Raw genomic sequence first — 144179 nt, forward strand, 5'->3', positions numbered from 1 at the left:
ATATCAAGCATGGACTGAAGGCCCGGGGTTGAACTGAAGTGAGACTCTTTGACCCTTGGGCAGCAGGATACGGGGACACCCAAGCTGAGGGTGGTCAGGGTTATTAAAGCCTATTAATGCATCCAGGACATTGACACAGATCCTAGGTCAACCTAATTGCATGTCCAGAGCCCTTCATTTATTATACCATAACCTCACACACTGAATCACTTTCCACCTTTATGTTTGGCCTTGTCGTATCATTAATATTTCACTGTGCTAAGGCAGTGAAACTACAGAAGGGTCACTAATTCTCTCATTCTTACATGTATTTTTCAAAAACTCATGACCTGCTTAGGTCCACAAGTAATAAGACAGAAACTGGGAAAAGACGTTCCACTTTCCCTCTCATCTTTCTATCTTAACTACTTTCCCAATTTTTTCTACCTCTCCCAGATTCACTGAGGCTCTTACACCGTCAGTGTTTTTCCCCTTAAGACCACAGCATAAATTCTTTTGTCATCTTGCTGTAGCTAGCTTGTCTAAGTGTGGGATCTTAGAATAATTCAGGTTGGAAGGGACCTCTATGGATCTCTAGTCCTCCCCCTGCTCGAATCAGGCCCATACAGAGCAGATTGCTCAGGCTGTGTCCAGTCGAGGTTTGACTATCTCAAGGATGGAGGCTCCACAACCACCTGTTTCATGCATCAGGACAATCTATGGAGTAGCTTTACATTATCCCTCTCCCCCATCTCTATCTTTACACTCCACAAGCCTTCTAGAAGGCCACTTCTGATGATTGTGAAGCCCCGCTCCTCTGAGTCCTTTTAAACACAGTAGAGAACCCACAGAAATACCAGTGCTATTTCGTGCTTGAATATGAGAACAAGTGACAGTAATCTCATTTCAATATCATACCTGAGCAAAGAGTGACAAATTAGCCCTAGAACTTTCATAGCATGGCAAGTGCACATAGGTAAGGTTTGAGAAGCTTTACTGAAATTATTCAGTGAAAGGATTAATAGTTTTATTGACATACTTAAAGATAGGTAGGGATTCATATGAGTCTGACAACTTGGCTTTTGTGTTTAATTATGTAAATCCAGAAAGCATATGAGGTTCTTTCTCCCTTTCCTGTAGTTGATTCTTCGCAGTCTACATTTTATCTTCCCTCATTCTGACTTTACAAAACAGAATTTCTCTAGGAAGTCTTGGCCCCTTCCCCCCACTCCCTGACCCAAATTTACATTAATCTATCAAAAAAGTAGCAAATGTAGCCTTTGACTAAATGAGGTTTGAGGTTTTTTTATTAAAAAAAGATGTTTTGTTGCCCTGTTTTTCAAAGAAAAAGCCCCCAAAATATCTGCAGAGTATTCTCAATCTCTTTTCCAGAAATAGCTGCACTATGCTGGTAGAAGTTGTCCATAGCTGCTAGTGGGTAGAAGACCCCCAGCCGGTAACACATCAGATCAAAAGTTTCAAAGGTGGCGAAGTTCTAAGCAGCTGAAATAAGATCTCAAGATCAAACAATCCTAATAACTAGTAAAAGCTACACTAGCTGGCAGATAATAATTTTACAGTGTATAAGTACATGCTGTGTTTTAAATAAAGTGTGTGTATCTGCCCAGATTGTGAAAAACTCCAGTTTTGGTACCGAAAATATTAAACACGAACCCCCAACAATCACTTGAATGCAGTTTACAGTATGATTTTTTTTATGTTTTAGTTGGCAGGTTTGCATTTGAGATACTATGGGAAAAAAAAACGTGAAGGCATTTGTGGCACTTGCATGAAAAATTGACAAATGGGAAGATAAAGGTTGACAAGAACAGTGAACAGATATACAAGTATTGGAAACTTGTAATACTGGAAAAGATAGTGTAACAGAATACTGAAGATCAGTCCAAGAAGTTTGAAATTGAGCTGAGAGAAAAGGAAGGCACCAGACAGATTGAAAATGGGTAGAAGTGAGTGCAATACAAATATGTGCAAGAAAGGCAGCCTTAGCTTTGTGTGGATTTAAGGGGATTGGAGCGCGTATCTAGAAAGCCAGAAGAGGGGAAAAAGAGAAAGGAGGGATAACAACATACTTTAAATGTAAATAGGAAAGAGATTTTTCTTAAATTGTATTTTATCTGTAACAATAAGAAGCAGGACAGATAGAATATGACTCATTTAGGCAAAGTTTATAGTGATATATATATAAAGGAGCGAGATCTGTAATACTCAGCATTATATTTCTTGGTAGCAGTAAAGTTGCAGCTGTAGTACTGTGCTTGCACCACTTTGGAAGAAATCTATAGAGAACCCAAAATAGAACAGGAAGGATAATGAGAAGATCTGTAAAATATGACCTGTGAGAAACTATTGGAACAACTGGGGCAGATTAGTCTAGAAAAGTCATGAGAGATGTGAGAAAAATACCAACCTACCTGCTGAATGTCAGCTATCTACTCCAAAACATCAGACTATTGTTTCAAATAGAAATATACTTGGACCTGTTGAGAGGGTTTAGAGGAGGGCCACAAATATGATCAGAGGGCTGGAGAACCTCTCCTTTGAGGACAGGCTGAGAAAGTTGGGGTTGTTGGAGAAGAGAAGGCTTCAGGAAGACCTTATTACATCCTTTCAGTACTTAAAGGGGGCTTAATAAGAAAGATGGGGACAGACTTTTTAGCAGGGCCTGTTGCAGTAGGACAAGTGATAATGGTTTTAAACTAAAAGAGGGTAGATTCAGACTAGATAGAAGGAATAAATTCTTTACAATGAGGGTGTTGAAACAGTGGCACAGGTTGCCCAGAGAGGTGGTAGATGTCCCATCCCTGGAAACATTCAAGGTCAGGTAGGACAGGGCTCTGAGCAGCCTGATCTAGTTGAAGATGTCGCTGCTTGTTGCAGGGGGGGTGGACTAGATGACCTTTAAAGGTCCCTTCCAACCCAAACTATTCTGTGATTCTATGATAAGAATGGATTAACTAGATAGTTGGGGATTTGGGAAGGGAATAACCAACAGAGGTTAGCTAATTGAAGTGCTTGCCAACCTCTGTGCATCCAGCAGGAAAGTCCCACTGCTGGAAATCTTTTATCCTCCCCTGACAACCCAATATGAAAAGCTTGATGGTTAAAATTAGCAAGGACAACAGAACAATCTAATCATGGGACAGACAGAGCTAACGTTGCCCATGCTAAGTGACCATCTTTCTGACTGTGGAAAATAAAATTAAGACAGATAGCCTCTTGGTCAAAAACCAATCATAATTACTCCCCATTTTCTTCAAAAGTGCTTATAAAAGTAGTTCATGAAAGAGCAAGAACACAACCTACCATAGAGTGGGTAGCCCCACTTATTCAAAGTTCTATAAAGCACAGATGAATGGCATCATCAAAAGCCACTATTTTCAACAATTCATGGATTTCAGATGATTTATATATAAACTGTATTGGAATTAACATGACATTTTAAATTAAACTCCATCATGGTCTAACTCCAGCCGGCAACTAAGCGCTACACAGCTGCTCACTCACTTCCTCCCCCCCAAGCAGGATGAGGAGAAGAGAATTGGAGGGATAAAAGTGAGAAAACTCGTGGGTTGCAATAATAACAGTTTAATAATATAATATAGTAATGATAATAGCAACAACAATAATAATAATAAAAATTAAAAAAAATTGCAATGAAAAGGAAAGTAACAGAGAGAGTAGGGAAGTGATCGTGCCTCTGTACTGGGCACTGGTGAGTCCTCACCTCGAGTACTGTGTTCAGTTCTGGGCCCTTCACTACAGGAAGGACATTGAGCTGCTGGAGCGTGTCCAGAGGAGAGCCACCAAGCTGGTGAGGGGTCTAGAGAACAAGTCATATGAGGAGAGGCTGAGGGAACTGGGCATGTTTAGTTTGGAGAAGAGGAGGCTGAGGGGAGACTTCATTGCCCTCTACAACTACCTGAAAGGAGGTTGTACAGAAGTGGGTGTTGGCCTCTTCTCCCAAGTGAATAATGACAGGACCAGAGGAAATGGTCTGAAGTTGCAGCAGGGGAGGTTTAGATTAGATATTAGGAAGAATTACTTTACTGAGAGAGTGGTCAGGCACTGGAACAGCCTGCCCAGGGAGGTGGTGGAGTCGCTGTCCCTGGAGATATTTAAGAAACGTGTAGACATGTCTCTTCAGGGCATGCTCTAGTGCCCGAGATTGTTGGTTTGTGTCTGTTTGTGGGTGGGTGTGGTGTGGGTTTTGTTTTTTGTTTGGTTTTTTTTTTTGTGGTTGGACTCGATGATCTCAAAGGTCCCTTCCAACCATAAAGATTCTCTGTGATTCTGTAAATAAACTCCTAGAAAGACAAGTTATGCAAATGAAAACAATTGCTCACCGCCGACTGATGCCCGGCCAGTCCCTGAGCAGCAGCTCCCCTACCAACCTTCCCCCCAGCTTTATTGCTAAGCATGACATCCTATGGTATGGAATATCCCTTTGGCCAGTTGGAATCAGCTATCTCAGCTGTGTCCCCTCCCAACTTCTCCCGCAGCCCCAGCTTTCTCGTTGGTGGGATGGTGTGAGAAGCAGAAAAGGCCTTGAGTCTGTGTAAGTGCTGCTCAGCCATAGCTAAAACATCCCTGTGCTATCAACACTGTTTCCTGCACAAAGCCAAAACATAGCCCCATATCAGCTACTGTGAAGAAAATTAACTCTACCCCAGCCAAAACCAGCACAATTCTTATCTAAATACTGGCTAATTTGATTCTATACAAGTATCCTGAGAATATAGCATTTATTAAAAAACACATCTCCACAATGGAATTACTGAAAGAACCAGGTATAAGATGATGCTATACCAAAATATTTTTACTTTTCATAGTTTACAGACTGTCATTGCATATTAAAAAAAATTTCTGGATTTAAACCAGCTATAATTCTATAAGACTCTTTCATAAATTGGAAATATTTTGGATTTATTCTAACAAAAAGGTGGTAGTTTGTAAGCTCTGTGCATTCCACTGGAATGATGAGCTACATCTTTAAAATGAATTAGCACTACAGTATCAGAAAACATTATATGGAAGCAGCAAAGCAGTGGTGTTGAAGGCAGTGAAAACTAATAGCGTGCGTTTAAATTCATACCTTTAATTCTCTCCTTTTTTTTTTTCTCACCTGTGCAGGTGGGAAAAAAAAAATTACAGTTGTGGGGTTTTAATCGCAGTCTAAAAATATGTGATTTAACTAATTGATTACCTAAGCAATAAGGTATCTTTTTCTACTATTTTTTGGACTACTAATTCTAGCATGTTTAGAATTAGTATGACATACATACACACATACATAGAAGCGTAGTATTTTAACTAATCTGCTCCAGACATAAGCCATTCTTCCATCTTATAAAGTCTTGCAGTTGACAGTCATTAAAACCTTCAGGATCCAAAAAACATACATTGAAGCAAAATTCAGCTCATCTGTTAAATATTCCAGACTTTATTCTATGACGTTTTCTGTAGATGTTTGGCTTTGAAGTCAAACACTGTTTAACAATACCAGTCCCTTTTCCCCCATAGTTTCCTGCTGACTTTTGAACAGAAAATACATGAGGGTCTGTTTCTCTTCATTGTGATTTGGTTCTGAGTCTGAAGACTCTTGCAGCCTCTCTCATGTGAAGACCATTTTAAATACAACTTCTGCTGTTCTAACTGGTGCTTGAGATCCACTGAGGCACTTCAGACCCTTGAGAATATTCTCCAGGTGCTGCAATGCCTTCCAGTCCCTGCTTTTACAAAGGACATCAGAATAATGAAGTATTTTTGCTTTAATAAAGAAAATGTCACAGTCCTTAGCCTGGAAACTTTGTTGAGTATTTACAGACTTCTCTGTAGCAGTGAGATCTCTGGACAACTGTGAGCATCTAAGCCAAAATACCTTGTTAGCAAGTGGCTTGGACGTAAGTCATTAAAATCTGCTGAAGACAGCAGGCTATGTCACTGCTTTACCATTAGAAGGAGCATAAAGCATTCCTTGTTAACTACTTGTGAAATGCATATAATTTCCCCGCTCGAGGAGGCTGAGGTCTTTAATGGGTTTATTCCCAGTTTCCAAGTACAAGTTACTCCTTCTAGGGATTTTGCCTAAGGTAAGGATGCCATTAGTGTACATTAAACAGCACAGCTATGAACCTTGATGAAGTTAGCTTCTTGTGTTTCAAATGTAGAGAAAAGACCCTCTCTGAGGGGAGTGGACACATTAATTCATGTTCAGATTTCAGCCGTCTTGGCCTGCTGATGCCAGTCTGCGAGGATCAGTTTAATATGTGCAATGTGGTAAAAGCATGACAGAGGTTTTATAGGTGCTGGTGCCTTCAAGGAATTGAAGTTTATTTAGTTACTGCTGTGGGCACTGATCAGTGCTCCACTAAAAGATTTTATTAATTGCAATGGCTAAACTGAAAAAAAAAAAAATTTAAAAAAAAGGCAGGCGGATATTTAAAAATGAGGACCTGAAGATATAGAAGAATCTAAACAGAATCCTTGTTCAGCTGCCCACACAGCTCAGAGAGAGATAACACTTTCAGTTTGAGAAAGACAAGGATTTAAATGTAACATCTAACTGTATTTTATATATGTATTTCTTTTTTTTTTTTTTTTCATATTTGGAGAACCAATTGTTCCAGTGTGTGAACTGAAATTCCATATAGAAAAAGCCCCACCACCCATCAGAGGGAACCTTCCTAACAGCTAAGATTTTTTCCCTGTTTGCTGTCTACTCAATTCAGACCTTGGAATTAGTGTCAGGAGGATTGGGATCATGGTTTCCTGGCTTGTTTGCATGTAATGTTAATTTATGCACCCTGGGACAGGATTTTTATGCATCAGATGTCTATTCAAGCCCAAGCAGCTGTTGCCAAGAGCTCAGTCATTAAAGGCAGTGGCTATACATCCCTGTTGCTTCTGAAGGAATGGCAGGAGGATGCCCAGGAGACTGTACTCAGCCTGGCGCAGGATATTTGATTACATAAAAGAAATTAGACACATGAACCTTCCTACCCATCACTCTCGCTTCACTGTTCTTTTGAAGGTTGGCTCACTAACAAGGCTTTGCAGAAGACCATATGCTCAGCTTCTCCAGTGAAACCTAATTTTTATTTATTTATTTTAGAGGGTAGAGAAGACAACCCCAGCTTTTGGCATGCCCATTTTGTCCCCACAGCTAGAAGAAGACGCAATTTAGGATATTTTATTCAAGATATCCAATACGCTGACTAAGATCATCAGAGCCAAGATGGCCTGTGACAAATTCCATTTGGATAGACATGACAGAACACAAAATCTTCCCTCTGCTGTTATTACAACTCTCTATTAATGAAGTACATAGCATTTCTTAATCACGCTAGTCAAACAGAGGAAAACCAATTATAAAGTATTTCCCAAAGCTGGAAATGAGTATGCAGCAAGAGAAGTATTCCACTTCCACTATGAAATTCTGGCACAACTTAGGTGATAACACTACAGCAAGAGAGACATTGTTCTTTAATGCTACATGTATATGGAAGAACTTGTCTATAAAAGACAAATCAAAACGTAGCCAGAGTCAATAGCAAATTCTCAGCACGAAAGCAAAGATGAAATTCAGTCTTTTAAATAAAGAAGAGGCAAGGGAATTTACAGTTTCAGTTTACTGGCAGTTGTCCAGCTGCAGGAAGGTCCATTTCCCTTTCATTGCTATTCCCACACACCCGCCCGGTCAGGGAGGGCTGGACACCCACCCTGGGTACGTCCGTGCCTGGTGCGGCTCCTTCAGCACACAGGCCCTAGTCTTTTCAGAGCTGGTGTGTGTGGTTGGGTTTATAAAAAGGCTGCCTGCTACCTCTGGCTGCTCGAGTCCTGACACTGCCCAGCCCTGCTGCCCCAATACTCTTCTAACAGCATAGCTCCCCTGCAAATATTTTTCCTTAGAAAACGAGCTGCAAATTTTGGGCAGAGCACTGCATTAATCATGGTTGAATCATTTCCCTGGAGTATGTTTTCCATAATGTGTGAGTAGTCCTCACAGAATAGCAGATAAAGGAACTTAGCTACGAGAAAAAGATTCAGCTGTGAGATTTAGTTAGTTTGGCTACCTGCTTTCCTTGCTCAGCTACCTCTTTTGGCATATATTTTCCTTTTTTCTTGACTTTTCCCTCATTCTTTCTTTTCACATTCTCTTTTTTTTTTTTCTATTTTTGGTTTTTTGCATCTCCTTCACTTACCAACCCCTTTCACGTAGCTCATTTATTCTTTTGTATTTCACCCTGCCTCCTTTGCAGATGTGCAAAAGGTAAGATGTTTGAAATTAAGCTCCCAAGTCCCAAGGCACAATTCTCTTGTAAATCCTCTTGGTTTTGGATGGCCTTAAATGTTTGTGCCCCTTGATGAAGCTCAGTTTTTAAAAGCAACGCTCACAGCGCCCACCGCAGTGAAGTGCTACTGAAATGCGCTTTAATGAATCTACCAAGGTTAACAGTAGCCAACGGCGTCTCTCTGCTCTAAAAAGCGTTGGCTTTATATTATCTTGACTGTATCCTCGTGTTCTTTGGGAGTGAGAAGGCCAGGTATTTCACTTTAGCGACGCAGAAGCCACGGCTGTGTGCGGTGAAGATGTGGCTGTGACCCCGGGGATGGCATTAGCCAGGTTCCTTGTCACGTATTTGGCCGTGATAGAAACGTTCTGCTGCATTCAGAGGGAGCTGCTACCCTGAAAAACTATGTCCTTTTATCCACACCGTGGCGGAAGAGAATGGCATTTTACTATAGTGACGTTATAATTCCTTGCACTAAAAAGCAACTGTATTTTTGTAGTAACACAAGTTTGCAAAGGCACCGCCTCGAAACTCACCCCGAGCCGAGGCGAGTATGCATTTCCGGAAGAAACTCACCCCTCTTCCCCGACTTCTTTTGACGTCACTGACTGAAAAGCGCCGTCATACGCGGCGGTCTCAGCCCTCCTCCGAAAAGGCTCCCCCGGCACCCTTTTACCCCCCCCAGAGAGGGGAAGCGGGCCGCCCCTCCTGGCCCACCCTCGGGGCGGCTGCCCAGCCCCGGGCGGCACTGGTGTGTGGGGGTCTCTTCTTGCCGCCGCTGCCCCCGGGGGCCACCCGGCCGGCCCTCACCGGCGGCGCGGCGGCAGGGAGCTGTCCGTTCAGCACCGCCGCCCTCCTCCCTCCTGCCGTCTGAACGGGTCAGACCTGGCCCTGAAGGGGTTACCGGGGCGGCGGGAGGTGTGCGCTGAACGGGCGCCCACGCCGCTCCGGCACACCTCTGGAGAGGGCTCGGTGGGTGGTTGGCGGGGCGGCCCGGCGGCTGAGGGGCCGTAGCGGCGGGGCCCCGGCCGGGGCCGCCCCGGGGAGCCGCCGGGGGGCCGCAGTGGCGCGTCGGGGCAGCAGCCAACCAGGAGGCCGCATGCAAATGAGCGCGGCGTCCCACCCCGCGCGGAGGAAGGTGGGGGGGCGGTGGCCGCCCGGTTGCCATGGCGACGCGCGGCGGCCGTGCCCCCGGGCGGCTCCCGGGGAGACCCCCCGCGGGGCGGGCAGGCGCGTGACGGCGGAGCCCCGCGCCGGGCGGGCCCGGGCGGCGGCGGCGGCAGCGGCGAAGGGGGGCGAGGCGAGGCTGCCGCCGGCCATGCCAGTGCTGGCGCCCGATGCTGAGTCAGAAACAGGTATCCCGAAATCCCCCTCTGAGGCGCGGCCCCCGGAGGCCATGGAGGAGCTGGAGCACACCTGCCCCCAGCCTCGCCTGGTGAGTCGGGCCCGGCCCAGGGCGGGGGATCGGCCCCACCTCGGCCCTCCCGCCCGCCCGCGCGCTGCGGGGCCGGGGGCGAGTGCGGGGTGGGGGGGGACGGACACCGAGGGAGGGGGAGAGGCCCGTCCCTTTGTGTGGCGCCGCGCCTCCGCGGGGGAGGGCAGAGCGGAGGCTGCCGCGGGGGTGGGCCGTCCCCCGCCGCCGGGTGCGGGTCCCGTCCGGGCTGGTGTGAGGACCTCGGGGAGTCCCGGGAGAGCCAGGCAGGATTTGTGGTTCCCTCCTTGAAAAGAAGGAGAAAAGAAATTAAATAAATAATCCCTCCCCCCGAGCCCCTCAGGGAGGAGGGCGCGTTTGGGAGACGCCGTGGCGAGGTCTGTCGCCTTTGGGAAAGGCGGGGGTGGAGGAGCCGGGGCACGAAGCCGGGGCTTCAGCTCAGGTAACGGGCAGCGTGTGGCTTGGTGGAACCGTATGACAATTAAGAAAAAAAAAAAAAAAAAAAAAAAAAAGCCCCATGTCTTTAACGATGGGTGCGGAGGAGCAGCGTAGGCTCGGAGGAGGCGGCTGCGGGGAGCGATGGCCGGTATCGGCCTTCCCCCGCTCACCGGCGCGTCCCGCCGGGGCCGGCAGCTGTCACCTTCCCCGGCTGTCACCCCCCCCCCCCCCCTTCCCGGGCCCTGCGGAGCCCTGCAAGGCCAGTCCCGCGGCCGGGGCCAGTGCACCCAGCGGTGGGGGAACCCCCGCTTTTCTCAACTTCACGGCCCGGTGAGGAGTTTCCTATTCGGTTGGGGATGTGTAAGGAGGAGAGTCATGGAGAGCTGCGGGTTTTTTTTTTGGAGGGGGGGGTGCAGGAGGATGGAAGAGAGCCAGAAGGCTGATAGTGAAAACTCCTTTCATTTGGTTAAAGAGGAGGGAAGGCTCCTTCAGATCAAGCAGGCAACTTTAGAAGGCTGCTGTGCCCCAGGAGTTAAGAATCTGAGAGCCACCTTTTTATTTTTTTCACGGGCTAATTTAAAATAGTCAGAATATTTCCTTGTTATTTTATTTAAACCTTTCATTATTCCCATCAGCAATGATCACTCCTTTCCCCGACATGGTATGCACCGTTGGCAAAGTGGCAGAAAAATAATAATAGCAGTACCTGTATGCACACACAGAAATGCAGAGAGAATATCAAGGTGTGAAAGTGCATGACTGATGCAACAGTTTAGTACTGGAAATTAGATCATTTAACACCAGAATTCAGTCACAGTCCTAATTAAAACATATTTAAACATCAAACTTCAGTAATTAAATTCAATGCTATAGTTGAGACATTGTTCAGATATGACAAGAAATAGCAACTGTCATTGGAGCTGACCTAAATTAATGTTTTGAACTTGCTAGTGTTATAATTAGAATCAACTTTAAAGAAAACTCTTAATGTGTTCATGGAAGGCTTTTGGAGCTGTTTTAATAGGGAAAGTTAGTTCACGTGTTGTTACTGCAATGTGTTCGTACCGGCTGTCTAAGATTTCTCTGTCAAAAGCTCAGGTATAACAACCCGTTTGAATATATTACTCCATGTAGTCTGACATTTTAAAAGATTTTAAAGAAAGAAGTGACAATATGATGCCAGTATTTACAGTATCATGCATTCCAGCATAATTTCTGTGGAAATTAAGGTGACAGCTAGAGTACATGAATAAAACAGGAATTCATTATGATGTTTTAGATCTTCCGAGTGCCAGTAAATTAATAATGGACAATAGAGACGTTTTGAATAAAGATTTATGGAAAATGTGTCCTTATAAAGTGATATTTTGTCAGTCAGCAGATCTACGTTATCTTCAGGCAAAAAAAAATAAATTGCCTCTTGAAGTATAATGCAATACACCAGACTTGATTAGGGCATAAGGAGTGATACAAACAAGCATAGTCAAGTTATGTCTTAAGCGAGAAGAATTCAGAGCTGGTGTCCTGAAGAGTTAAAGTGAATCACCCCTTGACAGATGATGATCTAATAACATGGGTATCAAATTCCTATCAGATCTTTTTTAAGATCTTCAGTATTTTCTGTGATCCCACTCCTTTGAAGGCAGCATGTATAGTGGTGGGCCAATAACCAAGTCACTTACTTACTTCATTAATATAAACGAAAGAGGGCGTCTTAGTTTTCATTTTAGTATCATTTTAGTATCTTGGATCTCAGGATGGTACCTCAGGATGGGTTTGGTACCTCAGAGTGATATAACTGGTGGCAAGTAAAGCCTGTGATATTTACAGATAACATTTTAATGCTGTTCATTGGCTATTATGCATTTCTAAAATTAATTATCTGGGCTTTCAAGTTCTTAAGATAGGCTCATTTTTAGGAAGCTTTTTTAAAAGAAATATTATCTTCAGAATCAGCCCAAATTTTCGAAGGTGAAAAGGGGGTTAGTTATTTTCTGAAATAGTTGTTGTCATCCTTTTCATTAAAAAAAAAAAAAGAATAATTTATTTAAAGCCTTAAGACTGTGAATATTTTTAATGGATATCTGCCACTAGGTCCTCTGATTTTAGGCTATGGAGTCTGCTAGCTTGGCAGGAAGTGTCACAATAGGACTAAAGAAAACCCCTGTATCCTTCAAAGAGCAGGAGAACAGGGGACATTGAAGGCAATTCTCAGGTAAGTTTCAGTGTGTATTGAAACCTGATGTTTTCCAGTGCCTAGTACTGTTGTGATATAAATTGCCATTAATTTTTTCCCCAAGACACTCTTTGGGTTTTCTTAACCAACTAGAGCATTAATGAGCATTCATGCTTCAGTCAATTCCCCTTTACTTGATCCCCCCTACTTGATCTTTACCTTCTTTGCGTTCTTAACTTCCACATACCTGAATGCCAGAAAAATCTCTCTCTGAGTGGCATATGTACCTTAGGCTCAATGCACAGTGGAGAAACAAACCAATTAGAGTCACAGGCTTTATCAAAAGTGGTGATTTTAGCAGTTTTGTAGTGAAGAAAAAACCCGCAAATAACCTTTCTCCAATCCTGGTTTGTATAGTTTTGCATTTATTCATTTCTCTTCTGAACCAAACTGCTGGGTTTGGCCGCTTCCTGATCTACCACTGTCCCATCCATTTTTTTAAGTGAGTGTTGCTTCTCCTACTTAAACTGTAGGATTCCCACGGTTTGGTCATGGGGGCCTTCGTGTTTTAAATGGGATAAAGATCGCTGCTGGTCATATCATGATGCACATTCAAGGTATGGCAGTTGCCCCGGATAACTTTCCACAAGCTGCAGAGCATTGCTGGGCTGTGGATGTCAGCCTGCAAATCCCAACCTTAGGCTTTGCCTGTACTAGAAATGTCCCTAAGTGAGGCAAGCAGAGATACCAAAGGAAGAAATACCAAAGAGTAAGAACAAAGCCTTGTGTAGCTTAATTTTATAATTTATTTATGACCCTTGGAGTCAAAAGTTTGACTTCGATCCCACAAGACTGTGGTCCCACATGTAGGCAGCTTCTTGAAGGACCTGTGTGCACCTTGAGAATTACCAGTCCTCCCCCTGAAAGAAACAAACAGGCATTTCAACCCACCTTGTTCAGGAAGGCAATTCCAGATAGTGTCTTTCAGAAAAGGAAACAATGGCAATTTATAAGGACAGTGCTGCAGATAAAGCAAAACCGAATACACATCGAAACTTACTTGAAAACAAACTTCAAAACCTACTTCTTGGTCTCATCTTTCCCTTGAACAGGCTGAAAGCTTCTTTTCCTTGTATTTCATGTCTCTGTCATCCAAGACAGGCCTCAGTGATAACATCTGGAGAAGTGCTGTTGGGACCTGGGTACCTGTCTTATTTTCAAAACTGGCTGAAGCCCTTAGGGTTAGGCCAGCTAAGGGAATGCAGGGCAATGAAACGTATGTTTCCATCGCTGTGCCTTTGTTGTGCTTTGAGTCTAATGCGAGATTAAGCCCAAATCAGGAATGCAGGCTCTTCTGCAGCACTTAAAGTTAAGCACAACTTAAGGAACCTTAAGAAACTAGATAAGCAGAAACCCCCCTGAATTGCCAAGGTGAACTACAGGGGAGGAGGAGTAGATAGGTAGGTGGTAGGTTTGACCTGTGCTTTCAGGGATGTTAGTGGGCACAGGACTAGGCAGGAATTAATTTAAAATAAAATTAAAGTGAGTCTTATCTTCAAGATGATGTAAAGAAGCAGATAGGTGCTTTTTGCTCTGCCTGCTCTGTCCTTGGCAATGCAACACCATGAATACCGGGCTGTTCCCAGGATTATGGTTACGTGACATCCGTGCTACCATCAAACACCTGTTCTCAGGCAGCTTGAGCTGTGGCCCGATCTCATTTGGTTGTGCAGGAAAGGGCATCAGGGCCCTGTGTGGAAGTACCCAACTAGTTTTTTTTCTGCTTAGCATCACCATTGGAAGGGCAGAGAGACTAGCTGGAGATTTAAGACCTATCCATATGGCACATAAAATGTGCTGCCAAGGCACTGTAAGCTACTTGAGGTTCACCCTGGCAATCCCAGTGTCTGCTCCTGGACTTATTTCTGCTGCTTTGTCTTAAGATTCAGAGGCTACAGTCTTTTACAATTCAATAGGAATTAGGCACCAAATACCTTGGGACCACTGAATCTACAATACTTTGGAGAAGAGTCTCAGGTGCAGTTGAAGATCACGGTTGTCACGTCATTTTATGTATCAGCTGCTTTAGCCATTTTGTTTATTTTATCAATTTTTTTAGAATGGAGCATGTGAATTAATTTTTTTCAAATTATTCAAGTACATTTGGAAAACATTTTTCTTTTTTTCTTTATTTTATTTTATTGAAAGGTAGATGAGAAAGTTTCAGTACTTTCACTCCCTGGAGCTGTATAATGGTTTAAGGGGGCACTAGACTCCTCTAGACTCTTTCCCTGTTGCTGCTGTTAAGCAATGAAATGTTAAGCACAAAATTTGAAATAATTGCAAGAAAAGTGTGTATGCCTTGGATTCCTGTATTTTCATGCCTGGGTGTCTTACTCCCTTCATATGTGTGAACAGTGTTTTGGGAGGGTCTGATGCAACCTCTAGAATTATTTCTGATATTTTATTTCCATGAACTTCCATAGATCTTCATATTTATCTTTCCTGTATCACTGAAAGGAATATGCAATTTTATTCAGAGGAGCAAATGATGGATTTAGGGAGTTTTATTGTGGTTAAAGTGTCCCATGCATCTGTCTCTCTCTCACGTGATGTTATGACTTAGGGGGTCTGCCATCTGTTTACTTCAAAGTGGAACTAAGCATAAATATATATGTAAAGAGCCTTATATTTGAGGAACCCAAAATCACTTTATTTCACTAAATATCTTTTTGGTCCTTTATAAGTTTGGGTCTTGCTCTGGATTAATCTTCCATTTCATAAATGCTGGCTACTACATAAAAGCACAAACCTATAAAAAACATGCCAAATGTGGTTTGCGCTTGGGGACATACAGCAATCTTTGCTGCACTTAAAAAAAATAAAATTGCCCCTAGACACCAAAAATCTACTGTGATTTGCCTTTACTACATTAAAGGATATGCAATTGGTACACATTCTGAAATGCCATAGTCTTTGCAAAAACATGTTGCAATATGTATAACAGATATGCAGAACTACAGATATTTTTTGCAGGATTCACAAATGACACATAAACAGAGGGAGCAAACATTACATTCCATGTATTGTATTCCTTGCCTGCAAATGCGTATATGCAATGCTATTTTAGAAGCAGCTTCTATTAGGAGAATATTACCAATTTCTTACACTGTGGTGTTTTTCTTACTATGAAAGTTTGTGTCATATCTTTAAAATGGAGTAGAAACCCGTTATGAATAGTTTCTCTCTTCCCCCTCCTCAAAAACATATGCAACATTATAACGTAACATATGTATAAAATTTAAAAAGAAGCTCATCACGTACATGGGTGTGGAGCAGAAGACATACAGAATTCGGAGCCAAATACTAACTGCTTGGGCAAGAAGTACGTGTGGCGTATAACCGCACATCCAAGATCGTGCACAGACACACTCAATGCAGCCAGAACTGTCTATCCCAGTATGTGCTTATACCTTTGTTTCCACGTAATCTGCTTTCCTTTCCCACACACATAAACAGACGGCATAAGGTGAAAGAAAAGCTCTTGTGAAAGGCACTGGGTGAATCAGGGATCTGTTAGAGAAGCCCAGTGCACTCCCTGTGGGAAAATAGTTCTTCCCAAGGTGTGTCTGCCTGCCAGCTGGGGAACTGCAGAGAGTACGTGCCTCCTGTGCAGGAGGAAAAAATGTTGGTGGTTTTTTGTTTTTTTTTTTTTTTTTCTTCAACGTATCTCTGTTTTGAGTAATGGTTCACACAAAGTGCTTTCCTACATCTGCCATGAAATACTTGATAGACATTAAGTATCTTTATGTAGAAGCACAAGTAGAGATTGAACACCGGGCCAAATTCACCCAATATCTTAGCTATAACTCAGCTGGTTTCAGTTGATTAACCCTTGCTTATGTTACAGCTGAGGTTACGTCCTTTGAGGCATGCACGAGGTGTGCACACTAACGTCCAAGTCAGAAGAAATGGGTCTTAGAAATTAAAAAAAAATACAAACTGACATTGTCTCCAGTTTCTGGATTGATCAATAAACACAGAGTGGCGTTAGAGCACTGGGTGCACGTTTTTTGGTCTGTTGGCTGTGGCGTTAATGGTGGGCCAGCTTTGAACTGCAAATGCACTAAGGGCAGCTGGGTTCTGCAGTGGCGCTGCAGTGCCCTCCTTTTGCAATGGCATCTGCAGGCTGCCGATGGGTAATCGGTGCCCTGTTGAAGGAGCCACGTACTTCTTTATCCCGAAATACTGTATATCCCTCCTCAGTGCTGGGACAGCTGGCAGCTTGGCTAAGTCTCTGCCCGTCAGGACAGGAGGGCATGTAGGATCACAGGCTGCACGCTGCCTTAGCTGCAATTTGCTCTTTCAGTGAGTCCTACCTGGGCTGCTCGTACGCAGTGCTCCTTCCAGCGGTGCCAGGGGAGCAGGCTCAGGTGCGTAAACTGCCAAGGGTCACATTTCTTTTCCAGCTGGTGATCATGGAGATTGAGGTGCTTCCTCAGCAGTTCTTTCGCTTGAGCTTTGCTTGACTTGGGGCCCATCCTACCTCTGGGATGGATTTTATTTTCTAAATAACGTGTTCTAGTTCAGTCAAAAGTCATGGCTGTCACACAGAAATCTTCTCACGAAATTCTTTGGCCTTTTGCAAATATTGGACTAGATTATATAATTGTTGTTCTGGTTACATAATCTATGAATCTGTATATACATACATCATTGTGCTTCTTGAGAAGGCAGTGGAAGCTGCTTTTTTCTATTACATCTTCCATTTGCAATTGCATCTTGCACTTGATCGTGACTGACTTAATACTGATGACAAGCAAAGTATATTTGATTGAAGAAAAAGCCCAGAAAAAGCAACTGAGAATAAGGCAATTTGGAGTGCTTGCAAACAGATTAGTATTTTTTTTAAGTTATAATTCTTGTTAGGTTAGTTTGCCCTATTTTTAGTTTACATCCACCTCCCAGAGTCAGAAGAACTGTGGGAGAACAGGCTAGATTTTCTTTGATACACGCATTAAAAGTTTACCTGGAGGCACCCACCAGGAACGTTCAATTACAACTTAATTGCTCGTAAATTTACCTGTTTGGGTCAAGGTTACTAAAGGTAATACATGAGACAACGTGATTTTCGTTTTTCACAATGCTCACTCCCTGAATCTCTCAGAGAAGCCCTTGGTAGTCCTTCACGTAGTGTTTCCACTTGCAAAGGGTATTCGTACTTCAGAAACTCAGCATGCATTTTTAATTCCTTCTCAAGAGTTTTGATAGCGTTTTTCTCTTAAATGTTCCTTAAAACTGGTATCAGCATTTCCTGCTCTGTAATTATTGTTTGTCAACATCAGGAGCAGCTTCCCAAAATAATCTTTCCTCATATGAGCAGATCTTACCCATGTGATTTGTTCCAGTGAAATCAGTTATCTGTTTTAAATGCTGCCTCTGAGATAAAAGGAGATTACAGCATCAGACCTCCCACAGAATTTGCCTGCCGGCTTAATTGTTTTATAAGCATAAGCCCAGCCTGCTCTACCAAGTTTTGCCTTGGTAGCTGTACGGTTCAAGATCTGAAATTTTCTTAGACCTTTGTTGATGGCAAAATCTTAGATGACAAAACAACTATTTTCTTTACCGAGAGAACAATGATTTTGTCTATGTCATGTGGTGAGCTGCACAAATGAAAAAAAAATAAATCGAAAAGAATAACTCCTTCCATTAGCACGTTACATTATAATCCTGCAGGCAGAGTTACAATGGCAGATGTGCAATGGCATAGATGGGTCTACATTTGCCCATTTTCAAAAATATTTCTGTCATCCTTGCTGTTGTGTAAAAAAAACAAACACCCAAACAAAAAAAAACCCACCAGAAAACAAACAATAACACAACTAATTATTTCATATTACAGGCTGTAAATAAAAGAGAGGGTGTGGAGGCGCTTGTACTTTTGACCTGTTATTTCAGTGGTATGACTCCTGTTCCTCTACAAATCACCAATCACTTTCCTTTTAATCCATTGGAAACATAAGCTATGAGTGTTCATCTGCTGACTAGCGGCTAAGTTAAATGGCAACAGTAGCCTAAGAGAGTATGAAGAACGATAATAAAAAGGCAGCATCAAGATACACCTGAAAATAAGCTGCTTCTAGCTGTCGTGTAGGGTTTCTTCATAAAATATCCCGGCCACAGAACCAGCTCAGGGCTGCCTGCCACACTGTACTCTCCTGTCTGGGCTACTGTCTCACTAAATATATTTGCAGGTTACAAAGACGTTACTGGGTGCAAATGGGGCTGTGAGGCATTTGCTAGGAAGCCCCCCTTTACCTACCTTCCATCTTTTAATTTCCTGAAGTTTATTGAGCATCATATAACAGGACAGGCTGGAGAGCTGGGCAAGGAAGAACCTCATGAGGCTCAACAGGGAAAAGTGTAGGGTCCTGCACCTGGGGAAGAAGAATGTTAGGCACCAGTACAGGTTAGGTGTGGACCTGCTGGAGTCAAGTTCTGAAGAGAAAGACCTGGGGGTCCTGGTCGACAGCAAAATGACAATGAGCAAGCAGTGTGCTCTTGTGGCCAGGGAGGCCAATGGAATCCTGGGCTGCATAGGGAAGAGTGTGGCTAGTAGGTCGAGGGAAGTCATTCTCCCCCTCTACTCTGCACTGGTGAGGCCACAACTGGAATACTGCATCCAGTTCTGGGCTCCCCAATTCAAGAGGGATAGGGAACTACTGGAAAGAGTCCAGCGAAGGGCAACGAGGATGATTCAAGGATTGGAGCATCTCCCATATGAAGAAAGGCTGAGAGAGCTGGGACTCTTTAGTCTGGAGAAGAGAAGGCTGAGGGAAGACCTTATCAATGCTTATAAGTATCTAAAGGGTGGGTTGAAGGAGGAGGGAGCCGGACTCTTTTCAGTGGCTCCCAGTGAGAGAACGAGGGGCAACGGGCACAAGTTGGAACATAGGAGGTTCCACTCAAATATGAGAAAGAACTTCTTCACGGTGAGGGTGACAGAGCACTGGAACAGGCTGCCCAGGGAGGTTGTGGAGTCCCCTTCTTTGGAGATTTTCAAGACCCGCCTGGATGCAGTCCTGAGTAACGTGCTCTGACATGCTCTGGGCAATCGTGCTTTGGCAGGGGAGTTGGACTAGATGATCTTTATGGTCCCTTCCAACTCTAAAAATTCAGTGAAATTCAGTGAAAAATCATTCAGTTATTTTGCAAATTTGTGAGAATGCAAGTAAGACACTGTTTAAATGTGTCATAGAATGAGTTGCTTCTGATATGCTAGGATTATTGGATATGATGCTTTCAAGTACGTTCATTTTTAGGAAGTGAATTTAATTATAATTGAATGCAGGGTCTTCCTTCCTAGGGAACAGGATTTGCATTGTAAGAGTTTTTTAACCTTCTGCAGTAAATATCACTAACGAGTTCTAATATTACAATGACTTCTTCATTTATGTGATGTAATAGGCTTTCTCTAGACACCACATATTAATAATACAGTAACGATGTGGCATTTGGACTGCTTAAATGAAAGTAAGATCTCCCTGCTGACACCAGGTGTAAGGTGCTTATGTCATCAAAGATAACCACAAAGTGTGAGCACCATGTAAATAATTTTCTATTCCTATCTATTAAAGCTCTAGAAATTGGAAGAGTTATCAGTTTGAACACTGTATAAATCACCTTGCAGTTAACAGGGAAGGGCAACAAAAATAATGAAATTTGTGGACCAGCTTCCAACAAGGAACAAATAAATGGGGTAAAGCTTTTCAGCCTGGAAAACATGACTGAGAGGAGAAAAGAGACAGGCAGGGAATAAGTGACTACAGATGAATTTACTGAAGCTTCTAGTACAAGAATATCAAATAATACAAGGAGGAGGCAGGTGCTGAGCAAACGGAGATAATTCATCACTGAACTCATGCTTAGGCTATAGAGCACCCTGCTACAGGATGATGCAGATCGCAGAAGCTTACCTTGGTCCAAAACATGAGGCTAATTTGACTTGCTTGAGTAATTGCAAATGTAAATGCCTAGAAAATAATGAAGGTGGAGATGAAGGGAAAAATCTGTCAGAGAAAGATGAAGTACATTTGCACAAAGTCTTTGTCTAACCATCTGATTATTGGCAACACTATAGCGAACTTCTAAAAGTACTTTAATGGATTAACCAAAATGAAAAAGCAGCTATATAAACGACTTGCGCTCTTCTCCCAATTCTAGTTATTACTGACAAGAAACTGGAAAGAATACAAGTAATTATATACAAACTGAAAGAGGTTTGATAAATTATTTCTGGTTTTTAATAATTTCTTGAAATATTTTATCTTATGCTGTTATATACAAATGAAATGGGCTCATCTTATTTTACTCATAAGATGTTTTTGTTAAGCTCAGCAACATTTTTTCTAGACCAGATGAAATAATACTGGATACTAATTGGGAAACTATTGCTGTATTTCAGTTGATCTGTCAGCACATGGTCTTTATGCATTTCTCTGTGTGCCTTCTCTTTGATAGAATATTGCTGGTTTTAATCTATTTAATGTATTTTCATATTCAGTGACCGAGAGGTCACAGGATAACGGGAATAGTGACAAGTCTGGTTCTAAGCCTTCGGCCGTAAAGGAAGCTTTTAATGATGAGCATTCACAAAAGCTAGACCGATGGGAAGCTAATAGATGTGGTTTTCCATTGAGCAGAGACCAAAAGAAAAATCTTGGTGTTGCAAAGGCGCTTACATGGATAAAAAGCACCACTGTGTTTGCCTAGGGGGACAAAAAATATCTTGCCGCAAACCAGGCCTATTTTCTTCAAATAATCTCCAAGGAAACAGCCTCTGCCAACCTAGGATCTGATTACCAGTTGCAGGCCTCAGACCATAGCCATTATTGTTTTAACTTTTCTGCCTTCCTCTTTATCCCAGCGGGAAGCAGGCTGTATGGGCTGCCGTGTAACTTGACCTTGCTTGGAGATAAAAAGACAGGTTAGCACACAGCGATCGCAAAGCCAGGAGCAAAAAGACAGTATTTAGAAAATAAAGGAAGAAGCTGGCACAGTATGATTATGTGTAATGTTCTACACTGTGCGGCGTGGGTGGCCTGATGAACAGTGCCCGTCCACAAAACCCAGACAGAAACTTGGACTTGGTCATAGTTTCTCCATTTTTAACCTTGTCTGTGCAGAGAAACTGTGATTTTCATCACTAAGATATTAACGTTACCTCAGATGATTTCCTGCAACCTTGGAGATTAAGAAAAAAAAGGAAAGAAAAATGGAAGGAGGAAAAAAAAGCAATCTAAATAAAAATTTAGTGCTTTCAGTAAACAAAATGAATAGTAAAGCAGCAGAAAGAGCTGGATATGAAGCTTAGCTCACTTTAAGTCTTTGCTGCTGTTTTACTACTGTTCTCTGAGCTTTCCATGCAACAAGCCAGTGACCTCAGAGGTCAGCAGCAATTAGGCCTGACATGTCTTAAAAGTGTCTCAGGCATGCTAATGAAAATATATGCTCAGTGATTAAGCATTCAGTATCCAAAAGGTGGAAGAAAATAGTGTAAAGGGGAAGAGCGATTCTGCTACCATCCACCATAGATGCTGAAACTGATACAACTGTGCATTGCACAAATGGTCACTGTCAAAACCAAACCAAGCTGCAGCTTCAAGGCCATGAGGTCCCTGCCAAGTCATGGTGGAAGCAAAGTAAGTGACATATTTCAGCTTGTCTCAACCACCACCTAATCTCACAAAAAGAAAGCAACCCAAAACTCAGCTTACGGTAGTTTGCAGTTTTTATGATTTCATAAAGATTTCAAGCCAAGAGCAGTAGAAGCATGTTTTTTCATTTCAGACCATATGGCAGATAATAAATATCTGAGATTCTGATTGCTGATAACTTCCTACATAGGCATGGACAGAAAATGTAATTTCTGTAATCAGGTTTCCTGGCAGATAATGCCACATCATTCTTGACACATCCTCACCCTCTCTCTTAGATCTTTAGGTTATAATTGCTTCAGAGCAAGTATCCTTGTGGTGCTGTGATCACAGCTAGAGCATTTTAGTACTATTACAGTATGTGTCAGACCAAAGAAAGGAGTTGCAGCTCAGTTAGCTCGGACTTCTGGTTGCAGTCTTGCCTTTATTTTGAATGGCTCCTCAAAATTATACAAGGTTCTGATTAAAAACAACAAAGCAACCTGTAGTTCCACTCATCTGTACTGGTGTCTTGCCAGTGGGAGGAACTGGTACTTGTGAGGAGGTGGCCCATTTGCAGCTTTCTAAATCCCGTTTAGTTTTTCCAGCTACATACATAGTGTAATACATTTTGCATTTTAAGCCTTTGGACTCATTGGGACCAAAGCAAGGATTAAGGTGTGCGGGCCATCAAACCCGACTTCGATCTTGGCAAATGGAAAAATTACGTACCTGCACCAATTCAGAAATACTTGTGCTTCTCAACAGAGACAAAGAATTAAGTTGCATGATGTGTTTGGAAAGCTTTATTTTCCTCATCATTTTACCTTGTGTGAATTGTGTATGCCCAGGGGTGACCAAAAAGCAAAAATCCCCAGGGAACAAATCAGCATTAAGCCTGGTTACAGCATCTTGACACAGTTAAATGGTTCTTTTTTAACTATTTGATGGAAGAAACAAATTGACTTTCTTTGTGGTTTTTTTCCCCTTCCAGACTCTGACGGCACCTGCTCCATTTGCAGACGAAACAAGCTGTCAGTGCCAAGCCCCTCATGAGAAGCTAACCATTGCACAAGCCCGCCTGGGAACACCAGGTATGTGTAGAGAGCAATATCAGCAGGACCCTGGGTGCTCCTCAAGCACAGGCTCTGCCTTACAAACAGCTGTCCATGCTGGCTTGTGCCTTCTGCGAGGAAGCGGAAAGGCCAGCCTGGTATCTGGTGCTCTCAGGTAATAGGGAAGAAATCAGTGACAAGGGGACCGTTATCTTGTGCTAGAGAAAACGTTTCAACTTAGAGTTTGATGTTTTCATGGATGTCTGTATGTTGGTCAGAAGGAAGGCTTGCCAGCTCACTCCAGATGGCCTTAAAGTTGTGTTGTGCAGTGGCTACCTCCTGGATTCTCTTTCTGTACTGCCTCTGTATGCTGTAAAACCTTTTCTTTCACTGATATTCTTGTTGATCACATTGGACTTTAGGTGGCTTTAAAGGCCATTTGCCCTTTGAAAAGAAAGCATGCCCAATTTTGGAACTCTTTATCTGGACAGTTTTTCCAGACCTACCTTTGTGATCGGGCTGGGTAACAGGATGATTTTACATAAAGTCCCGAATAAATACTTCACACACACCCCCCTAAATTCCATTGAATTCTTTTAAAAAATAAGCTTTTGAAGTATTTACACTTTATAGAGGTAAGCCCCAGCTTTCCACTCATCTCTGCAAGGAACAATGTTGTCCCCATATTTCTGTCGACCCCTGAATGTCCTGACAGCAGAGGTATCTCTCTGTAGCACTGAAGCACAGTCCATGGAGGTTGGAGCTCTGTTGCTGTCATCTCTGCTGTCCTTTTGCTTGGAGGTGACTTCTCTGTGGCACAGATGCCAAGCTTGTCATTTGGTAAAGCAAGTCCTTTTTCTACCTGGAGGCTGCTGCTGAAGATGTTGTAGAGAAAGCAAGAGTTGTAAGAGTGATAGCAGAAAGATGGTGAGAAAAAGAAATGATCAGCTCATTAGAGAGAAAAGCCTGGGGGATGGATGGAAAAAAAGTGAAAGGTTTATGTGGAAGAGATAAGCAATACATTTTTGCAGCATTAAGCTGTGGAAAAAAAGAAAGTCACAGACAAGAGGGGAGGAAAAGGGAGATGGTAGGAAAAAAAAATAAGGGAAAATTGAAAAAATCCAGAATGGAGAACTGACTAGAAAGGCAGAGAGAAAAGAACAAGACATATGGTGGAACTCTGAATGAGGAAGGAAGATGACATTTTTGCTAAATTAGAATATGGGGATGATGGATGATAATAAATAGGCAAAGTCTGAGAGAAAACAGCAGAGAGTACAAGGAAGAACAAGTAATGAGCAGGATAAAATAGTGCAACTTCACCCACGGTGCATTTTGAACATCTGAACTGGGGTAAATCTCTGCAATCATCCGATCAGGGAACCAAAACCTGCCCAGTAAGAATTAAGTGCAACTTGTTTTGGGTCTGAAAAATCACTGTTGTGTTTCTTTCTCCACAGTTGACAGACCTGTCAGAGTGTATGCAGATGGGATATTTGACCTCTTCCACTCTGGCCATGCTAGAGCTCTTATGCAAGCCAAAACCCTCTTCCCAAATAGCTACTTATTAGTAGGAGGTAAGATCAGAGTTATTTATTGCACTGGATTTTTCTTTCTGTGCTTCAGTATCAGAGAGTTATTGCTGTGCTCGCACCCCCAGCTGTTTATACACTATGACTTTGAATGCTACTTCCACTCTGGGGGCTTTCTATGGGTGATTTGCCTTGAATTACATCTTACAATTGCATCAATTAAAGTAAAAGTCAAATTCTGCCCTCAGCAGCACAGGCACTATTCCCATTCTAGTTAAAGCAGGTGCCTGCGTGACTCTAAGCTTAGAATAGCTCCATATGAATAATTTACCTTTTCCAGTTATTCGCTCAAAATTGTTCAAAGATGGAGATGAGTGAATGAGATCAACCGCTCATTTATTTCTGGCTCCTCGGTCCCTTCGCCAGCCAGGCACAGCCCACGTTCCCTGGCTGCCAGGTCAGTACTGTGTGTGCAGACCCAGCCTTCAACATCAGCAGAGAAGCTAAATCCAGCTGGTTATCATTGGAGACCCAAATGTAGGTCATGATTTGAAGGCAGTTTTCAGCTCATGAGTGTCCCTGAGCAGGTTACTTTCTTATCAGTTTTTTTGCTATGAATATCTTGGGTTTTTTGTTGTTGTGCGGCTGGCTAACAGCTGTTCAGCAGTTGGTGCGTGCCTGAGGAGTCACCAGAGGGTGGCTGCGTCCTGCCTAGTTGGCTATGCAAGCCCTGCTCTCATGAGGCCTCGTAAACATGCATTTCAAGTTTCCCTGCACCTTTGGGGTTGAGATATGCCTCACATAAACATGTCACAGCAGCATTCAGCTGCTCAGATGCTTACAGCAGTGATGATGAAGTGAATGCAACCTTCAGACACTTTATAAGATGCATTATTTTGCATCTTTGTCTCAAATCAGTTGAAAGGCGGGGGGGAGGGAAGACCCAATAAGAGGAAAAGCAAAATCTTATAAACACACTTTTTGGTTTTGTTCTTAAGTTTATGAATTGTGGCAATTCTCATGGAGCTTCATGGGAGGAAAAGGAGATATCCCTTTGTTACGAAGGAAACATTTAGGGTTCTTGTTTTCCTGCTGAGCCAGATAGCTTGCAGAAGCAGCTAGTGGAGGTGCAAGACTGTGAGGTTAAAAAAAAAAAAAAAAAAGCAAGTTATGTAGGTTTTGTTGTTCTTTTTAAAAGACTGGGGGGTGTCCCAGATCAGGGAAGGAGCTCTGGGGCAAAAGCCTACCTGCTTTGAAATTCATAGCATAGCTTTGCTTTGCCCTTATTTTTGGAGTGAAGGACAAAGCAGCCAGCACTCATCAGCACCTCTTCCCAGCGAGGCACTCTGCATCTTAGCATGTTTAAAAAAATGGGCACTTTTCCACACCCACATACAATTTGTGCTGCAAAAGCACTGGTGTCACGTGTCTTTGTGGGCACCACAACCAACCCCTTTTATTTCTTGTTGTGAAGACAATTATTTTGAGCTAAGATTTTTTTTTTAATAGATATTTATACCTTCCCAAATCAGTCATTAGAGCAGGATGACAGAACCAAAAGGAAATACAGAGATATTGTGTCTGCACTGTACATGAAAAACAGTAATCAAGAAGTGAAATCAAACCTTTCTATGGGATTCAAGCAAAAATTACTATTTTCCAATAATTTCAGTAGACCCTTTCTTCCAAGAGAGGGTAGCTTTAAGATGACATAAAGGCTGTAAACAAATACAAATACAATCTCAGAAGGGATCTTTCTACTGAAAATGCTTTGATGTCCATTAAATTTCTTATCAGCAGGCATCAAAAAATGACATAATAGGATACAGTAGCATTTCGCTAGCTGAAATTCATATGTATATTATTATCTGGCTTTAAATTTTGCACAAACTCCAGGGCTATCTAAGCCTTCCTACATTTTTCCTGCTTTAAAGGTCCTTAACGACCATCACAGCAAGACCATCCATTTTAGATCTCAAAAAAGACTGCATCTTTGCCAGCGCCTTGCTAGATAGATTGATGCTTTCAAATTAGAAAGAAGCAGCAGCTGTAGGGCTACTCTCACACTTCCCCTGCAGCACTAATAATGTTGCATTTATCATTTGTCAAGTACATTTACTATTTGTCCCAGTGTCATAGACAAGTGAGATCCACAAGGCATAGGTTTGACCTGTGGTGAAGGACAACCACTCTCAACCCAGCTATAAATGGGTATCACATTATTCCATGTGGGGTGTCAAATGACTGTTGTAGCTGTAATATTGGACAGAGTTACAACTGTGGGGATAGCCACCGTGTTTTATGCAACATTATGTGGGTTGAAAGATAATACCTGACTTCTGTAGTCCTTTGGTAACATGGGTGTTGCTTCCGCTCATTTTAAAAGCAATGTGACAAAGCATTGGTACATCCAGAGTTAAAGAAGCAGGATTTCTGGACTTGCTCATTCCACAGCTTCTCCCAGTCCTTTCCATGAGGCTTCCTTCTGCGATTTCCCATTTGAACGTGGCACAAGCCTTACTTCTCTTCCTATTGAGTTCCCGCTGAACTCAAAGCTAAACTCAGATTCCTGTAAAATCTGCCATGACTTGTTTTCCAGCAGTATTTATTTAGTGAGAAACTGTTCTGTTGTGATTTAGAGCTTTGTTGGCAAATTCATCATTTAGAGTGTTGTTTATCTAAGAACAAAAAGCAGGAACACGAGTCCCAGAGAGGCTGAGTGGTCTCCATCTTTGGAAACTCAACTGGATGTGGCCCTGAGCAACCTGCTGTAGTTGGCCCTGCTGTGAGGAGGTGATGTCCAGTGATGCCTCTACCATTTTGTGATACATGAAGTTTGCGAGCACTCTGTCATTGTTTGATTGCTTTTAAAGAATTGGCCACCACCCCTGAAGTTTCACAGGCCGTGAAATCCCCACTTATAGTGGGACTGAGTTACCTCAACACGTGCATGTAGTACTGCTTGGGGTGTCCTACAGTATCTCAGGTTCTGGCTGCAGCTCCAGAAAGAGAAGGATCTCTCAGAAGGATCTCTCTATGGTTGTACCTGCCAACCCTGAGCAGAACTCTTAGATGCCCTGGAGCACCTCAAAATTAGCTAAGCTAATAATGAAGTGCTTAATGGATTTATCAGGAAATAATCAACTGCTGGTCTTGCTAATTCTACTGGATGTGGAACCATTTTGTTGATACTTCCATATTTTAGTTTGCAGTGATGATTTAACTCATAAATTCAAAGGCTTCACTGTGATGAATGAAACTGAGCGGTATGAAGCCCTCAGACACTGTCGTTATGTGGATGAGGTCATCAGAGATGCACCCTGGACACTGACACCCGAGTTCCTTGAAAAACATAAGGTACATTCCTACCCTTATCCCTCCCTTCCCCTTTGTAGACTGACAGTTGAGAATAAACAGCAAGTCTGTGAAATTCTATAAGCCAGAGCAAATTATTTTATTCAGTAAATTCCAGTCACCAAAATTAGGTAGATGGCATTGCTTGCCTCCATCTTTATCAGAAAATGTTATATTTGTCTTGCCTTTTTTTCCTCACTGTGCTGAGATGATTTATGTGGTAAGATTTGTGAATGGCAAAATAACACTGAAGAGTTATTCACAAATTGACTTTCAGGAGAGGAGACCATGAATCATCAGGAAAGGAAATCATGAACTATCAAGTTATCACATAGTGCCTGAAGTCCTCTTAAAGTCCTGAATTAAAGGCACATTTCTTTTTAATGTCAGCAGGTGCAATAATGGGCCAGAAATACATAAAAATGCCATGTGCCCTCTAAAAGGCAGGATAGAATTTTTTACATGCACTGACTGGCTTGGAATATATATATAAATCTTAACAGAAGCATAATTAACTAGGATGTATTTTAGCGTCCACATCACTGGGTGATGAAAGGACAGCATGACAGTACTAGGTATACATGTATATACGCATGGCCCTAAGGAGGCAGAATCAATAATCCTGCCTCCACGGGTTTGAAAGCCGAGGCTTTGCCACTTGACTTAGCTCTCCCAGTAGCAGCAAAAGCAGGAACAAGTGTCTTAGGTTTTCTACAAAATATCACACAGAGCCAGCCAGAGTGATGTGTTAATGGCAGTGCTTCAGGAGACAAGCTTGCTGTTCTTTCATAATTGATCACGCAACACAGCAGTTGTAGGCCTAAATCTAGTGCAATATTCTAGGTGATGGCTTTAGGATGAGAATGTCAAAAGCAAATCAGCTGAAGGCGAGAAAAGAGATGATCCTCCACAACGACCTCCCACTGAACCAAAATTCAGTGATGGTGGCATGTGATTCTTCTTCTGTTCACTGGCAGATTGACTTTGTAGCCCATGATGACATCCCCTACTCCTCCGCTGGCTCGGATGATGTATACAAACACATAAAGGAGGCAGGTAAGGGCAACTTTACATTTTAAGCACCTCCCTTTACAGCCTCAGCTCAAATTCTTTTACTGCCTTTTGACCAAAACTGCTGGAAGAGAAGCGGTAGAGATAATGTCATGTTCTCTTACACCCTAACGGTAGGTATGGCTGACTTCAGCAGAAAGATTCAATTTGTAAAACCACAAAGGATGTCCTTGGCTGAATTCCTGCCAGAACCCCCAGGAAGCCATTCAGATCTGTCATGAGAGAGTCCCACGTGGGTTTTTAGAACGATTTTAGGGTGCTCACCTAAGAGCTTTGAACAGGTGAAAATGAGTTTAGTTCCCACAGCAGCCCAGCCAACTTCAGCGGTTTGTTGATAACTACAAACCGATGACACCTTGACACAGCCCAGTCCTGAATACAGGCAAGCACAGTCAGCCTTCAGGAGTCATTAGGATCCACTTCCGATTTGCTTGGAGGGTTCTTTTCCCTACACTGGCAGAGGTTTTAAATCAGTACCAGAGTAATTCATTTGCCATGACTATTTAGCAGTTTGGTTGACTACCACATTACATTGAACATGAACATGCTGAAGTCATCAGGAGTTTGTATCTCTTCAGTTGGAGGAAGCTGAATTAAATCTGAGGAGATAAAGTGAAGCCACTGTTTGCCAGCAAGCAGCTATCCTAACAGAGTGAAGAGTGCAAGAGGAGGAATTCATCATACCCTTTCTTCTGCTCCCTGGAGGTGTTGCTTTGAATCCTGGCGAATCCATCCTCCTCCTGGTCTACATAAACATGTATATCGGAAGCTTAAAAAAATTCCAGAGTGAATCTGCCTGATGGTAATTTGTCGTGCAAAGTGACCTTCTCAGGCTATACAATGACAGCAGGAGACCAGGTATTGACCTGAGCTGAAAGAATAAGCTTTTTATAGCAGCAGTTCTTGATCTTTTTCCACTCGCAAACCTCACTGTGGTATCAGACTCACAAACCTCCTTTGGGAACTGCTTCTGAAACTACAGTTTCAGAGCCAGAACCAGCTTACTTCACTAGGCAACAGAACAAAGGTACCCCTGGTAAGGGCAGGTCACCAAGGGACATACAGCATACGTGCTGGACAGGCAGCTACTTTTCATTTCTTCCATAAGGTGCTGAGTGCACAGGACAACACGACAGGAGCCCTTGGTGTCACTGCATCGTTACCAGACTGAGCTGGAGAGTGCCCAAACCCGGCACATCCTTCTCTGCTGTTGGTGGGCACGGGTGCAGTGCACACGTGTCCTGATGAGAAATTCAAACTTTGCAGAATAGAGCATGGACTTACGGCTTCAGAGATTTGTCGATCATTGCCAGATGCTGGAGAAGTGACGTCAGTCTTGTATGGCTCAATTTTGTTACATATAAATGAGGAAATAACGTAATCTTATTTGTGAAGAATTTTGAGATTTAGTGCTGTAATAATGCTCCAGAACAGCATTATTACGATAATGAATTTCCCCTTTCTCCTAGAGGTTTTTGTTTTAAATAGACCAATGCTGTGGGTGCATTTTGCGTTTTCCTTAGTTCCAGTACTCCCATTTTCCCACATTAGGTTGTTGGGGAGCAGAGAAGCAGGTAAGAACTGCGGAGCTCCTTGTGTAGATTCCCATAGGCTCCTATTTCCCCACTGCCTTCAGGGGGTGGGAGGGCATATGGACAATAGTGAGCTGGGTGAGAGTGCACTGACTAAACCTGTGCATATCTGTGAACAATTAGTTTGGAAAACATGAATCAGTCCAACACATCAGGCATATGAAAGCAAAATCAGTGACTAAAGGTAATGTTCTCATACATGGGTTAGTGCATCTACTTGAAAACAATTCGCCTTTTGGCTTAGCAAGGGTAGGGCTTGAATTTTGTTTATGTATTCTTGTAGCTCCTATCTGTAAAGGCTTCTGGCTCAAAGTGGGTTTTACTGCTTCCAAAAATAGTTTCCTGAGTGACTGCTGCAAGCCTGAAAAGCACGATCAGGGAAACCTCTCTGCTCGTGATTAAAATAATCTATTTTTTAGCAGACTATTAATTAGAGATCAGAAAGGAAAAAAAAAAAAAATCACATAACATTTAGTCATAAGAGACTGCTAAGCTTCTTGATTCCTTCTACAGATCTTTTTCTAACCCTGTGAAATTAGCTAGCAATGCCTGCCTACTTCAAGTGAACATGTGAGGATTAATTTGCCAGTAGCTATAGCGCCTTTTTAAGACAAAGCATTACTTTTTTTTTTTTCAAAACCATTTCCAGTCTTATCTCACAGTGCTCTCTCATCAGCAGCTCAATGTTGCAATTACATATAAGTGATAGTAGTAATTTTTGTAGCCCTAAATAACTACTAAACAAAGTAGTGCTAGCACTCTGCTACTATTTATTGCCTTTGTGACTTGCTCTAACAGATCAAGCGATCCTGTCTTGATGAGGAGCAATTAAAAAGCAATATATTCCTCAGATTAATAAATGACCAGTTTTGTTAGAGACTGATCTGTTGGACCAGGAAAAATGGTTTTGCAGCCACTGACATGGCCAGGTGGACATGAAATGGGGGCTGTGGAGACTGATACCCTGGTTTGTTCACACTACCATTACGCTTCACCTTTCTGTTACAAGCACCTCCAGGGTTTTTCCCAGTTATTGTAATGCATCTTTTACCTGAAGGCTCTTCCTGGCTTTGGCCAAGGCCAGAGGCTGCTCTGTTTTACTCAGCAGAACAAAACCAACCCCCCGACTCCTCTTCACAACATTAAACAAGGGCTATGCTTATGGAAAGAACTGCTCAGTGAATTGCCACAACTGCAAGGTTTTGCCTTCCTGGCAGTCTAATAACTTCCACAAAACAGCTGACACTGTGAAGGGGGCAAGTTTTAGCCTTTCTGAAGACTTGAGGGAAAATAAACAGTATAGCAACCTAGTGCATTCTCTAAGGCTCACACAGGGACAATAGGAAAGAACGGGGAATACGATGGGCAGAATTGCAAGTCTCTTACCTGTGGTCAGGCATTTCTGTGTTCATCCCCAGCTACCTGCCACAGTGCCTGGGCCTGCCGTGCTTTCTCAGCGGGCTTTCTTTTCCCACTTTGCTCAGGAATGTTCGTACCAACGCAGAGAACGGAAGGTATCTCCACATCGGATATCATTACAAGGATTGTCCGGGACTACGACGTGTATGCCCGGCGCAACCTCCAACGAGGATACACCGCCAAAGAGCTGAATGTTAGTTTTATAAATGTAAGTACGCTGATCTGCATTTGCTTCTGAAACGCTCTCTCCTAGAACCCCGAATGTAGGGTAAAGGTTAAGAAACGATATCTTCTTCCTGCTGCTTTTAAAATAGCTGGGAAGAACTTAATTTAAAAGAAACTGGTAAGCTGAGGGTAGTTTGCATTGCTCCTATTAATTAGCAGCTTTGTTTCTATCTTATGTTTTCATGTTTGTAACAAAACTGCTCCCCCTTCTTATATGAGCTGTGACTTAATGACACACTAGGAAGGAGCGCCCCCCCAGCTTCTCAGCCACTCACCCAAGACACGACTTCTTTCTGTATTCCCATTGTGAGAAGGCAGCACAGAGAGCAAAGATTTTGATATCCAGATGTTCTCTACAACACGACAGGATTAAAAACCAAAACCGAAAACAGCTGAGCAGTGAGATTACTAGAGGAGGCTAAAATAGTTTTTAGAAGACAAGGAAGCATGTTAGAAAGCTCGTACACAAATGATGCTGAAGAGATAAGAAGCCACAATAAGCAGGGCAAGAGCACCATTTGAAAGGATGGCTCAGAAAAAGGTAGCAGCTCAAATTATTCAGCTTCCATATACAGAACTGCACCTTACTCTCCAGTAAGGAGTAAACACTTAACAGAAATGAAAGTTTTCTTTCTTTCATTTTCTGTTTCAAGTCTTAATTTAAGGCCTCAACCCACATTGCTGAAATCTTTCCTGTGATTGTACTGGCTCACAGGAGGACTTTCCCCCTCCTTCCCTGGAACTGGGAAACCCCTGTGTGAAGGACTGAATTGTGTCATTTCGTGAGGGTTTTGTTTACTTGTTTCTTATTTTGAAGTCTGTCAGATAAATCACAGATCACAGGGCATAAATATTTATTTCACTGTGCTTTTTTTTCAGTCTTCTACAAAATCTCTAAAAAAATCCTGCTTGTAAGTACTCCACCCAAAAGGATCAGTATTGCTAATATCCGTTAAATTAAGGCATCCGCCTTAGGGGTCCTCAGATTTGTCCTTTAGAGGCTCTGAGGTTAAGATGCTGTTGCATAAGGTACACTTCCCACGAGACACTGATATATCCTGAAGTTCCTCCTGGCATTTGGTTATTTAGCTTATAGTAATTTAAATTCAGAAATACTAATTTGTACCAGAGGCTGTTGTGTTTCAAAATGAAACCCCCCAGGATTTCACCAAGACAGAGAAGTGCTGGGTTCCCTGTTAAAAGAAAAGCTTGGTCACTTATTGGGTGCAGAGTGAGTTCGGTTTCGTTGGACCTTGAGGATTTTGTTTGGCCTTGTGGCCTGCAAAGATGGTTCTTCTAATGATTCATGAACTAAAATAAAACCCACCTCAGCACTAAACAGAATTTGTTTTAAAAGTAAATTCAACTGCCCATTAAATGAAGTTCACAGGAAATTAAGAGCCGATAGTTGATCTGTGCTTCTACAGAGACCATTACACCTTCAGAGGCTCAGCGTTAGTTCGCTGTGTGTCCTGTAAGTTTGAAGAGCACAGAAGCATTTAAGGACAAAAGGCCTTTAAACCCTGAAGTATTTTAGAAACTTGGCCGGATGTTAGCCCCCTAACGTTAATCGTCTCTGTTCCTCTGTGACTTCGCAATTAGGAGTTTGCTCTCTTTTCTATCAAATCTTCTGGCCACAGGCCACTGGCCTACCCATATCTTTCTGTTGCAGCCAGAAGCTCCTGTATTAGCCAGGCTTAGAGGCGAAGAGAGTTTTCCTTCTGCTCTGCAGAAATCCAACCAAAAAGACATTTTGGTCCAAGTTGTTATCCCGGCTGGCAAGTCAGCAGTGGGCTGTGTTTGCTAGGAAACCCAGGGAGATTTGCCTTTTGATTAAGTTTGAGCTGTTAATTTCTTACTTGTATCCTTCAAAAGATTCATATAATTTTCCAAGTGCATTCAGTTGGAAAATATGGAAAGACTCCTGTAGTGGATTAAACACGGTAATCACACAAGACAGTCTTTTCAATATGTACCTTCTGCACTTCATTCCACAAATGTTAAATTTGCATTTATAAAAATAATGTGGCAAAAGTTAACCAAGGCCATATGGATTAGGATACATTAATGCAATTTTTAATTCTTCTCAGCTGTCAGTGGCAAATTATTACCAAGTCCCTATATATTAATCTCTGTCCACACTTTTAAAACAGGAAAAGAAATACCGCTTTCAAAACCAAGTGGACAAAATGAAAGAAAAAGTCAAGAATGTGGAGGAAAAATCAAAAGAATTTGTTTACAAGGTGGAAGAGAAGAGCCATGACCTCATTCAGAAATGGGAAGAAAAGTCCAGGGAATTTATTGGCAACTTTTTAGAGCTGTTTGGACCCGACGGAGCATGGGTAGGTATTCTGCCATCCCAGGAAATCTGAGTGGTTTTTATTTGTCTTCTGTAACGCAGATCAAGAGCAGACTATTTTGCTGCAGTCTTTGCTTTGGAAGCCAGCACGGTAGGATAACGCCAAGCCCGCTTGCTGAATCTAGTAACGCATGCCAATGCTGCAGCCGGAGGATTTCCTACTTCTGGCTGTTGCTTCTTTGGGATAATTTCTGTCTTTTGTGAAGGGGTGATGCCGAATGTGATACTGCATTCAGCAGAGCTGTGTAACAGCAATACATACGCAGACAGGCTAATACAGTCGATCCTCCCCCTTAGCGCTAAATGAGACCACACAGACATCAGGGAGGAATGACGCACTGAAGGGGTAAGGGAAACAGGGACACTGACAAATTTTTCAGTGGTGCTCTTTATGCTCTGTACTCAGCAGTAGAAGGTGACGAATTTTCCAACTTTAAAAACTACTGATTTAAAGTTCCAAGGAATGATTTTACATGTTGAGTGGCCACGCTCATCTAACTGACTGCAGGAAAGGCTCAGGTGGAACTGAAGCACTTTTGAAGCTCTCCTCAGTATACACTGGCTCCGCAGAGCCTGTTAACCAGAGGTCCCCAGGTGCCTCAGAAAGGCAGTTGAGAGTCTGTAACAGCATCCTTCTGGGGAGAAACCCCAGGTACTTTCGTTGAAAGCATCTCAGCAGAGTTTTTGTTTATAAACAAACCCTCAGGAAATTCACCAGGGGTCTGTGAAGCTAAGTAGCCCATATCACAGCCGTGTCACAACTCGGTGCCACCAAAGCACGTAGTACATGCCTCTTACTGGAGTTCTCATCTTTTCTCTGCCATGACTTGCCGTGTTGAGAAAAGCCTAAAATTAGGCTGTGAAGGCTTCAGAACAGAGACTGAATCTTTATAATCTGCTTACAGCTATGTCTGTCCCACGCAAAGGCAGGTGCTCTCTCTGGTCTCAGCCATATAAACAAATAGCTTATTTAGCTATTTGTTCACTGGCAGTATCATCTTCCTTGGGGAGGGGAAGAGGGTAAACTCTTCTAATGAAAAGCCCAGGTTTACCTGCATTGACCACATCCACATGAAGAATGCTTCCTCTGTAAGTTACTCTCCATGGAGCTCAGCGAGTGTTCCCCGTGTGGGATGGTCCCGTGGCCACAGGTGCTGAATAAATGAAACTAATGCTACCAGAGCACATGAAACCCACAGGGGGTGAGATGAGTTTGGCTGTGCGGAGAGAGGAAAAGAATTTCAAAGCCTTGATCCCATTCCCTGGCTTTGACGACTCAACACTGCACACTGATGATGGCATTTTTAAAAACCCTTTGCTGATAAAAAAAATTTACCAAATTTGAATAGAGAAAAGCTGCTCTGCAAAGGTCATTGGGGAGTGGGGTGGAGGTGGCCTCCTGTTTACTGAGTTAGCATCCCAACCACAGAGCAAAAAAAAAATCTGGTGCAAGCACAGAGAGCTTTGCCAAGTAAAAGAATGAAATCTCCTTGCAGTGTGGTAGGAAAAGCATCAGTGACAGCGAGCTGAGAGGTGGTGTGCCTTTTTTAAAATCAGCGTGAGCCTTGCAACAGGAAAGACTTTAAAATAATGATAACTTGCTATTAGTGTCAAAACTGTTATTAACATTAATTTGCCTTATCACTGTTAGTTAGATGTTGCTTTTAATGTTGACATTAAAAGTACAAGAATCATTATGGGCATGCTAGATTCCTAGATCAGTAATTTGCATGCCATTAATATGCTATTATTATTTCACAAATAATTATTATAACACGCTTTATGCTAGCATCAATTTTCCTAAAAGTAAGGGCTATGTAACCCACAAAAAGAGTGCCTATTTGTGAAAAAGGTCAAAATGTCAGTTTTCAAATGTCAAGATGTCTATAATTCATTGCCAGTTTTGCCCACCTGTGCAATCCCCTGTATGTATTTTTTTTCTGCCAGAGAGTCACAGAGGTGTCAGAAACAACAATTAATGTGGCATGAAACTTTTGTCCTGGCTTGAGGGAGGACCACTGTGCAGCCGAGCACAGAGGCCCTAATGGTAGAGACTCTGCTCCATAGATGTGGAAAGCAGCGGGGTTCATCCCACCTCCTCTCTGACACCTACAAGCACTTGAGAAATCAAGGATCATGGGGCAGGGTTTCCGTGCCATTCTCCCTCCAGGAGGAGACAAGGTGTCCCTCCATAAGGCCCACTTCCCTCTACTGGGTGCACAGAGGGAGTGGGGGATGGCTGCACTGGGTCTGTCAGAGCTGCATCACCTCTGACATCAGCAGGAGGTCAGATAAATCTTACAGGTTGCAGTTAGAACCTGGGGCTGGCTTTTTGGTCACACCGTGTGCCCGCAGCCTGGACCTCAGCATGGCCTTGGAAGTCTGCAGAAAGCAGCAGTCCACCGTAACGCCCAACTGGCGCTTGTTTTGTAAAGCAAAGGAGTATCGACACATAGGCAGTAAAATTCAGAAACAGGCAAAATGTTTTTGCCCAGTAGCAAGTGTGCCAAAAGCAAAGTGCTATCTCCCTACACTGGTTGGGTGTACCTGAATTTGCTTGAACCAAAGCTTTGAAATTCTTTTCCTGGTAAAGGTCTAGAGCCCACCCAACCTTGTCTAACCCTCCAGCACTTCAAGGAAACCATTAACAGTTGTTCTCCTTCCTCAGTACCCAATAGCCCGAGGAGCACCCCATTAGGAAGACCTTCCCTGCGAAGGGCATGACTTTCTGACCCTGCTAGAGCACAGCTGGAGGAGAGGAGTCATTCTGGAGGCAGGTGAATCACACCATCTCCTCCTTCTCCTGCAAGAGTTGTGGTTTTAGCCAGCAACCTGGTGGCTAAAGGGCTAATGCAGGAGGCAATTCAGACTGGCCGGGCACTTAGCCTGCTGAATGTGAGAGTGCACCAGCTTGTTCCAGCAACAAACCCTTTGCTGAAGCCTAGCTGAGGGCCTTAGCAGGAAGGTGGGGTTCTCCTTTCCATCCCTGGCCCATGTGACCCAAGGAACAGTCAAGTACTTCCTGCCACATGGAATACCAGCCAAGCTGGGCCACTTCGATCTCCCCCAGCACCAGTACCGCACCACCATGAAGCGACACAATGACAGTGAGCTTTTTGAAGTGGCTGGTAAGGCGCCAGGAGCAGAAGGGAGTCCAAGTATTTTGCTTGGCCAGGAAAAAGATATTTCATATCAAACAATTTTTTTTGTTGGGGGTTATCTTCAGTGAGAGGATGAAACAGACTAAGTCAAGCCAACAGAACCTTAATTTCTGTGATATAAAGAGAAATTTTGCACTCCTACCACTGAATTTCAACAGGCTCCAGGGCTTTGCCAGCCCTGGCGACATCCTCACAGCTCTCAGCAGCAGAAGCCCTCCCCCATGCGAATGCTTCCTGGCATCGTTTATCAGGAACAACCACCATCTGCTAACCATTGAAATTTTAGGAAGCCTTGACTATTTTGGACCTAGCAGTAGCGTAGGTTACACACTGTGGGTCTTCATGCATGAGAGCATGGATAAGCGTGGCTCCAGACAGGAACTGTTCTGTCATTCTGCACTGCAGCAATATCCAGGCTCTAAAATTAATTTAATAAAGGCCAATGTGATAAAGATATAAATTGGGTGAGGGAGCTCACAGAGGAACAGTTAAGTTCGGTATTCCTGCTCGATCATTAACCCCCAGGATTAGCAGATACCAGAAACCTGATAGGAAAAACCTAGCATCTGCCCCTCCGCTGGCAGGGAATACTGAGTTTTGAAGAGGGGGAGGAAGAGCAAGAAGGGCAGCCATGTGCTTCTTGGCTGTGAGGAAGGTCATCACAGAGCAGAGTTGCTGCAGGGAAAAGGGGGGAGCAACAAAATGAAAACTCAAGCTGAGAAAAATCTGTGGACTGCAGCTGCCCGAGCAGGCAAACCCAGAATACATTCTGCACGAGTATTTTGCTCTCAGACCTGGGCGGCAACTTAACTTTGTCCGGGCTGGTTCTTCCATTCCAGCCGAGCATCACCGACGATCCGACCCCCAGTACTCCAGCCAAGGTTGAGACTTCTTGTTCCCCATCCCCAGGAGGAGCAGCGAGGCCCTCGCATTTATCCTTTTCCACGTGAAGCCCGCAGCAGCTGCGCAGTACGTGCCAGATCGCCTGTAACCCAGCCCGGCAGCCTGACACAAGGCCACGTAGGCGCTAACAAGTAGCAGCATATGCCTTAGTGTAGCAGATTGCCTGACTGAAAAGGTGGTCTCTTCCACCCCGCCAGCTCTGGCAGGCCTCCACTCAGCTTTACAAAGCAAAAACGACAATAAAGCCCAAAGCACAACATAGAGGCTGAATGTGTTTCTCTTTTCAACAAAGACACCCGAGTCCTGACATTCCCACCCCCAGCTGAAGGGTTTGGGTGGTGCACGTTCCAGGTATCTGGGGAAGCAGCTGCCAGTATGTGGCAGGCACTGGGCCGCCTCCCTTGTGAAGAGGAGGAGGAAAAAAGGCTGTGCTAGCCAGGAAGCTCAGCAGGAGACGGGTGGTTCCATCCCAGCACGCTAAAAGGAAAAAGTCCTGGGAACAAGGAAGGCTGGGATTTCAGGCAGAAAACTTGACTTTCTGAGACAGAGCGTGACCGACACATACAAACAGTCCAAAGGGAGTTGCCCCTAGCTGGAGAGTACACACAGCATTCTCACACTAGGGCTGCCTGACTTAAGACAAATCCTTGCCATGTAAAAAGCAGGTTATTACAAGCACAGTAGAAGAGGAAAAGGCTACGTGTGGGCTGGACTGGCCATTCTTCAGAGCAGAAGACTATCCTCTGTCTCCCTGCTCTCTCCCCAGGTGAGGGGCACAGTGCCGCACAGCCCCTCTCTGCCCGCAGGCATACCTTCCCCTCTGTGCATTACTCAAAGAGCATCTTTTCACTTTGCTTTTGCAGAAGCAAATGTTCCAGGAACGAAGCGGCCGAATGCTCCAGGCTTTTTCTCCCCGGCAGAGTCCAAACAGCAGTCCTACGCGAGGCCGCTCTCCATCCCGTTCTCCATCTCCACCCTGGGTCTTCAATAAAACCTCCCCTCCCTCTTCTCCAAAAGCTGCCTCTGCCTCCCTTAGCAGCATGAGCGAGGGAGACGAGGATGAAAAATAAAATAAAGATATATTTTTTTAACCATGAGACAGAAGAACAAGCTATGAACTCAACCACTGGATGGGGAGAAGCGCGAGGAACATCAGGGAACGTGCTCTGGGAGAAGATGTCGAAACCAGACTGGAGCACAGCAAGGGAGATCTCAGGAAAAGCCTGTCCCATCCCCACTCTCACGGTGCCTGGAGGCCCGGCCAGCAGTGCTTGCCAGACGCGGTACCGGGGACTGAGAGAAAAACGTACACCTTTGTGGGAGCTCCTGTCCATGTGTTGCTGCTTACGGCTGCTGCGGCCAGGCCAGGCTGGTGGGGAACTCTGCACTGGGTGGGGCTGGCAGGAGGAGCTTGCTTGGCTCCCGATCCGGACCCAGCACACGGACAAGGGACAGCTGTGGCCCGTGGATGGAGAATACGCAGTTGTACCGGACCCTGCTAACCTCAAGCTCTTCTGGCATGTGAAGGAATGGCACTGCTGCAGCAAATACGTTCAGAAACAGGAAATACAATTTTAGCTTTTTTTCTTTTTGGATGAGATCTGCCCCACACCCCAAACCATGCCAATGAAATGGAGAGTTCTCCAGCTGAGTTAGTGGAAATCCATTTAATATATTCAAGCTACCGAATGCTGCTTGTTGACCAAGCCTCTGTAGGGGGTGTGTGTAAAGAGTCAGGCTGTATTTGCTTTATCAAATTGCTCTCCGTGTTCCCAGTGCCTGAACAGTTCCCTGATAACTTCCGTTTTGCTCCCTGGCTTTGCACTTTGGAGGCAAGAAAGTCCATGAAAAGACAGTCCTAGCTGGAATGTGTTGTTGTAGGAAACAGGTAATTTGAAGACGTTGGCGATTTTTACTGGTGAATTCTAGAAAACACAGGTGGGATCCCAAGGCCTCAGGACGTGGCCTCCTAGCAAACCCTGCTGCTCTCAGCTACGAAATCGCCAAGCGATGAGCACAACGGCGCTGCTGTCCTCACGTGCTGCTCAGCCGGTTAAACAAATTTCTCAAACTCTAAACTTAAAGATGTGTTCACAGACACCCTGCTCCCGCAGGTGTCCTAAGGCCCTTCCTGTACCCTAACACGAAGAAAAAGCTGGAAAAAACAATGGAAACCTTTTAAAGAGGATTAGGCATGGGAATTTTCTTTCTCCGTCCATGACCCCCGCACGGCCCCAAGCAGAACCACGGAAAGGGCAGCAGGAGTGAAGCTGCCCCCTCCCCTCCATGTGCTAGCTCATTTCCTTCCAGCTTCCACCTGCCTGCCGCCCGGCTCCACCATTCCGTCCCTCAGTGGGCACCTGGTGAGGTGGCTGCAGACTTGCAGGATTTCTGAGCATGGGGGACACCCAGCCCCCAGGGCTGCCCCTGCCCCACAGCTCAGAAAGCCGCAGGAAGCACTTAGCCTGCATCCCTGCAGTAGGGCTGCGAAGCAACGATGCCGTTTTGCTCCCGGACTTGCCTGGCAAAGCCTGCCTCAGTGCACGGGCACATCCATGGCTCTCCAGCCCAGCGCCAGCTTTGGTCCTACGCTAGAAAGGTAAAGGCTGCCACCGCCTGCCTGTCCCACCAGCAGCCTGCAAGGGACAGGCCTCGGGCAGCCTGGGCAGGGGGTCACAGCAGCAGCAAAACTGCCACTGTGCCACTGCTGCCTGGAGTTGTAAACCCATCAGGATGTGCAGCCTGCCATGGGCAGCACCAGTCAGCACTTTGCTGGTTCCCTGCCCAGGCAGCACGGGAAACACTGGGAGAGGGAAGGCTCTGAGCCTTCCTCCTGGACTGAAGGAACACTTCCTCTTGGGAAAGAACTGAAGGAACAAGACGCCCGAGTGCCTGAGCACACGGGCTGGTAGTACCTGCTGGCAGCAGTCCTCCCCCAGGCTACCATCCTTACCTCGCCAAGTCACCTAGTAAATTCCTTTCACTCCTTCTCTTCCAGATACTTTACCAGGCAGGTAAATTACAGACCCTCGTACCAGGCACCAAATTAGCCCCGTACTCGGTTCATTCCCTGCAGGTGTCATCCATTCCCCACTATGGGGAAGCTGATTTTTCTTCAGGAACACTTTGCCAGATGCTTCTCCCACAAAACCGAGTACATAATACCTTGTGGCACGCTTTGTCCTCTGGAGCCAAGCTAGTTCCTTCTTCACAGAGCTGCAAGAAGATGAGCAGGGAACAGGGTGAACTACCGCTTTCACTGGGAAGTGCAAGGGGAGAGCCACAGCTAGTTCAGCTGCCGCCAGCTGTGCGCCCGATGGGACGATGCAATTAAGACCTTTCTCAGCCTTAGGCAACCTGTTACTGTAATTTCATACCTGGGTTGCACTTGTTAGTTTTTCTGATCCTTTGCAAGTCTTAAGTCTTCCCATCACAAACCACTCCTCCACCACAGGAACCGTCTGCTCTCTACTGGTGCTGTTTCTACGACGAGCCATGTCCAAATGCAATGGAGGTGGGCAGGTTTTTGTTGTTGTTGGCTTTTCCCATTTGGTTTTTTGTTTTAATTTCATAGTGCTTACTGTTCGGCAGCCCTTGGTGAGTGGTTTGAGTGGAAGACAGCACCACAACTTGTAACTAGGAACTGGAGAAAAACTCACCAGTGACCTCTTCTTAACAGAAGGTGTTTCTCAGAGTCACGGGTGACTATCCAGCAACAAAGCCATACCCTGTATCAGATGTCCTTTCGCATTTATGGTATCAATAAGCTGAAGTCTTTGCCCTGCTGGTACAGACACCAATATCCACGTGCTGTCTCCAGCAGACCAGAACCTCATTGCCTCTGGACACGTAGAGGGCAATTTTGCACTTCTGAATCATGGTTGGGTTTTATTTTTCATGAGCGTTGCTTTAATTCAGTCCTATTTATCAGCCAAGCTCCACATGAAAAATAAACACTGTACAACAGACACTGCTGCCTCTCACCTTCATTTATAGCACCTTTGGACACAAATACAACGCCTCATGTAGCCCCCACTGATAACACAGTGCTAGTTGCCCCCGTCCTTTGTACCTTAGGGCTTTATGACCCCACAATCAGCATTTTAGCAGCTTTTCCAACCCCAAATCCTGCTGCTGGAGTTACTACTGCTGCTCTCTGCTCCGAGAGCATCACCTCTCTCCTTGCCTTCACTCAAGGCCATGTTTCTGGCTGCAAGGTAAAGGTGGGGAACTGCTGTCCCAGCTGGCAAGACGCAGCATCAGGCACCAGCAAGTCTGAGCCCTCCCTTACCCTCTGCCCCAGCGCAGTGGAATCAGGAGCCGCTATTTGAATTCTTACTTCTAAGCGGAAGAAAGAGCCATCCTGGTTCTGCTTCTGAAAATCGTCCCCAGCAGCCGCAGCAGCAGCGATGCTCCTGTGTGCACGCCAGTGTGGCTTGCAGCTGCGCCGGGTTTATGTAAAACTGCAGCAGCAAACACGAGCCACAGGGACAACTCCTGACGTGGGCCTTTGGACTAAACTCTTCCTCCCGCTAAGTCAGTCCGATGCCTGAATGTTCCTGCTGCGCTCCTTCCCCGCTGTCCTTTCTGTAAGAAAGAAATTATTACTGCAGCAGCTGTAAAAAAGATTTTTCTAAATTATTTATTTATTGTCAGTCCAGCCTCAGGCAGGGAGAAGCTGAGCCAGCAGGAAGACTTCGGACTTCCCAGCTAGGGTATTTTTAACTGCAGAATAAGAACAAATTTCAAAGTCGTTCAGCGTGGTAGAGAAACTTTTTAAAGGCACAGGAGGAGAAGGCTCTGGAGAGAGCTTATAGCAGCTTTCCAGTACCTAAAGGGGGCCTGCAGGAGAGATGGGGAGGGACTCTATCAGGGAGTGTAGCAACAGGATGAGGGGTAACAGTTTTAAACTGGAAAAGAGGAGACTTAGATTAGATATTAGAGAGAAATTCTTTCCTGTGAGGGTGGTGAGGCACTGGAACAGGTTGCCCAGGGAAGTTGTGGATGCCCCATCCCTGGAAGTGTTCAAGGCCAGGCTGGATGGGGCTTTGAGCAACCTGGTCTAGTGGAGGTGTCCCTGCCCATGGCAGGGGGGTTGGAACTCAATGGCCTTGCAGGTCCCTTCCAACCCAAACCATTCTACGATCCACACCAAAATGCTCCCTGTTAATACAAGCTTTACCAATTAAGATGTATTTGGGGCTGTTTTGAGCAGCATCTTGCATCACTTGGGAGATAATACGAGACATCCTTGTACACTGCCAGGACCAGGAAAGTCAGCCTGTCTGCAGTCACAGAATCACATGGGGTTGGAAGGGACCTCCGGAGATCATCTAGTTCAACCCCCCTGCCAAAGTAGGTCCACCTAGAGCAGGTTGCACAGGAACTTGTCCAGGCGGGTTTTGAATGTCTCCAGAGAAGGAGACTCCACCATCTCCCTGGGAAGCCTATTACAGTGCTCTGCCACTCTCAAAGTCAAGAAGTTCCTCCTCATGTTTAGGTGGAACTTCTTATATTCAAGTTTGTGTCCATTTCCTCTTGTCATATCCCTGGACACCACCAAAAAAAGACCGGCCCCATCCTCTTGACACCTTCCCTGTAAGTATTCATAAGGATTGATCAGATTCCCCCTCCATTCTCCAGACAAAAAAGACCCAAGTCCCTCAGCCTCTCCTCGTAAGGGAGATGCTCCAGGCCCCTAATCATGTTTGTAGCCCTCTGCTGTACCCTCTCCAGCAGTTCCCTGTCTTTCTTGAACTGGGGAGCCCAGAACTGGACACAGTACTCCAGATGGGGCCTCACCAGGGCGGAGTAGAGGGGGAGGATAACCTCCCTCGACCTGCTGGTCACACTCTTCCTGATGCACCCCAGGATGCCATTGGCCTTGGCCATAAGGGCACATTGTCAGCTCATGGTCATCCTGTTGTCCACCAGGACTGCCGGGTCTTTCTCCTCAGAGGTGCTCTCCAGCGAGTCAGCCCCCAACCTGTACTGGTGCATGGGGTTATGCACCAGTCCTGCTTCTCTTTTGCCACTGAGCTGCCTCCACAAGCCCATGGAGAGGAACCACATCTGACGCACGCCTGCCCAAAATCTCACTGCCTTTTAGGTGCCGGTTCTGCACGCACACACACACCAGCGCTGCTGACAGCGCTCTGGGAAGGAACAACGGGGAGCTTTGTTCACACCAGCCTGACCTTAACCCAGGGGACAACATGAGCCATCACTGAGTCAGGCCCTCCCAGGCAAGGTGACAGAAAGCAAGAGCTGCAGCACCCTGCGGTATCTTCTCTCTCCGCTGCAAACAAGCACTGTGAGAGACTTGGAATTAACTTTAAATCCTGTAGTATTTTAATTTTGTCACTGGTATTTCGTTGCACCACAGAAACCCTGACAACACTGGCAAAGAGCATGACTGGAGGTGGTCAGAAAGTCCCCACTGTAAACTCATCTGAGCTCATATAAAACAGGCAGGAGAACATTTGAAGCAGCAGAGATAGTTTTCCACAGTCCAAGGCAGAGCTGTTGTGCCAGCACTTGTGAAACATCTGCAGTATTTCCTTGGTTTTAAATTCTTCCATCATTTAGGCATGAAATACAACATTGTGTAAGCTCACTCGCAGGGATGATTTAACTCAAAAGGCTTAGGAAAGATAAATCAAACATCTAAAAAAGCCCCAGATTATGATTTTGTGTGTATACTAAAAATTATTTCCAAATATTATAGGGACATAATTCTCAAGAGAAAGAAAATATTTAGAATAGCACAAAGCAGTACTGACAGCTGGAAGCTGGACAAAGTTAACAAGGGGAAACAGGCATTTTGGAGAAAGCCACAGGAAAACTGCAAAGGAATCCTGACTTCCTACGGGGACCGGCTCAGAGCTAGGACCATTTATCAAGGATACGGCTGTAATAAATCCCTAGCGTTGCCCAGTCTGCTCCCTCCTGCTGCTGCTCTCCTTGTCCACCCACCTTTCCCTTTTACGTCTGTCTGGATGTAAGTCATGCTGCTGGAAGTCACGCTGTTCACGTCCACCTTCTCTCCCCCTGAAAAGGCAGAGGTGATTTTGGCCTAGAGGCAGGAAAGGCTTCACACCTTGTTCAGCCAGTGGCCACAGACACGTGCTGCAGGAGGAACTATGAGATGATTGTAAAACAGCTCGGGTCCAACATCCGTGGCAGATCCTTTACCTCCTTCCCCACTCCAAAGCCTTCGCGCTAAACAAGGTGAAGCGGTTTAAATTCCCCTTGGCACATGTTTGGGGCTTTGCTTCCTCAACCGCAATCCTTGCTTTGCCCACCCCAAAGTCTCAGGAGAATGACTTCTGCCAATGGAAGCTGCCTGGTTGGTTCCCAGCGCCACGTCCCTGCGAGCACACGCTGTGTTCAGCCCAGCCTGAGGTCAGAGGAAATTCTTGTTCGGGTGCAGGGGAAGCCACCTTGGTAACAAGAAGGTCCCCTGAACCAACACCGGGTCTATCGACTCAGCTCAACAGGAAGTAAGGGTTTGACACTGCATCAAATTTGCTTGTAAAAAAAAAAAAAAAAAAAGGGTAATAATAAACCATCATGGGAAAAGAGTCCTACATGATAGCACATAATTAAGCAGCAGTTTCACTTGAGTCTGGTGCAGAAGACCTCTGACTTCCTCCTAAAATAGAGCTGAAAATGGACCAGAAAATGGCCCTAGGGCTTTGCCTCTTGCGTGGAGACCCTTAAGGTAGCTTGCTGCCTGAAAGAACTCCTCTTCTGATCTTATTTTGAAGAGAGATTTTTTTCCCTCTCTCAAAAATACAATGTGTGTTCCCCAAGCGTGCACACAGATATTTTCTGCCCTTCTCTTTCCACAAGGAAAGCCCTTTCCTGGTGTGCGCAAGGAAGAACAGCATTAGCATTTCTAATCCAGATGGAAATCAAGGCCACTGTGCCTCGCAGCTCTGCCTGAGGGAGAGGAGACAGATACAGAACAAAATAAAAATAGCTGAAAGCCTCTGGAAATGCATCTTCACTGTGCTAATTGGGGAACATGGGACCGGGACTCCAGCAACAACTGCGGCTCTTCCTTCCTATGACAAGTCACTCTGCTGGATCTCCCAGCTGCGTGCAGCAGGCTCCCATGTTAAAACCAGTTCCTCAAAAAGAAGGCTTCAATTCCCCTCTGCCAGCAGTTACTCATGGCCAGTTTAGGGTTGGGCCAATACCTTTCTTCAGTTCAAATAGTTCTTTGATACTTGGTATTTCCAACCCTTTTTAGATACTCTCTCCACCAGCATCCATCCTTCCTTCAATGAGGAAAAAGTGAACTGCAAGTTCATGAGCTGGGTAAGCAGTTTTGCCTTTCACACAAACTCAAGAGGCTGCTCCATATACTGGAGTGTGGCAAAATATAACCTGAAGACAAACAGACAAAACAAATGTAAGGAGGAAATTATGCCTTTGGAAGGATCCTCTCCTTTCACCTTTCTCAAAAGGCAGTTTCACCCTACGGAAAGAAAACTGTCCCCTAAAAGGATTACAGGGTGACAGGGCTTGATCCTAAATTTCTCTGGTAATACTTCGTGGTCTGTGCTATACATGAAATAAGCGACCTCTGTGGAGTCATCAGGATCTGACCACTTAAAACATTTTCCTCTCACCATTTTGGTAGCTCAGCTTTCCATTTACATTTAGGTTTTGGATAAAAGTCTCATCTCCATAGGCAGAGGGGATTCTTTTTTGCTGCCCTGCAAACAATGTTAAACAACCCCAGCACAGCAGTAAAATACCTGGAGGAGCCCAGACATGCATCTGAGGAGGGGACAGGTCACTCTCCAGGTCACTCCTCCTTCATAGCCATGATGCCCTGAGCTCAAAGCAGCTCGTCAGGGCTGGCAGGTGCTGCCTTGGCATCCGGCTGGTGAGCTTGGTCCTAAGAGATCAGAGCAGTAAACTCTAAAGCCCTGCGATTGACTTCTACTTGCAGAAAGGGTGCAACCAAAAATTCCAGCAAGGGAAAGCTGGTGATCCAGGACTCCAAAGATTTTTTTTGGCTTTTTTCTTTTTAAATGACTGTGGGGAAACAAGTGAAAACACAGTTGCAAGGCACAGTTTTCATATTTACAAAAAACAAGCAATAAACTAATGTTTTTAATGTTTAGCTGGACTAATAAAGAAGAAAATGGTCCATTATCTCGAAAGCGTTATTCCTGTGCCTAAGCATACAAGGCAGGAACAGTCAAAGGGAAAATCCCACATGGCAGCACTGACCAGGCTGCACACGCACTTCAAGTCTCACACGTATTTCAAATTCTAGAAACAGCTTCGTTACAACACATTACGGACCCTTCAGCACATTGTGGTCCTTTCTAAACCCTATTCTATCATTCTCTAATCATATGTCCCTACAAACAAACCCTGTTTTTCCATAAATAAAGTAACTGTGAACTGCAAAGCCATCACCCACTGAGGAAAAGTAGATGAATTATAACCTGCTCTTTACAATTGACTAGCTTTGAACACCAACAGGGCTGTGTTACATTACTGTACTACATGCCATCCGAGTTTTTAGCTTTCTCATTTCGAAACTAATGCATAAAACAAGTAGGAAGCCAGTTACTTTGCTACTTGGCCATACTTAAGATATTTTGCATCATCAGTTTAAAAGTTAGCTGGTTTCATAGAATCATAGAATGGTTAGAGTTGGAAGGGACCTTAAAGATCATCGAGTTCCAAGCCCCGGACACCTCCCCTAGAGCAGGTTGCTCAAAGCCCCATCCAGCCTGGCCTTAAACACTTCCAGGGATGAGGCATCCACAGCTTCCCTGGGCAACCTGTTCCAGTGCTTCACCACCCTCACAGGAAAGAATTTCTCTCTAATATCTAATCTAAATCTCCCCTCTTCCAATTTAAAACCTTTATCCCTTGTCCTGTCACCACATCTCCTGACAAAGAGTCCCTCTCCGGCTCTCCTGTAGGCTCCCTTCAGATATTGGAAGGCTGCTATGAGGTCTCCCCAGAGCCTTCTCTTCTCCAGGCTGAACAACCCCAGCTCTCTCAGCCTGTCTTCATAGGGGAGGTGCTCCATCCCTCTCATCACTTTTGTGGCCCTCCGCTGGACCCGTTCCAACAGGTCCATGTCCTTCCTGTTTCATTTCTAACAGCGCCCTCAGTTTGCACTGCTACAATACATGATTAAGAACCAAATGCCAAAACAAAATATGAAGCTATCCCTTAGAGAAAATTTCTCGTTTGTTTTGGGTTTGTTTTTTTTTTTTGTTTTAGTCATCTAAACGGCCTCTCCCAAATGAGTGCATTTATTCCAAAAAAGAAGTCAAAGGACATTTTAAATATTCACTGTTCACATGCAAGTAGAAAACTGCGTAAGGCATATCCTGCACAAGAACTAACAAGATTCCCCCCAAAATAACTGATTCCAAATTAAATATTAGACCAAACAGCACAGCAAATCTTGGGATTTGTTTTAAAAATTTTTTTCTTTCCCCCTCCCCCCCCGCCCCCGACTGCCTTTTCTTCAAACCATCCCACAGCACATACTTGTATCGGAGACACACAGAGAACATGGAGAACCACCAGAACACACCAGCAAGCTCACAGTCTGTATCTTTTAAAGAAGGAGAAATAATGCCATGAGGTCAAATGCCTGTACTCCGACACCTTTCCGGAAGTCAATTTGTCATTAAAAACAGAGATATACTACATAGAAGGTAATTAAAGCACAGTTAGCCATTATGCAAAGAGTGGTGGTACTACCATGCCAACCACAGAATCGACTTTGCCCATTAACTGAATGAAATTATATCTACAGAGAAGTGCCCAAGGAGATCGTTTTGCATGTTTTACCCAACTGTTCATCGAGAAACAAAAAGTTAAAGATTAATTATATATTTGAGCACTGACAGTTGTGTAACAAGCACCTTGATAAAATACTTTCATGTGCCATTAAAAATCCAGAAACTTCAGTTCTCTTGCTGTTCTATTGCCTTTGGACTAGGAGGCACAAAGGGGGATAGTTTGGGCCAAAGACATAAAAAAAACCCCATCGAAGTCACTAGATGGAGAAGGGTTTTCAGGTTGCTGTAACAAGTGTTCTGAATATCTGATGCTCTTAGAAAAAAATACAGCAGGCATTATTTACTACACTCAGTTTTACTACTAGAGGAGATGGTACAAAAGCTTAAAGCAATAGCAGCCTTAGATGATGAATATAAACTGATTTGAAAAGAAAAAGGCTAATTTTTCCTATTAAGCACGCCTGGCATGGTTTGTATGCCTGACAATTTAAAAACTGTCTACTGCAAGACTTCTCCTTCCACTGGAAAGTAACAAATTTAAGTACTGAATGAGCCTACAACAGTCTAAAAAAGGCATGAATTGTATAACGGGAGACTGATCCCTTATTACAAATTGTTTTCCCACAATATGCCTGTGTCCTAGAGCCATAAATCTTAACTATACTGCTGCTGCCACAACTGGTTGCTTCATATTCTACAGTCACTGTCAAATATTTTGCGGTACATGCTGACAGATTTTGCAATTTTGAGCTACTTGATTAACCACTCAGCTCCTGTGAATATCCTATCATGGCAAATGGTAAGCAGCGAGAAAGTAAAACACAGATTTCTTCTCGTCTGAAGTTTTAAAATAAATTCTTCATCTGAAATAAAATTAACTCAGCTCTAGCAAAATTCTGACCATCTGGAGCCTCATTTATTACTTAGTAAGTAATGAGTCAAGAAAGCAAGTCTCTAGGCATTTTCCTGCTTGGTAAGAAACTTTCTTTTTTCATTTTCTTGAATAAGATATGAATCCATTTAAAACTATGGAAAGCTGAAGAAATTTCAAGGTAGAAGCCTTGGGTGCTATTTTATAACCGGTATTTCGGATGTCATAAATAATCCAAGAAACTTCACCTTTAGGGAGATTCATACAGCAGAAAAAAAAGCAAACCCAAGAGGTGCTCTTATGCTTCAAAGAAATCAATGCGTGGTGACAAACTGTGCTAACGTACCCAGAACAACTGGATCTCAGAGTTTCAGAAATCCTTAATAACTCACTTTTAGTTCTAAACTGCTGTAGGAGCTTCTGCTGCTTACACATCAGGAAATCAAAAAAGCCAAGCAGCAAGGATGAATTAGATGCAATCCTTAATAATATTGTACACTGAGGGAAATGTCATACTCCACAGAAGTACTAGGAAGTGGCTAAATCTGTAGGCTTCGGCTCTATTCTCTTCAGAGAAAGGGTCAGCACTGCCCAAACAGGTAGCTCATTCCCTACCTTCAGCATCCCCCCGAATTTGGTCCCTCTAAATCAAGTCTTGTGCCACAAGAATCACTGAAAGGTAACTTCAGAATGAAAACTAGAGTTTCTAGTTAAAATAAGCATTTCAGAAAGACATTAAAAGTTTTGAAGTCTAAAAATCTACCTGGAAATCTGACACAAACCAGATCAGATTAAATGTATCTGAAAATTCAGAGTAATACAATACAGAAGCAATTGCATGTATAAATAGTTCTACAACTAACTTGACAAAAAATAAATTATGCTTCAGATATCAAGAATCAGTCTTGAGGGAGGTGGTAGTGGGAAGGGAGATGGACACAGAAACACTCAAATGTATGTTTCCATAGATTTCAAACAGCTTTGTAACAAAACAGGCAAGAAAAACACTTATCTACAATTACTCTGAGCTCTCAACTGCAGCTCTCTGAGAGCATCCCTCTGGTAGGCAAGTGTGAAGTTGACCTTGCACTGCCAAATCACAAACTAAACTCCATAGCATGTGAAACCGAATCAGTCCCTTAAAAGTGTCATCATGTAGTTGTTACATATTTTTATTTGTCAGCAAAGGAAAGAAAAAAGGAAAATAAGAGTATACACAAACTATATACACGAGTATCGGACCAGAAACAATTCCAACACAAGTTACAAGACAACTCAAAATTAAATTTTAAACATCACCAAGTAATTTCATGACAAATTAGCTTCCAAATCCTCCATTATAGGTTCAGTTGATTCAAGTGATGCCACCCCAGAGGAGAGGCAACGCGAGGCCTCTTTCCCTCTTGGATGCCAGGTGCAACACAGGTCAGCTCACCAGTAAGAGTTCTGTCCGATAAGCGATGTTGGCAACAAATTCATTTGATGTCCGCCCATGTCAGAAACTCCCATCATAAACCCCAACACAAGTTTAGCACACTGTTAGCCGTTCAGCAGAGATGGCAAGTGTGAAACAGCCAGCAGGTGCCTCGCGTTAAGGAGAGTCCTCTCTGAGCAGCTGAGAGCACTGATAGCACACCCACTTGGAAACGTGCCCTGCCACTGCCTGATACCATCTGCAGACAGAGGGTATGAATTTCAAAGGACTGTCAATTTGGCACCTCTCGGCGGTATTCAATTCAAAGGAAAAAATTTAATAAAGCAATTAATACTAGTTTGACAATGTCAGAAATATCACAAACATCAGTCCTACTGATACTACATTAAAAAAACCTCTGGATTTAAGAAATAAACAAAAGTTCTCTGTGCCAAGATCTTTTAAGGCAACATAATACTGCAATTAAAGCACGTGAACTTTAAATTTTCTTATTTATTTTTAATTAGAAAACCACTTCAGTCACACAAATCTTCATTGCTTTAAATTGTCAACAGCTGAAGTCCTGATCCTGAGAACAGATTCACTGAAGAGGGATTACTCTCATACACTGTTACTTGTGCAAGTATTTGCAAGATTCAGCCCTGAAGTTGCTACACAATTTATAACTATTCCTCATTTGTGAATAAATTCACCTTTGAACTCAGTAATACATTGTTCTGTCATTTGCCATCATATTCTCTTAAGTTCTGCAAAAACACATTTATATATATTAATTCATAGGCAGGTGAGTATGTCAGGAAGAGGAGATAAGAGCTATTGAAAACCACACCACCTATATGGCAACCGAGGAAACACACAAGGAAACCGAACACCACACAAATCAGACATGAATATCATCCTCAAGAGATAAATACTGACAATAAACATTTAGGCTGTTTTCTACAAAATTATTTGTATCAATCAAGACCACTTTGCACTTTGCAGCACTTAACACATAAGGATCTAGAAGTGCTTATTAAAGGGCGGGGGGGGGGAGGGGGAAAATGTCTTCCATGTCAACAAGGTCAAGATTTCATCCTAAACACGAAGTTTGGGCGGAGGTGAATAGGAGATTGCACTACACTGAAAAGTCACTCCTGTTCACTTTTTGGAGAAAGTGAACAGCCATTTCAAAGTAAATGTTACATGCCACTGAGGATGAAGAAAAGTATGTTATCCTGTTGGAGAATCGTGTAGTTTACATAGCCAAGAAGTAGCTTGAGTTTTCCAAGAACACTACAATTAATATCCATATTCTTTAAGCATGTGTCAAGGGACCTGCTTTAAGCACTGCCCAAGAAGTAGCACAAACTGCAGCAGGACAACGACCTTCTCAGAACTATCCTAGGTCATCACAGTCAAGTACAGAAGCAAAGACTGTGCAAAGTTGTAAAATAAGCATTTCAGTATCTTCTAAATATTTCTCATCAAGTGGCAACTCTGGAATTCCCCTTGTTAACCTCAAAACAAAGCCTAGAAAAGCAGGGAGCACAAATGTATATATCTGATTTGGAGAGACTTCAGTATCTATTAATATTAAACTAGACAGGGGATTAATAGATTACGTTCAAGACATACACCAGAAAAATGCACAGTGGACAAAAAAGTTAAACTATTTGTTACATTACAACATATAGAAGTTGTTTGTAAATTCTCAGGAAGAATCAGGGAGCAAACATCTCTTGCTCAGTTTGTTTCTGTCAATCATTAAACACAACAGATACGAAACATTTTCACTGAAAATGTTTGGGTTTTTTTTTCTCCTGTTTATGTGTCCTGTAACTCAAGATAAGCAGGTTGCAATAACATTAGCAAGCCATACATCTGAAATTCATAAAAAAGAAATATACTTTTATATCATCAGAAAGTTTGGAATTAACAGCCCCGAGATGCTAAAAACAAATGGTTATAACAGACTCCAATCAAAGGTAGAAGTAACTGAAAAAAGTTCAGTATCTGTAGTTAAACAAGTCATATTAAAAACCCATCCACTCTCATTTTTCAGGCACACCCAGTGAAAAACTCTCTTCTAATCAAAGGTCTGCTGTCGATTTTTTCCTAAAACAATTTTCAGACTAATACCCCTATGCAGAAACATGGCATGAGGACAATGAGTGAAGAACAATTTATGGCATACCTGGGATCTCCAGTAAAGCACAGGCTGCCTAGACAAGGTTGGAGAGGAGAAAAGTTACTTCTCGCTCATATTGACAGTGATGCCCATGGACAGACCTTGGGAAATGGAAAGAAAATGCATTCTTTGTGCTCTATCTTCCTGCTTTGAGCTGTTTGTATGTGCTCAGGGTTCTTGTAAATAGGTGCCATTTTAGGGGACGCTTAGGTCCTGAAAGTCAGCCAGTTGTTTTTGTGAACAAAGAAGTGAAATGACTAATATACCATAACATCCTTCCACAGTATCTTCACCTCTCATTCATTGGCTTCCATGGTTTATATCCACTTAACGAAAACAAGTTCAATATGCCTGCATCCTTTCTTTCCTTTCTGTTCCCCCTCCCCTTCATGTACAAGTAGACAGCCAAAACGAAGTACCAGGTCAGGATTTATTAATTACTTCAAAATACGATTCCTAACAAAAGCTGAAACTCAGCTTCTTACGCAAACTATCTTATTCCTTGGAATGTTTTAGGTAATGTTCTAGGAAAAACTGACCACATGCAACTGGGAAAGTCCTAGTTTGATCACAAATTTCTATTTTTAAGCAAGCCCTCCTCTGCAATTACTAGACAACTTGAAATGAATTAAAAAACTGTAAGAAGTTATGGGTGAGGGCAGAAGTTAAGTAACTAAATTTTAGTAGATGTGACTTCCAACTGCTGTTTCAGTCAAACTATTACTCTGATTTCACCCCAGCAGCACAGCTTGAATAGCAATTTGCCTTCTCTGCAGCAGCGCCTGCAGTCATGGGAAATTATTGCTCTGGAGGCCACACACATCACACCACCACGCCACGTAAAGATCCCTTAGCCAGGGTCAAGAGTCCTGTTTGGGATCAGAAGAGGACAGCTGCATCAGCTTGCTCCCTCTTCCTACCTGCTGGCTCAGAAGGGCACCACTTACCAGCTAACAAGTCAGGCAGCCGTCAGCAGCTGTCCTGGCGTCTCTGCCTCTCAACAGCATGGCAGCACTCCGCACAGAGGTGTGCAAGAGTGCGCTAAAACAACCTGGTGCTCCAACATGATTTAACTCTACAGCGTAGAGAAGCCCACAGAACCTCAAGCCCTGCAAACTCATGAGCCATTCACAAAGTCTTGAACCGACTGCAACAGGTAAGAATAAGGGTTTGCAAGGTAAGGACTCCAACTCTTCAGAAACAGGGCTATATGAAGCTTATTGCTCAAACCACTTTGTAATCCTTTGATGAAATGTGCTATGTAAGTGCAAAGTACTATCGTTAAGTCAAAGTAAGGTATTTTTTTCCTTAAATATCTAGGAATTTTTCAGCATTTCCCTGTTTATCTAACAGATCAGTTGTCTATAAAAATAAATATTGGGAGGACAAAAGAGACAGTTTCCCCACCCCCCCAATTTTAGTAAATAAGTTTCATTTTTCCATGCTAAAATTTGCAGTATCTTTCAAAAAAATATCAAAACACCTAAGAGAAACTGAGGGTGCAGAGTTGCTTACAACTTATCTACTGCATTCCCGTGGCTAGGATATCACCAAAACTTCTAAACCTCAGAATTTTTTTCTGAAACAAGTACCAGAAACAGTATTTGGCAAAAACTTGAAGAACAGTTTCCTAATACTCAGAGTAACCCTTACAATAAATTTAAGGGAAAAATACTTAGCTTTTTTATCTTTGATTTTTTTTTTCCTTAAATTGGATACCAGCTATGTTTTGTCCCTCCCATTTCTATGATATTTCCAGTTTCATGTATTTAGACCAAAGACACTTTCCAAAAGCTGGTGTACAACATCTTTATATACACTACAAATTCAGATTACCAGGCTATAGTCAGACATTGAATATATAAATAACTTTGCAAACTATTTACAGGTCTTAAACTTGTCAGGTTCCAAGCAACCAACAATCTTAAGGCAAATTCATTTATATGACTGGCTGTCTGGTCTTTCAGCATTTCTCTCCCCTCCCCAACCACCCCCCCCAAAAACAATAGGCAATAAACATGAAACTGAATAACCCCCTGCCCCTGTATTGACAGAATTTCTTGTATGGAGAAATGATCTAACTACTTACGGCCTTTCCTCAAAACAAGGAAAAGTGTATAGAAATGCATTTCTGTGTTTGCGTGTCAAGAAAATCATTAAGGTGCATACCAAGAAGTGGAAATCCCAAAGTCTTATAACAACATAATTTTTGTATGCACTTGACAAATAGATTTGGGAATTTGGGAAAAGCATCAGTTTAAAGCTGCACAACCCTTTATAGTACTATGCATTTATAAGCTCATTAGATATAAAATCTGGAGAGCTCAAAGGGATTTTCTGTAAGAGGTGACACTGTGCAATACAAAATGCAGCAAAGTGGATTTTCAAAGCATATGTTTAACTACATTAGAATTTTTCTCTTGTACTATATTGCTGTGCAAGATACTATTCACCATTTAAAGGGATTCTGCACATCTTTCCAATCCTTATATTGAAATAAAAATTGGCCATTTCAAATAGTATCTTTTTGTTACAACATAGTATTCTTAAGTGCAATCACAGTGCAATCCCTTTTGTCAATGCATGACTGAAGCAACCAAGCATATTCTGGTGAAGTAGACAGGATTCACATACCAAACGTGCTTAGTGCCTTCCTGTAAGTCCCAATCATCACTTTGTTCTTACTGTTTTTCAATGCCCTGATTAGGTCTTTGTTTGGAAGTAATTAGCTATTGTGGTTTGAAGGATTTTGGAACAAAGCAGAGACTTTATACTGAATGCAGAGGTCATCTCCAACAGAGACAAAAGGTGGCAAATTATCGATTAGCTTTATATTTAGAAGCATCCCTTGGTTCACTGCTAGGATTGCTCCAGTCATCTGCTTCAGGTGTGGTCTTGTAGTGTCGCCATGCTGACTTATTAAAAACAGGAAGTCTTTCAAATGATTCACTTGAAAGGGCCTATGGAAAAACAAAAGCAATGGTAAGATATCACTGGAGATACCAAGTGCAAGATGATACTCTGGGGAGTTCTACAGTTACAACTTCTGTATCAAACAAGCCTCTCAATTATCCAAGTGTTACATGCCACAACACTACTTTGAAAACACCGTGGCTTTGACTAACTATTCTAGGCATAGTCAAAGCATTAGTCACAATCAAAGTCAAAAGAAAATAATAACACTTAGAAATAGCAAGAAAGAAGTTTTGGTTAAAAAACATTTTAGGGAGATTTGTCATTGACACTGGGCTGACAGCTACTTTACTTAAAACATTTAACTTTTCCAACAAACTCGGACTCTGTCAGCACACTGATCTGTGAGGACTGATCTAGTTCAGTCCATTAGCATGCCATTTTCCCCTGAGAAAGACCCATCCTTTTTCCTACACACACACACACAGAGGATTAAACGCATCAGAAACTAAAGTTAGCACAGGATTCCACAACTCACTCAAAACATACAGCAAGGCACAGTGACAACGCTAAGTCAACGACCTGCACATGAGCTATACACGAGCTATACATGAGTTATTCTTTTAAATTCCCTGAAATTCAAGCAGTTAGTTTGGACCTTAAACCCCTGAGTGTCCCAAAAAATGACAACAGGATCAATACAATCTGTTGGACAAAAGTCAAGAACAAAAAAAAAAAAAATACTAGTCAGGAGTCAGTCAATAGTCCTCTCAGTTTTATTTTGGTCAAAACTTTCAAAAGCAAGAAGTATTAACCAAAATTCTCTTTCATCACACAGTTCTTCGAAAATTCAGCACTTAGGATGGATTAACAAAATGTGAAGATACAACATAGGTGACTGGAAAAAAATTTAAAAAAAAATAATCAAACAAGCTAACTAATATTAGTGCTGGGTTAACATTTCTAACCTTGGCTTTTAGGATTCTGTTTAACTGATTTAGATAAAATATAATGAAGATAGCAACTACAGATTTGAAAACAAGTTGAAGAATGAAAAGAGAGAAAGTTCACTTATTCAGCCTGCTATAAACTGTCAAACTGCACCGTTACTAGCTTATAGAAGGGTCAAATTCATACCTTCAAATAAATTACAGCATCTGAACCAACGCCTTCCATTGAGTAGAGTTTAAGGTCACCTTGAAAGTACCTAGCGTACAGACGAGAAATTGGCAAGCCATAGCCAAACCCAGCCTACAAAAACAAGGAAATAAAAGGAAAAACAACAGATGAACGAAACAAAATGCAACAGATCAATCATAAAACAGAAAATACATAAATATTAGATTTGCATCAAATTACTCTTCAAGCTTTCCTTTATTACTCAGTCTGCACTGTAAGTTGGTATTCAACATTTTGAGCAATATCCTTTTTTTCCAAGATGTAATTTTTTAGGTTAAGTACAGAAAAGGGAAAAATATCAGAGTCCTTTGTTAGGACCACTTCATCCGTTTTGCATTTTCTCAAAGAGACAGGTAGGTGTAACATTCCATATATGCTGCCTCCAAGCAATCCAAACTGATATCCCCAAGCCTGGGATTATTATTCTCAAACATCTCCACACTCAGAAGACTACACAAGAGAGCCAGAGACAACTCTTTACTTTGTCTAGGTCACACTATTAAGTGACTGCTGATGCCATACTGCTTTAGAGATCGGAACACTACTGCAGAAGACTACATACAAAGCAATACAAGGCAAATAACCCTCGCTGTCGTTTACCCATCTAACAAAAGATCAGGATTCCACAGCACTGAATGATCTACTGAGGACCGAGACCCTGTACAGACCACACAATTTTCAAAGCATAAACAGACCTGACAGGTACAAGTTTTAGATTTACAGCACTAATATTCATAACCATACCTGCAACAAGGTCAACACTTGGCATCTTTTCAAACCTACTCGTCACAAAAAGTTATTAAAAAAACCAAGCCTGTCTCACTTACTTACAGGGAGTAAGATTCTGGCCTACACATGGTCTCTTTCAGATGACCGGGTATATGCTGAGAAACACATTGGCTCATCATTCACCTGATACCCCTCCCCCCAGCCACGGAACTTTTTGGGACTATCCAGAGCAATAAAGGAAGGATTCCAGACATACAGGCATTTGAAAATAAGGTCAATGAAGTAATAAAACTTTTCCATAAGGGTGGATTACAAAAAAACCCCAAACACTAGACACCTGAAGTTTTCAGAAAACCAATAAACTCATTCCACTATGATATTTCTACAAAGGCAACCTGACAGATACTGAGAATCATGCCCTGAATCTAAAAAACAAAGCCCCAAAATGATACAAAAAAGAGGAGGTTAAGAAGCAGGACTTGTGACTATAATACACAGCTAATACGTGGTATGACTTTTTAAGAAATTCCTTGAGGGAGGGGTGAACGATAAAGAACTCTGTACTACAGTACCCATCACAAATTCTCTTGTTGTCATCTACCATCTCTACAGGTATTTTTTGACCTCTTTGCCTTGTTTTTACAGAAGTCTAAATTTAGTGATCTTAAACTGGTTAGAGTTGCTCACACTGATGACTAACAGTTCTTCTGAGCAAAATGAGAAATAGAAATGCCAAAGATGCCCTTTTCTACTCACACCGCTTGTCATAGTTATTAGTGTCCATTTCCACAGTTGCTTAGCTGCACTTTTTCAAACAACTGCTTTAAAAATGCAATTCTCAAAGACTCTCGTTAGAGACACATTTCAAGGCCTGGCCTTGAAACTAGATGCATTTCTTTCTTAATCTCAAAAACTGGAAGTTATCTGAAAGAACTAAAAAGAAATTCCCAAAGCTGACTTGCATCTTTTCTGGAGACCAGACAATAAATACATTACAGAAATTAAAAAGCACAGCAACTGAAAGGCAAATTGTAGATAGCACCTATCCCCAGAAACAGTTCAAGCAAAGGGCAGTAGTACCAAGCAATCCTGACAACATACTATACTTTCCTCTCTCCAGAATTATGCCTCCTTAAAACCCCTGCCCAACTTCTGTTTGCCTCCTGCTCCTTCCAGGAAATCTTTTTTTACACCCTGTGGCACATTGTTATTTCATACCTCCCTCTTCCAAAAATTTCCTGTCAGTCTCTTCTCTACATTGTTTTCAGGGTATTTTCCAAAACCAGACAACTTATAAGAAATATGAAGACAACAGATCCCAAGATCTTGTAAAGCGTCTATTTTGCAAAAGAAAATTAAGAAGTAGTGATTACCTACTACATAGTTCTGCACTTGAGGACTATTCTGAGGATAGCAAATAGCCAATGATAGCACATCTGCCTTGAGAAGAGAAAGCTTTGTAGAGCCAATTTCTCATTAAACATTACAGTATGCATTATAGACATGGAAAATTATTAAATTTCTGTGTTACTAGTGTCTACAGGTTTAATTAAACCTAATTTAAGCCATGTTTCTCCCACTATAAACAAATGCTGCCAAGGAGAGGATCATTAAATTCTCTAAGAAAACCTAATTATCAAATATTACCATGTGTTTCTTATGCTTCCACTCTGTGTATAGCAGTACAGATGAGTGCAAGACCTGCTAGAATCTGAATGCTGCCATGGTAACAAGGTTTCTCAGCAGTTTTTAAAGAACATTTGCAATGACACATAAAGAATTTTTACCAATCAACAAAAAGATCCCTCTCTTCCTCTGCCCAAGTCCATGAATGTTTCATAAGCTAGACAGGGGATCATATAACAATGGGAGGGAGTGTTAAAACAGAAAAATACATCTATTTACACTGCACTGTAATTTAGTTTATGAACATTATCTAAGTCAAGAATGACAAGCACAGACCTACCTACCTTCTAGAGCACAGTAATTCTTAAATATGTTGGTCTTTGGCAATAAGCAATAAAGAAACTCTTTGAAGTTTGAAGAGGATTGAAGTTTGAAGACTTTGAAGAGGATTTATGCAGAAACTTTCTGCTGAAGGATTTTTATTTCTAGACTGACATGAAGTATAGCGTAATTGTTTTTATAACTGGATGTGGGCAATAATGCACAACGTGTGTCAAGCTTCACTGATAGCGTGCTTTTTCCTTATAGTGGAAAGATAGGCCACAGACTGTCAGTTCTTGACTTTTTTCTTTCTGCACACATATACAAATAACAGAGCTTAACAACTCTTCAACATTCAGTCATGTACCGGCATTGGTCAGACTCCCAGAGCACAAGCTGCCAGGTTCACAAGAGCTGGAGGCCTTGCAGGTCTGACTATAGTGACATACAGACTGAAAACAAAGCCTTAAAATGGGGTACAGTAGAAGACGACTAAGTATAAATGCCACAGAATCAAAGTAAGAGGTCCTGAGGATGAGGAAATAAACACAGGAATGCATTGCTGAAGAGGCATGAGGGGAGGGGGGAGAGAGAACAGCCTCAATCCTAAACTGAACACGTTTTACAATCAGAGAGCCACGAAGGAAGAAACATTTCAATAGTGGATGCAACTGGTAATCAAGGTGTAAGTTTATAGTGAGAACAAGTTTCAGGAAATCTTTGTAGGCTGATACAGTAAATTGCTGATCAAAAGCGAGACAGAACAAAGGCAGATTACGAATCAAGAAAAAGTCTACTATTCTTGCCATAAAGAAAAAAAGCTTATATTTGAATTAAGCCTGTTCTCTATCACTCATCCCATTCAAGAAGATCTGCTATGAAAAAGCCACACCATTGTGTGAAATATATAACTAAGGTATGTTGCAGACTTAGGAGCTGTGAAGGATTAATATCAAGTCAATGCAGATACAGAATGGAGATGCCACCTACTGTGGTGGCATCAAACACTGGTGAAAGCAATGCAATACACTGACATGCCACAATGCTATGTATGAGCTGTGGTCTACAACAGTACCATGAAGATTTTCTGCTAAAAATCTAAAAGGAAATTTATTATCTCTGAACCACTTTGAACTGCTTCCATCCTCAGTTCACTGTTAATTATGTTGTATCAGAAATAGTCACATATTCTCTGCACCACATTTTATCAGCTGCCTAAAGGCACTTCAAGCACAGAAATATCAGCAGAAAAAAATCACTTAAGAACATGCTAGATGAGAGTGTTTCTAAGAAGGGAAAGTAAATTTCTGAAAGAATCAACTTTTTCTCGACATGCTTGAAGATAAAGGATTGCATCAGAAGCAACAGAGAATGAAGATGAGAAGAGACAAGCATACAGTATCAGTATTAATACATTTACTGAAAGCCGGTTACATGGAACAGTAGCTATATCATTTTTATCACAATGACCCAATATGTAATTTAATAAATAATTTAGAATCATAGAATCATTCAGGTTGGAAAAGACCCTTGGGATCATCGAGTCCAACCATCATTATTAGTTATTAGTTATAATAATTTTTAAAAAAATCATCCTTGCTAAAAGAATCTATGCATTCAACACTGAAATAATTCCCTGCTTAGGAGAAACTATAGCCAAGTTTAGTTTGCTTGAAACCTGACCCTAATACATCTCAGAAAGGAGTATCATATGAGTTATCTCCAACTGAACAGGAATATACCAAAAGTGTTCATATCACATGCAGGTTGGTGAATTAATTTTTTTTAACCTGTTTTTGCAGTCCATAACTTATATAAAAATAATTTTCAGAGTTCAATATAAGCTTGTGCTTTGCCAGGAGACGTTTCTCTAGTGTTATAATTCTGACTGTGTGGCTCACCTTTCCAAAACATTATACAAAACTTAGATAAACAGTAATTTACACATCAAAGAGGAGCTCATTAGGTTATCCACCTTCTCAGTAATACAGCACTAAAAATCCTGTCCATTAACCTGTGAAAATATTGTGCTTATGCGTATGTGCTTGTTTCCAAGAATATAATGTCAAGACAAAGAGAAGCAATTTTCTATTCCAAAGACTAAGTGATGATAACAGACCCCATTTTCTCCTGATATGTTTTACCTGCAGAGAATTGCTAATGCTAAACATTTCTTCAAAGGAAAACCTGATTGAAGAAGTGTACAGCTAGAGTAGTGCAAAGGAACATTTAAATACATATTGCAATTGCTTACCAAAGGCACAGCTCTCGAGGGCTCCAAACTGGGCCTGGGTGCTGTTGAGTACATGTAGTTAAACAATCTGTCTATTTTTCTTAAAGGTACACCTCCACCTTGATCACTTATCTAAGGAATGAAAAGTTAGAATTTTAAACATTCTGTTCTGAAAAAAACCTGCAAAACTCAAGCAGCATTATCTAAATGACTTTAGGAAAGGAGATGCTAAGGACTTTGGGTTTGTCTAGTTCGGAGAAAAGGCGGCCTCATTGCTCCCTGCAGCCTCCTGAAGAGGGGAAGTGGAGAGGGAGGTGCTGATCTCTTTTCCAGTATCCACTGACTGGACACGTGGGAATGGGTCAAAGCTGCAGTCAGGGAAGGTTTCGACTAGACATTAGGAAGCATTTGTTTACCGAGAGGATGTTCAAGCACTGGAACGGGTTTCCTAGACAGGAGGTTGGTGCCCCAAGCCTGTCAGTGTTTAAGATGCATTTGGACAATGCCCTTAATAACATGCTTCTACTTTTGGCCAGAACTGAAGTGGTTGGGCAGTTGGACTAGGTGATCCTTGTAGGTCCCTTCTAAGGGAAAATATTCTATTCTAAGGAATATGAAGCATGTGTCAGAAGTGATACAGGAATTAGCTGGCCTTTTCAAATTACAAGTCGTACTATTCTAAACATAGGAGGTTTATAAGCTGCATGTTATTTTCAGGCATTTACCTTAATTGATAGATCTTCTTTCCCCAAAGTGACTAAGGTTTTGATCGATGGATAGCCTTCTCTCTTACCTTCATGCAATTCTACTGTAGCTCTCATTGAATTCTGAAGGTAAAAGAAAAAACAGTGCCTTTGATTCTAACTTTACCATACATGCTTTTTATGACAACTTAGAACTTGCGCTTATTTTGTTGAATCTAGATACTTAGTCCTACATTTGTATACAGGACAAAAAAGGCCATATTTAAAACAAATTCAGGAAGTGCTTTCAAGTCAATGAGTTATCCAGTTTAACTTCTACATCAGAACTCCACTGTACATACTTACATCTATTGGATACAGAGTCAGAGAACATAAAGCAAGAAACATTTTTTTTTCTGTGTGAAATCAAGTTATTATATAAAAGGGATGACAACATCCTTCACCTCCTTCTTGCAGAACACCAATAGTGATGTTCACCACAGAGAACAAGCTTTGATTTTCGCAGCTTGGGTCACAACTGTTAAGTCACCATCTATAAATATATCACATCTATTAGCAGAGTTTCCACTGCCAGTGTGTCACAGACTACCATGATTTCATACTGTTTCATGACTTGTACCAAAACATTAAGGTACTTACAAGTAGTGTACAAATTCTCACCCGTTCTGCCCCAGAAGTAATGTTACAAATGGCAAAGTAGGGGAAGATTTAAATGAGCATACTTGACAAATGTCAAAAATCAAACCCAAAATACCATTATTTAGGAAAAGTTTCTCTGACCAAATACATTTCCCCCCCTGAATTTCTAGTGTTCAACTGCACCACCTAGAGACCACTTATCATACTCAAAAGCACAAAATAGCTCTCACAAGTTCCATTTTCACCATTGTTGCAATTATTCAGAAAACACAAATAAAAACAAAACAAAGCATGTAATTTACTCTATTCAAAGACATATGGGCTGTTTTCACAATAAACAAAAGACACTGATTCTAACCAGTTCTCAAATACACAGTAAAGAAACAAGGTTATGAAAATTGCAAGGTAATGGATATATCATCATTGCAAAAATAGGCTATCATTAGTGTTTTAAGTTAATCAGCTGCAAAAGCACAAAAGGAGAAGTGAGAAAACACAAATTTTTTTTAAGTACACAAGGGCATAAGAGAGGGCTGCAAGCCTAGCTTTTAACAGTTTCAAACACTCTTCACTTGTTTAATAAGCTTAAGAAAGGAAAACTGAAATGATATTTAAAAGCTGTAACTGAAAAGAATCTGAACTTCAACAATAATTGAAATTCACAACTCCTTTCCAAATATTAACAAGTGCAACCTACCTTGAATAATTCAAATAACATATGAAACAAATGAGAAGGTACGTAGACTACTTGAATAGGCTTGTTTGGAGCTTTAGCTAAAAAAAGAGTAATAAAAAAGACAATTTTTTTTTTCAGAACAGTATTTTGTAGTATTTCTATTTACAGGAGTAACATGAATTGTAGGCAAAGACAAGTATGTAAGCATGTTCTAATTTTCCAAGTGCAAGACTAGCTCCATGAAGTAAATCCATAAATTCCAGTTACTGCTATCACCTGAACTAGCACATTCTAATGATGATTTTCAGAGACATCTATATCAGCAGACTTTGTTTAGATATGAAGTTTCACTAAGTAGTGGTTGCTTTAGTACTGATGATCTATGTTAACTAAGAGAAGTTCCCCACTCAATTGGGAAACTTCTTCTTAACACACACAATATTTAAGCATAATACTTGCCGCACAAAAAGATTCTTGAACTAGAAAAAAATCACTACTTAAAAAATCTAAAACCTACATATTTTCCCTTAATTCCTATAAAATGTAAAGTATTCAAAATTTTTTAAAAGAAATTTCAGTCAATATAACAGTTTTCTTATTCCAAATCATAACTGAATTGTTTTTCCACTGTTGTCCTATTGTTAGTGTTTTGGCAGAGGTGTATGGCTTAACACAGCTCTGAATGCAAATTGATTTGGCAGGAAATCATACAGCTGCATTTAATACATTCCACGACAGTTTTGGTGCTGAAGATGCAGTCATGCCTGAACATTCAAATATCTACCGACATTAAACTATACAGTCACAGGCTTGTCAGACTCAGCAGTTCACATTGAGGAAAAGTCTCTAAACGTCTGCTTCATAGATTGTAGGAAGATACAAACACGCACACAGAAAGGAACTAGAGTCATCTTCATCCTTTTTGGCACTGAGAGCCAATAATAATATCAGTTATTACTTTAAGAGACATGGTAGTGAAAACTCCTAGGGAAAAGGAGATCAAAACAATGCTCTGCATAATTAGCTGCGAGGCAACTTGCTATTTTAGTACATTAATTTTGTCAGTCCATACTCAATTGTCTTATCATAGAATCACAGAATGGCTTGGGTTGGAAGAGACCTTAAAGGTCATCTAATTAAAACCACCCTGCCATGGGCAGGGACACCTCCCACTAGACCAAGTCCCATCCACTAGTCAAAGTCCCATCCAACTTGGCCTTGAACACTTCAAGGGACGGAGCATCCACAACTTCCCTGGGCAACCTGTTCCAGTGTCTCACCACCCTCACAGGAAAGAATTTCTTCCTGATATGTAATCTAAATCTACCCTCTTTAAGTTTGAGGTCATTACCCCTTGTCCTATCGCTACTTGCCCTTGCAAAAAGTCCCTCCCCAGCTTTCCTGGAGACCCCCTTTAGGTATTGGAAGGCTGCTATAAGGTCTCCCCAGAGCCTTCTCTTCCCCAGGCTGAACAACCCCAACTCTCTCAGACTGTCCTCACAGGGGGGGTGCTCATCACTAAAACCAAGGCAGACTGATTCGCACTCATTTGAGGCCCAGAGTACATGTAGAATACATGCTATTGTTGCTCTTCTGAGGTAATTTGCAAAGTCGCTTTCCTCATGTTGGCAATAAATAGGCTAATTTAAAGGAAACAAGGAATTCTTCCTCGCTTTTTTAATGAGATCCAGCAACTTGTTTTCTCTACTGTTGCATCTTTTTACTTAGGCCTTAAAATCAAATTTGCATGGACTCCTCTGCTGCAGCACTCAGTACTTTTAATTCCAAAAAATCACCCAGTTTTGGAGGGGAGAAGGTTTGGTTCTTTGGTTTTGGGAGAGGGGGCTAGCAGTAACCCATCAGTGTTGACAATATCACTTTGTGTAGAGAAGTATTTCTACAATATTAAATAATAGTTTGAGCAACATATGTTTCCATGTATTACACTCTCTATTGAGTGTTACCTATTTCTGAGACTTTTGCAATTCTTCTGCTGAAGTTTGGAAATATCTTAATCTTATGTTTGGACAGCAGTCCAAAATTTCTGAGAGGATTGCTCAAGACAATTTAACTTAAAAAAATACTCTTATCTTTTGTCAATAGAAATGATGAACAACAGCAACCAAAAAAATCAGTCAATACACTGACAAGGACTGTCTCATCAGTTTCATAGTATCCAATTTTCATCTTTGCAATCAACTTAAACTTCTCACGTGAAAATCTGCATCATGATAGGACTTGAAGCATAGAATATGTAAAAAAATTTCTAACTTCACCATCTTATACAGAAGAGCTCACCACTGGTACAGGGACTGACAATGGAATTTATAAGCATACTTTAAAATGAAACAAATTTCAGCTCTATTAAAAGATTAGTTAGAAGGCAGGTGTGTTTCCTTCCCAGTTATGAGGATTCTTGACCACTTTTTTCCTTAAAGAGACAGTGAAGTCAGCAGATAGCACTCTGCACTCACAAACAAGAAGCAAACGTGTCATGATGATCAACTATAATTCAGGTGCCCATGTAGCCATATTAGGAGAAAAGTAATTCTGTATACTGGACTGCAGAATTCCAATTATAACTTACGACAACTAACAAAACCAGAAATCACAGATATTACAAATGCTTAAATTTAATTTAATTTCGCAATTACCATTGAATTCTTCAACTTCCAGATCAGGTGCCACCATATAGTACTGTTCACATAACATCTTAGCTGTTTCATAAGCATCTGCAAAACAACAGAACACTGATTTATTAAAATCATCTAGAGATGACTAGTAAGTTTCATCCTTTATGGGAAAGACTACAAGCGGAACAATCATTTTAGTAACTAGTTTACAAGTGTGAAACTGATATCCATTCCAATCCCTTTTTCTCTGTATGCTTATAGCCCATTTGTCAAGAAAGGGCAAATTCTGTTTCAAGCTCTACAAACAAAAGTAGATTACTGGAGACAAGCTATTTTTCATCTTTGTTCAGGGCTTGAAAACCAGAAGGGTATAATCTTAGGTTGACCATAATATCTACTTATTTCTCATGCCCTGATCACAATTTAATGTTTAAGGGTTTTTTATTTGAGATGGAAAAAACAATGATGACATTGCAACCATAAATTCAGTTTTTCCAAACACAATACTGTTTACAATACTTCATTTTCAAGGTCTTTTGGGGGGAAAGCTGGAATCTTTAAGATTCTTTATTCTTTCCTACTGAACAACAACAACAACAACAGCCTCCCCCCATAGTCCAAATCAGGCTTTATGTATTGCCAAAATAGAGCAAGAAAGTTCAAGTCATCTTTTGTTTGAAAGAATTCTTAGTGGTTCTAAATATTCACTGGTACCTCAATTTGCAAAAATCTTTTAGAAACAAACAGCGTTACCTTAAAGAGAAACCACAAACTCAGAGATGTTCTAACTACATTGCTGAAGCTACCTTAACGAAAGTGACTTCCTCGTAGTAAGTGTGGGCTAAGAGTAAGCACATAAACAGATGGGCAGTTCTGCAGACAGAGAGAAATTTGCTCAGATACCGTAACAGTGGCATTTGACCTTCCCCTACATGTATCTTCTTCCTCCTGTCCCCAGTGACACTGCAAAACGAAACAGTCACTGCCAAGACTCAGAGCTATGTGAAAAAGCACAAAGAAAGTAAAATCACTAGTCCCCAGAAAGGACTGGTTACCTATAATTGTTCTCCTTCAAGATGTTTACAGAAATAATCTATAATGTGCCCTGGTATCTGAAAAACACTTTTATCACTTGTTCTGACATCCATAAGGTTGGACATAGCATTTGTCAGCCCTGTGTGATACTTAAGGTTATTAAAATGGAGCTAATCAACACTGGAAGTGTTCTTGATCAAGTCCCAGGAATGTGACAAGATGGTCAGCTCCAAAGACTTTCTAAAAAGGTCCTGTCATCTGAACATACCCTAGTAAAAAGATCAAAATTCCATTTAATATCAGAGCTATACAGAGAACCTCATCCTGGGATGTGCATAATTTAGAAAAAAGATAGATTCAGGAATACCTACACTTACACAATATTCTAAGATCATCTCAGAACTTCTGATGGCCTTGGGCGTAATCCTTTCTATGCCCTAGAAAAAAAGGTGCATAAGAAGCATAGCCACAATTTTGACTCAGTCATCAAAAGCTGAAGATAGCAATGTAGCTAGTTCGACCACAAGGCCATCTACATGGAGAAAGGAATAAGTGAGCACATTTCAAAGAGTTTCCATAGAAGTGAAAATTTGATGTGGATTCAGGGGCAAGAACTGGATTCTTATTGAGGAGAAAAACTTCATGGCCTCTGAAAAGCAAATCAATAACCATGTGGGAATAAATCAAAAGCCCTCAATACGTGGATGTGGAGCAGACATAGCCACTATGCAAATCTTGAGAGAACAAAGAGGCTCTAAATAAATCCATTTAGCCTCCCCTAAAGGAGGTTTTTCAAGAAAGTAGCCACCCTAACACCTTTGAGATGAGCAGGAAGGCACCATCACCTCATGATCAAGTAAAATATCCAGCCCCGAGCAAAGCTGTGTCAAACAGAGTCTGAGTCCAGTCTTAGCTTTTAGAGGAAGGTAAAATGTAAGTCTGGCAGAGTCCCAAGACTGTAAGTGAGACTGCAAAGTTCAAAGCACTCTTCATGTTGTGGCTGGAGGTTAAGCACCAACAAGAATGAAGGATCTATCAGTATATCTAAAATTCTGGCTCCAAGAATAAGCCTGAATTTACTGTCAGCTCAAAAATCTTACTGTAGGACAGGCAGTGAGATACAGAGACCCACCTCAGTTACAGACACAACACTTGGTGGGGCTGCTTGAAGTAAGAAGTAGCTGTTTAAATCATTTCTTCAGTGTTTGAAGGACATACAGAACTTGTAGCTGCCACACAGAGTGCCAAAATCAACACCTTAACTCTGACAAATAGCACAGAATGCCATCTGTGAGCCAGAACATTTTGGAGCTAACACAATATACAGAATGTAAATTAACCCCTCCACTAATTCTACAAGGAAGTGGCCTCAATCACCTTGACTCTAGATAGGGCCTGTCTTTAAGGACATTTCATTTCTTTCAAAGACAACACTGGATACTATTTACAATGCCCTCATTTTGTTCGCTATTATTTCTTCAGATGTGGAAGATCTATTTTGGCTACTGGCTTGAAAACTGGACTGAGCACCTTCTGACACCATAGACTCCTCTGTCCAAGGCAGCAATTATGGATTTGATGATCAAAATAGATTCAAACATTGCTATTAGAATAAGTACCTAAATAAACAATACAACTGTAACATATACAATGCTGAGGTCAAAGTGGAGTAAGATTAATCAGAAGAAAAGAAACCTGATAAAAAAAGGCCCTCTTAGAGCCAAAAAGCTAGAAGGCAAGAAGCCTTCATAACAGTAAAAAACATCTACATTACAAAGCAAGCTATCATGCAGGTCGAATTCTAACATAAGAAAGGTTTCCCCCTTATTTCACCAAAAGCTGAAAGGGAAGAAACACATTCTTCCCCTCTTGCAGCTGCACAAACAGCAGTGAAGGACAGAGGGTAGAATTCACTCCTACAGCAGGACCTGTATTTGTAAATAGATACACCCGGAACATGAACCTTCAATACACAAGTTCTTGAAGCAGACAGCATTGCCTCACATCTAATTACTAACATTTTGAAAGCATATGAACATTCACAGCATTAAGCAAACAGGGTTTAAGCAAAAAGGATTTCTAATGCAACTGTACCACATCATTCAGGTACAAACATCACACACACCTTCTGTCTAAGAAAGAACAGGCTGTGATATGATCAGATGCACATAGTAATGGGGAGTTTCCCTGGAATATCTGTGTACCTGAGGACATTTTACTGAAAGGCCTAACTAAACAAACTGGAAGGTTTCACTTACTCTCAATTTTCTTTAGTATACCAGCATCAGATAAGAGATGAGTACATGAGAACCTGCTTCTGAGTATTCCAGGAAAAAAAGCATCTAAAGTTTATCAAAACACTTCAAAACTTAATCTTAGTTCTGTTACCATACCAAAAGTTTCTCCATTCCCAATAATGAAGACATTAAAAAGTCTCCATAAACCCATGGTTTTATCGTGAGCAACTGCAGAACTTTCATTTCTTTTATTTTTTTTTAATTAAATGAATTTAAATGACCTTTAGTCTTTTGTATCTCAAAACATATTTATACATATTCCAAGTTGGGGGGTGGGTTTAATCAACAAAAATATTAACTTCATCTTACCCTTAACCACTTCTGCCACATTGCAATTAGGATCAATACTTCCAATATGTTTGGGATGAGCAGGATTAATATCTCCACCAAAAAGAAGTGCTAAAAGGAAAAAGAAATGGCAGTAAATTGTCTATTACACTTGAGGCAGCCCAGGAAGTTTAAATCTGATGGTATCTGAAACTTACCGGATAGCACATCATTTTGTAAAAGATTCTCTAGCAAATTGCCAGAATTCTTGTTTAGGAAGACTACCTCCTTCCCTGCTCCTCTTTATTTTTTTTTAAGCCCCTCTCTTTTTAATTTTTTTTTATAGCTAAGTCTAGTTAATACAGAAATAGTGGTGTGGTGGGTTAAAATGAAAACCTACGTTTCAAAGTGGACTATTAAAAATTAGAGAAAACTAAAATGTCAAATGCTTCACTCATACTATTATTTCAGAACAGCATCCCTCACAACAATGAAAGTGTTATAAACTGAGGAACTGTAAGACAGCATTAAAAGCCTTTTACACTCACCTAAGCTGCAATTTCACAGCTGGCACAGAGGTCTCACTCTATTTTCTCCCTGACTCTCAGCAGTATGCTCTCCACTCCCTCCTTTGCACTAGGGTCTGGCATTCACCAGATCCTCCCCCGAGAGTTTAGCTCTCAAAGTAGAAAGGTTTTACACTTTTTTGCAGAAATAATTTTCTGCTATTTTAGCAAGTTAGTCAGCTCTGATATGAAACAGATGCAGTATGAGGTGAACAAAAGTCAAGTTCTGAAAGCTTTTCCTATTCCGGTCATAGTGAGCTAATACAAAGGCACACTGCACCTTGCAGAACTGCACTGTAAGAAACAGCCTGTCAATAATATATGAAACAGAAATGCAAGCTAAATGAAAACCTGTTTCTGCATTCTGCTTTCCAATCATCTTTTTCATCAGTGCTTCAAAATTAATATTTGCCATCACAGATGGATCACTAACACTGCTTAGCATAGAGAAACTGTACAACTTTAAGCACCTACAAGCAGTTTAAAGTTTCAAACCGTTAAATAAGAGTGTCCATAGGAAAAGCCATTTCAGTTCAAAAAAGTAATTTTAATATTTTAGGACTAGAGTATATTTTGCTAACACTTGTCCCAAGAATTCTATTAAGACAATGTTTTTACTTATTGCTAAAACTCTTCTATGAGAGCCTTTTAACTTAACTTGGTTTTCTGTCTGTCACTTGTCTGCCCAAGTTCAAGTACAGAATAAGCTGCACACATCGTTTTGTATGGTTTGCCACACAAAACATTTGTAGACACACAGCAAGGCAGTTGCTAGTCACACAAAAGGGTGCTGGAAAGACACACACAACTTGTAGTAAAACACCTTATACTACAGTACTGTAGCATCCATTATCTGTAGTGTACTACAATTTCTAAGAGCTCATAAAAGCAGAATACTGGGCAGAGAATGAAGCTCTAGAGCGAAAAGGTACAAGATACACTAAAAGATATCACAAGATTGTCCTTAACTTCATACAGATCACTTTCTGCATGGTTGCACATACGGGTTAATAGGAGCTGTGCAAGTAACTCCTTTCACTCTGTAATACGAATATAAAAAAAGTTTATTAGTAACAAAAAATGACACAGCACCTAATGACAAAGGATGACTAATTCTAGCATTTATTCATAAATAGGGAATAAGAAGTAAAGGAAGACAAGGGATCTAATTTAAAACTTGAGTTAGAAATACTCAATCTCTTTAGAAGGCAGGAATGTTTAGATAACTTGCTGGAAAATCAACAATAAAAGACATTGTGCATAAACTATTCAAAATTTATGGCATCCTTGCATTTCATTATGAAATAAATGTAAACTGTACAAACCATGTTGAGAGATTTGTGAGCAGAAAGATACAACTATTCTACTGCTATCTAAAAATACTCCATGTATCACTATGCAAGCTGTCTCTGCCAGTACGATTAAAAAGTGACAGCCATCCTAACAAGGCCTGACAACTCTAGAAGAAAGTGTACTGGTGTTTCGGATTCATTTCTGACAACTACATATTACCAAATTAACCAGTTGCCACAATATCTTTTACCACAATTAGCATAGAATATTAAGAATTAGTCATGAGAATGAAAAAAAAAAAAACCACAAAGCAAAGCTATGGTTTTAGGTTCATAAGCCTAATGAGTTCTCAAAGATGAAAAAAGCAATTACTTACTGTGTTGGTTAATAAGCATACGGAAAGAGATGCGATTGGTGTAGAATCTATCTAGAAAATACTGGATGTTACTGCTAACGAATGGATCAAAGCCATATTTTTCCTTGTATTCAATCACCCCTTGCGCCATGGTTGGAACCACATCATTGTGTCTGTTCCTGACTTTAATTAAAACATCTAAAAAGCTAGAAGAAACAAAATTAGAAACAGATTGTTAAAAGTATAATTAAACTCAATCTTTCACTTCTGTTTTCAACTCCCCCCAGCAAAACCCTTTCATCTATTTACTATCCCTCCCAGCCAACAAAAAGTTATAAGAAGGAGAATACAAAAATATAGCAGAACATAAAAATATAAAACCAAACCTATTTAAAGAAAAATACTTTGTCAACCTCTCACTCACAAAAATCTGTGAAATATTTAGGGCTTCAAATTAAGTTATTCCTCTGCAAAACATTCCTTTAAATTCAATCTCTCTTCGCCATTAATAGAGAACAAAAGATTTTCTTCTATTGCAGTCACATGCACCATGGTAACTCCCATTCTCTGTAACCAACAGTAGCTGGCAGATGGGAAAGGAAACCCGGGAAAAACAACCTGTCGGTCCTTCATAATTTCCTGAGGAATTTTAACCTTCATACCTTCTTCCTAAAACCGCAGCCCGTGCAGTGTAACTTTTGAGTGCATTTCCTTTGCCTGGCATCTACTCCGGTAAGTTTGCATATCAGGACAAGTAATTATTATCAGTGTGACTTCTGTTCAGTTTCCTTTTACACCACTGGATGGCAGAGCACGTAAAACGGTGCTCTGACAGGCTCTTTCCCGTGGTAGCTCAGCAAGTTTTAGGATATCCCTTCCATCACTTTTAACAATCACCTGTTAACAGGCACTAAATTTGAAACAGCTTGGAGAATTTTTGTTTCTCCTGCCAAGGCAGCTCAACATCTATGATCTTCAAAGTGCTCATTCTTTTTCTTCCCCACGTGCAAACTCATACATACTTGAAATGTTAGTTTTTAATAGCTTTCTAAAGCCTAGACATGGAAAATCACTACTACTCAACTCTGCTATATTCTCTAATATTAAATTAATATTGACACCACAATGATTACATGATCTTGTTTAAGAGAAAAGCACACACAGTGAAATGCAGCTTTCAAAAGAAAGCACAGCTGGGAGACTCGTTCACCTATGCCTATATCTGCAAATCTACAGATCCTTAAAAAAAAAAAAAAACAACCCAGCATAACATTCTCAGTAGATTTATAATGAACACAAAAAATAAATGTATTATTTTTATCAAAAGTAGAATATACACCAACTAAGAAAGGAAAGAACATTAAGACTACCAAAAGTAGTCAAGTCACTACATTTAAAGCAGATGCTTCCTTCCTTTTTATAACTACTTAGCTAAGGCAATCATTTGATAGTACACCATATCATTCTTAACAAGTGATATGCTTTTAAAGTTATTTCTCCCACCCTATACTGCCAGCTCCAAAGGCATGTAGGATTCATTTCATATTTTTTTTCATCATGCTCAGTCTAACAACCACACAGTTTTGTGTGTGTGTATTAACAAACAGTTCAGTAGTTTTTCAACACTATTTTGTTGCATAGAAAAGGGGAAGCTTTAACTGCCTAATTCCCCAATCTAAATACTATCACAGTACAGAAGGACTGCTTCCTTACTTACCAATCTTGCTGACTGGACAGCTTAAAATATTTTAATGCTGAAAAGGTTTGTAGACTCTTTTTATGTTTATTAAAGCCTTGAGTCTGTATGATCTATAACCACTGAGTCTTGTTTTCAAGACAAGCCTACTGCCTGGCTGTACTGATGTTGCTTCTCTGTTTCAGAGGAACAAGACACTAGCCAAAACCAGAGCTGAGAAGCAACAATTACAATCACATCTGAAAGACAACTGTAAACATTCTCTAAACACTGCTATTTGCTGACATCTTTGCTATTTGTTTTTAAATACCTCCGCTATCCACAATATATACAACGTGATGCCCACGTGCTCCAGGAGGGTAAACTGTTCACTGACATCCTGCTACCAAAGTGCTTAAATGCACAGAGCATTCCGAAGGGCAAACAAAGGTCTAGGAGGTTTATATGCTATAGACCAGAAAATCATAGCTGAAGCTTAGCGTGCAGATACACACAATAAAGGAATTCATTATTACAGTGATATGACAAACCTCCCGTTCCATCTTCAAAGACATCCAAGTTCACTGAAGTGTTTTCATCAAGCAGATGCTTTTAAAGGACCAAACACATGAAGTACATAGGCATGTTTCAAAGTAGCAGGGCAGAAATCAAGATACATTTCCTTAGTCTTACCACTTATTCCTTACAAACCCCTCCCCAACCCCTCACCTGAAATACACAAAGCTTCTACTGTACTCAAACTGTGAGAGACCATATCAAGGAATTTTTAAAATGCTCATGGGATTAGATGGGGGGTGGGACAGGACAGGACAATACTCCAGAATAGCTCTGAAAATTTTATTTAGCAATGACTGGGTTTTTTTCAAATTCAGTGTACCATATTTTCAGAACCACAATGAATAAATAACGCAGTTGGTTTGACAAATGAGAAATTATTAATATGAAGCTATTTTAGTGAAGCAAGCTTCAGAGGCTTCTGTACCAACAAAAGAATATTTAAGGCGTTACCATTGCTATTAAATAAATTAAGCCTATAGACTTCTGCAAGACAATTATGAATGTCACAACACAAGTTATTATTTAACTCCCTAATGACTGTATATATTATTCTGTTTTGATCTATCCTCACAGTGTAAGAAAAGTCAACATAAAGACAAAGGGAATTTTTGCTATGTCTGTTTTATGAATAATATTATCTGAAAGATTAAAGACAAGAAAGTGATGAGTATACTGAAAAAATCCTTTTAAATGGAACAGACACGCAATGGGGTTTTTTTGATTGGCTGGTCTTTTTTAAAGAAGTGCTAGCTGGTAGCTGAGGATTAAACACCAGAAAGACAGCCACAACTTCACACTCTGAAAGATTTCTCTGCTAGAAAGTGTAGCTACTTTGGAAGCGCAAAACTAAGTGAAGTAGCATTTCACATTACTTGAAAGTAACAAAATAGCATCTTGTTAATCAAATCTACTCCAACACTGTCCTATTTCAAATTGCTACCAGAATCGCTATTTTAAGCTTAGTACTGCATAAAGGAAAGTTACTTCTTGTTTACTAAGTTTCTCGTGTGTTATCTCTAGATACACTGACAGCTCACTACTTCAGTTGCTCTCGGTTCCAGGACACACCCCCTCACACCCTCTCACGAGAGTGCCCCAAAGAGAAAAATCAGTAAAGAAACTCATGGGAATAGGGGGTGCTCTTTGAACGTACATGTGAACAGCACATTTTACAAACCCTTCAGTTTTTGAAAAACAACTTCTGCCTCTGTGCATTTATTCTGATGCATATTGACACCATGGGAAATTTCCAACACTTCTGCCAGCTTACACCCTCTACCCAAGCACAGACACCTTAACATTCTGCAATCACTCTCTTTGACAGAACTGTGGAAAGACTTCCACCTGACCTGCCTGCAGCTTGAGGGAAGATATTTGCATTACCAAAGATGCAAAAGTAACCTGACCTTCTGGCGTATGCCCATACCACTGATAGCAACAGTAATCTGCCAACGTCGTAATAAGTCTTCATAAGGTCTGCTAACAAATAGAACGTAATGAAGAAACCGAAGCACCTCTGAACCTCCTCATCACAGAAATGCTGAGACAAAAAATCCTTTCAAAGGATTTTGCCCAGTGTTCATAAAAAGGTACATGTATCTACTGGTTTATAACAGGACAAATATGGCCATAGTTAAGAGGGTGGTTTTTTTTTTTTCAAAGATGCAGTTTGCCAAGAATATTAAAATAATAGCTAATTATAGCTCAATATCTAGTTAAATGCCATAGACTTCAGAAAGCTAGCAACAGATAACATGCAAAAAGAAGGAAAGTAAATCTGACTTTCTAATCTTAGGTAGCCTATCCGACACTGTCAAGAAGAATAAATTTGAACTTTTGTCAGATAATGCAGTTTTTGCCTCTTTTCACAGGCCAAACTTAGTACAAAAGACGACTCTTACTGTCGAAGTACCTAACTGGACTTTACCTTAATAAGTAGCAAAAAATTCCCAACATCCTTATTATATGTACTTAATTACATATAATACAGTAATTGCAAGATTTCAAGAACAAAAAATTACACTGAAAGAGTAAATATTTGGTTCATCATGAAATATTTGGTATAACATACTAATATAGCACAACAATATTTCCTATTGCCTTGAAACAATATCAAGAATGCCTGTTATCCACATGGGAGAATCAGATAATTCATTTGATAATTATGAACAGACTCTAAAAATAGATCTCCAAGTAAACTGTTCATCAACCTTTTAAAATACATATATATAGTAATCTACCATGAACCTCTGAAGTCCATAAGAAGCTGAAATTCAGTTACTTAAATACAGGTAGTCTAAGATGGTACCAGAAGCTACACAACCACCTTGCCTCCACCTGCACATCCAGGACATTATAGGATTAATGGGACCCGGGTTACACTTGCCAGGCTCGCTTAGATGACTAGAACAGCTTGTGCCATCTCAAAAGAAAACAGACATGTAATTTTGGTAGCTTAATCTCACTCAAAATGTTCTTTTAAGTCAAGCAGCAGGAAAAGTTACTGCTAAACTATTCGCAAACAGAAATTCTTGTCCCATCAGTAAACAGGCTGTAAATACAGCATCACAAAAATGTAACAGCTAGAGGTAGCTGAAAAGTTAATCTTATTTAACCACTACAGAATAAGCATGCCTAGAACATCACTGAAAGCTATCTAATCTGTTTTTAAAAGCTTTTAAAATGGGATGCTCTACAGCTTTCTGAAATGGTCTTTTTCAGTCTGTTTTCCCTAATATTAGAATTCATATTTTTGCCCTGTATACAATCTCAACTTTAATAAAAATCAGCCATTTTTTAATTCTTCACTTCTTCACTTAAAGCAACCATTCATCCTTTATTACAGCAATTTTTAAATTTTTTTTTGGCATACTCAGACTTCCAGTCTCGCACTTCAGTTTCTTTTTTTGCCAGTCTAAACAAATGCCTTCAACATTATTCAGAGGTGGAACTCTCCAAGTTTCTAACTCTTGCTCCTTTCACATCAATTCTGTCCAAGTACATTTTAATTTCTTAATAGGTACTGCCCAGAACTGAAGACCGTATTCCAGCTTAGGACTCACATTGAGAAAATAGTTACTTTCCCCTTGTTCAATAGCACTACAATTCACTCAGGCAGTCTATAAGCCTTACAGGTCCTTCTACGGCTCTGCCACACAGGCAATTTGGTACTCAAGCACTTGAGTTTCTCCTGCATGTATTCCTTGATACTTAAAGGCCTCAGATAACATGCCCACAGCCAAAAACCATAACATCTAAAATGCATTACCTAATAAAACCTTTACTTAACCTAACATAACATAGCAGTTAATGTATCTAAAACTAACTGAAGACAAAACACATTTTTGCACAGCACAGGACACATCTTGCACAAACAGAGTATTTGTTGGACTGCAAGATGTTTTATGAAACATTTCCCATCAAGCACTGCTTGATCAGCCAAGATTTCCAGAGCTTAAAAAAAAATTCAAGTTGAAAAGACAAGCTACCCTAAGAAAACTCATCAACAAACCAAAAAACCCACAAGAAGTAATCTGAATCAAAGTTGACTGCTACACAGTACAGGGTAACCATAGATCTTAGTGTTGGGTGTGCATGGGTTTTGTCTTTAAGTCTCCGATGTATGTTGTACTTGTTGTTCTCACATACATGTGGGGCTTTTTTTTTTTTTTCCTGTTTTACGCACATAAATTTCCAGGAAACATTCTAATGACAATTTTAACATGATTTTGTTGATAAAGAAAATGGGCTAAGCTTCCCTTACTTCTCAAAACTTAAGTAATGTTATTCAATGAGGTAGGTGAACAGCAGTAATTGAAGTCCATTAAAAAAGTTCTTAGATAAAAACAATGATTGACACACTGAATGTTTGCATACTAAAAAAAACCTGAAAGTATTAATGTGGTAATATACATTACATACAATAGAGTACTAAGCTCAATGTATACTGAAATGACATTTCATTCGTAAGTATTTGATATGCAATGCATGTTATCTTCTCAGTACAGCCTTGGAGGAAGCATCTCATGCCATTTCTTAAACTATCAGACTGTATAAATGCAAAATATATTGTTCAAAAACACTTTGATTCTTGTATTACTGTTTTGGCCTCTGCTGCACAAATTCTGCTTTACAAATAAGAACACTGTTATCCTATAGTACAAACCCACTTTTTTTTTTTGAGACAGATTATTTTAAAACGAACCATCACAAGAAAACAAATTACTCACTCATCCAGAACATGAGGATCCTCAGGACTTTTGTTTTCATATTCTAAAAGTTCAAGGAAACTCTGCATGTACCTGAAATAAGCAAAAACGATAAAGGAGGAGTTAAAATACTTAAACCTAAATTATTTTTGAATTTTTGATTTTAAGACTACAACCTCATCTGAAACAACAGAAGTATAGTACACAGTTCTCTGCAAAGGCTAAAACGAAGTGGGATGCTGCAACAAAAAGAAAGAAAGCAACTACAATATATTATATTGAGTTTAAAAGTATTATTTATGACCCTACAGTCCACGATTCAGGAAAACTGATATATAAATCAAGCTGAAGATAACAGGAGCAAACCCTCTCTTTAGGTAGGTCTGTTATTTTAGGTAACTAACTTCATCCCTGCATCTTGATTTCTTGGTCATCTACTTTGTAGAGATGTTAGCTTGCTCCCATGTTCCTCAGAGAGCGATCCAACCTTCCTTCCAAAATAAAGCTCCAGGGAAAACTCCCCAAAAGCCATGCTAAAGCTGGACCTACTAGAGCACACCCCTTCACACACTCCCACATCTCCTCACATTGTACCTCAGGGCACGTGACACAACCCTCAGTTTCATAAAAACACAACTCTTACACAACACAGCTCTCACTAGTTCAGAAATTCAGCACACATGAGATTAACTGAGGCTTAGAGCCACAGAGGTACCACACAGGACCCAAAGAACATTTAAGGCAAAGTACCACTCAACACGAACGCAGCCAGCCTGCTCTGTAGGAAACTAGCTCAACACCAGTCTAAACGCCACCACCTCACACCACTGGGCGTGAGGACCAGGTATCACATCCTGAAGCAGATGCATTTAGTGGTACAGATGTAGCTTTAACGATTACAGAATTGAGACCTATTTCTTGAAGTAAATCAGGAAAGGTAGCAATCACACACATAAAATGCAGGTTTTCAATGTTGCCAGAAGGAGCTACCATTTCTCTCCCTTTGCCCTCCCTTCACCCCTGGTTAAGCACTGTCACTTACACAATGCTAATCAGATGTCTGTGTCAACAGCTGAACTCCCTGCAATGGGAACAGCCAGCCAGATAGGTTTGTTTGGTCTTTTTAATCATTTTCACATGTGAAAACAACTCAAAGAAAGGTCTAACCAGCTAAGGCTAGCACAGGAGATAAAAGATAAGCATAAAGCCTACACCAGGAAAAAGTAAAACGGATTAGCAAACTTTTCCCCTTTCAGTAGAAGCACCTATTAGACCAGCTCAACAAAATAATCGGTGCATAAGCCCAGTGCCTATGAGACTGGCCCCGGTCGCTGAAGCTTGGGTAACTTCACATTACAATAAAGCCTCTTTTGCTAGCAGTTCTATGTTAAGCCCAGCTTAAGCAGGCTGTGAAACTTCACCCTACATCTTCAAGCTACAGCAAAGCTTAAGACACAACACTGCTGTCTACACGACTCCTTCCAGAACCACATGCTAACTCCATCTCCCATTTCACTTGCAGCCATCACAGGTCACTGACATTTCTCCAGGGAGACCTGGACAAATCATTTGCAACACAGTCAGCACACTAACACTAGCTCCTGTCCCTCCATGTGTTTTTGCTCTCCTGCAGCCCTTACAAATGACTACAGAAATCCCCCAAACGTTTGTCAGTTACAAGTTTGGGAAGTAACTGATCTCCCAGTACTGCTTATTTTAAAACATGCTCTTTTACACTCCTACGAGACAGTATCAGTTTAGAACAACCATCACCCCACACTACCAGGAATTCAAGAAATTGCCAAAGGGTCACTTCAGGGAACAGTCACTAACTTAAGGAGCCCTAGCCCACTATCCACTGAAGATAAGTTCCTGAAAAGTGCAACATTTAGCAGTTAGAAAGATGCTAACTATGCAGTGCTAACTGCTGAGCAGTGCTAACTATGCAGGGACAGCACACATGATGTGGAGAACAGAGAGGCAGAGGAAGAATCATCAGGACCATCAGCTAGAGGAGGGACTGAGCTTCTAGAAGAATGAATGAAAACTAATCTCTTTTGAGAATGCACCCTCATACCCACTCCCCTTTTATTCATTCTCACAGGAAAAAGCTGCTTTACTCTCTGAACTCAGCTGCTTCACCTGCAAGACTTAACATGTAACAAATTATGATCACCCTCACTCTTTTGTTTAAAAGAGGTATGTGTTCTTCAACATCATCTGCCTCATATGAATCAAGTTAATCATGGGTAAAGGATGGGAAAAAGGATACCATTATTACAGTAAGCAAAACACAGTAATTAAACTTCACAAAGGAACTCCAAAATGAAAGACGGGAAAGTGGTGGACAAGGCACTGAGGCAATTCAGGGTGTCATCAGTTTGGCTTTATGAAGGCAATAAGATCAGGTTTTGACTTCTCGCCAAACCAGGCAATGTCATGCAGAAGCAATGCTTGATACCAGTTTTGCTCTTCCTCTAGTGAATACATGACACTCCACAACCAATCTTTGCTGCCTCCTTCACTATTTCCTTGATGGGTGATAAGAACATATCTAAGTCATTCAATCCATAATTGTCTCAAAGAGGTAACTGACTTTCTGAAGTTTTTCTGTGAATAGAGAAAAGAGTATCATTCATGTGGCATCCTTTTCTTGCAAATATATTTAGGAATGAAAAAAGCCACATAACTTGACTTCTGGCCATCAGCATTGTTGGACTGGACTAGTTCCCTCATGCTGTGGGTTGTAACATAAAGCTTAAATTTTCCTTTGTAATTAAATAAATATTTGCTGTCTTAAATTTGTTTGTGTGGTAAAAGGAAATCAGGCAAAACACTTCTTTGATTGTACAGAGAAAAACAGTCAACCCAAAATACCTGCAGGATTCCTGTGAAGAAGTCTTATTCTATTCCTTAAATACAGGCTGATCTCTTGCCACTCAGTGACTGTGTCTACATTAGCTTTTTTTTTCCTCCAAATCTAAACCTGCAGTATGGTTTTGAAATTATTGCCCAAATAACCTTCACTTAATCTACATCGCTTATATTTGCAAAGTGGTTTTGGCACTTCTCAGAAGAAACTAAAACTGGAACCTGCTGTAGATGTGCATCAAATCTATGAAACCCAAGGTAGCCATTGTGACCTAAATCAACAAGTAGGCCAAAATGCTGCGATTTCTCCAGCACAGCCATAGCACAATACATGCCAGGAGGTGGACTATGAACTGTCACTAACACCCTCCACATCATAAAGTGTTTCTCATTACATAAAGGGCCAAGTGCTGTAGGTGTCAGCAAGTTTGCCAGCAACCACCCCTCTACTCTTCCCCCCTCCCCGCCCCCTGTCCAACTGCTTTCAAACTTTCCATCCTCCCTTTCAAGAAAATTCAGAATCACAAAATCATTTAAGTTGGAAGAGATCTCATAAAATCATCTAGTCCAACCTCCTTGCTTAAACAGGGTCAGCTAGAGCAGGCTGTCCAGGACTATGTCCAGTTGGTGTCTGAATCTCTCCACCGATGGAAACTCCACAGTCTCTCTAGGGAACCTTCCTGTGGTGTTTGATCACCCTCATGGTAAAAAAAGTTTCTTCTTATGTTCAGATGGAATTTCCTGTGCTTTAATTTCTGTTCATTGCCTCCCATCCTGTCCCTGAGCACTACTGAAAGAAGTCTGGCTCCCTCATCTTCATTCTCTCTCATTAGGTATTTATAAACACTGTTGATATCTGTCCTCTCTGCCCACCCAAGCCTTCTCTTCTTCAGGTTGAACAGTCCAGATGGCTTGCTGAATATCTGTAAGGAAATACTCAGCTCTCAGCTTTGTCCCATATGAAAGATGCTTCAGTAAATCTGTGTCATAAAAGAAGTGACAGCTCCTCTCATGGTAAAGTAAGAGGAGGTTCTTAGGAAGTTGCTCACCCCCATCTGTCATCATATAATACTTAGAAAGTTCTGTTACTGAAGACCTAGGACAACAATCACACTGAGAAGCAACACAGCAGGTGCTTTTTACTACAGATCTCTTACCAGAAATCTCAAACATCAACAGTCCTGTGCTGATGCTAAGGATAAAACGGCAATGACTATTTCTGGTACTGAATGTAGCCGATACCTGACTGGATTTGATTGGTTGCCTACCACTACTGATAAACTGTATTGAGATTTGTACTCTGTTAGCTTATTGAGACACTAGTCCTAAAACTGCTGCCCCTGGAATAATCCAGCATCACTACACCTGTGTTAAAGGATCAGCACTTTTACTAGAGTATCAGGCAGGGCCAAGTGTTTCTCTCATCTGATGAAGGAAGTAATTGTGCAGAAAACTGCCCCGGTCAGAGAAAGATTAAAGCAGGTCTCAACCAGAAAAAAGCTGCCAAACATGGTCACCAATCTTCAGCGCAACCAGCAAGCAGAACGGCTTCTGAGGTCATTACACTGCAGGCTCAACATGGCACCAATGAGGAACTGAGAGTTTCTGAAACAAAGGAAAATTACACAAACTAAATGCTCTAAACTAAGGAAACTTAAAAATGTGCTAAAGTAATTTTTCTTTAATCCCTGTGGTGATGGAGAAACTACGGAAACAGGCAATGCTTTTCCTTTAGGTAGAGTTAGCTACAATATTGAGATGTCTCTTTCTGACTTTAAAGTAAGTTGAGATTACTTTAGAAGTCTAGTTTATCAGCACAAGCACTGTACCTAGTAAGTTAGAGCGACCAGCTCACAGGTTAACTTCAAATCTACGTTATTCAATTCCTTCCATCACTTTTACTATTTCTTCCAATCCCTTTACTAAATAAAGCTAGAAAAAAGTAACCTCAAGTCAAATAAACCTAACCCCTGGTCCAATGCCTACCACTATACAACATCCCAGTTTTGGTGACGTAATACCCTGTATATCAGCCCAAGTCTCCACATAACAACTTGGAGCTGCAAATGCTGTACCTCTTTCTTTTATCCAGTTGTGCTTTACAGTTTTTACACAATATTCATCCTCCCGCTCCCTCCCAAACAGCTCAAAATTAAAGCAATTATGTAGAAAATTTGTTTACAAGGAAATTTATAACTTCGATTAGCCATAATAAGTAATTCACATCGTCTTAACTACCACCAACAGTACAATCTGCCTAAAGGTGAGCAGTCAGCAATGCAGTTCATTCCTGTAACAGCTAGTGTGTGTAAAAAAGATCATTCCTTTCATAGAATCATCTATTTCCTTGAATTTTCTTTTAATTTGAACTGTGGGTGTAGATATGGATAAATAAAGGTGGCAACTACAAAATTTATCTAGCACTGGAAAGGAAGACCTTGTGATGTTTTAAATATACTTCACACACAATTACCAGCCAGCTAGAACAAAGGAGAGAAAGTATCAGAATAATGTATGATTTGCTATCTTATTAGTAAACAAATACAACAATGCAAGACATAAATCTACAAAAGCACCAGCCAGCACAGAGGAAAAAAACCAGAATGTCAGCTATATTTTGCTATCTTCAGTGAGTCATGAAAAGCAGAAATCAAAACTTATGACCTTCAAATCTGTTGTCTTTCTGGTGTCTAATTTTTTATCACAATATGCTACAATTCATTGGGCAAGCTCTTTGGTTTCAAGCACCCTTTGGCCTTGTTCTTTTGTTAATTACTACCAGGTAGGTTGAATTCTTGTTAGTCTGCCAAATGTAATTATTCTAGAACAGCACACTTCATACATGAAATCCCTGTAAATGCCCATAATGTCAACTCCAGATTTTTATTTTTTTTTTAAAGCTCACACAAGATACCTTTGCTTTTCCCCATGTGTATTTCATTAAGATTTTCCTTTAGAATCTAACACTAAAGCACTGAAAAAAACATATCTCCATGGTAACACAATCTTGTTAGCATAGTCTGAATGTAAGAAATAGAGGAAAAAACAATTACCAATCCTCAAACTGTACCAATTTCTCTAATGTGTTGTGCTGGTTTTGGCTGGGATAGAGTTAATTTTCTTTCATAGTAGCTGGTATGGGGCTATGTCTGCAATTTGTGCTGAAAACAGCGTTGATAACACAGGGACATTTTAGGTATGGCTGAGCAGCGTTTACACAGCGTTGAGGTCTTTTCTGCTCCTCATACCACCCCACCAGTGAGCAGGCTGGGGGCGCATAAGAAGTTGGGAGGGGACACAGCTGGGACAGCTGACCCCAACTAGCCAAAGGGATATTCCATACCATATGACTTCATGCTCACCATATAAAGCTGAGGGAAGAAGGAAAGGGGCAGCATTTGGAGCGATGGTATTTGTCTTCCCAAGTAACCATTATATGTGATGGAGCCCTGCTTTCCTGGAGATGGCTGAACACCTGCCTGCCAATGGGAAGTAGTGAAGGAATTCCTTGTTTTGCTTTGCTTGAGTGTGTAGCTTTTGCTTTACCTATTAAACTGTCTTTCTCTCAACCCATGAGTTTTCTCACTTTTACTCTTCTGATCCTCTCCCCTATTCCACTGGGGGGGGGGGGAGAGAAAAAGTACTGGAGAAATACAGTCAGGATTAATGAAAATGTGAATCTTGGATATGACTGAATAGTATATTGTGCAATTCTCACACTTACATTAGATATTTTACAAGCTCTGATATTATCCATTATAAGGTTTTATTGCAACTATTTTCTCTTATCAGATTACTGATGATATCCTGTATTACGCAATTCTGCCACATGTTCAATATTCTACCTGCGGTGCACTTTAGCTATAGGGTGCCCCCTGAAAGCTGGCCTAAGAGGCCCACTTCTTTGTAACTAGGAAGTTGCCCATTAATTTTGAAAAACTGAAAATTAATTGCTGATCCCTAGCATGCTGGTTGTTGATCTGTCTTATTTGGAATCACCCCAGTTCACAGCCAGAACACATTAACTGTGTTACTATTTTTCATTCACTTTGTTCTTCCCTTGCTACTCCATGCAAAACATATGCATAAACTATAAGTTTGAGTTATAAACTCAAACTGGGACACAGCTAATGTTTTACCTCTGCACAGGTATGCAAACAAAATGCAAAACAATTTTTTTCATAGTTCACCCTGTGTAATGCCAGATTTATTCAGAAAAGCGCAGCTTAGTATCACAAAGGAAGGACAGCTGTCTTGCCTATCCTCATTGCTGCACACATCCGGGTAAGGAACCCAGAAAGGAAGGAGAAAAAAAAATGTGCCTTTCCTGAGAGCAATCAAGCAATCGGTTGAAAAATCTGTTTGGCAGCGCAGTGAAAGAGTGTGGTACAGGACGCAAAGTGCCTACAGCATGACTATGAAGATGGATTAGAGAAGTGAGAGAAGAACAAGGTTTGCCTGCAGCAGGGAGCATATTCCCCAAAGTGACAAGATGAGGTTGCTGCCCAAGGGACCTATAAGGTACTAGGAAATTCAATGCAATCCAGAATGTCACTGCCTAGCTGGACAGAGGACTGACAGGAAAGGATCCACGCTGTACAGCAGGCACGCTTAATTGGTTTTCTTACTCCACCAAATTCATCTATTTGCAGAGCTACCTTACTCTAAGTTTAATAAAACTACTTTAAAGATTAGAAGCTTTTTGTATTTTTTGGCATGCTGGCATTAAGGAATAGACTGGGAACTCACATTTTAAAGCTCTGACTAATCTGAAGTCTCACCAAAAGAATATAAAAACATAGGCTTCTAGTATAAAGGGTAGTGTAAATAAATCATAAATATGTTGGTGACTACAAAAATTACTGAAAATTAGCAAATAAACAGATTAAGGTGAATAATGTATTAAAGTATGTCTTTGCTCACTTGTGGCAAATGTATATCAGATTTTTTGTTTGCATATTAATAAATTGTCAAGCTTCCTCAACCTCTGGCATAGTAAAAATAAAGGATTATGAAATCTGAACTGAAAGGAATTCTTGAAGTATGAAACAAGTGTGTCAAGAAGAGATTTCTCCATTTTACAAGTTCACAAAACAGCCAGACAGCTAAATTCATATTTATTTATTCTACTGCATAAAATTCAGGGATATCTCTCTAGATATGTCTAAAATTTAGGTTAAGAAATTATAAATATGTTTCAAAACTTGCTATCAGCATACTCAAGGTCATTCACACTGAAATTAATAAAACTGGTTTGTTTTGGTCTTTTAAAAGCTAACTGGTACAGTAAATTTTGCCCAAGGTTCAGCACCACTGTATCACTAGGACTTAAAATCTACAGGCAAACGTTTAAGAACAATTAAAAAACTCTAAATAGAAAAATAAGCTCTTAAAAGTCCACATCTATAACCCAGAAAACAACATACTACAGTTAGTTTGGTACTTCTGACGTAAGATCACAAAAAATATTCTTACATAATCCCAGTGAAGATACTCCTTTACACAAAAACTGTTAGTTAACTGAGGATCAAAATCAAAAGAACATTACAACAAACACTGATTTCAGACTTCTGTCTCTGGGTTGGATGTCCACTTGAAATTCTTCATCATGTTACAGTCTGATATTTTGGCCCATTTAACAGACAACTATCAGTCTACAGCTGTGATAATGCAAATCACATTATCATATAAAACACACAATTTGGACAAGTATCTTAAAGTCATATGTTCTAGTACATTCCAGACAGACCTTTTTTTCAAAAATAGTATCAATAGTATCTATCATAGTCATAAAAGTCAACCCATGAGACCTCAAACCTCTAAGCAAAAGTTACGAAGGGGCCATCCACTCGAAACACCCCTTCAGTTCCTTTGGCAGAAGTGATCCGAATGTTACTTGATTCTGCACTAGCAGGGCAGAAGCATATGCCAGAGAACGTACAATTGGACTAGAAGAATCATGCTGTAGGGTCACTACAGAAAAACTATTTCTTTTTCTTCATTCACCTATCTTTCCACATTTCACTAAAGACAGCTTCACAAGCCATGTAGATCAGAAAAGCCTAAAAGGCCTGCATATTATCTACTCCTTCCTATTTGATATAACAACTTATAGTAACATCAGACAGATGATACAAGCCTTCGCCCCTTGCAGGCTGCCACTTAACCACGAAGTGATTGCTATTGTGTGGCTCCACAGCATTCACATGTATTTGAAGCACTTAATCACTACATTTGAAGTGGTCATCAAGACAGCTAGTATTACCTTTCATAGACAAATATGTTTAAACCAAAGTACACAATACCACATATCCTAATTTATATTTTCTAAGTGTGAAGCTTGACAAATATGAGACCAAACGCAGCTGTCAATATGGAATTTCTTGGCTCAAGGGCTATAACTGAAATGTAACTAATGTTGTAGACTTCTGTTAAACTCACACACTGAATAGATAAGCTGTTATTCACAAGGGAAAATTGTTGTATAGTGCAAATATCTTTTTACATTAATTCTTTGGATCAAGTATTTGCAGGTAGACAGACAATGAATACCCCATGAACGACAATTTTTTAGAGCTTAATACATAACAAGGCACTAGTTTCCAAACCTCATTGAGCATGCAAGTAGGCTAGAAATTAAGTACTGTGGAAAAGATGACAGGACTTTGAATCACTTCAGATATACACTAGTTATCACAATGGAGAACATCACTTACTGGACAACACCAAATTTTTGCCCTGTTTCATAACTTCCACTGAATACCAGATTACATTTTTAAAGATTTAGCAATGAAAAGAACAGACGAGGTTTAAATTTTCTTTCAGTATTTTTGGTAAGGGAAAAGTAAGGAGAAGGAACACCTATTCCAAGAAGTCATGGGTGCAATACAGTAAGGAATATTTAAAATGCTCGCTCTTGGAAGTTATGGACTGATTCTAATTATCTGGGAGACAACAGTATGCTTTTACTAATTTACAAGACTAACTTACAAATCCTTATCTCTTAAGATCCATATTAGAATATTTACTTAACATTAGACAGAAGAAAATGAAACTTCATTTGACAAGAGACATGCATTATAAACAATTCAAGGCAGAAACCAGACTTCAGTTCAAGACAACTCATGCCGAGTTGCAAGTAAAACAACACATATAGTGTTAGTTTTACACTAATTTTTCAATCCTTTTATTTTTTTAAACTTACCAACTCTGTACTAGCCCAACTGAAGGCCTGTTAAGTAAGTTATCAGGCAACAAATTGACTTCTCTCATGGTGTTGGCTAGTCGCACAGGAAGTTCTTTTCGCAGAAACATGTATGAAGTCTTCTCACATGCATTGTCACGACCTGTTAGAAGGAAGGGAAAAAAAAAAAAAAAGATGTCCACTGTAGCCCATCAAATTTTAGACTTGCCAGTGCTAGAAGACTTAAAAAAAATCACTTGTGGAAATAAAAAACGTTTAAAAATAATTTCTTTCAGTGCCCACCTTAACTTCCCTTTTACTCCCAAGACACATATTATGCATTTACCTTCTTAGAGCTTAAATTCTTTTATCTGACATTCTTCCTCATTTTACATCATCTCATCCTCTCTCCTATAAATAAAATCTCTCATCCTATACATAAAAATCATCAAATAGCAAAGACTTGATATTAGCTGGAAATAAAGCCCCAAAATACTAGCTTTTATCAGTATGACTTTTCTACTAAAGTGAGTTTTTAAAAAGTGCATGCCACACACATAAGGGAGGGTAAGAAGTGAAAACAAACGGACAAAACAGAATGGCAACAGCTGACCACCATTTCATGTCACAAGCTCTTCAAACCTACTAAGTACTTAAATGTTTCAGCAGCACCTGGAAAGACCAGCAAAAGTCACCACCCCTCCTAGGACTAGACTACAAGATGCTCACTAGCTACCTGGAAGGAAAGTGCAGTGCTCATCACCACATTCCAATACTGAAAAGCTGTAGCTGAGATTATCTTGGACTTTTACCTTTAAAACAGACTTTTATCCAGCACAATATTTTAAAACTAAAATTTTTAAAAATCCCAAATGGTCAGAAAGCAAATAAAAGGGATTCAGCAAAATAACAATACTTTGCTGCGGACCTAGTTGGAACAGTGACCATTCTCTGGAGCCACCCTACACAAACAAGACGACTGACATGACTAATAGCATTCTTAAGCTAAACCAGTTACCAGAGATACCTATAAAACTGCAACTACAAATAGTTGAAAGTATGAGATATTACGACTCTTGCCCAAACCGTTCAGAAGGCAGATCAGACCTGACTTGACACACTTTTTTGTATTTTGCAGTGTTTCGTAAGAGGGGGAATTCCCTACCACTATCAATTTCTAAAGAGTCCAGATAAATTAAAAGAAAAAGAAACAATTCATGTTTTACTTGTAACAGTCAGTATTCTGCTTTTGCCCAGAAAGACAGCAAATGTCTTTTGTGATGATAACCAGTACAACTGCCTGCAAAATTTGTGAGTGAAGGCATAATACAAGAGCTACAAATTATGTTCAAGCAAACCAGAAAGTGTTAAAAGCACTACTAGGCACATAATCACTGAGATTTGCAATTTGAAAGACTCAAGTACAGTGCAACCAGCACAATCAAGGTGATACTTCTTAAGACAGTCCCATTATAATCAGCTGAACAGCAGTTTTCACCTTTTCTGCATAGGTAACATGCATTGATGGATTAGTTCCCAAACCATAACACAAGCTTGGGGGAATATGCAGGAAAGATTAGGGTTTCCCTTCCCTTCCCCCCCCCCCCCGCCCCCCCCCGCTCATTTAAGCATCATCAATCAGCAGATCATTAAATTATGTTAGTGTCAGCAATGTTATTATTGTTCCTCCAGCAAACGTTTGCACCTATTTTACTTATTTGCATTTTCATTTTCAATTTCGTCTTCAATTACAAATACACACATCCTGTCAAAATTAGAGAAGGAAACAAGACATTACACTGCTGTTTTCTGTGAAGCACAGTAATGATTTCAGAGTTCAATCCTTCAATTAAGTTAGATCATCTACAATAGATGATAGATACTTGCTTATTCACAAGTCACTGTTTATAGTAGGTCTTTAGGAAGACGGTGGCTGGACAGCAGGGAAGACTCTCTGGCCAGCTAACTCTACACCTTCTGGGCTGGAAAAACTGAGAGGAACAAAGAGACAACTGTTTCTTCCCAAGAGTGACTCAGAGCAAGTTAGTTATTTTCTGGGCAATAAAAAGCAAAATGAACGAAAGACAGCCCAGACGGAGAATGAGGAAATGGTGAACAAGAACCCACGGGCTGTGAAAGGGCATGCGGGCCCTTCGCAGACACAGTCCCCGGGTTTGTGCAAGGCAGACAAAAGCTGCTAGACTGGAAAGCAGGACTGGCAGAAGAGACACACTCCCTTTCCTCCCATGAGCAAGGGCACATCTCCAATCTGTCTCACCCCAACAGTTCAAAACTCTTCTTTTTAAGGAGTTGCCTTGCTCTAATATACAGCCACGTTTTAGGTACAGGGCTCTTAGGGATCCCTTTGCATGCTTGGTGCAGGGAAAAGGAAAAGGAAAAGGAAAAGGAAAAGGAAAAGGAAAAGGAAAAGGAAAAGGAAAAGGAAAAGGAAAAGGAAAAGGAAAAGGAAAAGGAAAAGGAAAAGGAAAAGGAAAAGGAAAAGGAAAAGGAAAAGGAAAAAAAGGAAAAGGAAAAGGAAAAAAAAAGGAAAAGGAAAAGGAAAAAAAAGGAAAAGGAAAAGGAAAAGGAAAAAAAGGAAAAGGAAAAAAAGGAAAAGGAAAAAAAAGGAAAAGGAAAAAAAAGGAAAAGGAAAAAAAGGAAAAGGAAAAAAAGGAAAAGGAAAAAAAGGAAAAGGAAAAAAAAGGAAAAGGAAAAAAAAGGAAAAGGAAAAAAAGGAAAAGGAAAAAAAAGGAAAAGGAAAAAAAAAGGAAAAGGAAAAAAAAGGAAAAGGAAAAAAAAGGAAAAGGAAAAAAAAGGAAAAGGAAAAAAAGGAAAAGGAAAAAAAAGGAAAAGGAAAAAAAGGAAAAGGAAAAAAAGGAAAAGGAAAAAAAGGAAAAGGAAAAGGAAAAAAAAGGAAAAGGAAAAAAAGGAAAAGGAAAAAAAGGAAAAGGAAAAGGAAAAAAAGGAAAAGGAAAAAGGAAATCTCCCTAGCAGATGCTCCTTGGCTGCAACACCTGTACAACTAGACTCATCAAAATGAGGGACACCCTACTAAGTACAAAAAATAAAATCTGAGTTAGGCATTTTCTTAATATAAATTCATCATACACAAGTAAGTCTAAGCTCTAAAGATCTTCCAGAAACAGCGTTCTGGTAAGCTGTAGTACCAATTTTGCAGGTTTAGCCTACAGTCAGATATAATTTTTTTTATAGGTTGGCTTTATTTTTGCTTTGCTACATCTTTTTTCAAAATATATAGCATTCTTTCCTGATTTGGTTATCATTCCAGCTGAGTCGATACACATTGCCAGAACCAGGCTTTTGTCTTAAACACCACAGGCTAAAGCCAGTTTATATCCACCTGTTTCAGTTCAAGGGAATTGGAAGTCATTCTCTCAGGGTTAAAGTGAAACTTGGGAATAATCTCTCTGATTTATACCGCAGCCCCCCAAGAAGTTATTCAATAATACAAATATGACCTGCTTACCTTTGTATGAATTCAAATAGAATAAAGAATACAGTAATCCTATGTCCTAGGGCAAACTAGGCATTGCTAGTTGTAGGCAACTACATTGCACTAGGCATCAAGGTCTTTATTTAGCTTTATTTCCAGAAACAAGGGGTGCTGTGTCAGACAGCTGTTTAATTATGGTGAACTGAAGATCTATGGTAGATGCAGGCTTCAAAGCAAAATACAATGACACGGAAGTATAATGCTAACATGGCACTATAATACACTAAGAGTACAGCTTTTGTCATAAATTACTAATAGAAGGCCCATTGTTTTTATAACCTGAAGCAATATATCGCAAATACAGCTTTATGCTATCTTGTTAAATTATAGGAAATTAATATTTATTTTTAATTCTGAGAAGTCCTGATTTTTTGCCTATAAATCACTGAACTATAGAAATACTGTGGAGGAGGCTGAAGACGCAATGTGAAGATCACTGGCATAAAGGAAAAGCTTAACCTACGTATTTTATTTGTAAATTTATTGTCTTGAGTAGTTTTACAGACATCAGTGCAACTACTGGTTAAATACTGTACATAAATTTCTTCCAGAGGCAGGATATAAATAAGAAAAACTATGAAGACTTGAGAAACAAAAAAATGCAGGGTCCACCTCCGAACAGCCATCCTGCCATCAATGGCCAGCAACAGACTGAGCTCTACGGTGGGGAAGCAGGACCTCACTGTTCAACTAATGACAAAACAGAATCTACACTGCTAGAGACAGAAAAGGTTCTAATAAGGTTATCTGTACAACATTCTCATCTTGATATTAAACCTACGGTAAGGCATTTGCCTTCACTTTTACAGTCCACTACTCCTCATTATTTAACCGTTAGTCATTAATTAGGGTTCTTTTTTATCTTGCCTTCTTTCCATCTATGTTTTTCTAAGTAAAATGAATATGTTGGCATTAAAAACACCCAAAGACTTTTTCAAAGGACAACAGTCCAAGTCTTCATATCCCTTCAACACCAACGGAATTTCACTGCATATTTTAGCTAGGCCTGAACATATTAATTGAAAAAGTAAAAATGACAGAAACCCCCTCACTTTTGGAGGTATACAAATCCATCAGGAATAGTTGTTCTTGTGTCAAACTGTTGAGCTGTTAAAGATTTTAATTTTGGAGATACATAAGCTGCACACCTAAGTGCATCAGAAATGCAATTAGTTTTTCACATGCTCTGTGTTGGTTTTTGTAAAGATAGAACTCTGACAGAGTTCCACAGAAGAATTAAGCAGTACTATGTTTTGTTAATACCCTTGTGAAGAATGAAGGACAGATACATTACAGACATTGCAAATCAGGCCCTTTATCAGGTATGCGAGTAATCCCTAGAATTAATTATACTTCATTAAAACTCCTTCTGCTCAACTTGATAATCAATGTTTCATGCAGGCAGAACAGCCAAAAAAGGACATTCTAGTGGACAGCATCAGTTTTATTTTATGCATATACATTTATATACCTAGGAACACACAGAGCAAACAGATCTCTCTACCTTCTGGATAATGCAGATCACACACACAAAACTGAAATGCTTTAAAAAGCATGTTTTTAAAAAACTGAAAATGGAAATACTAGAAGACTCTACTCGAAACACAAGTCAAGAAGGAAAGTGAGACATCACATGATATATGGGGTTCATACCTATCTCTTTTGCTAGTGAAGTTAAGGGCTAAAATTACATTAAGCTAGCTGATTCAGTCTCTGAACTACAGACTAGATTGAACACTGCCTAACATTCTTTGTAGCCTTAATTCTCTTGTGATCCAAAAGAAGGTGGTCACCAGACCTGCAAAAAGAAAGCACTGCAATTCACAGAAAGCACATTATTCACAGGGAGAGAAACAAGCAAAAAGTGAGAACTCTGAAGCAAGATGGAGTTAGTAAAAATGCAGCACAGATTGTGTAAATTAAGTTATACAATAGAAGTTACTTTCACAGGAAAATGGTGATAAAAAGCAAGATAGTTGTGAAGAAAGTAATCCCGAAATTATTTCAAATGATTACTACTACATGTGTACCTAGCACAAAACCTGAAATGCCAGTGTCACCACAGCAGATCTTTAAAAAGTCTTTTATTAAAAAAAAGGTTGTTCAATAAATGCTCTACCTTCTTCAATATTCTGAACAATCTTACCTGTCTGGGCTAGTCAGTCACCCTACAAAAAAGTCACATAAAAAAATGCACATTCATGACCTCCCCTCTGCCACCTTCAAATCTGCAGGTCAAACCCAGCACCGAAGAGAAACTGTGATGCCAATCTTGAGATTGTTTCATTTAAGTACAGTCAACGTAACAGACAATGTGTCTAACAATAGACACAGCCTTCAACATAGTGAAAATAAGAAGAGAACATCAGCTAAACAAGGATCTAAGCAGCAATCCCTGGGCTTTACATCAAACTAAGGTCAGTGAAGAAAATTCCATGGACAGCCTTCCATATAACAGCTTTACACATGATAGAAACAAGCCACAGTTTGGAACAATACAGGGGGATGGTACCTCCACAAACATTGCTGCATTTGGAATGGTTGCCATCCACAAGACAGAGAGAATCTCTAATGATAGTGCATTTGCTTATGCAGTGAACTATGACACACCTGAAGAACTGATTTGACTGTCACGGAATCACGGAATTCTCAGAGTTGGAAGGGACCTCTAGAGATCAACTAGTCCAACTCCCCTGCTAAAGCAGGATTGCCTAGAGCAATTGCCTACTCAGGACTGCATTCAGGCGGGTCTTGAAAGTCTCCAAAGAAGGGGACTCCATGACCTCCCTGGGCAGCCTGTTCCAGTGCTCTGTCACCCTCACCGTAAAGAAGTTTCACCTCGTATTTAAATGTAACTTCCTATGTTCCAGCTTGTGCCCGTTGCCCCTCGTCCTATCACTGGAAACCACTGAAAAAAGTCCAGCTCCATCATCCTTCAACCCACCCTTTAGGTACTTGTAAACATAGATAAGGTCTCCCCTCAGCCTTCTCTTCTCCAGGCTAAAGAGCCCCAGCTCTTTGAGCCTTTCCTCATAAGGGATGCTCCAATCCCTTAATCATCTTAGTTGCCCTACGTTGGACTCTCTCCAGTAGTTCCCTGTCTCTCTTGAACTGGGGAGCCCAGAACTGGACACAATATTCCAGTTGTGGCCTCACCAGTGCAGAGTAGAGGGGGAGAATGACCTCCCTCAACCTACTGGCCACACTATCCTTGCTCAAGTTTAAATCAAAAATATAGGTAAACTTATTTAAATAAAACAGTAAGACATTAAGATTTCATAAGAAGATCAGCCGGAAGGTGGCATTTGATATTAAAATCAACTTTCTTAGATGTGAAAATGTGTTAGAAATTTCCACCAAAAATAAATGATGCCATTTATTCAATTAGACAGGTATCAGAGGAGAAAAAAAAGGGTAAGAAAATGCATAAATAAAACATGATCCAGAAGCTTTGAGGTTACAAAAGCAGGCTTGAACAGATTAGGTCTTCTAAATATACCATCAGATGGAAAAAGATTAAAAGTGGAATGTTTGGGGGCTATACACCAATATTACCACTGGTGGATGTTCAGTCCAAAGAAAATTCAGGGAGCAGAGTTCTACTTCCAGTCAGTTTTCTCTACTAATCTATTCTCCCCCTCTTCTCTGAACATTTACTCATCTTTTCTGTTTTTCACCTTTTGTCCCATAGTGCTAAGAAACAGAAAACAAATGTAATGCTCAGGCTCTAGGGATCATATGCTTGTAGCACGTAGGGGAATAAAGTATTTTTCAACTGAAAGAAATGAATATTCACAGTGCTCTCTCTGAACCAGTATTTTTTCAGTTCTTTCCATCGTGCTGATAGAATTAGAGAACTGGTGCAAAGCTGGACCTAAAGAAAACTTTTGTTCTGGTTCCTGCAACAAGAGGCACAAACAATATAGAGACTATTCAAACACATGCAGCAGACCCTGATTCAATTCTGGCAAATTTTACAAATTGCCAGGGCAATACTATGCCGTCCAAGATTCAGATTACAAAAGGATTAGTTCCATACAGAAGGCTGTAGGCAAACCTTGATTTTGCTGCAGAAGAGGGCAGAAACTCAGCAGGAGACCATGAACTCTGGCTCCTCCAGAACATTATCAAATGCTCTCAGTTCAGCTGCCAGATTCCCACATTCATGAAATACCCCTTTGAGAACAGACTACAGTAGTAATCCTTCAAAGTCACCTGCACCAAAAACCTAATACGGCTGTCACATCCCTAGCAGATACTGGACTGCTGGGGTCACATCATAAAAGCATCAGTAGTTTCTTGAGTATTAACACATCTCAGACAAGACAGGAAAAGAAGAAACTAAGTGCTCTTTTTAGTCTTTTCATTGCACACAGAAGCCTACTTCTTGCCATGAACCATGTATCTAACACCCAGCCGAGACATTAGATACCACACTACTTTAAAACTTAAAAGCAGCACAGTCCCACCTGTTGTATGACTCCATTTAGAATCCATAAAAACAAGATCAGAAGCCTTTCACCTCCTATCCCCGCGAAACTACTACCATTGCTTTCATCTAGGGCAAAATAAAGGAAGAAAGAGGGGAAGGCAGGAGTGATCGACCATATCTACCCTTTTCTCTTGAGCTTCCAGAATACTTCTTGGTTCCTACACAGGCAAACAAAACAGGCAAAAAAAAAAAAAAAAGTAAAGCAGAGGGGTGGAGAAATCTTCAGAAGAATACAAAAAAGATCAAGGCATCAGAGAAAAACAAAGAAAAAGCAAAGGCTAAAACTAATAACTTGCTGCTGAATCTAGGAAAACAAAAATAAAGAAGGATCAATCAATTCAACTGATTATATACCATTTCAGGAGCATGGGCTATATATTAAAAGGCAAACAAGCTATGCTCGCACAGCCTCAATAAATGTGGCTACAAAATAACCCAACACCAACACCACACAAAACAAAACCCACAAAACCAAAACAACCCCAACTCCAAAAACATTCCTATTCCCCAGTAGAAATAGACATTTTCAGCATAGTCTCCAGGTATTTATCTCACCAACCACTAAAAATTTCAATCCCACAAAAAGCGTACAGGGTTTGTTTGTTTGCTAAAAGACAGGGCTTTGTAAAACCCGATGAAGCAAAAGGAAAAAGAACACACACAACATAACTGAAGATGCTGACTCTTGCTGACCCTCACCCTCTACCACAGGCTGCCTCTAAGGAAGCTGTACATTGAAATTGGATTCCCTTTTCCGACCTACCACGCTGTGCTACAGGATAGTAACCACAACCTGCACAGCTGTTCCAACACAAGTAGCCAGCGGATGGCCAAATTTAAGGATATGAGCCACACAAACCTCAGGTATTCAGCCTGGTTTTAGACATCCCAGACCTAAGCTTCAGCCCAAGTTCCATCATTGGTCTCTAAGGCTACTTCCACCAGCCTTCACAGTTTTTTCATTGAAGTGCCCTGCTTTAAGGACATGTTTTCTCTTTGCACGTATGATCAGCATATTAAGAGACTTATTCTACATTAGTAAGGAAACTGGAGAATCTCTGAAGTTTTAAAAAATGAAACTTGAAGAATTAAGAACAGAAAAATATTTTTACATCTTATCAAACTACAATAAAAGTTTCAGTTTTATTGAAGTCTAAGCAATTAAGTTTTGTTAAATAACTGCTGCCAGAAAACCAGCTGAAGCTAGAGGAATTAAGTCTGCAAGTAAGCTTTCCCACATAGCTTGTTTCTGCTCTTCAGTCCAATTCCCATTAATAGGTGCATCTTTACAGTTTAAGGGAAAGCATGCTTTGACACAGGTACACTGACTCTTCTCAATCCAAATTATTTGTGTTTGTAGACAAGAAATTAGTTGTTAACACTGTACGACCACCGATTTCCACTCTGTGTCATTTTAGTGTTGGGTGTGTTCAATGCTGCCAAACTGGCCAGCTCACATGCTAGTTAGCTTTCCAGTTAAACTTTCCAACAGTCATGTGACACATCTTTCAGATAAATTACTGGAGCTGAAGTACAGAAACAGTTGAGCTTAATAAACCATTTCTGATTTATGCAATTCAAGTAACAACAGACTCAAGCACTCTTTGACTGCCAGGCCAACTGCAGCATTTACTTTCTATTGCGAAGTAAAATTTCAGAATATCATTCACTAATGAGAATGCGTTAGCCTATATTTTGCTGTCTAAATGACCAGACCAAATCCCATTGAGAAGCCAAAGGTCTAGACTTCAACTTAAAAAGTTCAAAATTACGTAAGTATAACTACTCTTCAATTTGTACATAGAAAAAAAATATACTTATCTCCACTTATTTCCAAAATCTCTGAAAGAGAGTCAGCTTGTTTACGTCTTATCTGTATTAATTGCTATCACCATATAGATGAATACCATTGGTGACAAGAAAAAGTCAGCTCACATTTTCATGTAAAGGACAAAAAGTCAGACAGCTGTCATTAGCACAACTGGACAGCTCAACATGGATAAGATCACTACATTTATTATCAGATTAGCTATACACTAATGAAATAATAAATAATGTGGTAATAATAATGTAGTAAGTTATGATACCTAACTTGTGAACTCTAGTATGCCTGTTTCAAGTAAATGGTCCTCCAAATGAAACTGACTGTGCTGTAAAGCAGCTTAACTTACTACTGCACTGGAACAGATCAACAGAAGGAATCAACAGATGCACAATACACTGCAGATCTACCAAAGTCTTAGTCAAACTGCAATCATTAATTGTAACTCTTAAAGCCACAGCCTTCCTTTCACAGAAAAAACTCAAGGGAAGATGTATGTCCCTCTCTCAAAAGGAGCAGATTAATAAGCAACCGCTTCTAAAAGCTGTAAACCAGTAACATGTATTATTATACAGAGCAACCCAAATTAAAAGCATGAATTTTTAAAATAAGCTTCCCTGACCTAAAAATAACTTTGAACTGCTTAACACTTGGTTCTAATAAAGTAACTTTTTGAGTATTTTAAAGTATTTGCCAAGAGAAAGCACAGTGATCTAAATGATCTATAAAGTTCAGTGCAGAAGTGCTCAAGCAATTACCGGCAGGCTATATTGTTCTTTTAGACGCACAGGCCCAAGGTTGTTTTTCCTTAGAGCAATTTGGGAGCAGGCTGGAAGTCAGATGAATCATTTCAGCAGCGAGGCTTTGTCTTGCCCTTATCACAGGCACTCCCCACAGTACCTGACAGGCAAAGAGCCAAAATGTTCTTAGGAGAAGCCATGGCCCAGGATCAGGTTCCTAATCCTCAACATATCCATACAACCCAAAGACTCCCTTCCTAACCAAGTGCAAGAAGCCTCTAAAAAAAGTGGCTCTTCAGTCCACATCAGCTTCTCTTCCACTAACACTCCTGAGACCTAAGCAGGGAACAGTCCCAGAGCAGGAGACAGGCACGCGTACTGGGCTGCACATCGACCCTGGCCTACGCTGTGAAAGGGCTCTGTGGCTTTCAAACAAGAGATCCCGGACAAAACAAATTTAGTGTTGTGTTCTGGCGAGACTCAAAATTTTAAAACAAATTTAAAGTTTTTTTTAAATGTAGATGAGGCTTAAAACACCAAGCCAAAAAAACTTTATTCCCTGTTTGTTGCTCTCTGATCAGATTCTGTTACAATAAACTGAACCAAAAAAAAAAAAAAAAAAAGAATTTTGCTCCTTTGAGCTTGTAATAACCTTTTCCTCCCATAAAAGGTGAATATCTATTTCACATTGAAGGTTATAAGTAGATATTCCAAGTTTTTGACACTTTCCTTAAGCTCTCACAGCTTTAACAACTTCCCCCCTAACCTTTATGGAAAACATCCATAATTCCCACTAACTGTTCCAGAAAAATACAAATCTCTGCTTTATCTTTTAGTCCCTGTCAACATGCCAAAGGGAAACACACTCCAAATCTCCAACATAAATAAAATTAACATTTATGAGGAAAGACTCACACAGTTAATACCAATTACATAAAAGTACTGCCAATACCATGTGGTCCAGTTTCCCTTCAGTCCCACTGAGGTTAAATGTATTAGACTGTTAACCATCTTGTTACAAAATGCTTTTGATAATTAACAAACCTCATTGCAAAAAAGAAGATTAGAGGATTCCTCTATACCACTGCTAGTTACCAGGGTTTGAATGTATTTATCCAGTCTACCAAATCTCTAAGAAAAGCATAAACAAGGACTAAAACAAAGAAGTAGCAGTTAAAATGTAAATTATTTTTTTAGAAAAAAGTCATTTTGTAACTTTTTAAATTTGCTTCTTTCTCTTTTTACAGTCTTAAACCTGAGAAATGTCAACTAAACTTTGCACGTGTATTATTTTAAGGAATTAAGTCAGTGAATGTATTTATAATACCGTGTTACTTATTTTACATTGACTACAAACTAACATGCCAGTTATATATTTATATACACACACACAGAGTAAGAGTAGCCTCTTCTCAGACAACAAAAATAATTTGAACAGGGCAAAGAAACATGTAAGAGACAATGTCATATTTACATAGAAAGGTTCAGAGGGAAAAAAAGGGGTCAATTTAGTAGTCTCTTATAACACACAAAGCATCAAAAAAAGGACAAAAATTGCGTATCTCAGATACACAGTTCAGTGCTCTAATCTGTCCTTTCAACCCACTATTCCAAGAAGAAAAGTTACATTTAACTGACTCCAGGAACACACAAAAAAATCATAAACGTGTTTTAAAAAGGGTAAGTAACAGCCTGTAAAATACTTTAGCAATTTGAGGGGAAAGGTGGCTTTTAAAAAACACTAATATACTAAGGATAACTGGCATCAAGAAAACCTGATTTAATATAGTAACTATGGAATTACATAAAACAAATCCCAAATCTATGCCTAATTCCATTACGGATTATATTGTTTTGGACCATGGGGAACTGGAGAAATACTACTCACTTTCCACAGATCAGTACCGTGAAGATCAATGGATGCTAGTGAAATGTAGAGTATATATGGAATGTTCTTCATAAACGTGTACCGAGTCTGGCTGGGATGAATTCAGCTTTCCTCACATGCAACCCATAAGGTGTAGGGCTTCAGATTTGTGATTAAAAGTGTTGGTGACACTCACTTTTGGCTATTGCTGAACAGCACTTGCACAGCATGAAGGCCGCCTCTCTTTCTCCTGCACTCAGCAAGTAGTTTTGGGGGTGGGTAAGAGACTGTAAGGGGACAGACCTGGGACAGCTGACACAAGCTCCCAAGGAGATGTTCCATATTACATGATGTCACACCCAGCAATAAAAAACGAGGTGACTGTCTCCCCAAGACAGCCATTACACCAACATCAGCTGGGTGTCAGCCTGCTCATGGGACGTGGTAAGTGACTGCCTTTGCATCACTTGTTCCTCCTTCCTTCCTTGTTAAACTGTCTTTATCTCGACCCAGTGAGTTTTCTCACTTTTGCCCTTCCGATCCTCTCCCCTGTGCCAATGAGGGGTGCGAGGATGGGAGCAGGCACCTGCGTGGGGGCTGAGCTGCTGGCTGGGGTCAGCCCACCAGAACACTACACACCCACTATATAGTAATCTCATCTTAAGTTTTTTGTGGGGTTGCGGAAGAGGGGGGTTGTTGTTGTTTGGGGTTTTTTTAATTAAAAATTTTACATGGGACTGTGCCAAAACTTTATAAAAAGTCGGGTACAGCATCTACTGCTACTGCCTTAGCAAACATCAAAGTAACCTGGAAATCAGACTGCCTCAACACAATTTATTGTCTCTTTATCAACTTACTATCTCTTGGTGCTTATCTACATACTACTTCATTATTAGCTCTATCTTTTTTTTTTTTCCAGCTACTTCAGTCAACCTGACTTATTCTAATGTCCTCCTCTTCCTTTTCTTTAAAAGACAACTAGTGTATTTTCCCACTTCCACAATCCTGAGGCCATCACCATCGATTATTTCCATGAAGCATGCAAGCAACAGCTGTGCTGCACCAGGCACTCCCATTTGCAGAAGAAAGTGGTCAGCTACACACAAAACACAGCATTGGTTTAGTTCTTCTGGCACCCATTAAGCCAAGAGGCTCTAAATATACAAATTTTGGATAAAATGAGGTATCAGGGACAGGGGGGAGTTGTAATTTCCTTTAAGTTTCTGGATACAATTTGTCTTTTTCTGAAGATCAAAGCAAAGATGAATTCAGTAGTCTTTATCATTATGTACTTACTTTAATCAAGTAAATGCTATACTTCAGCATTCTCCCCAGTTACTATAAATTATCTCGGCATCTTTTTCTCTGCTTTTCTATCCCAACTTTTCACCTTAGTTGTTATTTGTACTGCAACTCAAGATACATATCTCCTTCTTCCACTTTTCATATGATTATTTTTTAATGAATAGTATTTCTGGAACTCCTAGCACCGCTCTACTGCTTGCTTCTGCCTGCATCATAATTTCTCTTTCAGAATTTAACAGATCATCTTACATTCCTTATGTCTTAGAAGAGACCCTATCTACCTATTTCCTTACCTTGTAATAGTTACACTACTTTAAAGTTACTAGCTGTCATTTCTTCCACTCCCAAGGGGAAGGAATGCTATCAATTCATTACTATTTTCATCAAAACTTAATAAAGTTTCAGATTTTCAAGCAGATTTTCAATCTCCTCATTAGTCCAAATCTAGTCTAAAACAGGCACTGTAACAATTTCTACCAGTTTCTAGAAGAAAAAGGTGTCCCAAACATTCTTAGGTCTTCAAGAACTGCAAATCCTACCTTTTTGTCCTTCCAGCAAGTAGTTTTGTCAAGTTCCCAATTTCTGGTAAGCTGTATACTCTATCGCTTCTGTTACTTGCCAAAAAGAACCAAAATCCACAAAACCAAAAAACCAAAACATTGTTTACTACTTCATGCAAATTAGGCATTCTTGTCTTCTGTCTTTCACAAAAAGGCATTCCACTGTCTGCTTCAATGCCACATTAGCTTCAGCAAAAAAAAAAAATGCATGAGAACGCACACATGTCCGCATGCAGCATAACATCATCTCCTTCCCTGAGCACCTGAAGGCAGAGGGCTGCAACAGCACCTTTGGTCACTCCAAAGACAAACAGAACAGAGACTAAGAAATTTTCTGCCATTTACAGAAACAAAACCACAATCAATCCCATCAGCTGAAGGATGCTCACTTGCAGACTACTAGCCTATGCCTGCAGACAACAAGTGGCCAGTCAAATCACCTACAGAAGGCAGAATATCCCATGCTTACCCCGTATAGCACCCAAAGGAAAAAAAAAAAAAAAAATCTATTGCCTCAGTGATCCAGTTTGATCACTCACAGCAACTTCTGGAATTTGCCCTATGATTATACAAAAATACTGAATTCAGAATATATGAAATCTCAACTATTTATAGAAATGAAGCGTTCTCTTACTGCATAATCAAAATAGTTAACAATTTAAACCAAAGCTAATTTTTTTCATTAAAACTTCACAGAACTGCACTAATGAAGATTTAACTAGCAGCATGAAATTTGAAAACAAACCTTTTCTGAAAAGAAAGTGACTATCAAACAAGTACACTTAATCCCTGAAACAGCCTCCAAAAGTGACTGATACAGATAATTCTGTAAATTAAATGCCCTGCGATTTCATACTACATAGTACTCACACACTCATGCAAAAACATCTCCACCATATCACAATTCAATAGTGACTGCTGAACAAAGTTATGTAACCACAATGACTCTTCCAGACCTTCACAACAATCAATATTAGGCCTTGTAAAAACCTTCAATATTATATATAGTATTGGCATATCACTGCCTGCCAGAGTGGCAGAGTTGTAAATAGTAACAGGTTATAAATAACAGTTGCATCAAACAAAGGTTTCCAGATAATTGCTATGCTACAACCCACTCAAAGAAAAACCTTTTTTATATTATGAAATGCAAACTTTATCCACACTGAGATCTAAAGAATGAAGGACTGAATACAGAAAAGCAATAACCCTAAAATAATTCAAGAACAAAAGCAGACAGACAAGCCAGCTTCCACTGTCACAAAAGGCTAGCCTTTCAAGGTAAAAACAAAATAGCAGTAAAATGATTCTATTCCAGCATTAGGCAAAACGCCTATAAGGATTCTATTTAAAGCTTTAACAGACACATTTAAAAAATAATATTGAAAAACTTGGAAAAGCCAAAAAAGTTAATTCCACTGTATTTTTGTAAGACTTGAAATAACTCATTTAAAGAATGTATTTAGCTTTACAATATCAGGAAAAGAAATATTCCATCACAGTGTAAAATACTTCATAGTGAAAAAATACCAGGCATTAAAGGATCCCAGCCTACCAACAAAAGCTATACCAAAACTGCTGGTTGGAAGCTGAAACCAGTCAGATGAAAATAAAAGACAGTAATGCCTGACTAGCATTCATCTTTCTGATCTGATTCAGTGGTTAGCATTCATGCTAAGAGGAAATCTTTTTTTGAAGACACACTTAAATCAAGTGTACGGTTTTAAGGTCAATGCACAGACAGCAGTAGAAAAAAACCCGCAGTTGCATGCACTAAATGGCAGGTAATTATTTAATAGTACCTTTGATCCCTAAACTTTGTGTTTAAGATATACGGTCTCTCCACTAAAGTTGTGTTAAAAAAACATGATACTTCTAATATATTTTTGTGTAAAAAAATAATCTTCTAATAGTCATTTTCCATCAGAAGATTAATAATTATATCTGGAGACATAAGACTGCCTTCAACCTCTACTTTCCTACCCCCACACCTTGTTCAAATTGTATCTGCTAGCTGCCTTTCCAATGGCACATTTTCAGTTCCAGTGCTGACACATGCCTGTCGCCAACAAGACAACACGCAGCGTACACGCTCTTGCAGAAACCTGATCTAATACTGCACGTACAACTGACAGCAATCAACAGCAATGCCAACACCTGGCCTACTCTTTATATTTAGAGCAGTTTTGGAGGAGGCCTACAAGTTTCCTCAAGACAGCTAAGTTGAATAGGTATCACATAAATGAAACTATTTCATCCCAAAAGTTATACTTAAAAATGGGGAGGATCCATTTCGCATATTTTCCTCCAGATATGGCCCCAGACACAACAGTTCCCAAACTGCATGCACTGTGATTATCTGCTGCATGCTCAGCTGTTCACAGCACAGTAAAATTACTAAGTTACAACCTTTGTGATATTTTTCAATGCCAGTAGCTGTAGCAGTTGCCACAGATATTTTGATTATAACCTACGAAATCGGGATCTCCTAAGCCACATTCCACAACAAGAATTCACTATGCTTCACCACCTTCTATCTTAAGTAAATACATGACTTTTTTGGTTAAACTCATTATTAACTATGTACTAGTACATGAACACCAAAATACGACAAAGAAGAAGGGGTAAGTACCATTTTGTTACGTTTTACCTATACGTACAAAGAGCTAACCAAAAGCAAAGTTTAACCTCATAGGTACAAAATTCATCCAAAACATGTGGTTTGAGACTTAGAAAAGGCTAGAATAGAGCTAAGTACAATTGGCCAAGATAGCTTGAGTACTAAACAAGCTCCAAAAGCACACGGTACATATTTTTGACGAAAGAAACCTCAGACTCACAGAAGTCTCAGGCATTCATTAGCTGAGCAGTAGCAATGAGTACTAGAGGAGTACAGCATACTGGCATACATTCACAATGTTAACACTAGCACAACTTCAAATGACTCTTTCATGCATCATCAAAGCATTACACAATTTATATTTCACCCCTGTCTTTATTTGTGCTTAATTATTTTATATGCAACCTTTTCAGTACAAACATTTCATGAAATATTCATTAACATCTTTACTGTCAACTGAGGTACCCTAACACAACCCAAACCATGTAGTTGCATGGAGCTTGCTACCTCAGGCACGGTTCAGCATTAGTACAGCTGTAAGGGTTTTATCTCGTACTCAGCCAGGTTGTAGTGCAGGCAGAACGAGGTCAAATCTCTTTGTGCCTTTTTTTAAACATCAGGATACTCCTAGACATAGAAACTTTGCTTTCCTCAAGTAGACCTGTCTGATGGGTTATTTACCTTCCCTAGGCATACGTGACTGATTGGTTACCCATGTATGTAGTTGCTGATGAAGATTATTGGGTATTTTGGATTAACCTGTCATCCTCTAAGGCCCACCTTACACAGCTGAAGCAAATCTAAATTGAGATGCTATATCAAAGCTGACACAAAATATATATCTCCGGTATGGGCATTTTTTTCCTCAGTCTAGCTCCCAAAGTGTACAAAAGATGCATGTACCTGAAGGTTAAACTATATCTCTACTTACAAGTTTATTTTGGAAAAGATATTTTAGTACTTATAGCAGACTGCCTCATTTAGTAATGTCTACACTTGGAAATCTACCAAAGTAACTTCCAGAGCCGAATCCAGTGGGTTTGAGTTTGTTTTTGTTTTTTTCCACACCAGAATAATTTTGGAGGCCGGATAAACCTAGAATGACATGCTAGCATTATACAAGGTCAAAACTTACTTTATTAAAACACATTTATGGAAGGTCATTCTTTTGCAAAGGAATGAGATTGCACAAGAATCTTGTGAAATACACTTTGTAAGAGAGAAATTGAATGAACAGTACTCAAGAAGAGAGCGCGAACAGAAAATGAACACACAGAAAAAAAAAAAGCAGCACAGGATCTGAGCACTCATAACTCACACTTTGCGACGTAGAGGTCCCAAGCCCATGACACAGTAACCTCTTACATAGTTGGCGGCAGCTACAAAGATAGCTGCAAGCTCAACAGAAGTAAATCACGTATGGCAGAACATGGTATGCAGACACAAACAGGACTCAGCTATAAAACCCAACAGAATCACTGCTTTAAGTACTGCTTTCTGGTTCGTTTCACAGGCTTTTAGTACTAGTGAGCCACCTTAAACAGCCAAACTGTTTTTTATAGTGACTTAATTAACTGAATTAAGCTACATGAGAAAGTTTTTGATTAATCACCATTAATTTCTATCATTGGAAAGGAATAGACTCTATAGCCCCATTATGCACACAACTTTATTCCATTCAACCCACACTGTTAATCAGTAATAGAAAGAGGTCTAAGCTGCATGTCAGTATACATTGCCACCAAGTGCATTTGGAGAGACTCTTCAGCCCATGAGAAACATAGTTTCTCTCTCCCTGCTCACCAGGATTTTGCAGAGACAAATTTAGAAGCCAGTTTAGTCTAAACCAATAACCAATACAAAAAAGAAGACGTAAAGACCATATTGTAGTTTCATTTTTGGCAGAAATGAAGTAAAAAATCCTTCTCCAAAAAAAACCTGAATTGCAGTAAGTGCAAATTCCTCTTTTTTTTTTTTAATACAAGAAACGCACGTACATCAGACAAAGTCACAGGCTGCCATGAGAGGGTCACTCACACATTCCTTTGGGCTTCTTCTTTAGTATTTGTTGAAAATTTAGTCATCTTTTTGTAACACAAGCACTACATTTAGGTAGCTCAACAAAAATACCATTTCTTTTTAAGTGAGACATTAGGTACCCTCTATAAGCTGACTACAAAACAGAGCCTCCCTCCCATCAAATAGTCAGGCTAGGCAAACACAACGGAACTCAACCTTCAGTATCACAGTAGTACCCTTATGCTTGGCATATTTGCTCTCTTGAATACTTTCATACTATGCCACCAGCAAATTCTTTTTTGGGTAATTTAGGTAGAAGTAACATAGCTCCCTGATACAGTGCATATTGTCCAGGCCTTCTATGTCTCCAATGGTAAAATTATTGCACCAACATCTTATGTTTTGTTGCTAATTTCTCCTCTAGGCCTCTGAAGTCTCCAAAAGAACTTGAAATTACCCAAAGCCATCAACAGCTAGGATCACACAATTTAAATAACTACATTATTTTTAATCTATTTGATTAAACTGCTGTAATCTTCCTACTCGAGGTTTCCTAAGTAAACACAGACACTAACGAGAAAATAAGTGGAGATGTTAAATGGCCCATAAGGCTTATTAAGATCAAGTTGATAGTTTTAACAAGGCTGACGTGACATAAGACTACTAATCTTAGAAACTCCCCGGTGATCTTAGAAGCCAAAACTGTAGGCTTTTTTCCTTCAGAGGTTTTTAAACATCAAAGCCTATATAGTCTCTCGTTAGTCTTCAGACATGAATACACTTAAATATATAGCCTATGTATACACAAGATTCCACAGACACATCCAGTGACAACAGACCGGAGCACATCCAAAGAACAGGGCTGGCCACGCTGTAACATACCATTCTTACCCTGTTCATTTCCATTAATATAAACCAGGCGTAAAATCATAAAATGAGACTACTTTTTCCTGGAGAATCATGCAACACTTTTCAAACCATGAAGTAATGCAGATGCTACAACGTTAAAAAAAAATAAAGCAGCATTACTAAAAGGCTGCCATGCAGGAGATGTTATTGCATTACTACTTGCTTTTGGACAACTTAGAATGGTGGAAATCCTTACCAAAAACCAAAGTTTTGCCAGAAAACCCAACTGATTAAAGCAAAAACAAATCTTTACATCTCTCTAGTCACAACTGAAAAGCTCCACAAGCATTAATACTTCCCCAGCAACAATTTACAAACCCAACTTTCAAACAGACAACGTTGAAATGATTTGTCTAGTGCCAGAGCTAACACTAAGATATTCTAAGTTTTAGGCCATTGCTCTTGCCAGTACAGAAGATACGGCACAAGGAGCACAAATGCCAGAGTAGGGGAAGCACAGCAGCAAAGAAAGGGGTGGGGAAGCGAGAACAGACTCACATGTCCAGAGAAGGAAAAGTATGGGTTCTAGTCAGGTTCTCCTTTTAATGTATCACAGGACAAGGTGTGATGTTGTTTTTTTTTAAAATGACAGAAAAGCCTGTCTCACTGAGATGTGGTAGCAAGCCCAGAGCAGGCTCTTAATACTTGCAGCTTTCTTTTACTAATACCATTGCCATAAATGTGCAATTGTTTCCATTTTTAATCGCTTTCTGGCTTAACACCACTGGCTCATTTTTGTCTTCTTGCACCTTTAGTGTAATACTGGAATGAAGGAACACTCTATTAAGCTTCATGGTCTTATGCACGGCCTTTATATTTACTCTGCCAGCAACTTTCATAAGATAACAAAATCTAAACAACTCTTGTGTCAGAGAGCAGGAGCCAAATAACCTCTAATACAGATATGAGAAGTTTATTGTTATCTAGATCAAAACGTCAGTTTTCTAACAGCAACACAAGTCATTCCTGTTTCTCAGTCCCATGCTTCTGAGAAGAAAAATGGTATTTATTCATCAGCAATGCTTCCTAAAGCGCATGAATTTTCCACGAATGGGTCTCCTACACAAGTATTGCCAAAGTTCACGCCTGAGGTTTAATTAAGGCAATCTCTGCACGGCAGATGAAAAATTTCACATTCGTGATGAGTGACTTACTCTCTCCTTCATTCACTAAGCCCAGGAAATCTCAGGTGAGAAACCCTTATTTTGACCCCTGCTGTCTGGGAACCACGCAAGGAAAGAGAGAGGCGAGCCTACCCCCCCAGGAGGCTGAGGTGGCCGGGCGGAGCAGCGGCCGTGTTTACCACCGGCTGCCGAGGGCCACGCACGGTTGGCTGTCACCGCAGCCGCCCGCCTCGCACGCACAACCCGGCCCCCACCGGCCTGCGGGACCTCCGGGGCCGGGGAAGCCGCCGCTACGCCAGGCCGGGCAGGGCCCCCTGCCTGGCCACCCTCCCCCCCGTCTGTGCCCCCCGGGCTGCCCAGGCCGCAGGCCCAAATGCTGGCGGGCGAGGAGACGAGGCCTAGGCGCCGGCCTCCGCCGCCGCTCCCCCCTCCCCAGGAGGGCCGGGGGACCCCCACCCCCACTCCCCCTCACCCCGGGGTGTGTGGGTGCTACGGCCCCGCCACTCACCGAAGTCGAGGAACTGCTTGATGGAGAGGGGCGAGGGGGAGAAGCGGGAGTAGTACTCGATCTGTTTGGGGATGGGGCTCTTCAGCAGCGCCCCGCAGAGCCGCATGGCGCGGCGCGGCCCGCCCGGCTCCTCTACGCCTCTCGCTCCCTCCGCTGCGCTCCCCTCCTCTCCCCGGCGGCGGCGGCAGCAGCTCAGCCACCCGCGCTCCTACCAGGGGAGCGCCCAGGCCGGCGGCGGCTCCCCTCGCCCTCTGCGACCCGGCCCAGCCCGACTCGGCGGGAGGGAAAGGGAGGGAGGGAGGAAAGGAGGGGCGAGCGGAGGGAGCCGCCTCTACCGCGCGCTCCCGGCCGGCCTCCCGTGCGCGCACGCCCGCGGGAGGGAGGGGCGGGGCGGGCGCCCGTGACTGGCGCGTGCGGCCGTTCGCCGTCCTCTCCCAACGACCGCGGCGCTCTCACGCGCAGGCGTATCGGCGCGAGGCTGGGGCGGGGTTGGCGAGGGGGGGGTAGCCGGCGTGAAGCGGGCGGCTGAGGGGGTACGGGAGCCGGGCCCCGCGGTGGGCTGAAGGGGAAGGGCAGAGCCTTCGCCTGGCATGGCGGAGGGGTGTGGCGCCTTCTCGGCATAGCCCGCTGCCAGCCTGTGGTATCCACGGAGTCATAGAATGGTTTGGGTTGGAAGGGACCTTAAAGAGCATCGAGTTCCAACCCCCCTGCCGTGGGCAGGGACACCTCCACTAGAGCAGGTTGCTCAAAGCCCCATCCAGCCTGGCCTTGAACACTTCCAGGGATGGGGCATCCACAACTCCTCTTGGCAACCTGTTCCAGTGCCTCAACATCCTCACAGGAAAGAATTTCTTCCTAGTGTCTAATCTAAATCTACCCTCTTCCATTTTGAAGCCATTACACTTTGTCCTATCCTTGTAAAAAGTCCTTCCCCGTCTTTTGTGTAGGACCACTTTAGGTACTGGAAGGCTGCTATAAGGTCTCCCCGGAGCCTTTTCTTCTCCAGGCTGAACAGCCCCAACTCTCTCAGCTTGTCCTCATAGGGGAGGTGCTCCAGCCCTCTGATTATCTTTGTGGCCCTCCGCTGGGCCCACTCCAACAGGTCCACGTCCTTCCTGTGCTGAGGGCCCCAGTGCTGGACACAGTACTCTGCTCGGAGCAGAGGGGCAGAATCACCTCCCGTGACCTGCTGGCCATGCTTATTTTGATGCAGCTCAGGATGCGGTTGGCTTTCTGGGCTGCTAGTACACATTGCCAGGTCATGTTGAGCTTCTCATCCACCAACACCCCCAAGTCCTTCTCTCAGGGCTGCTCTCAATCCATTCGCCACCCAGCCTGTCTTTGTGCTTGGGATTGCCATGACCCAGGTGCAGGACCTTGCTGGCCTTGTTCAACTTGGCCTGGTTGAACTTCATGAGGTTGGCATGAGCCCACCTCTCAAGCCTGTCTAGGTCGCTGTCATAGCTCAAGTTGGAAGGGACCAATAAGGATCATAGAGTCCAACTGCCTGAAATGTTTCCCAAATGCTTTTGGTGAGGTAGATGTGTAAATTTGCATTCCTTTACTGTTCTAAATACAGTGAAGTGGTGTGCGTGCACATCTCTGTCTTTCATTAGAAACGGCCATATTACCTCACTTAAGTTGCTCCCAAGAGCTTTTAGAAAAATTTTCTGACCATATTTCCTGTGAAAATTTTACTGAGAAAGTCAAAATCTTGTGCAGTCTACATGGCTGCTGCCATGCTATAGCCATGGAACCAAGTCCAGGGAAGGAAAAGGTTACTGCTTGCTCGATTTATTTGGGATTATTGAAGAAAATATGTTGCACCTAAAATCCCTGCTATATCATTTCAACAGCACTGGATTTTAACAGAGGCTATGTTGTTTGATGTTGGGACATGTAGTCTCTAATGGAGTCTGTCATTTCAGAGGATCGAAATGTTATTAGCTATTAACTGACACATTTGCTAATCAGTTTTAATCCATTATTTGTCCTGTTAGGAAGCATTTAAAAAACAATACCTAGTTTTTTCTGCTGAAACTGGCCATGAGATGACCATGACCATCTAAGAGATAGTGCACCAAAACTCGCCTCCTAACCTTGTGGAGTACCCAGTGACCAAGGCTACATATTTATTGTTGCACACAGAAATTGTTCACTCAGCAGCAAGCGTTGAGCGAGCATTTAGAACTGACCAGTTATCAGTCTCAGCCAGCCCATAAAATGTTGTACGCACAGTTGGCTTCAACCTGAAATTCAGCCTTAACAGTATCAGTCTTCAACAGTTTGTGTAAGACTGGCAGAAGAAAGGCTTGCTTTATTTTACGTAACAAAGAAGCAAGTTTTAAGCAATGGAGAGAACAAAGTTTAAAGGTGGGAGACTTCATATCGTAACACGAGGCCTACCGTGCCTATAGGCAGGGCCCTGCTGAATATCTCTTACGACCCGGTGCTCCCTATGAAGACAGTCCATCTCCCGTGTCCATCAAGTTTCAACTCTTGATAATACTTACAATTTCCTGAAAAAGTCTATTTTTATCTGACAAAGCACCTAAATACAATTAAAATTAATTTTGATTGCTAAAATCAAAAGTGAAGCTGGGTATTTGGGAGCTAAAATGTACCGCTGAATGAAATCACTGTCTGTTTTTTCCTGCTTTGCTGTGATGTGGTTTAAGTACATTGATGACAAATGCATCCGATGACAAATAAATGGTCACAAATTCCTTTTTTTTTTTATTTTTGTCAAATGAATTCAATATAAACTTCAGCATGTACAAGATAATATTGCTCTAATTTTATAATCAACTCACAAAAGAAGCAGGTACTCTTCAGCTACTGAAAGTCTCTCTCCGTCCTTCCTGTCGTGATTGTCCTATAGAATTTGAGATTGAGAAATCCTGACCTAATGTACAAAATAACTTCTAATAGCTGGAAAGCGTTTTAAAATCACTTCAATTGCAGGTTACAGAAATGACCACCTTGAAGAGGCATGTCGTGTAATCAAGGCTGACAAAATGAAACATCTCCTGTAATTCTGAAGCTTTTTTTGGCAGATGAGGAAAAGTGTTTTAAAACTTTTGTTACATGCTCTTCAGGATTTGATTTTGATTTATCTATAGCATAACTCTGAAATGAGTTGCGGAATTATCTGGCAGAAAATAATATTTTGTGTGAAAGACAGAAAAATGTTTCCCCAAATTAAGATTAAATTATCAACTTCAAAGGATGATACATTGTTAAAATTTAAGCCACTTGATTTTATATACCTGTCACATTTTTAAGTAATCCTAGTGCGATTTCACTTCAGCCTCAAAAAATTGCAAAACAACAGTTAACTGCTGAGTTGTCTTTCTAAACACAAAACCTTTTTTGCAATATAGACAGTTTCACAGCATTGCTTTTTGGGGAATTTTTTAAACTTATATTAACCAACCCATGGGAAAATTGAAATTGTTTTTGTCTATGCCGATACAGACTAAAACCGTAATGAAAACTTGGGCAAAGTCACTGGAAACAGAGGTGTGCTCTTCTCATCAAATGGACTCCCAGTAGCTTCTCTCGACACTGGAGAAACTGATGATGCAACCAATAGATCGAATTCTCTGAAAACTGTTAATGCACACGCTTAAGACAAATACAAAATCCAGACTCACCCAACAACTCTGCCTAACCTTGTGCGTAAGAAGACTGCAAGACTTGCTTGAGGGAACATAAAATGCATGTAGGTAAATCTATGATTGTTTTACCAATGCAAGACAGCAACAAGGGTACATGTAAACCTAGTTCTTAATCTGTCTAAATAAAGAAAATTTACTGGCATAAACCATGCTAAATAGAAAATGACACTGGGATCAACAGACTTACAGTATGAGTATTGCTAAGAGCAGTTTTTTTGACTGTTTGGATTTCTTGTACTTCATACCCGCCTCCTTTACGTATTCCAGCACATATCTTATGCAGAAATGATTCCTGTAGCTCATTCTGTGAGTGCCTCCCTGAATTTCTGTTCATATGATAAAGAGCCTCTACAGTTGTGCAGGGAAGAAAGGATTTGCCTCCTGGGAAAAGTTAATTTCGACATGGATAAGACAGTTAACACTGCTGAATTTCTTGGGTGCTTAGCATCTCCCTTTTATCAAGGGTGTTATTTTCATATTTTCCAGTTAAATGCAAAGCTGGAATAACTAGAAGGAGGCTAGGGGTCAAAGATGCCCCAGTTTCACATGGCCCTTTAGTAGCCAGAACATCTTGGTCCCCGTTCAGTTAAAAAGTGCTGGGTGTGCAGGCGACCAGAAACCTCAGCACCTGTAAGTGAATTAGGCTCTTGGTATGGACACTTGCCAGAACCCTACGCTGAGGACGAGATGCCCGGGGTGTCCTGGCCCCGAGGCCACCACCCAGCCCCACTGCCCCTGCCCACCCCTTCCCCCAGGGAGCCCCCAGGGAACCCCAGCCTTCACAGCACCCTGACACATCGGATCAGTTTTTGTTGGGTCATCACTGTGACAAAGGTGATGAATAACTGAATCTGAGCAGCCAATCTTGCCTTTAATTATTTTTCTTGATATTCTGCATTGGAGTTGGTGTAAAATCAATGCTTCTGACTCACAAACCACAGAAACTTTGAGAGGCAATATCAGGTTTTGCTCCAGAGTGATTCCCTAAAATAGGGGATCTAATGCAGAGCATATTTACACAACCAAAAGCTTTTTGGTGTTTCCTACCCTCAGAAGTTTTAAGTGCTGACTGCTTCCCACTGACTTCAGTGCCGGTATTTAAAAAACAGCCTCCCCTAGTTTTGTGCTTTGGATACGATGGGGAGGGGGTGTCCCCTAATGTCAGAGCATACATGGAAGAGCCTTTGCTGCTTAATCTCTATGCTTGTAAATAGTCTTTATACATTAATTCAGTGACACCGCAGGGATGAATAAGGAACATTTGTATGACTAGTAGTCAGAAAATTAAGTTGCTGGAAAAGAAAGGTCTCCCTGAGTTTGAGTTTTCTTAATGTTTGGTTACAATTAGAGATTCACTCCTATTCCTATAGAAATCTGTAGCAAAACTACATCTGGACAATTCGGCAGTCACATTTTTGTTACATTTTCAGATCTTGTTCTTTTGGGACCTTTGTATTACACGCACTTCTGTTTTCAGGGAGCAAAGCTTTTGCATTTAATGTTTTGTCCAATTAAGATTTATTCACAGCAAACATTTCAGATCGTTAAAACACCAGAGCCATAATCTCCTTAGCAAATCTTGTTTTTTCTTCACTGCAGAATACTCAGTAGGTCAATAAACTAGCTGCAGGGGATTCTGCATAATGAACTTCTTTGTATGGATGTCAGAGGAGGGGAAAAGGAATGTTAAACTCTAAACCAAGAAAACATGGTTATTAGTGTTTTCTAGACACATTGACTTTGCAGAATTCATAGTAATTTTTTAACCAAAAAACCTCCTATATTGAAGTTATTGTAACCCCTACATCTTAAAGTTCAGAAGCATTCGTTGAGAATGGGTATAATACAATTGAAACACTAACAATAACAGTAACCAATAACAGTTATTTGGAGGAAATTCACAGAGAATTATAGTCCCGAAGTACATTTTACAAGATGACAGAAAAAAACAGCACAGAACAGGAAAAACTAGTATAGGGTAGTGTGAAGGTTCATACAAATTCCTTCTGTTCATAGTACTAATTTTTCTCAGTAAGGCCGCTGTATTTTCCCACCTGCCGTTATATGCTTTCAAGGGTGGATTCACGTAGTGGATCATGTAAAGCCACACTGGGAACACATGGAGTTAGAAAGGGATAAGGTTTCTTAATGAAGCTTTCCTAAACTTCAAAAAAGATCTGTTTTTATCTTTAATACTTTATCTCTTCCTAGTATTTATGCACTCAGATGGGTAAGTTTGGATGGACTGTTAACTATAATGGTCAGAAGACTCAAAGGCATGAGTTTAAAGTAAATATGCTCATTACATTTGGGAATGCACATGTAGCATTAGATTCCATTACTGTCATAGTCTACATTTTCAACCATTCTTGTCTATTACTCAAGAAATCAAAATTTCTTTACCAACTTTTTTTGCCAGAAAAGCTGGTAGTCTTTGCATTTATTGTTCCTCACCCTAGGTAGCTGACGAGCAAAGTTCAGCAGTCTTTTTAAAGGAACCATCAGGGACTATCAAAAAGCACATTCAGCAAATCTAAGAGGTAGGAAGTTAAAGAAATTCTTGACTCTGTAAATTAAAATACCATGCCTTGCCAAAGTGTTTATACTTAGCTGACTCAGATGTTTTAGGGTTTTTTAGAGTATATACTCCACAACTCCTTCAATTACATAGCTATCCTCAGTAATTTGCTTTAGCGTAAATAGAGCTGGTGCCACCATGGTGGTGATGTTGGCTCTCTATCAGATGACATCATCTGTGTGTCCAATATTAAAGGACAGAGCTACGTTGTTCTTTTATAGCCCATAAAAATTTCTCTATAAGAAAAAACAAATAGGTGACTTTCTTTTAAAATTGTTAGCGCACGCAGGAGAGAAAGTCCTTGCCACTGAGGTAAATGCAGAGAAAAAGAGTTTACCCACTTCTCTTAGCAGTGAGGAAAGCTCACTTTAAGTTTATGACTTTACCCACTCTTACTTAACACTACACCATTAGCCACTCTTCTCCCTTTTGCTTCATGGGTGTCGCTCTCTCTTTCTTTCCCCAACTGAGTTTCAGATCTGCCCCTTTCTCAAATGCATTTTAGGGGAAGGAGGACAAGTCTTTGTGAGCTCTGGGCAGGAGCCAGTCTTTGTGGTTGTCCAAGTGCCCTGCCAGTTCTCCAAAGGCACGAGCAGAGTTCTCAACACTCCTGTGGCAGGAGGCTGTTCTCCCAGTGGGCAGGTGAAAACGTCAGTGAGGTGGAAAGTCCCATTTTAACCTAAGAGACAGGATAAACTGAAGTAAAAGGTGTCAGAAAGAAACAAGGAAACTGTCTAGGAGAATTATCCTTATTGCCATGGTATTTTGTCCTACCTGTGCTGTAAGAGTCACTTAGAGCTATGATCGGGTGGCACAGAACCATACCAGAACAACGCCTTCCTCCAAGACTATGTCTTGGTGCTCCTTTTACTATTCAAATGTACAAAAAAACCCCACAGCCAGGTTCTAACTCACATCTAAAACATGCAAAACTGAATGTAACCAGCAGTCAGTACACTCATGCCAAGGATTTACATTTAATCTTCTCTTCCAGAAAAAAGCTTGCAAGAACACCAGCTGAGGAAGAGTCACTAGATACACATAAATACATCTTTGGGTTTTGTACTACACTCATTAAAATGGGATTGTCAACCTACTTCAAGGAGGAGGACAGCATTAGTTTGGCATTAGTAGGAGGGAAGTGCCCCTGAAAGAAATTCCATCTCTTGATTTTCTTTTCTTCCCTTGCTAGGGAGTATGCTAGGGGAAAATTCAAAACTTGATTTCAGTTTGAGTCGCTGTAACCACACCCTGGCATACCTTTATCTTTGGGGAAAATCATCTCAGCACCTTTTGGTTTGCAGAAATTAAAGCCTACAGGGGCCTTGCAAGGAAAAACCCAAAAATTAGTTAGAACTTGCTGTATGGAATTTACCATGCAGCAGGAGAAGTTCTAGTATCCTCAGGTAAAGGGAATAAACTCTGCCCTTTAGGGGAGTAGATTTGAGTTGTCTTGGCTCTGAAAATTCTCAGCTGGAGAGAATTGCACTTTTTGTTCATTTTGCATAGAACATTTGCTTTCCATCCGCTCAGATCTTCAAGAAGAAACCGCCAGTTTTGTCTGATAATCATCATAATCTCACAGGAAGTTGTTGCCATCTATGCTGGTACTTGACACTATTGACCAGGCTGGAGAACTGGAGAAACTCATTTCCCAAGGTTTTCATGCCCCAGCCTCCACAGTTCTGCCCCATGGACTGTCCTGCAACTGGGGCTTTTTGGTTTCACTGCAGCCCATGAGGTGAGAACTAAAGATTCCAGGAAACATCATAGTTTTGACAGAAACATAAAAACATTCTTATTTGAGAATACACCCATTTCATGGGATTCTTTAAACAAAATAGTATAGAAGATCAGCTCCAGAAACAACTGGTAAGAAGAGCTGTTGTGCTTGTCATTGTGAAGCTTTCTGAATGTTAAAAGCCTTTCAGAGAATAATTCATGCTCCTGAGCTGCACTTTCCAGCAGTATCTGTATGCCAAGAGACAAAAAAATTAATAAAAAATTCTGAGTCCAAATATACCCTTTGTAATGAATTATCAGCCATTTTCCTCTCAAAAACAAAAAGAAGACATTTTAGGGAAGCACAAATGCATTTTCTGATTGCCTGCTCTCCCAGATCTTGGCAACCAAAAATGTCTTCCCACTTTGTTCCTCTGCATTGATCAGTCTCCTTTTCAACCTTTTATGATATTTCCCTGTATCTCAGGCACCAAATGCTAAAAGTTTTATAACTCAGTGTCACATCAAGTGCTTTTCTGAAATCTATGAGCATTACATGCCCTAGAATGCCTTTATATAACACACATGCAATTAGAGTGGGTTTGGGTATCAGGTTTGTCTGACCTGATATGTTCTATTAACCTGCGCTTCTTCCTGTTCATTGGGCTTTTTCAGTCTATAGATTTACACATGAATTGGTGGCTTTTTTAATCTTAACTTGAGCCCATAAAAAGTTTAAACTAATAATTGCAGTTTCTCCAGTTTTTCTGTTAAAAAGACTTTCCTGTATTTATTCAACCAATAAGCTTTATGTTCCCATTTCCATATATTTATTCAGTTTATTTACCATGGATTTGGAAATGCCTAATAATGAAACTGAAGTGGTTTACATAGCACAAGTTAAACATCATCTTTAACCTTTTTGTGACTTCAAATACACTTTTGCACCTTTTGCTGATACTGCTTTTTGCCAGATTCTAGAGTTCCTCTTCACTGTAAAGTAAACAGCAAGGCATAATTGGTTTGATTTTCTGTAATAGTTTGCAAACTGTAGCTCATAGACTGGTCTAGATGAGAAAATAGGCAAACAGAATGGTTATGTCTATTTACAGTGACTTAACAAATTAGCCCTAAGCATAACTACCAGCAGCAGCAGTTCTGCAAGGAGAAAGAAAAGAACCATTAAAGGAAGATTGTGTACCCTCACTAATGCAAGAAACCTCTGGTTGTAATAGCACTAGTTTTTAGCTAGAGATAAGCTTTTCTGTTATATATTATACAGCTGTTCTTGCATCAGGATCCTAGTTTCCAGTTTCTCATAACAGCAGGGAGTCGCATCAGGATCAAAGTGTGGTTGCTCAGATCCATGCCTAATAGTGAGGCTCAAGACCAATGCCAGATAAGAATCCCACAATATTTTAATTTGTCTTCATATACTCAGTCCGAGGGAGAAGTAAATACGTCGTGTCCATTCGGCATATCCATGCATCTGATCTTAATACGTGTAGTAGGCCTCACTTCAGGCTTGAATGCCTGCTGTCAACAGCTAGTGGCTTTTCCAGGTGTAGCATTTGGCAAAATATCATGGGTCTCTATAAAGAGCTTCCTCAAAGATGACTGAGAAATGCTATACCATAACAAGGGAAACAAATACATTTTTAACTGTTCTACCTACTGAGCTAAATATGCATCTTATTTTGCAAGTTGTTCTCATGGTCAGTGGGAAAGCATAGCCCGAGAGCTTCGTGGATGAGGAGAAAACTTTTGCTTCAGTGTTTGCTTGTAGATGTGTGCTTTAAGATAACAGGAGTAATAAAACGCCATTCTTCAGGTGAAAAACGGATACTGTGCAGAGACCTGACTACTCAGAAGTCTTAACTTTCTCCATGTTGCGCCATCACTCAGGTCTACACCTTTGTTGTAGGATGGATTAGCTTTGAAAGATTAGATAGGGATAGGGATGTGGACACGGATAAGAATGGAATTACTGGTGGTCTAAGGTCATCTTTACACTTCATTAGGCAACCGTATACTAAACATGAGGGTGTCACACCCAAATGATTAGTAACATTTCCTCATCCATGTAGTTTTAATGCTTTTCTTCTCATCTGAAGCTGAGTGGTGTGTGATGGACACAGTGAAAAGCAGAGTGAAGAGCACAGGCCATTTTTATTATTAAGTTTGCTGAATGCTTGCCTTTAGAAGCCATTGTCAGCATCTGTGTTCAGCAGACATTCACCAACCCTTTTCCACTTGACCAATATTGACTTCTGGTAGTTTGATGTTACACATGCATAACGAATAAGATACGAATACAAAATGACTTTTCTAAGTCAGGGGAAAGGAAAAAAAAAGGTTCATCAGGTGGACTCGTGACTGAAGCTACAGCATAAGCAGGCCTAGGTATTTCTAATCTGTAGCTGAAATGGACTGTGTCCAATTTCACTGTTTGTGCTACAGCTGTTGCCCTGGAAGGAGCACAACTATTGAATCTCACATTTCCAGATGAGATACCGTGTCAAATATGAGCTGGATTTCTCTACAGAAAGCGTCCAGGCAGCCTGGGGATGAGCCATCGCCTGAGATAAAGCAGCGCTGGAGGGAGTTGCTCTAAGAAATTGTCCTTTTCTTGATACTTTCTCATCACTCTGAGGGGGACTTAAGGGAACTAGTGTCACTCCGCACTATCCTTTTTTAGTGTATCTCAGTGAAAGCTGGAGTCCAGTTCTCCTAACATGAAAAATAATCTTTCTGAGCCAGGCACAGAGAAGGGAAGGATAACAATACTGGGTGTAAGGCTGCATTTTTCAGGTGTTTTGCTTTTGTCTCCTGACTTGCTGGTTATAATGGTACAGTATTTACCAGGTTCTTTGTCACACTTAAACCTATTGTATAATTTTTCACCTGTTAACATCAGACTTTGAGTATTTTATTGTAGTTTGTATTTTTACATGAAAAATGTTTTCATTGCTATTCAGTAACAGTTGAAAAATTAATGCCATAAGAATATTAAATATTGTTCCTCCCAAATAAATGCCTTGCTATACAAGTGAAACTGAGCCCTTTCCTTCTCACAGACGTTACAAGTGACATAAAGTGACTATATGACTACTACGTGTCTGAAATGTCTTAGATGTGCTGTAGTGATGGTCAGATTCTGACAGTACAAACATGAGGCAATGCACACTGTTTCTAAGATATTTTCGTGTCCTTTTTGTTCAAACTACGTCTCCCTTCCAAATCATATCTCACATATTCATGAGTGTCATAGTTGCAATTCTGATCTTACAGGTCTGAGTTCACTAAGTTATCAGAAAACCTAAACATAAAATGTTTTTCTTCTACAAAATCATTTAACATCATCCTTCTAGTTAATTTTATTTATGAAAATAAATTAAATATTTCAATTGTCATTATTATTGCCATCATTGCCAGCAGGCAGAGGGAGGTGATCCTTCTCCTCTGCTCAGAACTGGTGAGGCCACACCTGGAGTACAGTGTCCAGTTCTGGGCTCCTCAATTCAAGAGAGACATGGACACGCTAGAGAGAGTCCAACGAAGACACACGAAGATGATTAAGGAACTGGAGCATCTCTCCTATGAGGAAAGGCTGAGAGAGCTGGGACTGTTCAGCCTGGAGAAGAGAAGGCTCAGGGAGGATCTCATCAATGTATATAAACACATGGAGGGAGGGTGCACAGAGGACAGAACCAGGCTCTTTTCAGCAGTGCCCAGTGACAGGACCAGAGGCAATGGGCACAAACTGAAACAAGAGGTTTCCTCTGAACATCAGGAAACAGTTTTTCACTGTGAGGGTGACAGAGCCCTGGCACAGGTTGCCCAGGGAGGTTGTGGAGTCTCCATCCTTGGAGATATTCAAAGATGACCGGACATAGTCTTGGGCAACCAGCTCTATGTGGCTCCACTTGAGCAGGGGGGTTGAACCATATGACTTCCAGAGGTCCCTTCCAACATCAACCAGCCTGTGATCCTGTGATTATAGAATAGGAATTACGAAGTTGATTTTCTTATTTACTGTTACTCAGCATTAACACAGAGAATTTGTTTTGTAAATGTTCCCATATTTATTTATTGTCTCATCCCTCCACCAAGAAATTTGCTTAAAATTAATGTATTCCTTTCAGCACCTCATTTTTTGACAAATGTTTTTAATTAAAATATTTTGCCAAAAAACTCTCCTGGCCATATATACTGATATCACAGAGGCTTCTTTTTCTGTTTGGTAAAATATAGACATTCCACTCAATCTTTATGATACAGTGTAGCTTCACACAGAAACAAAACGAAATGTGAGGCACGTCTGTATAAGCACGTATGCTTGCGGGATGTGGGAGAAAAGTGCACTTAAAACAGTCAGCTCAATACGGCACAGTATTCTGCCTTGCCACACTGAATAACCCCAAAAGGAGCTCCTAAGAATAATATTAACGATATATAGCTTAAGACTTCTCTTGGTACACAATTTCAAGGAAGGTAGGAAGGTGAGACAGCTCTGAGGAAGAATCTGCATCCTGGCACCGGCTGAAAGTCACTGGGCTGCCTTGCTAATGCTCAGGCTTTAGAATCAAAGGGCGCCCAGCAGTTAATGGCTCTAGATAAGCCAGTTCTGGGTTGTCATGGAGTGCTGTCTGCAAACGGCTGGACTTTGCAATTCCGCCTGACTTTGAGCCTCTTGGTCCAGCAAGTGAAAAGCACAGCTGGTGCCTTTGGCTCTATCAATCAGCCTCACGCTTGGCCACAAGCACCTCAGCCCCAGTGAGTGGCTGTCCCACCTTCCCTCCTCCCTTTCCCAGGTATGTCTCCCTGCCCCACTGAGGGCACAAACCAGGCTGTGCCATCTTTGGGAGGTCAATCTGCAGCAGCAGAGAAGTGCTCCTACTTCCGCTCTCCTCACTGAAACAGCAAAGGGGTTACAGATCCTCTCCAGAGCTGGAAAGGAACCAGGGTAATAGCAGAGCCAGTCCTTTCAGTGTGAGATTTGTTCAGCCATATTAAAGTATCTCGTCTTTTGTAACTATAGCAGTAGCTTTCCGATTCAGACATCAGGTGGGACTTCATTTAAATCAGCACAACGTAAAGCAGATTTAGGAACGTGACACCAATTACTGGTTTCAAAGGATGGTCGGGGCAACTTGAACTGAAAAGTGGTGTGTGTTCTCCCACCAGCTACCACCTAAATTGCCTTCTCTTGAGAAGATTGCAGGTGTTTTATGATTAATTCTTTTGGGAGACACTACATCTCATTGCAAGTCAGCAACAACACCAGTCCTGTACCAATCAAGGTTTTCACTGAACTGATTAGGAAACTTTTATTGCCCAGTAGGGCAATCAAGACAAGTACACATCCATTTTGAAAACAAGCAAAACCAAACAACCTTTGTAATCCCACAACTGTAAACACTTGTTTTGTTGAGTGATTTACATTCCCCATATGGAGCAACTCTGCTATTGCATAAAAAAGTCCGTAATCCAGTCAGAAAGGCAAACATTGGCATTGCCAGGGGAAAGAAGAGCTTTATAACCTTTAAAGCTGCATAGTATAACTGCACCTCCTGCCACCTTTCCAACCGGCAGTGCAGCAGAAGTGGATTTTAGCCACTCGTCTTGGGTATTGCAGTGGGAGCACCCAGTTGCTACGAAGCTCCAGCTCGTGTTCTTTCATGAGAAGACTACCATGATTACCCCAAACGAATAAGCAGGCTAAAACTGAAAAATCTCCATGTTATTGTCAAATATATTTGCAGGACTGGGCTGGAGAGCGGTGCCGTGCCCTGTGCCTCCCAGTGGCCCAGCTCTGGTGCTGGCAGAGGCAGGAGTAGTCGTGCCACCAGAGCAGGCTTACGGCAAGCTGCATTCTCTGCTAAAGGTGGCAATTAAAACCAGCTACAATGGTTTCGGCTTGCTTTAATCATTAATCAAAGGCAAATAAAATGCAATGAGGGAGAGCAAACACGCACGCCGTCGCACAAATGCAAGCTGATGTTTGAAACGCAGGGCAGGGTACCATGGCTAATTCAGGGGAACGGAGGTGGGGGAGAGGAAGGAGAATAGCTCGGAAGGCAAAAATTTGATTTCATTGAGGAAGTGCATTCACAGCAGAGATTCCTGAGTTTTTACCCCATGTGAGCGAAGAATGTTGTCTTCTCAGCTGAAGGTGGCTTGACATGTTACAGTAGGTGACTAGGTTGTTTGAGCTGTGTGGTTTTAGACATGTGGATGGCCGCTTGTGCTGGAAACATTCCTGAAACTATCTCCACAAGTCTTTTCCCTTCAGTAGGCACTAATTCTCCTGCGTCACTGTAATTTGGCTTACTCAGCAACACACTGCTGCAAGCTTGTTTTGTTTGCAAGGAATACATCAGCACCAAAGGCAAACCTCCCTGGTGAGGCTGACAATGCAGTCCTCTGAAAAAAAGAAGGATTTGAGGAGAAAGCAGGGAGTCCAGGCTGGTTTCCCAGTCACATTCTTACTTTGTAAGTATTTTCCTAACGGTCAGTCCTGAAAACTGAAACTGAGATCCAAAAGAACAATTAGGAAGCGGGGAGAAAAAAACAAGTTGGGTCATTGATGGTTAGATTTGTAGATTATGGCTATTAGGTAAAATGCCAGCACCTGTAGCCCGACGGGGTACAGGCTCGAAGGCTGTTAATGCACTACAAGTAACATGATTTAGGAATATAAAAAGAGAAAAATCACAGCGTGAGGTTTAAGTCCTAGTTTCTACTTTGAAAGCTGCCTTTTCAAGAGGTAGAAGTCCAATACTCCCCATTCACATGCTAATTCCCTTGTTTCAACAAACTGCTATTCTCCTTCACCTCTACATTAGCATAAAATGAGGAGCTTGAATCTGCATTTTCCATAGGCTTCAAAAGACAGCCAGGCTTCAAAATTTCCAAAATGCAACTACTCAGGAATAGTTCATACATGCAAAAAGCCAAAGTATTGTAAATGCAATACTCATTTGCCTCCTGCATCCAGATGTAATTTCCATTTTTATTTTAATCACTAGCAATCCATTGTTCCAAATTTCTTTAAATAGATGTCCCCCACTGCTGCCCATAGCTTCTACAGAAACAATTTTGAATATTTTGCAGGCAAAAATAGCAGAACTGTTGAAATTCATGCCATTCCTCTCCAGAGTAGATGACTGATGAAATGCACATTTCAAAGCCTGTGAAAATATGAGCCAGAAATAAATAGCAAATGAGATTATCCTTATATTGATTTCTCTGCAGTACATTCTGATTAACTGGCAAATCAAAGAGGTTTTTTTTTCCAGCTGCCCCACCAAGATCACATTCTTCATTCTCCGTATGTGTGGCTTCTGATAAGTAAGTGCTTCTTTTCATTATCAGATACCTGGGGGCTTTTCTGCTCTGCTATCCAAAAAGCTTGATCTTCTTCCTGTATGTCTGAACTTTCAAAAGGTGGATTCTAATATTTCCTTTGTTCTCTACAAAAGACTCCACCACAAAATTTGTTGTTCACATCTTTTACGGCCTATTTCAAAACCAGTACATCTTGCGGAAAGTGTTCTGGTGCACTTGGTGCTTTTGAAGGTGTTAAAGCAACCACTGGGACCTATCTGAGCCTGTGGGACATTTTCTGTCACTAGATCTTTGCAGAAATCAAAACCAGTGTGTTTATCGAAAGAGGTTCTATCTTATAATCAATGGCTGGTTCAAGGACTCTGTTGTTGGTGTTATTATGAGCTGTCTAGCCTGAACTTCTTCATGATGGCATCAAAATATGTGAAGAGCTAGTAGTCTAACCTGCCCCAATCATAATTTAAAAACCCCAGTGTTAACAATCAGTATGAGACAAGTCTAGTTTTCACAACAGAGAGCAATATTATGCCTTTACCTTTGTTCTGATGGGATTGTGCACCTAACTTTCAAACGCTAAACAGCAGCCGAGATGTTCAGCTGCCTGTGACTCAAGGTTTGCTTTTGCAGCGGCACAGCTGTGATGCCTTGGCTGAGTTTTAGAATTGTAGAAGCGCAGAATGCTTTGGGTTAGAAGGAACCTTAAAGATCATCAAGTTCCAACCCCCCTGCCATGGGCAGGGACACCTCCCACTAGACCAGGTTGCTCAAAGGCCCATCCAGCCTGGCCTTGAACACCTCCATGGATGGGGCATCTGCAGCTTCTCTGGGCAATCTCTTCCAGTGTCTCAACACCCTCACAGGGAAGAATTTCTTCCTAATATCTAGTCTAAATCTACCCTCTTTTAAAATGGTTCCCCCTCACGCTATCACTACACTCCCTGTAGTCCCTCCAGCTTTCCCAGAGGTCCCCTTTAGGTACTGGAAGGCTACTATAAGGTCTCCCTGGAACCTTTTCTTCTCCAGGCTGAACAAACCCAACTCTCTCAGCCTGTTTTCAGGGGAAATGCTCCAGCCTTCTGAGCTTCTTCGTGGCCCTCCTCTGGACTCACTCCAAGAGGTCCATGTCCTTCTTATGTTGGGGGCCCCATTCTTTGCTTAGAAAGTTTTTGTCCAGCTGCAAGAAAGACTGTAAGCTAAAGCCATGTGAAAGTAAGTACACAGGCAGAAGTGAAATTGTAGAGGCAGTAATAGTTAGCTGGAAAATGCTTGGGGGAGGGGGAAAGATGCAACACCCTAAGAAAGAAGGCAGAAACTCAGCAGACAGGAACTTGGCCGGATGAGGGATCACAATCCTCTCCAAAGAGCCATGGAAATGGAAATGAAAGCTTCCCCTCCTGACCAACAGCTGCCTGCCTGCCTTGTAATACTTGTAATACTTTGCTGAGTAGCCTGTACTTAAGTATTTATGTCATAGTTAATACTCAAGTAATACTTAGCTGAGTAGCCTATTAGTTGTACCTATGTACTGCATGCATTAGTTGATACAAATAGTTGTGTATGTTTTTAGACATTGCAGTCTTCTGGCATAGTAGAAGTACAAGGAAAAATGACACATTGAGAAAAGGTTGCAGGTGTGGCTCTCTGCCTCCTCTCCCTGTGCCCATGCTTCATTTCTTCTTGCTATGCAGTAGACTTCAAGGCCTGAAATCACGACATATCGCCAACTAAAACAGAGATGGGTAACATGCATCACTACACAGTGTTGCTGTCTAACAGAAGGGGTTGCTGTGAAGGGGTGAAGAACTTTTTTCCCACTGAGTGGCATCAGCAGGCTCTCTCTAGCCATATTTAAAGGGAGAATAAACTAGGACTTTAAATTCTGACAGCGCCTCTTTAACCAGAAGAAGGAAGGAATAAGCTCTCACTAGAGGGCACATTGAGCTTGGATTTTATATATCCTATTCCAAACCAGAATGATAAGGTGAAAAACAGCAAGGTTGAAAACAGCTACCTGCATGACTGAATCCTCCTAGATGGCAATTTGCAGCATACCTTTAAAATGCCCCAACCCCTAGGCACCAGAGACTATGGGATAGGGCAGTGGGTTATGGCACTTACCTGTAGGAAACACATTTTTTCCTGAGTCTGGTACCACATCCATCAACACTGCAGAAGAACAAATCCCTGGGACAGTCATGACTGGTACTTTATACAGGGGCAAGGATAAAGGAGGAAAGAAAAGTATTGCACAGTAGGCACATTCTCACTAATCGTTGGCAAAATTCTCTAAAAGCTTTAATTTGAAGGAAACAACATACAGCATAGAGATCAGGGAGGAACAAATTCAAGGACTGCTCTCAAATGAAGACTGGGGGAAATTTCACATTAAATGTCAGGAACAGTATCTCCACGTACATTTGGTGGGTAGTGTGGCACCATAGGGGTGAATCTGTACAGTGCAATGGTTTGTTTTGAGGACTTGATATCTCCATTATTCACATTTTGGCTTAGCTCTAGGCTGGTCCCGTGGGCCGAAAGCCTGCTGGCAGCTGAGGAGTGCTGGGTGCACTCCTGGAGCACATCTCTCCCTTGAGCTTCACCCAGAAGCCATCCAGGTAGAGTGCTCAGAGATCAGCCCCCTGGGCAGCCCAAGGCATCATTAGAAACACGATTAGGAGATTTGTTTCACAAATGCTAATCCAATTTGAAGCATTAGCGTAGACACAAGCAGTCTGATGAGCAGTATAAATGCATCCCCCGAGGAGATACTTGCTTTGTGCCAGGCAGGGGGTGGACTTTGACACAAGCTGGAGAACCAAGGTCCCGGCACCAGTGCCTCCACTTGGAGGGCAGGGTTCAAGAGCTATATGTGTATACAGCTTCACGGACCATAAAAAGTCTTGCATTGGCAAGGCTGAAAGTCAGAGCTAAAGGTGCGACAGGAGTAACTTCACTGCATTTGTGATTTTTGCAACAGAAGGGCGTACTGTGCAGTAGAGGAGTAGCAGTGCCCAGCTGGCAGGACTAATCCAGTAGGAGCTGAGCAAGAACAACTGGAACCGCCGCCCATCACCTGGTTTGATTTGCGTTCTCCTTCTATGGGAATGGTTAGAAGGTAAACTAGTTTTGATTCTTACTACTAAGGCTCCTGGTAGCAGTGATAACAGTGACTCCTACCTAATATTTTGGGGAGTGTAAGTAAAATGATGGAAGGGATACATTGTTCATTCAAAACAGTATCCAAGAGGGGCTGCACCATGCATTATTTCTCCTAAAATAAACCCCAAATCCTCCTAATCTTGCAGCTGTGCGATCGCTGCTGCAGTGACAAGCCAGGCTCATATCCCTTGGTGCAGACATTCCTCGAAGCAGCCAAAATGAGCTGTCCTCCAAAATTAAAGATAGCAAGATTAACTTAACTATGACTGAGGGCAAGGAAATTGAGCTTTGCCTGCTAATGATGAATTGTAAGCTCACCAATGAAGGCAGGAAACGGCAATAAAAATGCAATCTACACAGAACGAGACTGCGCATCCAAGGCTCCCTTGTCTCCCGTGGGAAAAGCTCTCGGCTACACCCCAGCACCTGCAGAGCCAGGTAAGAGAGCGCAGTGCGTTGTTTAAGTGTGCCATCTAGTGACTGCCATATGCTTGACTGAGGAGCGCCTAGGGGGCAAGTCCCGACTCGCAAAGCCTACACCTAGGAATTCCTCACGTTTCTGTTTTTCAGAACGTCTGTATGTCCCAGATGTTACCCTGGATGCTTCAGGCTGCTGGTATCGCCGCAGTTGATGGTAATCTGGTTACTGGAGAAGGTAAGAGGGAGCGGGTTCAGCCTTTAGAGGCAATTTATTCTTAGGTGGGGTCACTGAGCATTCAGCTGTTACTATCGCTCTGTAATCTCCGAAATAAACTGCTTTACCCTGTGGGTGCTACATTCAGTTCCTCAGCTGTGAAGAAATGTGGAAAGAGGAGGGAGAGGAGGGGGGTGACAGACAATTATTTTATCATATTCTTTTTTTTTTTCCCCCTTTCTAACCAGAGTGAGGGATTGTCTCAAATATAGCAATTGTGCCTTCATGAGCAGAATGATGTTCCTTCTCAAGGTATAGCATTAAAGCCTCCGGAGAGACTGTAGAATAAAAAGAAATGAAATGGAGATGAACTGTATTTCCCATCGTGGCACAAATAAGAGCTCCAGCCTCTTTTGCTGTCCCAGTGATGATGTGCTGGAACCTCTGAGACTGAGGCTGCTGAAGAATTATTGCCATTATTCTTGGCGACTGCCCCCGCTTCACCGATACTGCTCTGGTAACTCCCTTTCCCTTGCTCTGTTTGCTACTTCTGCACATGCAAATTAAAAAAGCTAAATGTGTTAGCTGCAAAAAATAATCAAGTTAACTTGATTTAGCTCTTACTGATAGAAGAGCCACAAAGTCTAGACCAAACAGGTTTAACTCGGGGGGACACACACAGTGAGAGTAGTGTGGATGTTATGCAACAGGAAAAAAAATAAGGCATTTTGCTCATTGAGAGCATCATGGGGGATGCTTGAGATTTTTTTCCATTAGAAATACTTTACTTTTCTGATACTTATTTTCACAATTCAAAAAAATCACGTCTGTCATAATAAGTCCTTTGATGTGTCCTAGGAAAGCAAAATGGGTATCAGTTCTCTGCTAAAAAAATATTTGAAAGATCAGACAGTATAGACTACAAATGCAGGTGTTCTCCTACCTGCAATGTAGGACAAACAGAAAGAGGTACAAGAGGCAGGGAGAACACCACATTGCACATGCTTGCCGCTTTCAATGATTATTGGTAACTAGAAAAGAGAGAAAAATCTTCAGGTGGCACAGGGATGGGGAGAGCTGTTGCACATTTCCCAGCAGTCAGGCTGTAGCTTTCCGGGAATATACAGGAGTTCAGATAGGGGGAAGATGGCCAGTCAAATTTTGCTAATCATCTCTCACCGCAAACGTTTTAGTGTGACACAATTAGAGGGGTCCTTCACCCAGCTTTGGGTGGCACAAGAATACAGATAGAACATAAGAAAATTTTGAAGTAATTAATCGCACGATTTTAAAGAGATACTGAACAGCCAGCTGGCACTTAGTCACACTTGTCTCACCTCTCCTTAGGAGAGTGTTTCAACAGAGGTTGCTTACTTGTGTGGAGGGAAAGCGGTGGTAGGAAATCTCGTCTCAGACAGCTACAACTATTTACAGAGAGGATTTGCCTTAGTGTCAAGCAAATCTGTTTAGACTATCGGTGGAAATCCATCTTGAGGATGGGATACGGTCAGTAATATTAGCCAAATCCTATTAAACTAACAAAGGATTCAGATCACTTCCTCAAAAAGAGCCACCTCAAAGCGTGGGCTTAAATCTAGAAAATTAAGAATGATAAATCCAAATTAAATCCTTGTTAATCTCTCTCCATGTATCAACATCCTTTTCCTTGAGGGACAGAGAGGCTAAAAATGATGACTAGGGCACTGGTACGACACTAGCATCGTCTCGTCTTTAATATTACAGAAGCAATTCGAAATTCCATTACAATCATTACAAGAAAAAAATTTAATTTAAATTTTACTGAAGAAGCTGTAGCCAAGGGCACCACATGGCAGAAGCCAGGCCAGCCTGAGAGCTGGTTTCTTATGCCACCTGGCTGCTGCTGGTTGCTGCCTTGTAACGTGATGGGCTGCGTCGGGTGCTCAGGAGTTGGAGGATCTGAGCAAAGCACGCGCCTGCCTGTTGCCTTCAAAGGGATGCTGTCTGCTGGGCAAATGCTAAACAACAGGTCAATTTACATTAAAAACAGAGAATGGCTTGATAGCCCCAATAGTGTTTGGGAAATACTGGTGTAAAAATTTTAGTCAAATAGTTTTTATGTTGGATTTGAATAAATAACTCCTAAAAAACTTCATTTGGCACGCTCAGCCTAGTGTACATGTGTTACTTCATATGGCTTTGACACCAGTTTTGCATGTCACTCAGTTAAAACTGTGGTTAAAAATAGATTATAGGATGGATTTGTGTGTGTGTGTGCGCGCGCGCGTGCACTGGGAGAATCACCAAGAGTTAATAACTTCTTCATGGAGGTTTTTTTTCAGTACTGCTGGATAGCAAAGTAGTTTATATTTGGTGTCCACAATTTGCTGGTAAGAGACCAACTAACATTTAACTCATTACTATTGTTAAGAGACTAATACTATCTTCCAAGAGCTGGCTAATTTTCTGATGCATAATTATACTGACAACAAAGACCATCATAATCTCACAGCCACTTACCTGAGGGCTCAGAACTGCCTTGGGTCCTCAGCAGGTGGCCAAAGAAGGCAGCATCTCACCGGGGGACTTTATCAGACATCTCCTGTTTCGGTGGTAGAGGCTGTTCTCTCCAGGCAGTCTGCGGATGGGAGGCTGCAATCTTCCGGCCTCCAAGAGGAGAATTTCAAAAGGAGAAGGGAGCATGAAAGAAGAGGTTGCCTAGTAGAAAGCAGCATGTAACCAAAAGGATAAGAGGGGAAGAAAGAAATGGTTGAGTTTTGTCTCCTTAATAATATCCACAGGAAGACAACAGGCAGGACATGAACCTGACAGCTTTGATCTTCCTTGCTCGTGCAGTGTAGGTTCCCCAGCAACTCCCAAGGCAGCTGGCACCACAGAAAAAAATTATCCCAAGTCGCCAGATGTGTCTTTTGTAACACAATTGCTGCTCAGTAAGAACCAGAGTGAAATGCCAATGTATTTCTTGTGAAATATGGGTTACTTGACCGGAGCTTGAAATCTGATCCTTTTTAGAAGTAAAAGATAAGGCACACAGGGAAAATAAATAGCTTCAGAAAAATAAACAATCGTTTCCAATCAAAACCATGAATTTTAATGTATTAGCCCCACTTGCGCACGTTCTCTTTTTCACTTTACATATGAACAGCAAGGGGGGATACTCCATATAAGAGAGAGAAAAGAAGATGCTCTCGCAGCTCTGGGGATTTGACATCGGAAATATTGCCTATAACCAAAGCAACCAATTCAGATGTGAACAATTTTTCATGATGCACAGAAGTAGCTGCAGCTGACGTCATGAACAAAAGTAGGCAGGTGAACAGAAATAGAGATAGTCCAGAATTTCAGAAGGAACAATAATCATAAGCAATGAGCTATAAAAAGCAAAACTGACGGAGAAAGGGAGTTGCCGTCAGCTCGCACGACAATGCAAATCCCTGCCACCTGTGTGTAGCATTTCTGGCGGCGCGAATGCTACTCGAGGGGCATGCACACAAATCACAAATGCTGCTTCTGTGAAGAAAGAAATGCAAACTCTATTGACAGTCATCCAAAAATGCATTGAGAGGAAAAAAAAACCAATTAAGATACTGGAAGGGTTCAAAACAGGTTACCTAAGTCGGAGATATTAATACAGTAAGAGAGTTCCTGAGCGCTGACTCACATGTACCTGAAACACAGCTCCTATCTCAGTGCAAACAGTTGCCGTAGATATCCGTGGACACGCGAGAAGACAGGGCTGCTCAGAAAGAGCCAGATTTCCCTCCTAGGGATTCACAGGGCAGCCTTTCTGCCTAAAGGATGCTGCTGACGAAGCCTTGGTAGATCAGATGCCATTTAAAGCTACCCTACCCCTGCTGGCTTGCTTTTCTGCGGGAGGCTCTGCTTGAAGGTCTTAGGGGTTTAAAGGCAATGAGGTGACAAAAGGCAATGAAAAGCCCCACATGCTAATCATGGGGCGAGCAGAGCTCACGTACTGCACTCTGTGTCACTGCGCCTGTGGCCAAAATGGGACTGCTCCTAGACTAGACATTAGTCTGGACAATATACCTGTGCTCTCCTGCACGCTGCCTGCTCACGTGGAACAGGCTCTCCTCCTTGTCTGAAGCTGTGAAGTCACACCCTTCTTGTCAATAAGCTGCTGTATATACACACACCAGTGGGACAAACACCACCCATGGGTGGAGTTGACTCAACTACTGGAGATTAAATCACTCCTCTCCCTTGAAAGCATCATGGCAAGAGGTCGCTAACGCACTGAGTTGTACTAAGCTCTAAGGGTAGCATCACGATTCTGTGATTTACCAGAAATAATATCTGCTTTATACCAGCTAATATTATCTGATAATGCATAGAAGTAGTGATGATCAGGGTTATATCAGTAAGTGAAATTTTAAGGTAGAAAATTAATTTGTGTTTTGCAACTACATTTGTTTTTCCCATGTAGACATCTGCTTCCTTAATTAGTTGTCCTACCTGGACATCCTTTCTTTCTGAATACTACAGGGCATTCACATTCCTAGCAATATCCTTAAGGATCAGAACATGACTCTCCTAGGAATGTAGACTTTAAAGTTTACAGAACTAAAGCACTAGTCTGAAGTGACAGTTTATGATCTCCTTTTAGGAGGTAATAGAAGCGAGTAATTCTGGGAAAGTGCATATTGACAGGAAGAAAAAGAAATATAACCAGCACCTTTCAAAATAATAATAAAAAAAAATTACTCATAGCCCTGGAAAATAATGGTCCAATTTTTCAAAATTAACATAGAAAAAGTACAACTCTGCAGAGAATCAATCTAAATAAATACTAGAACACCCTACACAGCAGATACCGAAAGGATAGCAATAGAGCTCTGGGGAAACCATACACACCATTTTCATGCCAAGGAAATTAGTCTTCTACCATTAGCCTTTACATAGGTTTTGATGTTACACCATGTGTTAATTATTTCCAAATCACAAGTGCAAACACTCACCCTGATTGGAAAATTAGCAGATTTCAAACTCAGGTAATTTCCCCCTAATGAGGAACTTGTTGAACTGAATTTAACAATTAGCTCACACCCTTTGCTGGCTGGGTACAGCAAGGCTACAAGGAAACACAGAGACTCACCTTTTCCAGTAGTCTGCAATAAAGGATGAATGTGAATTTAGAAGTTGTTTTCATGCGATTTCTCACTCCTTCTTTGGTTTGTATGGCAGTGATTCTCAACGGGTGATACAGGAGGATGTGCTGCCCACACTGAATAGTTCTCCCTTGTTTTATGACCTTCCCTGCCCTGGGTCAGTTCATTTGGGTGCTTTTTGCTACATACCAAACCTCTGCAAAAAGGATTTCGCAGCTTAAGAGAGGAAAACTTATGATTTATTGGTCAATATACACAATGTTTAGGTAGAGCTAACAAGCTAATTTACTCCCCACCCCTGATAAAGTACTCAAGGAGTCACTGCTGGTTGAGCAGCCTTCAGTCAGGAGGGGAAGGGTTGGCTTCTGCTGCCGCTTGGAAGGGGCCGATCATTGACATTGCTAAGCTGCCATCCTCAGGCTACTCGGTTTTGTTTCTGTAGGATTTTGTATGTTTTCCATGTTGGTTTTTCTCTTCAAGAACCCTTGAGCTGCTAATTATCCCTGTGTCAACACTCTCCCCTTTGCCAGCAATCTTGCTTTTCTTCTCACGGCTCTGCTCCGCAGAATGTCTCACAGCGCTTTCCCGCACTTCAGCAGCTCTTGAAGATGTCTGAACCGATTTCAGCCTCTATCAAAACTATGCCTTAGATCCCAGAAGGCATCTGCCATCCGATGCCTGAATCTCTAGAGGGGACACTGACACTTTTCAGCTGCTAAAATGCATTAAAGGAAACAAAAGTAATTTTATCCTACCATTTGTTTTCTACCTACGCTGTGACCCTGTCTGCGTAATGGATGCTGGGCAGTCAGGTCATAAAGAAGGTGGCCTATTTGTAGTTGCGTAGGGAAGAGACATCCACAAATGAAATGGAAATTGCCTCTGGACAATTCTTCTCTCTCCCTAGAACTGACCAAAACCATCCAAATTATTGCCGAAATTTAAGTCCGATTTCTCCCACAAAAATGTAAAAAATTATTCAATAAAATCTTCTTCCTGTTTTTCAATGCGCTTTCTGCGGTAGGGTTTTCTTTTCCTTGTTTGAAAAACGGTACAGAATATTCTGAGACTTCAAGCTGCCTTAGGTATGTCATGAAGCCGCCTGTGCTTTCGAGTGCTACCCTGGCACGCCGACTGCTTGATTATTTGGCAGTAAGTGGCATCGGTATAGGCGTAACAAGCCTTTTTTGATTGTAAAGAAAGGGTAACGAATTGAGAAATGGCCAAAAGAAAAAACAAAGAATATTCTGCAAAAATAGAGTTCTGAGCTCTTTAAATGTGCTGCTTTGGTTGTCTTTATGCAGGACATTTTAATAGGAACTGGGGATTTTGAGAAGAACGAAGGGTTTGTGGGAATCTACTAATAAGGCTGCGCGAGGATCTGTGGGGGGTTGATACCAAGGTGTGACTTAGCAGGGAAAAATAGCCTAAGATGATACTCTGCCTGCTTCCTCTGGCAAGTCAGCAATACAAAGGTCTGTTCTTCACACCAATTCCACGGCCTACAAAGAAATGCTCTGACCCGTGGCTCTTACTGGAATGAAGTTATGAAAGCTGGGAGCAACTCATTTTATTGTTTTGGTGGACACCTTATCTAACCATGATCTGACTCACCCAACCATTACTTAACTCAGACACTCTTAGCTTAATTGTGATCTTGCCACATTTAAGAGGCAGTATTTTTCGGAGACTGGGTAACTCCTGCAGCCTGGTCCTAGCTGAGAGAAAATTCCCGTGTGGCCTTGGGTGAGTTCAGTAGATTGCCTCTGTTCCCCTTTGCTAAAACAAAGATGATCATGCTCGCCGAGTCCAGACAACCGTTAGAATTACCTACGTAACACTTTTAAAGGGACCTAAAGCAGCAAGAGTATGTTATCTAGCCCTCTTCACCCACAACTTGTGTCTTAAAAATAGTGATCCGTTTTCGCTGGGAGCGCGGGGGGGTGCAAGCAGGTTCATGGGCTGTCCTGAAGGAACACTCTACATGAATGGCTGTCAGTAAGAGCACTGGTGTTCAAACTTTGACCTTGATTAGGTCAGACCTTGGTTAGAAGGGTAAGGAAGCCAAGTGGCAATGAATAGGTGTTCTGGCAACGGACACCTATTCTAGCATTTTCATTAGCTGTGTAGCCAATGCCTGCTCTCTTCCTCTCTCAGTTATCCAGGAGTCTTCTACTGGGCTTCTCTACTCCTTACACTAAATCTACCTATTCCCGAACTTGTTCAATTTACCATCGTTTGTATCCTTATTGTGTTCCCTAACTTCTTCCCCTACTCTGTGACCCACGGGATCACAACTCAGCACAGAAAGGATGCTCTGTCATCTGGCTGCCCTGGGTCTGGCAGGCAGGAACTGACACACTTGCACCTCCTCCCCGAGGAGCGCTCCTTGTTTTTTTTCTCTTGAGCAGGGAGAATGAGGCAGGGGCAAGTGTGAGGGTACAGGAACGGACAGGACAAACGGAGGGGGGAGGTAGGGATAGAAAGGTCTACAATCAGCAGAGCACCCTCTTAACACCCCAGAAGAAGTCCTTTGGGTATTAAGTCATGAGGCCTTTGCTGCTGACACACACGAAATGCAAAGGCATGCCCTTAAATATGCTGTTCACTGCCCCCATAGCTAGCCCTGCCCGGGGAATGACAGCTTGCCGGTGTGAGGAGCTCTGCCGAGGGGGACCTCTGCAAGGTTCCAGCGCTGCCCCATGCTGCAGCCAGCAGAAGCCCCCACCATGGTCTTCTAGAACAGGAGGGATTCTGTTAGCGTTGTTTTAAAAATAATAGCTTGAATGACAGGTGGAAAAGAAGAGCAGTTCTGTTTGCCAACCCACTCCTGCAGCATTACAAGATGCCCTACGGGGTTCATTCCCCCGCCTCGTGCGTGTGCTGTTCACGCTGCATCCCCCCGCGTGGGGCTTCGTGGTCACTGTTCGTCTTCACACCTGCTTCTTTAGCGCGTGGCCACCCAAAACACGTAACCCATCTTTTCCCCTGTCTTCTCATGAATTGCTTCCAAATGCCTAAACTCTCTTAACCTTCGACCGCACATCTCTGTGAATGCTTATCGTTCTGTTTAATGGTGTTGGTGCCTTTTATCACCACAAAAGACACCGATAAAACTACCATTACCCTTCCTCGTGTGATAATCCCAAGGAAACAAAACATAGAGGTTACATGCTCACCTTAACACTCATTACTTCCCAGCAGCTGTATAAAATGAGTAGTGAAATTTATCTTCTCGCTTTTGTTAACTGTTTTCAATGCTTTAATCACAAACGCATGATTGAAAGCAAATTTTTTCACTGCCCTGAAAGGGATCCTTATCAGAACTGAGATTGAAGGAATTTCCGGCTTCCTGTTTTGTTTTTCCACACTCAGTCTGCCTAAGGTCCAACCTGGAGGTTGTGATTTGCAATGTTTTAATTTCAAGAGCACTGCAATGCGGGCCGCCTGCTGGCCCTGGCTGCTGGCTCCCGGAAGCTTGTCCTAGACACCCCACCTAGATTAGGCGGGCTACAGCTATTGGTCTGAGCCAGAGCTGGGGAAGAAATTCTTAATTTAAAAAGTTCCAAAACAAAAGAAAAAAAGAAATTTGTAACAAGAAGACCCACACATTCTACTGCACTCACGTAAACCGTAACTCAGGAAAGCTCTTAGGCACATATTTAAGGTAAAGTACGTCCAATTTTGCTCTGAAAAGGGTTCTGTGTAAGCAAGTAATTTTTGGAACGAGATCTCCATGACTGTACATAGTAAAAAGAAAAGTCTTTGCTGCCGAATCTCAAGTCCACTTCAAATCACCATGGAACATTTTATTTCTGAAATATGTCAGATGAAGATCACAGCAAAAATTAAATACCTACCCAAAAGCGTAACAGCTTGTGACACCTGTGGCTAGATCAGACCCACACTGATTTTTACAAGATCAATTTAACAGGCACTTCAGAGACACGACAGAAACCAGACCAACAGTGATGGGTGAAGACAATGCTGAGCCCCGGCAGCTCCTTCGGTGGACCTGCAGAGACCACCACTTCTCCATACACTTCATCTGTTTTGCACTGCACTGTCCACGCTACAGCGCGTGGATCTGCTCTTCCATACCACAGATCCCCCCCCACCAAGGCACACTAGAGAAATTATTTTCTAGTAATACTGATTTGTCTCATTTGCTCTAGTAATTAAAGTCTTTTCCACAGCAATTCACAGAGATACCCTACCAATTAAAAATATTTTATATTCCAATTTTGAAGCTGCTTGAACTCACAGCCAACCATTCCCAATGCTGTTATGAAACTAAGTTCTGCTCTACAAGTCTACAAATGTAACCACGGCCTAGACTAAACTGATATAAAGCAACATTAGGAATATGCTAATAGCCATAATATGAAAAAATATTAAGAAGATTTCCCATGTTAAGAATACGTTAGCTGATCCCCATCAATTCTACTAACACACTCTCATACAGAGTGAAAATTTTCACCGAGATTATTTTTCAAAGGAAAAGTGCAGATTCTCTCACGTACGTGAGTTCAAGAATCTGTATTTATTCCCCAGACTGACTGCTTAGAAAAAAATTAAATACAGAAATTGTTTCAACCACTTCAGAACAAAAATAATTCAATTTTTCTACTATAATGGAATCCTTCAATTGTCAAAGAAAATATTATTTCTGACCTCAACTGGAAAGAAAATATTGTGTTTAATTTAACCCCCTTTTCTACTTCCACATGGTTCACTAGCTGTTTTCAGAATATGTCATTTTCCACCAACTCCCAAAGTGAAAGTATTTTTTTAACTCCTTGTAAACTAAAAATAAAGCCTGACTATCTGCCTAGCTTTGCTCTGATTATGAGTTCTATTTGATATGATATAGGTAAAAAATGTCATTGACATATTTTCCAACATGAAACATTTTCTCTGCCTACATATGGAATAAGCATTCTTGCTGTGTGGATTGGGTGTTTCCTTCTAAGGATCAGACGAGATGAGGCCAGACAAGTGCTAGTACACGGCGCTGCACCTCCTGTCCCAACAAAGAGAATATCCAAATGCTTACTAAATAGAGTATTAATTTAAAATTACAGTGAGCTAAACCAAAGCAGTAAGGTTCATCCAAGAACATCACGATCATTTGCAAAATGTAAAAACTGGTTTATGTAAAAACAGAGCAATGGGTGCAAACTGAAAAGATCCTGTAATACTTGAAGTCTTACTGGACATCTGGGCAAGTCAGATTTGAAGTGAAGAAGCTGGGGAGGGAAGAATTTTCTGAAAGATTCCTTTCAAGAGCTCTAATCCCCACAGACACCTTTAACACAAGGATCCCGAGTATCATTATTCCCATCTTCCAAGCAGAGAACCAAACCACCAAATAACATCACAGAGCAGTGGCAGAAGATATCTCAGACTTCAACTCCTACTTTCTTTTTCCAGGCCAGTGACACAGAATCTGCCGTCCCTGGGAAGAACATCTGCCAGTGGCATATTTACAAACAGGAATTGTGGAGTTACCAAGTTAGGAGTTGAATTGCCAAGGAATGTAAAAAGTCTTGCCCTAAAGAGATCATCATTTGTGTAGGTGGAGAGCCCAGACAGGTTTGGGGATTTCAGAACAAACATATGCAAATGTATTCACTGATCAGAATTAGCTATGGTGAGCTTGTGGTACAGAGTGAGAGCTGATAAATTTTTATGAAGGAAAGATGGGAAAGTGCTGTGTTGGATACATGGCAGCAATCCATGGTGAAATAAGATTTAAAATAGTCAAAAGAGATGAACATGAATGACTCCAGTGTATATCACTGGAGAATAAATGGGGTTATCTTTCCACTAGCGGTCCTTTCAGTACTTCAGCTCACAGGCATTTATGTCAGAAGTTGTTCTGTTGTGGACAGTGGCTATTTGTGGTGCAAGCATATACAAGCTCCTGAAGCTGAGCTTCCAGCTCCTGCAGAATAGGAGCACCGGGGCTTCTAAACCCTTGGCAGTCCATCTTCACTAACTACGCCATTCAGGATAATCTTAGGAGTCTGCTTGTTGTCCCCAACTTCTTCAGCTGTACACTCTGGAGGCTCTAGGTCATCGTATCTTCTCCGATAAACCACCCTTGAAATTAGGGTTATCAGAAACATTTCCATGATGAGGAGCTGCTGGATCATATCTGCCAAAAAAACAAAGGAGGCAAAGAAAAGCCCCCAAAAGGGGGAAATGTCTATGAGACACAAAATAAATACCTGGCTCATTAATTTTCATCTGTGCAAAAGGAAGAAAGTTTATCATCCCGTCCCCCATAACAAAGTGTCTCACTCTCAGCAATAAAATCAGTTGCAGAATTACAGTATTGCCCATCAATAAGCATGCAATAAGTTATGCATCCAAATTGCAAGAGATTTAACGGTAATTATGCACGTTGATTTCTTGTCCTCCCATTTCTGATTCCAACTCTTCTCAAGTTTTTCTCTGTGACTATGACAGCTATAAAACTTCTGCTGTTTGTTTTTTTTTTTTCTTTAAGTAAAAGCTGAGATTCTCCAAAAGCTACATGATCCCAGGAAACTACTATTTTGGGAAAACATCAGATACTGCAGTTAGGAACACTGAACTGTCACCTTCATAACTAAATGAAGAATATCCTTCCCAGAAGAACTTACATGCTCCTCTTGCTGAAGAGGAGAGTGGTGGAGCACAGGGAATAATTCTTTGTGTGGCCAAGATGTTGATAATAGCTGTCTGCAAGTGGTTCAGAACGAGGATAAACTGCACCAGAAAGAGAAAACAGATGCCTGTTTTAAACCAGGAAAAGGTTTATAGTTCACACAACAATTCTGTTTTCATAATAGACCCTCGTTTGCCTCATTCCTCCTTTCTTGCCCTCCCTCTCCTCCCAACTAGCAGCAGGCTGCCTGCCACTCTGCAGAATTCATCTTTAGGTCAGCATAGTATTGCCCTGAATGTGAGTATTAAATCAAACCTCTGTTTGAAAAGTATTTCTTCTCAGCCCTTCATTTGGGAGGTGCTTTATATACAGACCTCCCAGTTGGGTTTTTAAACAATACTGAGCTCTGAATAATAGATAACAATGTTTTAGAAATTTCCTGTTAATCTGACCTATGAGCTTATGCTCTCCCTTAGTGCAGGAAGGACTCAAAGAACATTTTTTCTGTTGTCTCTTCTTTTTGTCACAGCAGGGAGATGTGGTGCTCCCCAAGTTATATGGAAGCAGCTTCTTTGCCAGAAGGGATGAAGGACTCTTTGCAGATTGGGTTCAGCAACAATCACTTATGCATCATATTACCTGCTATTCACTGAGCTAGGCCTTCGCTGCCTTGGAGATATCAAAGTGTCTTTCTAGCTGCTGGTGTAACTGCCCGAGTATAAACCCTCACATCAAGAGAGTTTGCCTTCTTAAACCTAGATTCACCCTAATGCAGCTTTGCAGGTGTGACTATCCTGTTTATTGCATTTATAAAAGTTTAATAACTTACTTAACAGAGATCTTAGTGCACTAGCCTTTCTATGTGCTCTGTTCAAGAAGGATGCACATCCAAGGATTCTGCCGTACTCTCTTCAGGGTGATGGGGAAGAGGGTGGCCCTATCTCTGGGCTTTTTCAATCTGGTTCTGTTCCTTACTATTTAATGATTCCCAGCCAGTATTTTCATTATTATCTAACTCTGAAGCGCAGAATGGCCGAGAAAAATATTGTCAAACCAGAATACTGTGACATTGACGCTCAGACAGTTCAAACAACAGCCACCCACACAACGCTCCACATTCTCTCTTAGTTTTTAAAAGTAGACACCAGCATTTTAACATTGTGTTTCAGGATACTGCATCTACAAAGCTTCCTTCAAGCCCCACAGAAGGCGTTGTTTTGGTTTCAGTTGCCTAAAGATGAATGGATTTTACCCGGGTCTCAGGTCCCCAGCGCTCCTGAGAGACTAGAAGTAAATTGGCTAAAACTGAAACTGAACAGCAGCCAAAGACAGTGCTTCAAAGGGATGCAGCTTTAATTGGGTAAAAATATACATAGTGCATTTAATGGAGGAGAAAAAAATACTATAACTTTTCAACAAAGGACCAAGAACCAGAAAGACAGTGTTATATCAAGAATTAAGAAAAATTCTTATCAGAAATATTAAACTTCTCACCTGATAAAGAGCAAACTTAGAGATGATCTTCTTGCAGGTAAGTAGAGTCCTAACTTGTTGAAACATGATTGCAACTGGCCACAGAGCAAGAATGGTGAGGACACCAATGAAGCAGTTAATCCATATTGCAGCTTCTTTAGGAGATAACTAAGAGGCAAATCAAACAAGTGTACCTATAAAACTTTACAGTGCATTTTACTGTTTCCAGGAAGAAATTGTGAACTGGATGATGTAGACATTAAAATGCTTGTTTCTAACTCTCTGAAAGCTGATGGCAGCGGCAGTTGCTGGGGTTTGCATGGGGAAACTGCACAATACCAACTGGAGTGTTAGTTCAGTGCCCT

The 144179-nt window shown here is 41.2% G+C and overlaps 3 protein-coding genes across 3 annotated transcripts in view; 1 reads left to right on the forward strand and 2 right to left on the reverse strand.

Moving 5' to 3' along the window:
- The first annotated feature begins 9609 nt into the window (after window positions 1–9609).
- Window positions 9610–39776, forward strand: PCYT1B (phosphate cytidylyltransferase 1B, choline). The gene is made up of 8 exons (XM_074151038.1): window positions 9610–9726; window positions 23030–23129; window positions 24551–24667; window positions 27828–27979; window positions 28954–29032; window positions 32124–32266; window positions 34437–34625; window positions 39570–39776. Exons 1-8 carry the CDS (start codon window positions 9610–9612, stop codon window positions 39774–39776), a joined length of 1104 nt encoding a protein of 367 aa, XP_074007139.1.
- Window positions 39777–51531: 11755 nt separating this feature from the next.
- Window positions 51532–111543, reverse strand: PDK3 (pyruvate dehydrogenase kinase 3). The gene is made up of 11 exons (XM_074159778.1): window positions 111438–111543; window positions 89979–90120; window positions 79925–79996; window positions 73463–73647; window positions 71270–71359; window positions 67650–67727; window positions 65017–65093; window positions 63702–63803; window positions 62998–63108; window positions 58026–58139; window positions 51532–56935 (listed from the first exon to the last, which is right to left on the reverse strand). Exons 1-11 carry the CDS (start codon window positions 111541–111543, stop codon window positions 56792–56794), a joined length of 1221 nt encoding a protein of 406 aa, XP_074015879.1. The 3' UTR covers window positions 51532–56791.
- A 30115-nt stretch (window positions 111544–141658) lies between these two features.
- LOC141470903 (organic solute transporter subunit alpha-like) overlaps window positions 141659–144179 on the reverse strand; it is a 9851-nt gene continuing 7330 nt past the window's right edge. Inside the window, exons 6-8 of the mRNA XM_074157213.1 lie at window positions 143836–143982; window positions 142337–142442; window positions 141659–141846 (exon numbers count right to left, since the gene is read on the reverse strand). Coding sequence (XP_074013314.1) covers window positions 141659–141846; window positions 142337–142442; window positions 143836–143982 — 441 coding nt within the window. The remainder of the gene's footprint in view (window positions 141847–142336; window positions 142443–143835; window positions 143983–144179) is intronic.

This window comes from Numenius arquata, chromosome 1 (assembly GCF_964106895.1).
Source record: "Numenius arquata chromosome 1, bNumArq3.hap1.1, whole genome shotgun sequence".
NCBI lineage: Eukaryota > Metazoa > Chordata > Aves > Charadriiformes > Scolopacidae > Numenius > Numenius arquata.

Bases quoted from the DNA above. Each gene is read 5' to 3' on its own strand.
- PCYT1B (XM_074151038.1), top strand. From the start codon at position 9,610: ATGCCAGTGCTGGCGCCCGATGCTGAGTCAGAAACAGGTATCCCGAAA. The intron at 27,980-28,953 runs GTACATTCCTAC...GTTCACTGGCAG, and splicing joins AGTTCCTTGAAAAACATAAG to ATTGACTTTGTAGCCCATGA. The intron at 29,033-32,123 runs GTAAGGGCAACT...CACTTTGCTCAG, and splicing joins CAAACACATAAAGGAGGCAG to GAATGTTCGTACCAACGCAG.
- PDK3 (XM_074159778.1), bottom strand. From the start codon at position 111,543: ATGCGGCTCTGCGGGGCGCTGCTGAAGAGCCCCATCCCCAAACAGATC. The intron at 90,121-111,437 runs GTGAGTGGCGGG...TCCTTCTAACAG, and splicing joins CAAGCAGTTCCTCGACTTCG to GTCGTGACAATGCATGTGAG. The intron at 73,648-79,924 runs GTGAGTAATTTG...TGTTTCTTCTAG, and splicing joins GATCCTCATGTTCTGGATGA to CTTTTTAGATGTTTTAATTA.